Source organism: Salmo trutta, chromosome 19 (assembly GCF_901001165.1).
Source record: "Salmo trutta chromosome 19, fSalTru1.1, whole genome shotgun sequence".
Taxonomy (NCBI): Eukaryota; Metazoa; Chordata; class Actinopteri; order Salmoniformes; family Salmonidae; genus Salmo; species Salmo trutta.
In genome coordinates, this window is record NC_042975.1 from 33,792,446 (window position 1) to 33,936,624 (window position 144,179).

At 42.4% G+C, this 144,179-nt stretch overlaps 6 protein-coding genes, 1 long non-coding RNA gene and 2 pseudogenes across 15 annotated transcripts; 5 read left to right on the forward strand and 4 right to left on the reverse strand.

Annotated features, from left to right (window-relative positions):
- The first annotated feature begins 302 nt into the window (after window positions 1–302).
- Window positions 303–2,952, forward strand: LOC115153699 (uncharacterized). Of its 2 annotated transcripts, none has more exons than XR_003867739.1 (3): window positions 303–403; window positions 2,634–2,727; window positions 2,861–2,952. It is a non-coding gene; the product is annotated as an uncharacterized LOC115153699 (long non-coding RNA). The 2 variants fall into 2 exon arrangements; XR_003867740.1 differs by having other exon boundaries at window positions 2,864–2,952.
- A 5,354-nt stretch (window positions 2,953–8,306) lies between these two features.
- On the forward strand, window positions 8,307–39,136 carry LOC115154383 (nuclear pore complex protein Nup98-Nup96-like). Of its 8 annotated transcripts, none has more exons than XM_029700555.1 (33): window positions 8,307–8,326; window positions 9,834–9,940; window positions 10,118–10,216; window positions 10,896–10,943; window positions 13,056–13,241; window positions 13,852–13,994; window positions 16,068–16,175; window positions 16,332–16,518; window positions 16,623–16,798; window positions 16,874–17,017; window positions 17,113–17,248; window positions 24,547–24,639; window positions 24,877–25,014; window positions 25,544–25,865; window positions 26,136–26,255; window positions 26,333–26,492; window positions 26,659–26,851; window positions 26,939–27,077; window positions 27,328–27,505; window positions 27,589–27,744; window positions 29,205–29,423; window positions 29,533–29,662; window positions 29,854–30,107; window positions 30,515–30,696; window positions 32,797–33,029; window positions 33,260–33,520; window positions 33,724–33,881; window positions 34,065–34,348; window positions 34,566–34,787; window positions 36,567–36,808; window positions 36,894–37,048; window positions 37,609–37,720; window positions 37,797–39,136. In XM_029700555.1, the coding sequence occupies exons 2-33, from the start codon at window positions 9,862–9,864 to the stop codon at window positions 37,973–37,975; spliced, it is 5,436 nt and encodes a 1,811-aa protein (XP_029556415.1). In that variant the 5' UTR covers window positions 8,307–8,326; window positions 9,834–9,861; the 3' UTR covers window positions 37,976–39,136. The 8 variants fall into 8 exon arrangements, with proteins under 8 accessions (XP_029556415.1, XP_029556417.1, XP_029556420.1 ...); XM_029700557.1 differs by lacking the exon at window positions 8,307–8,326 and adding an exon at window positions 8,347–8,789 and having other exon boundaries at window positions 17,116–17,248; XM_029700553.1 differs by lacking the exon at window positions 8,307–8,326 and adding an exon at window positions 8,348–8,789.
- Window positions 39,137–40,978: 1,842 nt separating this feature from the next.
- Window positions 40,979–61,994, forward strand: LOC115154385 (neuronal acetylcholine receptor subunit alpha-10-like). The gene is made up of 6 exons (XM_029700561.1): window positions 40,979–41,221; window positions 55,234–55,379; window positions 55,484–55,638; window positions 57,128–57,374; window positions 59,127–59,412; window positions 60,300–61,994. Exons 1-6 carry the CDS (start codon window positions 41,161–41,163, stop codon window positions 61,205–61,207), a joined length of 1,803 nt encoding a protein of 600 aa, XP_029556421.1. The 5' UTR covers window positions 40,979–41,160; the 3' UTR covers window positions 61,208–61,994.
- Window positions 61,995–95,230: 33,236 nt separating this feature from the next.
- On the forward strand, window positions 95,231–97,195 carry LOC115153740 (olfactory receptor 5AN1-like). Its single transcript, XM_029699328.1, has 3 exons — window positions 95,231–95,374; window positions 95,688–96,350; window positions 97,031–97,195. Exons 1-3 carry the CDS (start codon window positions 95,231–95,233, stop codon window positions 97,193–97,195), a joined length of 972 nt encoding a protein of 323 aa, XP_029555188.1.
- A 224-nt stretch (window positions 97,196–97,419) lies between these two features.
- Window positions 97,420–102,195, reverse strand: LOC115153742 (olfactory receptor 146-like; annotated as a pseudogene).
- A 2-nt stretch (window positions 102,196–102,197) lies between these two features.
- Window positions 102,198–103,374, reverse strand: LOC115153700 (olfactory receptor-like protein COR6). Its single transcript, XM_029699302.1, has one exon. It carries the CDS (start codon window positions 103,333–103,335, stop codon window positions 102,349–102,351), a length of 987 nt encoding a protein of 328 aa, XP_029555162.1. The 5' UTR covers window positions 103,336–103,374; the 3' UTR covers window positions 102,198–102,348.
- A 20,797-nt stretch (window positions 103,375–124,171) lies between these two features.
- LOC115154386 (olfactory receptor 5AN1-like) lies at window positions 124,172–126,285 on the forward strand. The gene is made up of 3 exons (XM_029700562.1): window positions 124,172–124,362; window positions 124,676–125,338; window positions 126,006–126,285. The coding sequence occupies exons 1-3, from the start codon at window positions 124,219–124,221 to the stop codon at window positions 126,168–126,170; spliced, it is 972 nt and encodes a 323-aa protein (XP_029556422.1). The 5' UTR covers window positions 124,172–124,218; the 3' UTR covers window positions 126,171–126,285.
- Window positions 126,286–126,949: 664 nt separating this feature from the next.
- LOC115153743 (olfactory receptor 146-like) lies at window positions 126,950–131,184 on the reverse strand (annotated as a pseudogene).
- Window positions 131,185–136,217: 5,033 nt separating this feature from the next.
- On the reverse strand, window positions 136,218–137,220 carry LOC115153701 (olfactory receptor 52N5-like). The gene has a single exon (XM_029699303.1). The coding sequence runs from the start codon at window positions 137,179–137,181 to the stop codon at window positions 136,243–136,245; it is 939 nt and encodes a 312-aa protein (XP_029555163.1). The 5' UTR covers window positions 137,182–137,220; the 3' UTR covers window positions 136,218–136,242.
- Window positions 137,221–144,179: the final 6,959 nt, after the last annotated feature.

Here is a 144,179-nt window from a genome sequence, read left to right on the forward strand (position 1 = left end):
ACCTAAATGTACATATTACCTCATTTACCTCGACTAACCTGTACCCCCGCACATTGACTCAGTACCGTTACCCCCTGTATATAGCCTCATTATTGTTATTTCATTGTGTTACTTTTTTTACTTTAATTTATTTAGCAAATATTTTCTTACTCTACATGGCATGGTTGGTTAAGGGCTTGTAAGTAAGCATTTCACCTGTTGTATTCAGCGCATGTGACAAATATATTTTTATTTGATACAGGATTGTAAAAGACCCACCACTGACCAAATGTCTCTTTGTTTTCCAGTCTAACAGGAGTGCATCCCTCAGACCATCTGGTGCATGGACATCCTGTGGCAGTGTGATCAGAGCGCGAGTGTCCAGTTGTGGAGACTACAGCACATCGAGCCTGTGAACGAACAGGTCAGTAACTCTTCAAATATGATACAATATTGTGTAAAACATTGAATTTGTAGATGCATCGAAATTTTGACTTTATATCCCCCTTTTCCCCATGTATTAGTCATCAGGTGTGACATGCGAAACATCAGGTTTTTAGCGCTGGGTATAAGCATAGTGCTTTGTGGACCAATCAAGTTAATGTTTCAGACATTTACTAAACAACTATTGATTTAGAGCCAAGGTGTTAGGCTATTTATTTAAAAATGAGTTAACTAGGCAAGGTATTGGGTGCTCAATCACGACCGGTTGTGATACAACCTGGATTTGAACCAGGGTGTCTGCGGTGACACCTCTAGCACTGAGATGCAGTGCCTTAGACCGTTGCGCTACTCGAAAGCCCATACACACCGTCATATTATTGCAGTCCTACTAGGAAGACTACATTTGCGTTCTTGAGGACTGACATGAGCATAATGCTGCACATTTGCCTAAAAAAATGGCTTGTTTTGTTTGAATATAGAAAGAGGGTAATATGTTGTAACTAGAATATTTCAGTCATAGTTCTACTGTGTGCAGCCTTGCCGGATCCCATGGAATGATGCGGCGCACTCTATGCTGATAAACCTATTCTTATCCATTTTATAGCCCTATTCGGAACGGGTATTACAAGAGACGTTGGTATCACACAGGATTCGGTTTTCCAAACAGCCCCCTGTAATTCTTAATTTTTTCAAATTGAATTGATTTATGACGGAACCCAGGAAGTTTTTGTAGGCGTGAAGATATTTCAACGTCATGTCTAGACGATAATAGGCTAGCTACACTGAAATCGTGCTTGGCGGCCAAATGTATAGGTCTCCACATAATATTTAAATCGATTAAGTGTGATCATAATAATTATTTTTGCGATCCATCCATGTTGGACGTCCTAATAACAATGCCCCACATCCTGCTGATTCGAGCTATTGAACCTATTTGCACTTGTGTTTATGGATCGGTACGTGACCGAGGTAAAGACAGTTTCTAGTTGGATATTCGACAGATATTCGCGCTTTCTAACCTAAATAGCTTTCAAACCACTTGAGCCACAGACTCCAAATAAGTGTCATGATGTTGGGAAAATTGCACACAACATTGCACAGGTCTTATTTTCATGACTTGGACATTAATTTGCTTTCCAAAGTGAATAAGCATGTGGAAATGTGAGCAGCATTTTGTATTCCTAGTTGAATTAGTTAGGGAGCGTAAACAAAGTACAAACTTTTTTTACATTCGAATTTCAATAACTCCTTGGTCATGTGACCTACTTGACTCAAACAAGGTTCAGAATGTCCACTGACTACCATTCTATATTGCACACCCTTTGGTTTGTTCATTTTCATCTCACACGTTTTTACATTCATTTTTCAACTTTCAAATTTCAATAGCTCCTTGGTCATGTGACCTACTGACCTCAAACAAGGTTCAGAATGTCCACTCAGTGGGTCTACACTGAGTGGACACTACATGTCATGTACATGTCTGTCCTACATGTAGTGTTGATACATGGAATATTCCTCATGAATTGCTATTGCAAGTAGAAGTATTATGTTCAACAACTGACATTTTCAGATATTATTTTGACAAACACACTTTGTGTGTTAGAGGCATTTTTCAGCTGTGATTTTACCACTCAGAATCCATAATGGATATGACATTGGGGCCAGCACAGGACGTAATACACTCTTACAACAATCTACTTTTTCTTATCTGGTAAACTGCTACTGTGTGTCAAGAAAAGAGCCCCGATTAGGGGTTAGTGTACTCCAGTAAAAAAGGTCTGGTTTAGATTAAAAACTATTGCCCTTTGTTCCCGTTCATAGGGGCATGAGAGACTCGTCACTGGTAGAATTGAGTTGGCACTTTATTGGCCCAAACACCCACAAGGTTGAGGTTTCTCATGGACAGTAATTAGTCTTTTTTTCTTCTTTTTTTTGCACTTACGCATTGTGTCTTCTAACATGTCCAAGAATAGGATCCAAAGTGTTTGGAAATATTTGTTCCCATAAATACAAAGGAGGATGTCTCTCCTCATACCTCTAGCACTAGTCAGACTGCCAGACTGTGTAAAAACTTTATGATGGGGCCGGCCATGGAGTTCCCATTGACTAAGCACCACAGAGCCAATCAGGAGAGAATACATACAGGTCAAGGGTGCCAATTGAAAGTCAAGGGGTGTGTCTGTGCCTTTTTGATTACTCTCTCTTTACAGAGAACCTCTGTGGGTCAAGTCAAGAGCTACCCTTCCCCTTTCAGTCTGCACTGTGCATGTCTGACAGAGCCAGCAGCCAAGAGAGTTTTTCACAGTATGTCATAAAAAATGATTACACTTATGAATGTATGTAAAATGCTAATATGTATTAGATCCAGTACAATGGAATAACTAAGACCTGAATTTGAATGCAGCGTGTTCTGATTACTCCTTCTCTTTCTGTCCAGCAGGGTCAACCAAAAACACTTGGCCTGATGGTTCATGCAGATACTGGGGAAGCAATATAGAAATGTATTGATCCCTGAAATGATTTTACTATTAAATCACCCATATCACAACCCTCATACCTCGTCACAAAATTTTTCCTAAATCAATTTTGGAAAAAGGATTTTACTCACAATGAACTTCCAGTGGTTCTGGTTCACATTTAAGAAACTCACGACAGCATTGTAGTTACTGAAGTTCACCTGAAATAAATCATTTCACATGCTTGCCACTAAGCCCCCAAAAATGTATCAATAGTTAATCCTTTAAAATTCCACAATCAGATTGTATTGGTTCCTTGGGCAGACTTTGCTTGCGCACTAAACTTCTTTCTCCATTTAGAATGACTTGGGCTGAGTAATGATTTAGGATGTAAATCTTTGTCCCGTGACCACAGCTTTTTGTGATTGCTTGAAAGTACCATTTGATTGTCTATATAAGGAGAGAAAGTAAAACCTCAAATGCTTTGAATGTGAAGAACATTATACAAATAATTAAGCATAAACTAAAATACATAGACATTTCAGAGAATATTGGTTAGTTAGGATTGTTAATTGAGATTTAAAACAAACGTAATTACATTTGCCTTTGTTTTAATTTGTCTAATATATTCTGTCTACGTGCAATTTAATGGGTCATTGTCACATACAGTATATATGCCTTGTTAGGGAGATTATGTATCATACATAAGGTGTTTGTCACGGTTGTCTTCGTCCTCTGACAATATAACAAAATCGTCATCGGAAAATGTGGACCAATACGCAGCAGGTACGTGAATGCTCATCTTGACTTTTATTAACTATAAGAATGAACATACAAAATACGAATAACTAACAGTCTGGCAAAGCATAGGGCTTTACACAGAACAATCACCCACAACATCAAACACAAACACACCCTCATATATGGGACTCTCAATCAAAGGCAGATAGACAACACCTGCCTTCAACTGAGAGTCCCAACCCCAATTAACCAGACATAGAAACAGACATACTAGACTAGACATAGAATACCAGAACACCAAACAGTACCCCAAAACCCCGGAATACTTAAACCAAATGCCCTTTAACAAAAACACACCACCCCGAACCACATAAAACAACTACCCTCTGTCACGTCCTGACCAAACTACAATACTAATTAACCCTATACTGGCCAGGACGTGACAGTGTTATGTAGTCAAAATTGAGTGTTATTGCTGACAATACTGTGTTTACGTGATGACACATCTTCACTATTTACCTTAAAGTGACAGAATAAGGGCCATGTCATCAGAAACATTCAACTCCAATTCCAGTTAACTACATAATGATATTACACGTCCTTAGACTTGGTTAGGTGCACATCTAATGTACTTCTATGTTAATCCTTCATACTGCATGCTTTTTTCCCTCACGATATGTTTAGAATTGTGATTGAAAAAATGCTTATTGTCATGTTACGACTAGTATTTATTACCTCACCCACAAGCCATTTGTGGGGCTGCAGCGTTTTACACTCTGAATGATGGAGAAGGAAAGAGGACTTTTTGTCTGTAGACCTCACAACAGCAACCACATTGTCCACATATTGTTTAGCTTTTTTTCTGACATTGCACTTTCTTCATAACTCATCTCTCATCACATCCTCCACTTTCACCTTCTCTGACTTCATAATACTCTCATCTAAATGCTTTTGTGATTCATACACAAGATTACTTTTATGTTGTGATTTGAAAAGCACACACGTTTCTAAAGACATTGAGTGCCTCGAAGAAAGAGGTGCTGTTGAGCAACAAGGAAAAATCAAAAAGTTGCATACTCTTTGAGCCCTTTGTCATTTGTTTTCTTCCCAAATCCCTGTATGACAGCCTTAACGATGTGGGCAGAGCACAGATGGAGCACTGTGAAGTCTTCGCAATCTTCTTTTTCCTCCAAGGAAACTATGCTGTGGGCTCTGTTTAGATAAGAAGTGATGCTCTCTTTGTTAAATGAGAGCAATACACTTCCAATCAGCTGAAATCAGCCTCCACCTGTCTCACCTTGCAGCTTGTCATTTGTGAGACCTTGCGTACTGTCTCCATTAACCAAAAGATTAATGTTGGGATGGAGTGCTGAACACTAATCATTTTGGATACAGGGAGGTGGGGTTTATCCTTGCCCATTCTGGGCAGAACCAGAGCATAGTACAGAACTCTTTTACTGTCATTGCTAATCTTAGACACAACCCCACCAGTGGCATCAAGATGAAGAGTCACTGGACTGCGCTTTCTCAGATGTTCAACTAGGATCTTCAAACCCTCTTCTGTGTACAAGTGAATGCCAAACGGCTCGACTTGGAGGTGCTGCATTTATCCAGATGTTGTAGCTGAAGTTGTGGCACACTCCTTCAAAACCTTTTGTGCAAGCATGAGCTCTAGCATCATGTCATCGTTCAGCCTTGTGCTCTTTCTAATTTCAACCCCAATCACTTTGAGAATATCTTTTGAAAGGCTTCGTATAATGTTGCCTGACAAAATCTCTTCTGTACGTGTGTTTTTTAACTGTCTGTAGTGGTAGTTGCTGACACCTTTTTGTGCTGCCTTTGCTACTGCACCTCTGTGATTATATCTTACAGGCCTACATTTTCTCTCACTTCGTTGGTGTGTCACCTCACCAAATCTGAATATCATGATGTTGACATATTTGCTATATTTGCTAGGCCTTTTTTGTCATCTAAACATGTATTTCGCTTTACATGACTGAAAGTACAGGTGGCCGAGGCACAGACGTAACGTGAGGCTTTTTCCCGGCTGTGACTAGCTTTGATATGCTGGTATTTGAATGCCAAGGTGCAGCATGGATTGACCTTATTAAATTCAGAATAAAGCACATCCGTCCATCGCTGTTGTAGATTTGAGGTACCTGGTAAGGGCTTTATTTTCTTCCACCTGTCCATCTTAATAAAAATGGAAAATGACTTTGCCCCTGGTCTGGTCATTCTTTTAGCATCACTCACTTGTTCTGTCCCTCTGTCTCCGGAGTACTCTTCGTCACTTTGTGCTTGAATGTCATCTTTCCTGTCCTCTAGAGCCTCTTCCTCACCTTTTGTCTCTCTGTGTCTGGAGTACTCTTCGTCACTTTGTGCTTGTATGTCATCTTTCTTGTCCTCTAGAGCCTCTGCCTCACTTTCTGTCCCTCTGTCTATGGAGTAATGATCTAGTTGGTGTTGACTGAATTTCTAGCCATCATCAATATTTCCCTTTCCATTGTCATCTTTATTTGCCAGTTTCATGACATGCTCTGTTTCTAATGTGTTGTTAACTCGATCATTTTGTTGTTGTATGTTTTCTGTAATGACATTAAAAGTTAATTAATCACTATGTCAATACCTTTACGTCACTCAGAAATACAAAAAGCTATCAGAATGTAAGTTGATCACTGCACAGGAAAACAACTGTAGTTTCAACCTGTAGTTGTGGTGTGAATGTTATACATTTTGGTGTTACACAAAAGATGTAGGAATTTATTTTTCCAGTTAGAAATAGTTGGCCATGCATCAAATAACTATTTTCATCAGAAAAAGGAACCCTCAAATGCACTATTGCATTTTGTAAGTTGTCTGCAGGTGGCTTGTTGTGAATGCACTCAAATATCAAGTCATGTTAACTGCGTGCTAATACTCACAGTAGAAGGATTTGTCTTAATGTACAGTACATGAAAGTGATGCCATGAAAAGGATTCTTTCACCTTATCAAGCTCACTCTGACTGACAAATCACTGCCTATTACTGTGATTAAAAAGTGCATATGAAACATTGTTTTTCATGAGGCCTACCTGTATGCCTTCCTTCAAGCACCTCTGTTAGAACACCTTTCCTGTCCTTGATCCATACCATAATAACATGACTCTCGTACTTTGCCCTTTTCCTTTATGGTTGATATTAACGATGAAAGGAGATATTATATGTCTCTCTCCTTATGTTATACCACAGTGGAAAATAAAAAAAGGGAAAATAAATACTTAGAACTACCAATTATTATAGATAAATATTAAAGAAAAGGGTACACATAACACTGGACTGAACCCCCTAATTGTCAAACTAATTTTAATGTACAACAATATAGAAGATACATGACTAGAGGTTATGCAATATGGGTGTATATCCACTGCACGCTTCTTAGGTGTGTAATTGACATGACCAAGGAGCTATTGAAATGTAAAACTATAAAAAATGTACGTTACACCGCATGATTTTACAGTACACAAACAAGAGTGTGCAATATATAAGGCTAGTCCGTGGACATTCTAAAGTTTGTTTGAGTCCACTAGGTCACATGACCAAGGAGCTATTGAAATGTATAAATGTTGAAAAATTCATGTAAAATCGAGTGAGATGAAAATGGGCAAACTAAAGGGTGTGCAATATAGATGGGTAGTCAGTGGACATTCTGAACATTGTTTGAAGTCAGTAGGTCACATGACCAAGGAGCTATTGAAATCTGAAAGTTTGAAAAATGAATGTAAAAACGTGTGAGGTGAAAATGGACAAACTAAAGATTGTGCAATGTGTAGGCCCACTGACTGTACATTCTGAACCTTGTTTGACGTCAGTAGGTCATATGACCAAAGAGCTATTGAAATTCAAAATGTAAATAAATCATTTAAAATAATGTATATTGACGAAAAAAAGATGTGCGCAATATGTCTATGGCATCGGGTTAGCTACAACCAGTTTTTAAAGTTTTAGGAGTAATGGTTAAAGAGCTATTGAAATTTGAAAAAGTGGATTTGTCACTATGTTGATGGTGGTTAACTGCTGTTGGTGGACGTAAGGAAAACTACAGGCGAACATCCGACCTGAAACTAATTTTACCTCGGTGAGAAACCGAACTTTCCATTTCCAAAAAGTTTAGCGGGGATGCAGCTGTGCAATCTATTGCCTAGGACAGGCTCTCCAACCCTGTCTTGGAGGGCTACCATCTTGTAGGTTTTCACTCCAACCCTAATCTAGCGCATCTGATTCGATAATTAGCTGGTTGATTAACTGAATCAGATTAGTTACAACTGTGGTTGGAGCGAAAACCTACAGGAAGGTTGGTACCTCTCCAGGAACAGGGTTGGAGAACCCTGACCTAGGACATCAACAGCCAGCCTGGTTTAAGAAACGGGACATTATTGTGACTACGGCAGAAACGTTTTTGGGACTTAAGGATTTTACATCTGAAGACTTGCAAGGGGTACAGGCGCCGGAAGACCCGCCCTCCCAGGTTCCCCTTAAGTCTGTGTAGGGGTCAGATCTGTTTTATTTTTTTACAGAAAACTTGTTTGATTTAGTTTATTTTCTTTATTTACTTTTTGGTAGTTAATTTTATTTTGTATTTATTTTGGGGGGTGTTTTGTTCAATTTTTGTGAGTCATGTTTCTTTCCGCCACTGTAGGTTGCGGAACTTTACAGCCGAAATGTTACAGGTACTACTGAATGAAGAAGTTCCCCCCTCCCAGGTTCCTGAGCCTGTGTAGAGATCTGAATAGTACAGTTTTTGTTGGAAATTCAGGGTAGTAGCGTGAATTTGGTTAGTGTTTTTCGTTTTTGGTAATTACCGTAGTATGATTTGTTCATCCAAAACATGTTTTGTTGATATTGTTTACAACCCCGTACCGTAGGTGGCGGTAATACACCGTGTGAGTGTAGTTGCCAATAAAGAGAAATTATAATAAGATGAAGAAGGGGAAAAAAAACAAGAAAAAAAAACGTTGGCGCACATAGACTTTTTCAAAACCTGACGCATTTTGGCCTCCTTACCGCATATTGCCTCGTTGTGCGACGAGAATAGTTACGGCAACTAGCATTGCTAGTTAGCTATCCCCGTTTAGAGACTTCAACCTTATTTTCACCCATATTGGGACTGGATAGACCATAGTCTTATTTACGGTGAGTTTTAACATTGTCCTGCCATCCCCTTTTCAACCATGTAAGCTAACGTGTTAGCACAACATCACAATTAGCATCACAACTAGCCGTGCTAGCAGTGTTGTGGCTCTGACTCACCAGCGACATTTGCGGATGTTTACAATGAACGTTAACAGGCTAAACTGGTCATATCTGGTTTTATCTTGTGCGACGGGTACGGTGTTAGTGTGATCTATAATTTCATGCAATGTTTTACAATTGGAGTTGGGTAATTTAGCTACAGTAGTTAGCTAACTGACTAACGTCGACTGTTACTAATAATATCAGTATGTGTTGCTAGTAGTGCGCTAGCTAACGTTACCTAACGACGTCTGCCAGGTAGGCCACAGCGTGATGATAACATATTCTTCTGTCGCCTAACTGGCTTTGTCAGTCGTTAGTTAGCAAACCAGCCGACTGGTAGACGCTATGTTAGATATAGCAAACGTTAGTTACCTAAATTGTTATAACGCTTTCGAAATGGACTTTCGATCTTGCCGCTGGAAAATATAGAAGGGGCCTGGCAGGTGGTATGAATTGAACATGTGTGGACGGTGGTTAGTTAACTATTCTGGAAACCTCACACCAGAACGAACGAACGCTTCTCTCAGTTCCAAATAGCAACTAGCTAAAGTTGATATTTTGTTGATGTTGGCAAACGTGTCATAAATGCCATTGAAGACAGGTTAAACACCTGTTGCTGAGCCCAATCAGCTGTCTCGTAGCCTGAAGCCTCTTTTGGAATGTGAACGTCATTAACACCCTGAAGTAAACAAGTTACTGCGTTCCCGCCAGAGTTATCAAGCGCTTGCATGGCTACGAGAATACCTAAAAGATATGGACTGTGACCCATACATTTTTTTCCCCACGCCAAAAATCATACATAGAAAGCTAGCTATATCGATCTTGGTATTGGTAACTTAGAACATGTGTGATTACTGTAATTGCTCTCCAACTATCAAATCTGTTTGTCATTTCTGTGTGTCTGGGCATGTCAACTAAAGTTCTGTCTGTCATGCTGAGCAGACATATGCAGTCCTACTAGCAGGGGAAGATGTTCAACAAGTCGTTTGGTGCTCCCTTTGGGGGAGGGACTGGAGGATTTGGGACTTCATCCACATTTGGGCAACAAAGTAAGTAACAACAGTGGGTGCAGGGTGTACAGTTAGCTTTAATGTATGTCCTGACAACTTGAGTACCCTTATGGTTTCACGCTTGTCTCATCAATGTCTTCGTTTTGGGATTCACTCTCAAATCAAGTTAACTTGTTGTGGATTATAAGAGGGGTGGTGTTGACCCTGTGTTTGCAGACACTAGCTTTGGGGCGGCAACAGGTGGCTTCGGAGCCTCAGCGTTTGGGGCGACCAACAACACTGGAGGACTCTTTGGGGCAACGCAGAATAAACCAGGTTTGCCACATCTAATCCCTCAGTACCCACCTAGTCCTGGCGAATATCGTATCTGCTTCTGCTTAACATCCTGTACTACAGGGGCCCTAGCTGCTTTCCTTTAGACTTTGTTTCGTTACAATCTCAGCTGAGTCCCAATAGCACTGTGGTTTCTGCCACTACATTCTTGGTTTAGGAGCAGGCTATTGTTCTCCATTGCAGTGGTTTAGGGGTTAACATGGCTGACATCTGAGTGTTTAGGGTGACCATGTTCTTCATTTGAATGAAAACACACAGAAGAAAGGTGTCTGGTATAATGTATTTTATAAACTGGGTGGTTTGAGCCCTGAATGCTGATTGGCTGAAAGCTGTGGTATACCACGGGTATGACAAAACATTTCTAATTACGTTTATAATAGCAATGAGGCACCTTAGGGGGTTTGTGGTATATGGCACTGATAAAGTACGATGTTGGGCATGTTTAAAACTAGCTTTTGTACTGTGACGTCTACCTGAACCGTGAACCTGCATGATCACACTCGCAGTAGACCGAGAGCTGACTATGTGCTCTATACATTTTTCCATTATTCAATATACGATGGTGAGTGTTATCTGTGCCTGCCGTGATACTGCTACTGACATGTGGTGGTTGATACACGTGTGTCTAACCCCACCCTGTAATGCTCTACTCTCTCAAAAGTGGTGACAGCCAATCCTCAACAAATCCACACTGGTGCAGGTAGAGGAGGTAAGCATTGGCTGCCGTGCACGCACACACAACCCGCTCTTAAACAGGCGGCTGTGCACACATGAAAAGGCTGGACACCCACAGTCGGTGTTATACTCTTGAAAAGGGGCTTCCGTGCATACAAAGTATATGCAATATGTAGTGTTTGGAGCAAAGCCACAGTCTGTATTCTGCTTTTAGAGGGAGTGTGATCATGTAGACAGGTGGCACTGTGTATGGCCCTATTGTCATACAATTGAAGTCGGAAGTTTACATACCTTAGCCAAATACATTTAAACTCAGTTTTTCACAATTCTTGACATTTAATCCTAGTAAAAATTCCCTGTCTTAGGTCAGTTAGGATCACCACTTTATTTTAAGAATGTGAAATGTCAGTATAATAGTTGAGTGATTTATTTCAGCTTTTATTTCTTTCATCACATTCCCAGTGGGTCAGAAGTTTACATACTTAATTAGTATTTGGTAGCATTGCCTTTAAATTGTTTAACTTGGGTCAAATGTTTTAGGTAGCATTCCACAAGCTTATCACAATAAGTTGGGTGAATTTTGGCCCATTCCTCCTGACAGAGCTGGTGTAACTGAGTCAGGTTTGTAGGCCTCCTTGTTCGCACATGCTTTTTCAGTTCTGTCCACACATTTTCTATAGGATTGAGGTCAGGGCTTTGTAATGGCCACTCCAATACCTTGACTTTGTTGTCCTTAAGCCATTTTGCCACAGCTTTGGAAGTATGCTTGGGGTTATTGTCCATTTAGAAGACCCATTTTCGACCAAGCTTTAACTTCCTGACTGATGTCTTGAAATGTTGCTTCAATATATCCACAAGTTTCCTGCCTCATGATGCCATCTATTTTGTGAAGTGCACCAGGCCCTCCTGCAACAAAGCACACCCACAACATGATGCTGCCACCCATGTGCTTCACGGTTGGGATGGTGTTCTTCGGCTTGCAAGCCTCCCCCTTTTTCCTCCAAACAAAACGATGGTCAATATGGCCAAACAGTTCTATTTTTGTTTCATCAGACCAGAGGACATTTTTCCAAAAAGTCCCCATGCAGTTGCAAACCGTAGTCTGGCTTTTTTATGGCGGTTTTGGAGCAGTGGCTTCTTCCTTGCTGAGCGGCCTTTCAGGTTATGTTGATATAGGACTTGTTTTACTGTGGATATAGGTACTTTTGTAACTGTTTCCTCCAGCATTTTCACAAGGTCCTTTGCTGCTGTTCTGGGATTGATTTGCACTTTTCGCACCAAAGTACGTTCATCTCTAGGAGACAGAACGCGTCTACTTCCTAAGCGGTATGACGGCTGCATGGTCCCATGGTGTTTATACTTGCGTACTATTGTTTGTACAGATGAATGTTGTACCTTCAGGCATTTGGAAATTGCTCCCAAGGATGAACCAAACTTGTGGAGGTCTTGGCTGATTTCTTTTGATTTTCCCATGATGTCAAGCAAAGAGGCACTGAGTTTGAAGGTAGGCCTTGAAATGCATCCACAGGTACACCTCCAATTGACTGAAAGGATGTCAATTAGCCTATCAGAAGTTTCTAAAGCCATGACTTCTTTTTCTGGAATTTTCCGAGCTGTTTAAAGGCAAAGTCAACTTAGTCTATGTACATTTCTGACCCACTGGAATTTTGATACAGTGAAATAATCTGTCTGTAAACAATTGTTGGAAAAATTACTTGTCATGCCCGAAGTAGATGTCCTAACCGACTTGCCAAAATTATAGTTTGTGAACAAGAAATTTGTGGAGTGGTTGAAAAACAAGTTTTAATGACTCCAACCTAAGTCTATGTAAACTTCCGACTTCAACTGTATGTGAGAGTGAGTGGCCTGTTTGTGCTTAGTGAGAGGGATGAAGGGCTGCATGTTTTGTGACGACATCTCCTTGTGATGAATGAAATGATCAGGGCTCCTATAAAGTAGTTGAGCTGAACCCAAAGGTCTGTACTGGTTTTGATCACCAATGCACAACTACAGTTCTAGAGGATCCTTGGTGAACATGAAACCAAACCATTGGCCCAGTCTCCTACAAGAATTTGAGTTGTGCACTCCTACAATAAGCCAAAGGGACCTGTGTGTGAGCTAGTTTGGTGTGTGTGTCCCTCTCCAGGTGGCCTATTTGGTTCCAGTACCTTCAGCCAGCCCGTGACGTCATCCACCAGTAGCGGCTTTGGCTTTGGCGCGCCCAGCGGCACGTCCACCAGCCTGTTCGGCAGCACCAACACGGGCGGCGGCGGAGGACTCTTCTCCCAGCAGGGCAATGCCTTCGGCGCCGCCAAACCAGCCTCTTTTGGCAGTCAGTCTCTTTTTTTTTTATTGTCTAGCATTGGTCTTTTAAACCGGTTTACCATAGAATTAGAATCAGTAGTACCAACAGGCATTCCCATTCAAATAAATTATCTGTGGCCGGTGGGACAATGGTCATATTAGGTGTTCTATATGGAGTGTGAGTTTAGAGTTCTGTGCCTTTCTCATAGTTCCATGCGTGCAACAATGGCAAATAGAACCTGTTTTGGATTTTGATAATTTTGTGCTGGCACTCCGATGGCCACTCCAAAGCCTTCTATTTAGCCTACCAAATAGTAGTAAATAGAGGGCTCTGGTCCATTCTAGTAATTGTGATTCTCTGCTGGTGTATAATGAGATCATGATGTGTAATACCTTTGTTTATTTTCTTTTAATATATTCATGTATTTTTATAGCTAGGCTACTCATGATGTATTGCTTGTTTATTATGCTTTTTAAGCGCTTTGAGATTATGAAAAGCGCAATAGAAATAAAATAAATTATTATAACATTTCAGAAGGATTTTAGATCACTCATGTGGGGCATGCGTTTTCTTAGTCGGGTCACGTCTATCATAGATGTCTGATTACATCGTAATGATGTGTATTTAATTTTTTTAGCGTTCGGTACGAGCACGGCCAGCGGTGGGGGGCTGTTTGGGGCGACCAACTCCAACCCTTTCGGAGGGGCGTCTACCTCCCTGTTCGGAGCATCAGGGTTTACCCAGCAGGCTGCCCAGCCAGGCACCACTGTCAAGTTCAACGTGAGTTTGGCCTGAGTTTGTTGGGTTGGGGGGCACTGACAAGGTGAGCAGACGCAGAATATGTCCCCATTGAGTGATGCTTGCTTTATCCAAATTCACGTGTGACAGCTGTGGGCAGCCAGCTGCATCCCCTAATCAGCCATTGGCCTACTCTGCTGCTTCTCTCTGTCCGTTCTGTCTGCATCCCCATCAGTTTTAAGATGTTATTTCGCCGTGATGCTGGGATGTGCAGACAGTGATGGGGTTTGTGTTAATAGAGGACAAACAGAACAGTGACCGTCAACCTTGTGCCTTTATGTAAGTGAAAACCTCAAGTTTATAGCCCAAACCCCATTCTACCGCGAATGGGCGCGCGTGCTATATCATTTTATAAACCATGTCACGGGCCATTTTAAACTACGCGTGGGCCATATGTTTTTGTTTTGATAACAAACGGCCTTGTTTAGTCATGGCTAGCTAGCTAACACCCTTGACTATGCACACATTTGGATGGCACAGGAAAAAAAGGGATGGATAGCCTTCTCAAAGAGATGCTTTAAAGGTAGGATGCATATGCCTAATCAATGTAATTGTAAGTTAAATCTTAATCAAATATTTTTTTCTGGTGTTCATAAAATTCTGGTTTGTGCTTAAGTTTGTGTGGGAGGTAGCTTGTGTAGGCTGTAAAGTTGTCTGAAGAGTAGGCTAAAGATGGTTCCCCTTAGTGCCATAATTGACAATGCAGATAATCTATGCATTTACACTGAGTATAGGAAACATTAAGAACACCTGCTCTTTCCATGACAGACTGACCAGTTGAAAGCTATGATCCCTTATTGATGTCACTTGTTAGATGAAGGGTGAAGATGGGTTGAGTCATGGATTGTGTATGTGTGCCATTCAGAGGGTGAATGGGCAATACAAAAGATTTAACTGCCTTTGAACGGTGCGCCTGGCACCTACTACTTCTATTATTATTACTACTACTACTACTACGGTAGTAGGTGCCAGGCGCACCGTTTTCTGCCCAAAACTGCAACGCTGCTGGGGTTTTCTACGCTCAACCTTTTCCCGTGTGTATCAAGAATGGTCCACCACCCAAAGGATAGCCGGCCAACTTGACAGAACTGTGGGAAGCATTGGAGTTAACATGGGCCGGAATCCCTGTGGAATGCTTTCGACACCTTGTAGAGTCTGTCCCAATGAATTGAGGCTGTACTGAGGGCAAAAGGGGGTGCAACTCAATATTAGGAAGGTGTTTCTAATGTTTTGTACTCTGTGTATATTATAACATTCCTCCTGCTCACAGGTAGGCCTTTGGATATGTGCAAATCAGGTATTTTCTGCAGTAGCCTTTTCTATTATACAGTGAAAGGTGCAGTGTTTCTGCCTCTCAAAAATATGATGGTGTAAAGTTTTCAGTGTTTTTATATGTATTTAAAAAAATAAAGATAATCTTTGAGAACTTACAATCACCAAAATGAAAACGGGACAGTCGGTGAGAATCAAAAATGCCAAAAATGTCCTTTTTGTTTTGTCACTCACCTAGCATAAGAACACTGCATAAGCCATGGCAAAATGTGTAGCATTGCAGGAAGTTAGCTTTAAAACAGCAACAGTCTCTGCGGCCAAGAGGAGGGCCTCTAAAATTTGCGGTCGGAGACCGCTCCATTGGCCACAGCCGCTACCACTCGGTATCGTGATACTTGGCCTGGTATCACATCATTGGTATTATGACAACCTCATACTGAAAATAGGCTAAATGTTTTTGCAGTTTACAGATTTTTCCAGTGTTTCTGTGCAAAAATAATTATTCTCACCTTTTTGGGCCCTCACTAGTTTGCATCCCTGTGACCTAGGCTAGCCAACTACACCTGGGCCAAACTACTGTACTAGGACTCTTTGCCATGTGTCGTGAACCAAATGTTATTTCATCTGGAATGTACTGTACTTAATGCTGTATGTCTATGCAACTTTTTACTGTAATCCTAATTCCGAGGTCAGTTTTCTCTGCTATGTGTACAAGTAATCAGTTCAACCTGCTCTAATACAGTAGAGTTTGTATCCCAATGAATCTCCTCTGCTGTCATCCAGCCTCCAACAGGAAGTGACACCATGGTGAAAGGGGGTGTGACGACAAGCATCAACACTAAGCACCAGTGCATCACGGCCATGAAGGAGTATGAGAACAAATCACTGGAGGTGGGTCATTGTTAGGCGTTTACTTTCACCTGTCCTCTATCTTTCAGATCAGGGAAAATGGAAGGGAAAGAGATGAGGAGAGGGATCCACTTCAGAGTATTGAGATACAGCCAGGCCTCTCTTACCCCCTCTCTTCTTTGTGTTGCGTCTGTGTAGGAGCTGAGGTTTGAGGACTACCAGGCAGGGAGGAAGGGACCCACTAACCCTATGGCTGCACCAACAGGGGGTCTCTTTGGGGCTGCAGCCGCAGCCACCCCCAGTACGGGGGCTACAGGGCTGTTTGGCTCCTCAGCCACTAACACAGGCTTCTCCTTCGGCCAGGCCAAAACCTCCTTCGGCACTAGTAAGTCACACAGGCCCATAGACCGAGCCCTATATAATTTATTGTATTTATATTTTCTATCGGAATGTTGTAACTCCCTCTCACCTCCTTCCCTCTGTCCTCAGGTACGGGTGGGTTTGGTGCAGCCACAGGCAGTCTGTTTGGGCAGCAGCAGCCCCAGCAGGCCCAGCAGGCAGTCAGCCTGTTCAAGCCCTTCGGCCAGGCCACAACCACCCCCAACACAGGCTTCTCCTTCGGCAACACCAGCACCATGGGCCAGCCCCAACAAACCAGCACCATGGTGAGAGCCTACACACACATTAATACACGCCTAACATAGTACCGTTCCAGTAGAGTAACTCTTTCTCCATCCCAGGGTGGTCTGTTTGGGGCCACAGCAGCGTCCCAGGCAGGGGGGTTGTTTGGAAACACCGCTCAGACCACACCAGCTACGGGCTTTGGGACAGGCACCGGACTCTTTGGACAAACCAACACCGCTTTTGGCAACGTCGGCACACAGGTATTAATTGACTCAACTGCTCATGCCTTTACAAAGTTGTTCGGTACAGTATGATGGATGTTTATTAATATGTCTGTCTGTGCTCCTATCCCTAGCAGGGCTTGTTTGGTAATAAAACGGCAGGGTTTGGTGCCACCACCACCAGCGCCCCGTCGTTTGGCACGGGCACCGGCCTCTTCGGCAACAAACCTGCCCTCACCCTCGGAACAGCTACCAACACATCCAACTTTGGTGAGTTGATAATCTGCCCTTATTTGTATGCACCTGTGTGACGAAGGCTAGTACATGCTAATAAACCGTCTGTAGGGCTGGGTGGTATACCGTGTTTTACGATGTACCGGTATGATGCATTGATTGGTTTGGGTTTTTAAATTCTATAACGGTATTTAAATGTTTGGTTTGTCAAATGTGATCTGCAACTCTGGCACGTGTAATGTCCGTTTCTATAGTTTACTCCGTTTGCTACTTGTCGTCTTTCTCCTTCCTGCTACTGCATGCCGTTTCCCACACCATGTTCTATGGACAGATGAGTCAAAGGTATCACTTTTTGGACGACATGAGTCCCATTATGCCTGGTGGAACCAAACACTGCATTCCACAGTAAAAAAAAAAAAAACACAACACATTTTGAAGTTTTGATATGGCCTAGTCAAAGTCCAGACCTAATCCCCACTAACGTTGTCAGGACTTGAAACCAGGAGTTCATGCTTGAAAACCCACAAATGTTGCTGAGTTAAAGCAGTTGTGCATGGAAGGGTTGGCCAAAATTCCTCCCCAGCGATGTGAGAGACTGATCAACAACTACAGGAAGTGTTTGGTTGCACAACAACCAGTTGAGTGTCGGGTGGTAATTACTTTTCACACAGGGGTGTTGGGTGTTTCATAACTTTGTTTATGAAATAAGTTTGTAATTGTTATTTGTTCACTCAAGTTTCTTTTTTTTTATCTGATATTAGGTTTTGGTTGAAGATCAGATAACATTCAGTATTCAAAATATGCGTAAGTAGAGAATTAGAAAGGGGGCAAATACCTTTTCACAGCTCTGTAGATGCAGAAAGATGTTGGTGACAAAGATTCTGCTTTCTACAAGTGTTCTATAATTTCACTTCCTTTATAGGGATGGGGATTTGAAATGTTTTAAGACTTGCTAGGGTCCTTTTTTCTCAATTTCCGCCTGACTGACGTGCCCAAAGTAAACTGCCTGTTGCTCAGGCCCTGAAGCCAGGATATGCATATAATTGGTACCATTGGAAAGAAAACACTTTGATGTTTGTAGAAATGTTAAAATAATGTAGGAGACTAACACAATAGATATGGTGGGAGAAAGTCCAAAGAAAACCAACCGGAATTATTTTTGAGATCCCATGCTCTTTACAATGGAAAGTATAGGGGCATAATGAATTCCAGCTCACAGGATGCAATTCCTATGGCTTCCACAGGGTGTCAGTAGTCTGTTCAAGGTTTCAGGCTTGTAACTTCCAAAACGAGTAAGAAATTAGTTTTAGTAGAAGAACACAATCTTGGAAATTCATGTTTGGGTGTGCGATGAAGACACGACGCACCTGCTAATATCGGTTTCCTATAAGAAATATTATAGTTTGATTACATTTTAGGTTATCTGAGGAGTCAATAGAAACGTATTTTGACTTGTTTTAACAAAGTTTAGTGGTAGATTTTCGGATTCCTTTCTCTGCATGTTGAACGAGTGGATTACTCAAATTGATGGTGCCAACTAAATTTACTTTTTGGGATATAAAGAAAGATTTTATCTAACAAAACGACACTACATGTTATAGCTGGGACCCTTTTGGATAACAAATCAGAGGAAGATTTTCAAAAAGTAATATTTCATCGCTATTTGTGAGTTTATGAAACCTGTGCCAGTGGAAAAATATTGATGTGGGGCGCCGTCCTCAAACAATCGCATGGCATGCTTTCGCTGTAATGGCTACTGTAAATCGGACAGTGCAGTTGGATTAACAAGAATTTAAGCTTTCAACCGATATGACACTTGTATGTACCTAAATGTTTAATATCCATAACTTGTATGATTATTTATTTGATTTGCGCGCCCTCCAGTTTCACCCGGAAGTTGTCCCGCTAGCAGGACGTCTAGCCCTAAGAAGTTTTTAAGAATGAAAAGTGAATTGCTTTGCCACATTTTTTGCAATATTACTTTAGTTCCTTGTTACAAACCATGCATATTTTGGAATATTTTTATCTGTACTCGCTTCCTTCTTTTCCCTCTGTCAATTAGGGTAGTATTGTAGAGTAACTACAATGTTGTTCACCCATCCTCAGTTTTCTCCTATCACAGCAATTAGACTCTGTAACGGTTTTAAAGTCACCATTGGCCTCTGAAATCCCTGCTGGTTTCCTTCCTCTCCGGCAAATGAGTTAGGAAGGACGCATAGATCTTTGTTGTGACTGGGTGTAATTAATGAAGTGTAATTAATAACTTCACCATGCTCAAAGGGATATTCATTGTCTGCCTTTTTTATTTGTATCCATCTACCAATAAGTGCCCTTTGCGAGGCATTGGAAAACCTCCCTGATCTTTGGTTGAATTTGTGTTTGACATTCGCTAATCGACTGAGGGACCTTACAATTATCTGTATGTGTGGGGTACATGGATGAGGTAGTCCTAAAGAAAATTATGTTAAACACTATTATTGCAGAAAATGAGTCCATGCAACTTATGTGACTTGTTAAGCAAATTAGTTTACTCAACTTATTTAGGCTTGCCATAATAAAGGGGTTGAATATTTATTGACTCAAGACATTTCAGCTTTTCATAAAACAAATTGTATGAAAGAAATGAAACACAATTCCACTTTGACGTTATGGGCTTTTGTGTGTAGGCCAGTGACAAACAAAATCTAAATGTAATCAATTTAATATTCTGGCAGTAACACAACAAAATGTGGAAAAGGTCAATGGGTGTGTATACTTTCTGAAGGCACTATCTATATGCCAACAGTGCGCAACAATGCCTAATTTATCATAACCATTACAGATAACACATCCTAATGGCTAAATTTTCCCATTTCTTTTAATATAGTGTAAAAAAAAAAAAAAAAGTGCATTTTAAAATGTATTTAACCATAATATCAACTGGTTATATCGTGGAACACAATCTTCAAAAAGGCAGTAACTGCTTGTGGAAGCCTATGGCATTAGGGTTGGGTGATGTTAACCTTTGACCTGTTGTGATCTTCCCATAACTTTTATACCCCCCAAAATTATTTAAAAGTAATAATATATATTTTATAAACCCGCTACGACAGTTTAGCTATAGCGCAAAATCAAATTCAACTGGAGCAATCATGAGGTAATGGCAAATCTTTTATTTTTATATTCCTTTCGGGTGGAGGAGCAGGACAGGTTTATATGCGTGTCTGTTTCTATCTGTGTGGCAGGCACATAATGGAGCAGTGACTATCTGAGGAACGGGCTGTCTTTCTTTTTTTTTAATGTAACCTTTATTTAACTAGGCAAGTCAGTTAAGAACACATTTTTATTTACAAACCCGGAAGACACTGGGCCAATTGTGGACTGCACTATGGGATTCCCAATCACGGCCGGATGTGATGCAGCCTGGATTCGAACCAGGTACTGCAGTGATATGCACTGTCTTAGACCACTACACCACTCAGGAGGCTTACCGTAGCGAGCTTGATTATAGGCCTACATCATGGGCTGGATAGACGCGGTCATAAATCTTCTTTTTTTACATAATTTTTTTTTTTGACATTTAGTAGATGCTCTTATTCAAAGCGGCTTACAGTAGTGAGTGCATACATTCTTCAACATTGAATAATTGCTTTATTTGCCTCAAAATAAATAAGAAATGCATTGTTTGTGCCATCTCTCATAAAGCTGTGATTGAGAATAGCTTATACTTTCATTGTTATTTTTGAAGTTCACAACTTTAGGACAACACTTTTTGTAGGCTAGAATATTTGAGAAATAAGCTACTGTTCATAACTTTAACTAGCCTTAAAGCTTTTATGATAGGCCTAGTAGGAGGATATGTTATTGGCCATTTGGTTTTCAACCTCGCATGGAACCTATGTTATAGGCATTTTTAATGGTCCACATGGATCATTTCTTTCTTAGTAGGGTTGTAATTATTTTCCTATAGGCTATTGATATTGTTTGTTCTCATTATTAGTCCCCTTGCTACCTTATGTTTTTAGGCTATTCAAGTAATTTGTTGAGATGGAACTCTGTTAAATTCATTGTTTAATCGGGAGAAAGGGGGATACCTAGTCAGTTGTACAACTGAATGTGTCTTCTGCATTTAACCCAACCCCTCTGCCATGCATAAAGCAATGAATCCTAGCCTATCAAATGGCGAGAGAATGCAATATAGGTGTTTTTAAAAATATTTTTAACAGCTACAAGATACAGTAGTTAAGGAGTGTACGTTATATAAAAACAATAGGTGTATGCTATAAGCCTAATGGCTATGCATACAACAGAGCGAAAGATATACAATATTTTCTGACTGGATATTTTAGACTGCTTTGGTGTAATTATTATCTAGTTTCTCTGGCCTGCATTTCGCTCTAGTGAATTTCACTTTTTTATTTTACACATTTTCAGCGTGGAACCTATGTTTAGGAGTTATAGCCTAGGCTAACCAAATCTAAATGGCACTAGAAGTTTGCAAAGTAGCCTAAGCGGAAAAAAGATGGGATGCAATTATTCCAAAACGGTAGCTCATTGTTTTTTATTTATTTATTTATTTATTTCACCTTTATTTAACCAGGTAGGCAAGTTGAGAACAAGTTCTCATTTACAATTGCGACCTGGCCAAGATAAAGCAAAGCAGTTCGACAACATACAAAAACACAGAGTTACACATGGAGTAAAACAACATACAATCAATGATGCAGTAGAAAAAAATAAGACTATATACAATGTGAGCAAATTATGTGAGATAATGGAGGTAAAGGCAAAAAAATGCCATGGTGGCAAAGTAAATAAAGTATGGCAAGAAAAACACTGGAATGGTAGATTTGTAGTTTGAAGAAAGTTAAAAGTTAAAATATAAATAATATGGTGCAAAGGAGCAAAATAAAATAAATAAATACAGTAGGGGAAAAGGTAGTAGTTTGGGCTCAATTAAAGATGGGCTATGTACAGGTGCAGAGATCTGTGAGCTGCTCTGACAGCTGGTGCTTAAAGCTAGTGAGGGAGATAAGTGTTTCCAGTTTTAGAGATTTTTGTAGTTCGTTCCAGTCATTGGCAGCTGAGAACTGGAAGGAGAGACGACCAAAGGAGGAGTTGGCTTTAGGGGTGACCAGAGAGATATACCTGCTGGAGCGCGTGCTACAGGTGGGTGCTGCTATGGTGACCAGTGAGCGGAGATAAGGGGGGACTTTACCTAGCAGGGTCTTGTAGATGACCTGGAGTCAATGTGTTTGGCGACGATTTTGAAGTGAAGGCCAGCCAACGAGAGCATACAGGTCGCAGTGGTGGGTTGTATATGGGGCTTTGGTGACAAAACGGATGGCACTGTGATAGACTGCATCCAGCTTGTTGAGTAGGGTATTGGAGGCTATTTTGTAAATGACATCGCCGAAGTCGAGGATTGGTAGGATGGTCAGTTTTACGAGGGTATGTTTGGCAGCATGAGTGAAGGATGCTTTGTTGCGAAATAGGAAGCCAATTCTAGATTTCACTTTGGATTGGAGATGATTGATGTGAGTCTGGAAGGAGAGTTTACAGTCTAACCAGACACCTAGGTATTTGTAGTTGTCCACAAATTCTAAGTTAGAACCATCCAGAGAAGTTATGCTGGATGGGCGGGCAGGTGCAGGCAGCGATCGGTTGAAGAGCATGCATTTAGTTTTACTTGTGTTTAGGAGCAGTTGGAGACCACGGAAGGAGAGTTGAATGGCATTGAAGCTCGTCTGGAGGGTTGTTAACACAGTGTCCAAAGAAGGGCCAGAAGTATACAGAATGGTGTCGTCTGCGTAGAGGTGGATCAGAGATTCACCAGCAGCAAGAGCGACATCATTTATGTATACAGAGAAAAGAGTTGGCCCAAGAATTGAACCCTGTGGTACCCCCATAGAGACTGCCAGAGGTCCAGACAGTAGGCCCTCCGATTTGACACACTGAACTCTGTCAGAGAAGTAGTTGGTGAACCAGGCGACGCAATCGTTTGAGAAACCAAGGCTACTAAGTCTGCCGATGAGGATGTGGTGATTAACAGAGTCAAAAGCTTTGGCCAGGTCAATGAATACGGCAGCACAGTAATGTTTCTTATCGATGGCGGTTACGATGTTGGTGATTGTTGGAACACACATACAGTATTTCCCTACTTCAATCAACTATTCTATTTTGAATTTGTAGTAAAACTAGCATTATTTGGTAAAGAATGTAGCTTGTGTATCTTGTCAACATAACGTTTTTATAGGCATTTATTTCTGTAGCCCTAACGGGAGCTTGTGGGGAACGATTGGAATGCAATTGAGTGAGCCTTAGAGGGGAAAGGGAATTTGAGGAGAAGGACTGTGTTACTTAGCCTTTTTTTTTTACCCTGTAAATGCACATGTACAAATGGAAATTGTCTTCAAGACAAAAAAAAATGTTTGGGGGGGACACACAATTTCACTTGCCCATTCGGGCAGCTACAAAGTAAATTCCACCAAGTAATTTTACAGTATAATCTTATCTATGGTTAAAGATAGTTTTCAAACAGACATCAACTCAATGAATCATTCCCATCCCTATTAGTTTGTGTATCTTGTCTGCAAACTACTGCTTGTCTTTTTTTAGCAAGTTCTGGCCCAAATAAATTGTTGGCCACTAATTTCTAGTTAGCTGGCTAGCTAGCTTGCAAAGTGTCAGAGCAAATGTAGCTAGCTAATACAGCCTGGTACCAGTACTGGTGTAGGCAAAGATGAGCATGTTTGTGCAACGGTACCTTTTAAATCTGAGAGAAATAGGCAAAGCATGAATGTTAGCTAGCTATCTAGATACATGAGGTAAGAATGCGTAATATAACATCTAATTAGGCTCCCCTGGAAACACTGACTAACACTTTGGTTCCTACCCTGTCAATAATTCGTCTCTGGCTTATTCATTCGTTGTCATGTCAAACAACAATGTATTCAAGGTGCTGCCCACTATATTCCAACTAGAATTCGATTAATCATTCTATTTTCCAACAGTTCACCAATTTATTAAGCCTAGATGTTTTGCACATCACGCTGCTCTGTGTGGCACAGTGTGGAAATGTCAAAAATGCAGAAATTCATGAATATGTTTGAAGTTGGATTGAACTTTATAAACAACTGGACTGGAGAAAGCCACTGAAATCACCTTCTAATTACTACTCATAAAGCATATTTAGAACTTTCATTGTTAAAAAATATTAGAGACCGTTATACGGTAAAAACATGAAAAATATTGTGATATGATATTTTGGCCATATCGCCCAGCTCTACTTATAGATGATAGTATTGGCTATGTCAGTGACCATGTTGTTGTTCTTCTTTCTGTGTTGTGTGAAGGTTTTGGACCCACTGCTGCTGCCGGAAGCCTTTTTGGGAACAAGACTGCAGCAGGAGGACTAGGGACCGGCCTGGGAGCCAGCTTTGGAGCAGGTATGAACGGAACAGATGACACTTCCAGAGCACAATAGGCCTGGCATACATATAATGTTAACTTCTCATGTATCATATGGAAGATGATAAATAAACCACAAATGCATCAAATATCCATCACGTAAAAAATAGCAAAAACAAAGACCTGCCTTTTTGGATGTGTTTTATCGGAGTCTTCATTATGTCAGTCATTAGTCTGTGTTTCTCTGAGCGTGTGTGTTCTGTGTTTGTCAACAGTAGGCACTGGCCAGATGTCTCTGTTTGGGAATAACAAGACGCTGGGTTCCACTCTGGGAACAATGGGAGGTTTTGGAGTGCAGGGATTCAGCACAGGAAACAGTACTCTGGGCTTTGGAGCGCCACAACAGCCCGTTGGTAAATACCACTTCCGTCTATCACCACCTCTCTATCCAGTCTGAAGCTCAATGTGAAAGCACATCCCTCGCCTTTTCCTCTAGTACAGTGGTATTCAAACTTTTTCAGCCGGGGCCCTATTCCCCCCCCCCCCCCCCCCCCCCCAATAATTTATTGCGACCCCACCACACCCCAAATCTAATGACACAACCTTACAATCAGATCATTTAGATTTTTACATCAACAAATAAGCTTAAATTCATTGCATTTTTATCACTTATCAAAATGAAAAGAAACCACTGAATACATTTACTCAATACAATTGTATATTTTCAAATTGTTTTTCTCAAAAAACGTTTGTTGTCCCATACAATCTGTACTCTTAATCTCCCCACTGCAGTTTCCCCGCCAGCCCGACTTTGAAAACCACTGCTCTAGTACCTAGTTGTATTACTCTTTTAGTGTACTGAAGAAACTGTCTGGATAGCATTACACAATGTGGTGTGAACTTCCCAATTCTTATGCCTGTTTCACTTGTCTCTCTACTCAGCGGTGACGGACCCTAACGCGGTGGCGGCCCAGCAGGCAGTGCTGCAGCAGCAGATCAATGCTCTGGCCTACTCCCCCTTCGAAGACTCCCCCCTCTTCAGAAACCCCCTCTCTGATCCCAAGAAGAAGGAGGAGCGTCTGAAGCCCACCAATCCGGTGGCCCAGAAGGCGTTGACCACTCCAACTCACTACAAACTGACACCGCGACCTGCGACACGTGTGCGGCCCAAAGCTCTGACATCATCGGGCTCCTCCAAGTCCCAGCTGTTTGATGGGTTGGATGACGATGAGCCTTCTCTCACCAACGGAGCCTTCATGCCCAGGTAGGTGTCTGTATGTGGAAATTCGCTTCTAACTAGTTCACATGTTTCTGTTTCTACTGATTTACTGAATTCAGCTGTTTTCTGTTTTTCTTAACGGATACTAGAACTTGGTTTTCAATAGCTTTTCACCTCTTGTATGTAACGTCTTGTATGAGCTGCATCTATATGCTTCTGTCTGCTGACTGATGTTGGTGTATGGTATCTGATGTGTATGTTAGTTGATCTGTGTATGTTGTCTGATCTATGTTTCTCTGTGGTGTTATAAACTAGGAAGAGCATCAAGAAGCTGGTGCTGAAGAACCTGAATGGCAGCAGCCTGTACAGCAGCCCAATCAACAGAGACTCCGACGACCTGTCCTCTCCACCAGAGTACCCCCTCAACGGACTCGGGTCAGACACACACAGAGTTAACATTTCAAATATTTATCTGTGGAGTGTTGGTTGCTGACCATGTGTCTCACCTACAGTGCCAGTGTGGACGAGGATGATGATGTGAGGGAGGTGGTGGAGGGAGGAGCTGAGGACGACCTGGAGATCAACAAGTTCTACGCCAAGCCCAGCCTGCAGGACACCATTTCAGAGCTCAATGCCCATAGGATGGGGGCTGGGGGCAGGAACGGGCTGGAGGTGAGCTGATAGTAAAAAGGAGTAGACAGACAGTGAATATGGTTGTCTCAAATGACACCTGATTCCCCATAAAGGGCACTTCTTTTTTGGGCCACGCTCCTCAGATAGTGCACTACTTTAGACATTTTTGACATGACTGTTCTGAACCTGCCTCCTCTGATTTCAGGTGAGCAGTGAGGACATATCGCTGGGAGATGACTCCATACAGGCGGAGCGAGTGGAGGAGGGCCCCCCCCACCCTGCAGGTATTGTTCTGGGCCGTGTGGGCTACTACACCATCCCTGCCATGGACGAGCTGGCCAAAATGGTGGACGAAAACGGGGTGTGTGTGGTGGAAAACTTCACCGTGGGCAGAAAAGGTAAGACTCTGGATTGGTCGGGTGGACACTGCTCTTTAAAACATATTGGTCGGTAGCTCACTGCTCTGCTCTCTGATTGGCTCTCAGGTTATGGCTCCGTGTTCTTCCATGGTGAGGTGAATGTGACGGGGCTGAACCTGGATGAGATTGTCCACTTCAGACGTAAAGAGGTCATCGTCTACCTCGACGACAAGAACAAGCCCGCTGAGGGGGAGGGGCTCAACAGGTCAGTGACAGGATGGGACAGGGGCTCTTTCTCCCCTTCACAGTGGGGGCATTGTCATTATCAGTTTCCTTGTAATGCCATCACAGACGTCATAAACTGATTTGACATATATTCTGATAGTGATCACAGCTGAGGCATAACTCAAGTTAATATTCTCCTTATTTCCTCTCCCTTTCTCTCATCCTTTACCACAACTCTTTACTAACCCCATATTATTATCTCTTTCTCCCTCACTCGTCCCCTCTCCCAGGCGAGCAGAGGTGACTCTGGATGGGGTGTGGCCTAATGATAAGACCACCTGTACTCAAATAAAGAGCCCTGAGCGTCTGTCTGAGATGAACTACGAGGGCCGCCTGGAGAACGCCTCACGCAAACAGGGCGCCCGCTTCCTCGAGTACCGCTCCGAGACAGGGTCCTGGGTGTTTGAGGTAAGCATGCCTCGACGCACACAGAGTCTGTGTGAATCAATTTCTCCCTTCCATGTCTAACTCTTCTCTCCCTGTGACTGCAGGTGGCCCATTTCTCTAAGTATGGCCTGCAGGACTCTGACGAGGATGAGGAAGTCCCTCTCAAAGTGGACCCCAAGAAGCTGAAGACGGCAACAAGACTTCCACCAGGGCTGCAGCAGCTGCCTCCCTCCCAGCAGCAGGTGGCACCACAGGCTCAGGTAGACTGAGCAGCACAGTGCGCCCACCCACACTGACAGTCATACTCGCTGCTCTCTACATCACCTGGATGGCCTTAGTCAATATACAACCTAAATATACCTGATTATCTGAACAGAAGCAGTGTTTTCTTTTCGCTACCATTACAACCACATGCAGTGCGTTGGGTCCTCTGCCTATATCTCTGTTTCACCACTCCTATTATGGGTTGTATTCAATAGGTTTCTATGAAAAAGGTTTTACGTTTGGTAGCCCTGGATGATGGTGGTCTCTGCACCCCAATAAGGCTCTTAAACATCAATCTGACATCACATGATGAGATGGGAAACATCCACATGTTCTATTTATCAGTGTTGTGGGAGGTCTGAGTTCTCCTCTCCGCCCAGGTTCATCGGTACCTGAGGTGCCACAACTCATCAATCACAGACAGGAGGTGGGCAGGGTGGATTGCACAAGTCTGTTAGTCCTGGTTAGTGGTTAAGTTCTGTCCCTCACAACCGATTCAGAATGCACACCTTCATCTGTTCTCTAAATCTTAAATATCCTGAGCTTAACATCAACCTGGATCACTAGCAAAGGCATGAAGTAATTGTTGGATTGAAAATAACATGTTTTTAGGGCTAAGTGTTGAATGAGGTTTTTGGATAAAAATAAATCAAACTGACTTAAGGAAATGTTTAACACTGTAGTATTTTTTTTTTTCTTAAATTAAGTTTGTATTGTATAATATTTTTTACCAACTGTTAGTCTCATCTGCTAGGTGTTTAAAGTCAAAATTTACAAACGGTTTAATACTGATTATGGTAACTTCAGAAAACATCACGTTACCATGGTTGTACCTTATTAAAATCCAGTATTAATGCAGAGATGTTAAACCTGAAAAATCTCTTCACAGATTCATAGTTGCTTATGTTTTATCTTTTTTTTGTCAATCAAGCTTTAAAAAAGTTACCAAAGATGAGTGATGTGTGATAACCTGCGGTTCTTAAGCAACTCTGCCAGTCCTGCAGAATATATTCAGGATTAGGTCTTCTGTCTGGTTGAGGGTTTAAGAAACTACAACTACTGCTCTTGGGGTATTATTGGATCAAGCTACGACTTATCTTATTTTGTTAAAACTGCTCCTATATACATCTGTGATATCTGATAATGCTATGAAATAAACGAATTTAAAGATGACACATTCTGCTGGTTTGTCAGACTTGTGTATGTAGGGAAGAATATAATGCTTATTGAGAGTGATGTCCACCATATGTGGTCTTCTAGTCCACACCTGTACCATCTGCTCAGACCAGTGGAGCTCACTGACCTGGAACCAACTGCTCTGAATACAGATACTGACATTTTTACATTTACTTACGTAATCTGATTACACTAAACTGATTTTGTCTGTGTGTCTGTCTCTTCTTGGTGTTTGGCGGCACTTTCCCTGCTGTGTTGTTTGTCGACCCGCTGTGTACAGTCCACAGCAGTGCTGAATCGCGTGTCGGAGGTGGACAGTGATATGGCCGACATTACCCAGGATGCCCCAGGGGAGATCATGTTGGGGGAGGAGGAAGGGGAGAGTTGCATGGGGGAGAAGGGAAGTCGAGTGGGGAATGTGACCCCTACGGAACACGACTCTGTCTCAGCGTCCAGTCAGATCGCCTCCTCGCTGGGGATCAACCCTCACACACTGCAGGTAACATACTACTGTACACCCTCATGCTCCACTTGTTTAATGGTGTGGGTGGGTGGTGTTTTTTCCCTCACTCACTTCATGACCGTAGCATGTGTTTCTCTTTTCTCAGATTATGAAGGCATCCCTGTTTGCTGAGGACGAGGATGGTGACATGTTCCAGGAGCAGGGAGGGATGACAAGTTCTCTAGACGTGGCCTCTCCTCGCATCCACCTGCCTGGCACGCAGGGCAGGCCCTCCAGTAAGTATCTCACACACAGCCCAAACACTGATTTATACCCTCACAAACAGTCACCATCCTTTACTTACAGACCCTAACAGGCCTAAAATGCTAATATAGCAGTCCTTCTGAATGAAGCTTTACTATTGGATGAATTAAAGGTGGTTTACTTGGATTGTGTTCATTGAGCTCCCCCCTTGCTTTCTCTCCAGTCGGTGGTCTCCTGCAGACTCGTTTCAGCGGTGCCGGTCTCTTCTTTCAGCTGCCTGACGTGCCCTTCGGTGGGGGCCTTCCCGGCAGGCTGTCCATGTCTCGGGTGTCGCCGGCGGTGCCTGAGTCGTCGCGGGTCTCCCCCTGGCCCTCTTTTCTTTTGCCAGCCCCACCGGCCGAGGCCACTGTACGGACAGTAGGGGCTCGGCGCCTGGGGGGACCTGTGGACCCAGAGAACTCAGTCACACTGGGGAAGGTATTGATAGAAATAAAGCTAATGTATTACATTTCCTGGAACTTTCCCCAAATTCCCAGGTTTTTCCAAAACTCCTGGTTGGAAGATTAACAGAATTAAGAGGGACTAAGTAGGAAATCTGGAATCCTCCAACCAGGATTTCTGGAAAACCTGGGAATTTGGGGAAAGTTACTGGAATTTTTGCTAGACACTTCATCATACAATTGTAATAGTTAAGAGTTGAAATATCAGGTACAGTAGACTGATTTACACAAGGATACATTCAGATGTACATGGGGCAAAGAAATGAAACTTACATCAAGAACATTGAGATTTGCTGGATAATTTTAATGATTCCACTGTTTATTATGTGTGAATTGGGCTGTAAAGTACGGGTTGTTGTAATCAATCCATTCCCATCCATCCAGGGACGTCTTCTGATGGATGCGGCTTTGTTCACGGGCCGGTCATTTCGGGTGGGCTGGGGTCCTGGCTGGACTCTGGTCCACTGTGGAGACGGGCTAAGTGGGGCTGGGGACAAGGAGCAGGACCACGGAGACACAGGAGCTGCAGGCTTTGGATTCCTGCCCAAACCTGCCAAGAGTAGACAGTAAGCAACACACACACACCAGACCACTGTCATCAGACCACTTGACCCGCAGCATACCTCCATGCATCCCACTGCTGGCTTGCCTCTGAAGTTAAAACCTCTTACATCTACACGTTCCGCTAGCGGAACGTCTGCTCCAATATCCAATGATGGGCGGGGCGCGAAATACAAACTCCTCTAAAATCCGAAAACTTCCACTTTTCAAACATATGACTATTTTACAGCTATTTAAAGACAAGACTCTCCTTTATCTAACCACACTGTCCGATTTCAAAAAGGCTTTACAGCGAAAGCAAAACATTAGATTATGTCAGCAGAGTACCCAGCCAGAAATAATCAGACACCCATTTTTCAAGCTAGCATATAATGTCACAAAAAACAAAACCACAGCTAAATGCAGCACTAACCTTTTATGATCTTCATCAGATGACACACCTAGGACATTATGTTATACAATACATGCATGTCTGTTCAATCAAGTTCATATTTATATCAAAAACCAGCTTTTTACATTAGCATGTGACGTTCAGAACTAGCATTCCCACCGAACACTTCCGGTGAATTTACTAAATTACTCACGATAAACGTTAACAAAAAGCATAACAATTATTTTAAGAATTATAGATATAGAACTCCTCTATGAACTCTATGTCCGATTTTTTTAAAATAGCTTTTCGGATGAAGCACATTTTGCAATATTCTAAGTACATAGCCCAGCCATCACGGGCTAGCTATTTAGACACCCACCCAGTTTAGCCTTCACCAAAATCACATTTCCTATAAGAAAAATGTTCTTACCTTTCCTGTTCTTCGTCAGAATGCACTCCCAGGACTTCTACTTCAATAACAAATGTAGGTTTGGTCCCAAATAATCCATCGTTATGTTCCATCAACGACGTTTTGTTCGTGCGTTCTAGACACTATCCCAACGCTAAATCACGGTCACGAGCATGGCGCAGAATGTGACAAAAAAATTCTAAATATTCCATTACCGTACTTCGAAGCATGTCAACCGCTGTTTAAAACCAATTTTTATGCAATTTATCTCGTAGAAAAGCGATAGTATTCCGACCGGGAAGGCGCATGCCTGTAAACTGAGGGAAAAACCGAAAGCCGGGGGCGGGGCGGGTCGCGAGCGTAAGGCTTACTCCACTGAGAGACCACTTAGCTTTTGCTCTCCTTTGTTTCAGCCAGGGCTTTGAATTACGTCATTCCTGTTTTTCCCGGCCTCTGAGACCCCATTGGAGCCGTGGGAAGTGTCACGTAACAGCAGAGATCCTTAGTTTTTGGAAGAGATGTCAAAGAAAGCAAATAAATGGTCAGACAGGGTACTTCCTGAACAGAACCATCTCAGGTTTTTGCCTGCCATAGGAGTTCTGTTATACACACAGACACCATTCAAACAGTTTTAGAAACTTTGGAGTGTTTTCTCTCCAAAGCTAATAATTATATGCATATTCTAGTTTCTGGGCAGGACTAATAATCAGATTAAATCGGGTACGTTTTTTATCCAGCTGTGAAAATACTGCCCCCTAGCCATAAGAGGCTAAGCAGGGTTGGTCCTGGTCAGTCCCTGACTGTGAGACCAGATGCTGCTCGAAATGGTGTTGGAGGGCCAATAGGAGGCACTCTTTCCTCTGGTCTTAAAAAATGCCCCAGGGCAGTGATAGGGTACATTGCCCTGTGTAGGGTGCCATCTTTCAGATGGGACGTTAAACGGGTGTCCTAACTCTGTGGTCACTAAAGATCCCATGGCACTTATCGTAAGAGTATTGTTAACCTGGGTGTCCTAGCTAAATTCCCAATCTGGCCCTCATACCATCATGGTCACCTAATCATCCCCAGCTTCCAATTTGGCTCTTCTCTCCCCTGTAAGCATTCCCCAGGTTGTTGCTGTAAATGAGAATTTGGTCTGTCAACTTTCTAGTAAAATAAGGGTTAAATAAATAAATCTACACAGTAGGAGTGTGGGAATTGGATCCAGACTTGTATGAAAGGAGTGTTTGAGGTTTGTTTAGAGAGATTGAAAATAAATAAAGCCTAAACATTCCTCCTTCCTCTCCTCTATATCCATCTTTCTCCCCATCTTTCACTGTACAGACTGTCAGACAGTCCATTCAAGGTGGTGATCGAGCAGGTGGTTGGTCTGGAGCCGCGGGACAGTGAGGAGAGCCAGGCGGTGTACCAGCGGCCCCTGGAGATCAGCCTGAAGCACAGCAGCATCAGTACAGAGGGGGCCTGCCCCTTCATCCAGCCCCAGAGCGGTGTGGCCGCCCTGCACGAGTACGCAGAGTGGATTAATGACCTCAACCAGGAGGCTGGTGCTGGAGATGGTAAGAGAGGCAACACACACACATACACACACACACACACACACACACACACACGATGGTAGATGGTGCACATTCATTATTGGTCCAATTCCAAAACTTCCCTTTTATTCTGACATCACCCCTGTATATTTCTGTTTTAATCCTCTCCCATGGCGATCTCGATGTGTTGAGATATATATAAAAAATATATGCTTGCTAATGCTATCCTCTTTATGTCCATCTCCCTGTAGCAGTCCTGGGTCACTGGGCTCAGGTGTGGACTCTGTGTGAGGCCCTATGGGGCCGACGGTATTCGGCAGGGCCTGGTACCAGTGACTACCTGCAGCAGATGGAGAGGAGAAGGAGCTTCTCAGCCTGGCTGTCCCACAGTGCCACCCAGAGGATCGAGCAGGAAGTGGGCCTGAACCATGGGGGAGGAAACGTGGAGGCCATCTTTAGCTACCTGACTGGACACCGGATCAGTGACGCCTGCAGGCTGGCTCAGAAGAGTGGTGAGGAGAGGGGGGATTGGAGGGGTGACAGAGGTGGGGGGGATTAGAAATTGAGGGGATGTTGAGGAAGGAAGGGAGATTGGATGGATGGATGGAGGAGGGGAGGGGTAGGAAGCTAAACCCTGCTGCATACAAGTGGTGTCTTACGAAACCGTTGGGACAGGTTCTAGGATCTCATTAAGTTGTCTTAAACCTGTGTGTAGGGGACCACCGTCTCTCCCTGCTGCTGTCCCAGGCGGTGGGCTCTCAGTACGGCCGGGAGCTGCTTGCACTGCAGCTTGGAGACTGGAACAGGATGCAGACAGACGCTTTCCTGCCGGAGGAGAGGCTACGGATCTTTGCCCTTCTCGCTGGGAAACCTGTAAGTAACTGTGTGTCCAGCTGTTGCCGTTCGTTGTGTTCAGACCGCCATTAACTGGATTGGTGTGTGTGTGTGTGTGTGTGTGTGTGTGTGTGGTGTGTGTAGGTTTTGCAATCCACATCATTTGTTGGAAAATACATTAATGATAAATGTTTTCTGAGCTGTATGTACTGGTCTCTCTAGGTGTGGCAGTCTACAGACTGTGTGGTGAACGTGTGTTCAGAACTAGACTGGAAGCGTTGTATGGCGGTCCACCTGTGGTACATGCTGCCTCCCACCGCCTCCATTGCTGAAGCCCTGGCCAAGTACGAGGCTGCCTTCCAGGGCTCTGCTGAGGGTCAGAAGTACGCCTGCGCCCCCCTGCCCCCCTACCTCAACCAATCAGACCAGCCGGACATGGAGGAGGAAGAGTCTAAACGGACGCTTTACGATATCTGCTTCCACCTGCTCAAACTCTACAGCGACAGGTACTACTACACTACCCACAACACACTGCGCCTACATACACTTCCCACAATGCACTGTATATGTTTCTCAAAATAAATAATTTTGCTTTACTAAGGGGTGGAGTGGGGCTGTAGGTTTCTCTGACTATAACTAATCCTACGTTTATTATTATTATTCTCAAGCAGATTTAACTACCTCTAGAGTCGGGTTTAAGTGATGGCTCCCTCTCCCTCCCAGGCACTACAGCCTGCAGCAGTTGTTGGACCCCCTGGCGGTGACGTGGAAGCGTCTTGACTACCGTCTGAGCTGGCACCTGTGGTCGGTCCTGCAGGCGCTGCACTACACACACCTCAGCCCCGCCCGACAGGGCCTCATACACACCAGCTATGCTGCCCAGCTGGAGAGTGCTGGCCTCTGGGACATGGCCATCTACGTACTGCTGCACATACCTGACAACACGTACGTACACTACATGACCAAAAGTATGTGGACACCTGCTTGTCGAACATTTCATTCCAATATCATGGGCATTAATATGGAGTTGGTCCCCCCTTTGCTACTGTAACAGCCTCCACTCTTCTGGGAAGGCTTTCCACTAGATGTTGGAACATTGCTGCGGGGACTTGCTTCCATTCAGCCACGAGCATTAGTGAGGTCGGGTACTGATGTTAGGCGATTAGGCCTGGCTCGCAGTCTGCATTCTAATTCATCCCAAAGGTGTTCAATGAGGTTGAGGTCAGAGCTCTGTGCAGGCCAGTCAAGTTCTTCCACACCAATCTTATTTCTGAATGGACCTCGCTTTGTGCATTTGGGCATTGTCATGCTGAAACAGCAAAGGGCCTTTCCCAAACAAAGTATGCTGTAGCATTAAGCTTTCCCTTCACTGGAACTAAGAGGCCTAGCTCAAACCATGAAAAACAGCCCCAGACCATTATTCCTCCTCCCCTAAACTTTATAGTTGGCACTATGCATTGGGGCAGGTAGCGTTCTCCTGGCATCCGCCAAACCCAGATTCGTCCGTCTGACTTCCAAATGGTGAAGTGTGATTTATCACTCCAGAGAGCACATTTTCCACTGCTCCGGAGTCAATGGTGGCGAGCTTTACACCACTCCAGCCGACCCTTGGCATTACGCATGGTAATCTTAGGCTTGTGTGCGGCTACTCGTCCATTTTATTTTTATTTTACCTTCATTTAACCAGGTAAGCTAGTTGAGAACAAGTTCCCATGGAAACCCATTTCATGAAGCTCCTGACTAACAGTTCTTGTGCTGATGTTGCTTCCAGAGGCAGTTTGGGAACTCTGTAGTGAGTGTTGCAACCAGGGACGGACTATTTTTATGCTCTTCAGCGGTCCCGTTTTGAGGTTGTATGGCCTACCACTTCGCAGCTGTGCCGTTGTTGCTCCTAGTTGTTTCCACTTCACAATAACAGCTTAGTTGACCAGTGCAGAAATTTGACAAACTGACTTGTTGGAAAGGTGGCAATCCTATGACGGTGCCACGTTGAACATAAGAGTTCTTCAGTAAGGCCATTCTACTACCAATGTTTATCTATGGAGATTGCATGGCTGTGTGCTCAATTTTATACACCTGTCAGCAAAGGGTGTGGCTGAAATAGCTGAAGCCACTAATTTGTGTGTGTGTGTGTGTGTGTGTGTGTTAATGTATTACACTCATACAGACATGTGGTTTGCTTATTAGGGAAAGGGGTATACCTAGTTAGTTGTACAACTGAAATGTGTCTTCTGCATTTAACCCAACCCCTCTGAATCAGAGGTGCTGGGGGCTGCCTTAATCGACATCCACATCTTCGGTGCCCAGGGAACAGTGGGTTAACCGCCTTGCTCGGGGGAAGAATGACACATTTTTACCTTGTCAGCTTTAGAGGTTTGATCAAGTAACCTTTCGGTTGTTGGCCCAATGATCCTACCCGCCAGGCTACTTGACGCCTAGTCATGAGGAAGGTTAAGTTGAGGAGAATTTGAGGGTCAGTGCTCTCAGCAGATGGGCTGATAAGGATTCATCATAATCTCACAAGTGCTACTGTGACCAGCTGGGTTCAAAGTTCAAACCCGACTCATCTGAGCAATGTGTTAGCCCTCTGTGCTCGGTGAGCTAAAGGAAGTAATAATGTCTCAGGAAAGCTTACACATTACGTGAGCAAGCACTGTTGGAGAACTTAAAACATGTTAGCTTGTAAAGTCCGATGAAGTTAACATGTCTTTCTCCTCTGTCCAGGCTGCGTGAGCGGGCGGTGAGGGAGATGCTGCAGCTGCACTGCCCCCTGCTGGAGACGGAGGAGTCTGCCACGAAAGAGCACTTTCTCACAGAGAGACTACTGATCCCAGGACAGTGGCTCCACCAGGCCAAAGCTACCAGAGCCAGAAGAGACACAAACAGACATGGAGAGGCCCTTCACCTGTACAGAGCAGGACACTGGAACCTCTGCCACAGTCTGGTCATACAGCACCTTGCCTCAGGTGTGCATGTAAACACACACACACACACACACACGCAGACAACCTCTAACCCTGTTCCCCTGTCTCTGTGCGATTCCCCCTGTAGATTGCATCATTAATGATAACCATGAGTACCTCTTGGAGTTCTTGGAGGGGCTTGCAGTTCCTGAGCGCAGTGCTGTGATCCAGGACTGGGACACGGCAGGCAGAGTCTACCTGGACTACATCAGAGTCATACAGACCCTACACGCCATACAACAGGTACGTGTGTCTGTCTGGACTAGACTACAACAGACATGCATACCATACTGAGTTTGGGGGATTTTGTCTCCGCACTAAAGATTTCTAACCCCCAAATCTAAATTTGTCTGTTATATTGTCCTAAATCTGTTGAGCTAGCTGTAGCCATGTGCCGTCATGATTCCCAAAAGACACAGAAAAATGTCGTCACCACAATATCCCAGCTCAATTAACCTAAAATTCACCTTGAAATTTGCAAAATAATCAGCACGTGTCCAGACATTTGAAAGCTAGTCCCACAGCGCATCAGCTAGCGTCCACTTGTCTGTCGTCTTCATTATGTTGACTCCATTACTGTTAATTATGTTAGCCAATTATAAGTGCTGCTAATCTCCTGATTATTTATCTCTGTCATATACAGATGGACAATAGTGGCTATGAGCTGGAGCACTCGCACATTTAGGTGTCTTTTGGCATGTTAATGGGAGAGTGTTTTTACTGTGTACTCAGATTAACATTGCTGTTTATCAGCTGGAATGGTATATTAATGAGTCTCTCTCTCTCTCTGTGTGTGTGTTCAGATGGACAGTACTGGTTATGAGCTGGAGAGTCTACACACTGAGGTGGCATCACTCTGCAGCAGGATAGAGCTCCTCCCTTGCTCCACCGCCAAGGACCGCCTCGCCCAATCAGGTGAGGAGATCAAGCTGTCTGCTTTAGTGTGTGTGTTCCTATATCTATCTAACCCTGTTCTCTCTCCTGTCTCCAGAGATGGCCAAGCGTGTGGCTAACATCCTGCGTGTGGTGTTGAGTCTGCAGCAGGGTGGCGAGATCCCCTTGTCCCAGCTTGCGTCCAACATCGGCCGTCTGCCCATGCCCGAGGACTATGCTCTCGAGGAGCTCCGCAGTCTCACCCAATCATACCTGAGACAGCTCATTGTCAGCTAATGATCTGCCCCCTGCCCAATAGCAACTGAGGTAGTTTGTTGGAAGCCAATGAGAACAGTGGGGGTAGGAGGGGACTATCTGGGACAGTTTAGTAGAACTACTGGGGTTTGGTTGAGAATGCAGCGATGGACTTGAAGTGTGCTCCTTTGGGACTTTGGTTTCTCCTGAAGAAAGTGGCACAAGATTATTGGATGAAGCATTCCTGTGTGTGTGTGTGTGTGTGTGGAAATGAATGACTTGCAAGTTTTCTTTTTTTTTTTTTTTGTATAGCTCTGTTGTACTTAGTTTTGTGTAAGATGTGTTTAAATATTGAACTGCTGAACCCTCCTAATACTCACCTTTCCCAACTGTGTCCCTTTAAACAGGGTCAAATCTCATTGGCTGGTGTGTGTACCGCCAGTATAAATGCTTTCTGCAAACTGTTTGTTTGACTTGTTTTACAGCAACGTGGAAACTTAAAAGTCATTATAGTAAGATTGGTTAGGGAGCTGTCAGGGATGAACTGTCAATATGTGTATACATGGGGAAGATCTGTCTAGCTGAAAATGGAGGAGACTCATGTAATATTGTTCAAATAGCAGGCTTGAAATGAACAATTCTTGTTTTTGGATACCAAAAGACAGAGAAAATGTAAAATGAGAATGGATAAAGTTATATTTTTGTAGGTTTTTTTGTATATTGGCTGAAACTGAGTATGTGTGTAGTGTATTGGAATGGAATCTAACTAGCACTTCATCACATATGTTTCAGATTTCTATTTTATGGGGGACTACCAGAGCTGTTTTTTGTAATCAGTGATCCAACAATAGTTTGTTTTTAATGAGCCAATCCATTTTCACTGGTCTTTGCAAGGAGTTTGAAAGATATTTTAAATATCATTTACAAGTCCTTGGTGTTACCTTCAGTCACACACCCTCCATTCTCATCCTTTGTTCCCCTTACTCTCTAGTTTCTGTATTTAGATTTTTCAGGAGAAATGTACTTATTGATTGTTGTGCTGCTGCCGCAGTATATTTTGGGTGGGAGACCGCTCCGCTCGCGCACAGTGCCTTTTACGAGGAGGGTCTCCGGACTTCTGTTGCTGCCGTTGCTTTGTGCACGATTGTGATGGTGATAAGATTTTTATTAGTCTGAATAAAATGCATTCTATTTTGTCCTGAATTGTATTCAACAATTATGTGCAATACTATACCTTTACTCATGCTCTCTGTATCAGATCTGGAATCCCTCACTAGGTTTATTTTTAGTCATTGTCATACCACCATTCTTCTCTAGGCTGTTCGTCTTCTGTATCGGACAGAATCTGCATTTACTTTCTGTTTTTAAAAGACCTAATGCATTTTTATAGTGCTTGCCTTTCTCCAGATGAAGTGCCTTGCTTACATTATGTTACAATGAACAGGGTTGCTGAGTGGGACCATGCGTGTCGATGGATGGACGGATGCGTTAAGTACCTGCCACCTGACGTGTCCACGGTACAAGCAGCTTTAGGTACCATTACATTGAACTCGGACAAGTGGCCTACCTTCTCTGTTCAATTATTCACATCACCTGCCCTTCCTTGCAGATGCATCTTTAAAAACCTAATGGCGTGTTTTCCTCTTATGTTACAGAAATTATGGAGTCAGTGCCAGTTGGACTCTTCTCTGGTGCCCCGTGTTATGTCTTTGGAGTTTGTTTCAAATGGATTTACAGTATTGCATGTAACCTACCAGTCATTTGTTCTGCACATTATTACAGTGCCTTCAGAAAGTATTTGTACCCAATGACTTATTCCACAATTTATTGTTAAAGCCTGAATTCAAAATGGATGAAAATAGATTTAGCTTCTCTCCCATTACACTCAATACCCCATAATGACAGTGAGAACTAGATATGACCTTGTGTTTTAGGTGATTGTCCTGCTGAAAGGTGTCTCTGGTGAAAAGCAGACGGAACAAGGTTTTCCTCTAGGATTTTGTCTGTGCTTAGCTCCATTACTTTTCATCCTGGAAAAACTCCCCAGTCCTTAACAACTACAAGCATACACATGACATGATGCAGCCACCACTATTCTTGAAAGAAAATGGAACTCAGTAATGTATTGTATTTGCCCCAAACATAACACTTTTGTATTCAGGACAAAAAGTAAATTGCTTTGCTGCATTTTTTGCAGAATTACTTTAGTGCCTTGTTGCAAACAGGATGCATGTTTTGGAATGTTTTTATTCTCTACATCAGGGGTGTCAAACTAATTCCATGGAGGGTCTAGTGTCTGTTGGTTTTAGTTTTTTCCTTTCAATTAAGGCCTAAACAACCGGGTGAGGAGAGTTCCTTACTAATTAGTGACCTTAATTCATCAATCAAGTACAAGGGAAGAGCGAAAACCACAGACATTCAGCCCTCTGTGGAATGACACTACAGGCTTCTTTCCTTTCACGCTGTCAATTATGTTAGTATAGCGTAGTAACTACAATGGTGTTCATCCATCTGCAGTTTTCTCCTATCACACCCATTAAACTCTTTCCTTCCTCTTTGGCAACTGAGTTAGGAAGGATGCCTGTAATTTTGTAGTGACTGGGTGTATTGATACACCATCCAAAGTGTAAAAACTTCACCATGCTCAAAGGAATATTCAATGTCTTCTTTTATTTTTACATCTACCAATAGATGACTCTCAAAGAAGGGCACTGGAACTTATGTGACTTAAGCACATTTTTGCTCCTGTAATTATTTAGGTTCGGTATAACAAAGGAGTTGAATACTCATTAACTCTATTCATTTGTAAAAATTTCGAAAAACATCATTCCAATTTGACATTGCCACCGGCTCACACAGAATACCCGATAATATTTTTTTCTCTCAATTTAATCCATTTTAAATTCAGGCTTTAACTAAACAAAATGTGGATAAAGTTCTGGGGTGTGAATACTTTATAAAGGCAGTGTATATAAAATCGCGCGGCGCGCCATGCCACCTCTTGCACCATGTGGGGCGCGCACCACAGCGCGGTAAGAAGACTAGGTTACTGGATACAGCGGCAGTCCATCCAAAACCAGCTCTCTGCGCAGCTGTCTCTTCGCAGCGCGTTTCAGGCCTACGCTGAACTACCCAAATACGATAAATTCTCTCAGCTGTAGGGGACTATTTTGCTCTTCTGTCCGCTGTGTCAAACATAAAGCGGCATATTGTGCCAGTTCAGCACCATGCATCTATGGGGCGTCTTTTCTACGTCGCTATTCTTCCTCTGTTTTAGTTTTCTTCCAGGTACGTGCTCTTTTTGCTTAACAATTTTACAACATGTATTGTATTAGAGACATGGTTCTGATTGCTTATCGATGGAAGAATTTGAGGGCAATTTTTCTCACTTTGGCAGTCCGTAGCCTAACAGTAGGCCATTTCGTTTTATTCCTCGAGTGTTCTAAAATGCCAACTACAATATAGTGACCTAACTGACCTAACATTGAAAATGTGGCAGATTATACATTCACATTGGATGCTGAATGAATGAACAACCCCTCAACGATGTATTAAGGGGCAAAGGTGGACTGTGGATATTACATGCATGCATCCATGGACTGTCAGTATGTACTCTGGGTTGGTGATTTCAGGATGATAACTTAGGTGTCGATATGACTTGATGGTATACCATGTCATAGTGCCGGACCCTATTATTAATGTTATTGCTGGTGTCACTCTTCACAACGCTGTGGAGATGATGGTGTGTTTGTGCATTAATACCTGATTGATGTGCCCATGCTTCTACATCTCCATTGGTTGCTCTTTGGGGGTTTAGGCTGGGTTTCTTTATAAACACTGGGACAACTGCTGATATAAAAAGGGCTTTATAAATTTGATTGTACTCATGGCAAGCTGTTCCTCTCATAATTCCTCTCTCTCTTGCTCTCCATGTCATCCCTTGATAATCCCCACCATCTGGGTCTCAAACCCACAGCTCGTGTGTTCTGACGTGACCACTGAGCTGAAAGAGCAAATACACACACACACACACCACACACAAAGAGATCAGAGCAGATGAGAGAATGACAGATTACACGTTACACCAACAAACTGTTGTCTGGACACGTGATATCTGACAGCAGTCAACGGGTTAATGCTGTCATCCCTGTGACCTCTAACCCAGACTCATGCCTGGTCCTGCAGATACTGACAGGAGACAAAAGATAGCAGATGAATAAAGGGGAAACAGGAGCCGTGGTTACACCTTGCATTAACATGTGGTTGTGGTCATCCGATCAAGATGATCCGATAACTATGGTAATAAAATGTCTCATATATGCCCATAGTGTCTGTATTGTGACCAGATTCCCTGGTCCTTCCCTGTATGCAAATTAATCCACCTGCCTTGGACCTTCCTTATGATACAAGCTGTATACAGTAAATCAACAGAAAACTGCACACCTTTATAGTCAATAGTTTCACATTATTACAGCCTATATTTGTTATCCAACGAGTTAAGACTGGGCATAATATGCTACTGTCTCAATATCCTCGACCTGTCCACAGCTGTACAAATAAATATTTAATATATCCTTATATTTTAAAAACAGTAAAACGGCTTTGTATGCCTATGCCTACATTAGTTGTTTAGGGAGGTCTTAAGAAGGATTAGCATACCAAAAGTATGTATTTTGAAGAACCTCTATGGTAACCTATAGCAAGACGCTTGGTCAAATTATGAAAATGGATAAAAGGAGCACGCATGTAAAGCAAATACTATGGCTTTATAAATGAATAAAGTGTAAATCCAAAGAGTCCTTCATATTGTACATCAAATTGGACAGTGGCCTCTCTCATGCTTAGAGAACGCTATGCTCATCAGTTTGGACATATTCTGCACTTTATTGTTGGCAATTTGTCTGGAAAATTCTCAAAGACTCACAGAATAGAATATAATATAACATAAAATCAAAAAGGATTGCATTATATTCCAGGATTCCGATTCTTATTTAGTATAGGCCTAAACAGTTTTACCAAGAAAAAAAAGTACATGCTGGCAGAACGACTGTGGTTTGGTTTCCTACAAATAATTGATTAGTGATAATTCAGTAACGGAGTCTCTTTCACTCATCGATGGTTGATAGACTGATATACTAGCATTACCGAATTTAAACTGAACTACAAATGTATTGGGGATGCATGGAGTCATCATAGTCCGTCCCATGTATCCCCAATACATTTGTAGTTCGGACAATGGTGGAGTCACAGCAGAAGAGCGCAGTGTATGGCAAGGTATAATGTGTAGGCCAAATTTTTTGGGGGGATATGAATTTGGGTCCTAGTTCAGGTGGGTTATATACATTTAATAATGTTATTTCCGTGCACTCAATCCTTCCCTTTACTAGTATGTATCTTCTGTCTTTGCAAGGGTTTGTTCTGAGTGAAAGGGGATATTATTTATTTTTTTGTTATTATTGCTACCCCTCTTGCTGAACAGTAGGAAGAGGAAAACACCTGTCCTGATGCCAGTCGTTCTAGTTTTCTATGTTCCTCTTTAAATAAATGTGTTTCTTGGAGAAAGATGATATCACCTCCCAGTTTTAACAATATTTGTATCCTTCTTATGGGGCTATTAACCTCTACGGGCCACGGGGGCAGTATTGAGGCCATTTACATTTTTATTCCGCCAGCCATTTAAATGTATACTGTAAGTATTGAGAACGCTTCCTAACTGGTGTTATTATCTTTGTTTCTTGTAGTACCCCAAATGCATTGTTCTCCTCCCATTTCCACATAATGTTGTATTTATTGTAGTTGTATTTGATCCGTTGCACGTATTGTCTTCCAGCACTGTCTTTATAAATTGTTTTGTTCGAACTGTACATTAAGACATTACCAAGCCCAAGCCAAAGGCTATTTAAAATCATGAATAAAATGATTTCTAACGGTGCTACCACCTCCCTTCGGTAGCATTTTTTTCGTCACATGGATTCTAGGGCCCATAAGAAATTGGAACCCTTCCCTTGTGGTGTGACACTTACAGCACAAAATCAGGTTAGCAGCAGTAAGCATTTCCTACCCTTTCACCTCAGTTGTAATATATCACTTTTGTACAATTATAGAAATAAATGACTGAATGCATGAATTCCTTTCAAATTAGACAGATAATACACATACTAATATAGGCACTTCATACAAAAATATAATTACCTTTAACCATGAGCAGCAGTCAGTTGAAATTAAGCATTTAAGCAAACATATATTATTTTATATTATAGCATGAGATTCAATGTTGTCCGTGTTTCTGGTCATACCTCGTACCAATAATAATGATAAGTAGTATCAGAAGTAATGAAATTAATAATAATAGTGTTATTAACCATAATATGAATCATGATAATATCAATAATGAGGATAATATTAATTGTAGTAATAACATCAATGAAAGTAATAGTAATAATAATACATTATAATAATCATAATCAATAATGGTAAGCATAATGGTAGTATAAATTACCATAGCACTGATAATAGATAAGAGGATTTGGTGTAGGACAGAGTGCATTCAGAAAGTATTCAGGGCCCTTGACCTTTTCCACATTTTGATACATTACAGCCTTATTCTAAAATGTATTAAATTAATGTTTTCCCTCAGCAATCTACACACAATACCTCATAATGACAAAGCAAAAACCGTTTTTAGAAATTGTTACAAACTTGTTAAAAATAAAAAACGGAAATATGACATTTACATAAGTATTCAGACCCTTTACTCAGTACTTTGTTGAAACACATTTGGCAGCGATTGCAGCCTCAAGTTTTTTGGGTATGACGCTACAAGCTTGGCACACCTGTATTTGGGGAGTTTCTCACATTCTTCTCTGCAGATCCTCTCAAGCTCTGTCAGGTTGGATGGGGAGCGTCGCTGCACAGCTATTTTCAGGTCTTTCCAGAGATGTTCAATCGGGTTCAAGTCTGGGCTCTGACTGGGCCACTCAAGGACATTCAGAGACTTGTCCCGAAGCCACTCCTGCGTTACCTTGGCTGTGTGCTTAGGGTCATTGTCCTGTTGGAAGGTGAACCTTCACCCCAGTCTGAGGTGTTGAGTGCTCTGGAGCAGGTTTTCATCAAGGATCTCTCTGTACTTTGCTCCATTCATCTTTCTCTCGATCCTGACTAGTCTCCAAGTCCCTGCCGCTGAAAAACATCCCCACAGCATGATGCTGTTACTACCATGCTTCACCGTAGGGATGGTGCCAGGTTTCCTCCAGACGTGATGCTTGGAATTCAGGCCAAAGAGTTCAATCTTGGTTTCAGCAGACCAGAGAATCTTGTCCTTTAGGTGCCTTTTGGAAAACTCCAAGCGGGATGTCATGTGCATTTTACTGAGGAGTGGCTTTTGTCTGGCCACTCTACCGTAAAGGCCTGATTGGTGGAGTGCTGCAGAGATGGTTGTCCTTCTGGAAGGTTCTCCCATCTCCACAGAGGAACTCTGGAGCTCTGTCAGAGTGACCATCAAGTTCTAGTTACCTCTCTGACCAAGGCCCATCCTCCCCCGATTGCTCAGTTTAGCCAGCTGGCCAGCTCTATAGGAAGAGTCTTGGTGATTCCAAACTTCTTCCATTTAAGAATGATGGAGGCCACTGTGTTCTTGGGGACCTTCAATGCTTCAGAAATTGTTTGGTACCCTTCACCAGATCTGTGCCTCTGACATGCACTGTCAACTGTGGGACCTTATATAGACAGGTGTGTGCCTTTCCAAATCATGTCCAATCAACTGGATTTATCACAGGTGAACTCCAATCAAGTTGTAGAAACATCTCAAGGATGATCAATGGAAACAGGATGCACCTGAGCTACATTTCGAGTCTTATAGCAAAGGGTTCTGAACACTTATGTAAATAAAGTATTTATTTTAATAAATATATATATATATATCAACTTTTCGCTTTTATTATGAGGTATTGTGTGTAGATTGATTAAATACATTTTCTCCTCATCAATTTTAGAATAAGGCTGTAACATAACAAAGTGGAAAAAGTCAAGGGGTCTGATGACTCCGAATCCACAGTATGTACAAAATTATGTGGACACCCCTTCAAATTAGTGGATTCGGCTATTTCAGCCACACTCGTTGCTGCCTGGTGTTTAAAATGGAGTACACAGCCATGCAATCTCTATATACATTGGCAGTAGAATGGCCTTACTGAAGAGCTCAGTGACTTTCAACGTGGCACTGAAATAGGACGCTACCTTTCCAACAAGTCAGTTCATCAAATTTCTGCCCTGCTAGAGTTGCCCCGGTCAACTGTTAGTGCTGTTATTGTGATGTGGAAACATTTAGGAGCAACAACGGCTCAGCCACGAAGTGGTAGGCAACACAAGCTCACAGAACGGGACCGCCGAGTGCTGAAGCGTGTAGCTCATAAAGAAATTGCCTGTCCTCAGTTGCAAAACTCACTACCGAGTTCCAAACTGACACGGGAAGCAACATCAGCCCAAGAACTGTTTGTTGGGTTTCCATTGCCGAGCAGTTGCTCACACGCCTAAGATCACCATGTGCAATTCCAAGGGAACACTGCTCGCCCCAAAGCACAGTGCCAACTGTAAAGTTTGGTGGAGGAGGAATAATGGTCTGAGGCTGTTTTTCATGGTCCGTGCTAGGCCCCTTAGTTCCAGTGAAGGAAAAGCTTAATGCTACAACATACAATGACATTCTAGACAATTCTGTGCTTCCAACTTTGTGGCAACAGTTTGGGGAAGGCCTTTGCCACTGTGTACAAAGCAAGGTCCATACATAAATGGTTTGTCTAGATTAGTGTGGAAGAACTTGACTGGCCTGCACAAAGCCCTGACCTCAACTCCATCGAACACCTTTGGGGTGAATTGGAACGCCGACTGTGAGCCAGGCCTAATCGCTCAACACCCTGTGTGCCCGACTGTGTGCCCGACCTCACTGATGTTCTTGTGGCTGAATTTAAGCAAGTCCCCGCAGCAATGTTTCAACATCTAGTGGAAAGCCTTCCCAGAAGAGTGGAGGCTGTTATAGCAGCAAATGGGGGACCAACTCCATATTAATGCCCATGATTTTGGAATGAGATGTTCGATGAGCAGGTGTCCACATAATTTTGGTCATGTAGTGTATGTTACCTACTATGGTTAGGGGTAATGTTTAAAGTTATGGTTAGTGATAGTGATATAAAAAATGATTTATGGTTAGAAAGCTTGTTAATTATGTCCAGATAATGATGACCCAGAGCCATAGCAAATGAGGTCCAGGCTTCTGAAACTACCATTAGAGTTGATCCCAAAGTTCTTGTGCATGTGCATGTGTTTGTGTCTCTGTGAGTGTGTGTGTGTGTCCAGTTGCTCGAGGAGAGCGAGTTGAGTGAAGGGCATGAGCAGGATTAACCGTGTCACGGTAAAACGTGTACTCCTGTAGATCTGTAATAATTGGATGGTGAAACTTGCATCCAGCCAACCAGAAAAGCAAGGCGAAGCATTTCAGGCGTTCTTTAAAGTCAGCATAATCCTTGTTCTGTAAAGAAACAGTATTTTTTTTTTTTGCCTAGGTGTTTAGAATTGCGGAGTGGAGCTTTAATGTTACACAATGACATCACGTTCCCCGAGGTACCTTCAAAATTACTCTGCAATCATAATTTAATCGAAAAATACTGTTTCCATCATTTGTCGCAATAAAGAAAGTTTGACAAAAGAAAAATCTACCCCTGACGAACAGATAACATTTTTGTCATTCTTTAGAACACTTCTCCTATAGATGCCATTTCTATTTTTATTTTATTTAACTAGGCAAGTCAGTTAAGAACAAATTCTTAGTTACAATGACTGCATACACCGGCCAAACCCGGACCAATTGTGCGCCACCCTATGGTACTCCCAATCACGGCCGGTTGTGATACAGCTCGGATTCAAGCCAGGGTGTCTGTAGTGGCGCCTCAAGTACTGAGATGCAGTGCCTTAGACCGCTGCGCCACTCGGGAGCCCATAATGTTGCAAATGTTGCAATGTATTTTTGTTGCAACATTGCTTTTGTGAAATAAACCTGGGTCAATGGAAACTTGTCTACTGACAGTAATTCAATAAGCCATGTCAGCTAACAATTTTTAGATTGGTAGTTAGTCTAGCCAGCTATCTAAACTTGTAGTAATCATGGCTGAATACCGACTGGGCACGCAGGGCACGTGCCCAGGGGCCTTGACCTCCAGGGGGCCCTCATTGATTTTGTTAGTCATTGTTAACATGGCAGAAGTTATGGCGGGGGTTTTTCATTGCAGGAAATTAGCTTTTCAACTGCAAACATTTTTCTACAAACAACTGCAAAATAGGTAGATTTGAAGGAAATTAGCTGTAAAAATGCAAATTATTTCTCTCTGCACCATGGCAAAATAAGTAGAATTGTATGAAAAGTTTTGTAAAATTGCAAAATGTTTTTGACTTATAGGTGACACTGTCAAAGTACAGTAAATCTCACATTTTTATGCATAAATACAATCTATTAATATAAATAAAAAGCTGTGAATTAGCATACTGAAGGAGCTACTCACAGAGGTATGATGCCTTATGGCTACAAACACCACAGTATACGGATTAGGGAAATGATGGAGTAGCTACTCAGGTCCTTAAAGGACTGCGAAGGAGCCATGATGTCCCTCCTTTACTTTTAGACTAAACTCTTAGAAATAAAGGTGCTATCTAGAACCTAAAAGGGTTATTCGGCTGTCCACATAGGAGAACCCTTTGAAGAACCATTTTTGGTTCCAGGTAGAACCCTTTTGAGTTCCATGTAGAACCTTTTACAAAAAGAGTTCTAAATGGAACCCAAAAGAGTTCTACATGGAACCAAAAAGGATTCTACCTGGAACCAGGTATGGGGATAGCTAAATAACCCTTTTGGAACTTTTTTTTCTAAATGTGTAGATGTAGGCTATTGGAAATAACACCGCATGATACCGCAATACTTCATCTTTGTCACTGCTGTTGATGGATCAGTTGGATTTATTTTAAGGCAACTTGATCAAGGACAGTAAATTCCTTGTACAGTGTTTCAGCAACTGTACAGACAGAAGGTTAATGGGATTTCATTTTATGTGACAGAACAAGCTAGTATAGTGTAGAGATTCATTGTACCATCTAAACTGTTGTGAAATATATTTTCCATTACCAAAAATATTGTATTTTCAGCAGTTTGAAGCTGGTGTACGAAACAGAAAATTAAACTTAAGAATGGGAAGCATTGAAATAGCGCACAGATCTACCGCTTCTTAGACTTGCTTTCATTCACAATGACAGATCTATAACACCACATTTCTATGTGAATTTGGTCAGGTCGTCCAAAAAGTTACATATTGCAGCTTTAACTGTGTAATGTGAGATGGGAAAACTGTGGAACCTAGCCAATATGGGCTACAACTAGAACCCAGAGTTGTTGGTCTAGTTATGGGCTAGGTGTCAGGCATTGAGGTTATGGGATGAACGCTCTGTGATAAAGGGGGAAGACTTACAGTGATGCCCTGGTTGACAGATGTGGTTGGTACTTTAGCCAAGTCCTCTCGTTGGTTGACATGCAATCCATGTTGTAAGTAGAGGATATTAAGCCTTGTCAGGTAGCCTGGCGCTTAAGAGCGTTGGGTCAATAACTGGAAGGTAGTTGGTTCAAATCCCTGAGCCGGCAAGGTGGAAAAATCTGCTGTTCTGCCCTTGAGCAAGGCAGTTAACCCCCACTACAACTACTCCTCAGGCATTGATGATGCTGATTCAGAGGGGTTGGGTTAAATGCTGAAGACATAATTCGGTTGAATCCATTTAGTTGTGCAACTGACTAGGCATCTGCTTTCCATCTATGACACTTACACATATACAGTGTACAATGCAGATGGATAATCATGCTAGCAATGCCCTCATGGCCACACCAGCCGTAATAACATTAACCATCCCAGCTAGCACATTTGGTTCCTAGGAAGTTGTGGGAACGTATGTTTTTGGTTTCTCATTGGTGCTGGGAACGAGGCCATACATTTCCTGACCAGTAAAACTGAAGTGAAAATTTCTCCTGTTCTGGAAACATACATTTTTAGGTTGTAGGGAGGTTCTGAGAGCGTTTTAATATGCTTCCCTGAACATTTTCCTGGGAAGTTTTATTAAAGTTAAATAACGTTCTGAGAACATCTTTCAATAAGACTTTTAAAAGCACTGCTAGTCTGGGTTAACTGTTTTGAACTCCAAGCACAGACAGGAGAGAAATTGATTTGCTTCGGCATTAATCATCATCAAACACTTTCTTTTTATTGTGGCACGCCGTCCGTCAGTGAGATTCGAACGTATGATGTTCTGTTCTCTATCCAGGATGGAGCTAGCATGCCATGTCTTTTTTACTAATACAAAGCTGTTCAAACAGATCCCATTTCAAAGGAACCAAGCACTCATTAAGATATTTATCAAATTCAATCCCTGTACTTGCTTCCTGATTATTAGTATACATAACGTCTCCCCAAAGGGAAACAACAGGGCTTTTTTATATACATACAGTGGGGGGGGGGGAAGTATTTGATCCCCTGCTGATTTTGTACGTTTGCCCACTTACAAAGAAATGATCAGTCTATAATTTTAATAGTAGGTTTATTTGAACAGTGAGAGACAGAATAACAATAACAAAAATCCAGAAAAACGCATGTCAAAAATGTTATAAAATGATTTGCATTTTAATGAGGGAAATAAGTATTTGACCCCTCTGCAAAACATGACTTAGTACTTGGTGGCAAAACCCTTGTTGGCAATCACAGAGGTCAGACGTTTCTTGTAGTTGGCCACCAGGTTTGCACACATCTCAAGAGGGATTTTGTCCCACTCCTCTTTGCAGATCTTCTCCAAGCCATTAAGGTTTCGAGGCTGACGTTTGGCAACTCGAACCTTCAGCTCCCTCCACAGATTTTCTATGGGATTAAGGTCTGGAGACTGGCTAGGCCACTCCAGGACCTTAATGTGCTTCTTCTTGAGCCACTCCTTTGTTGCCTTGGCCATGTGTTTTGGGTCATTGTCATGCTGGAATACCCATCCACGACCCATTTTCAATGCCCTGGCTGAGGGAAGGGGGTTCTCACCCAAGATTTGACGGTACATGGCCCCGTCCATCGTCCCTTTGATGCAGTGAAGTTGTCCTGTCCCCTTAGCAGAAAAACACCACCAAAGCATAATGTTTGGTGGTGTTCTTGGGGTCATAGGCAGCATTCTTCCTCCTGCAAACACGGCGAGTTGAGTTGATGTCAAAGAGCTCCATTTTGGTCTCATCTGACCACAATACTTTCACCAGTTGTCCTCTGAGTCATTCAGATGTTCATTGGCAAACTTCAGACGGGCATGTATATGTATTCTTGAGCAGGGGGACCTTGCGGGTGCTGCAGGATTTCAGTCCTTCACGGCGTAGTGTGTTACAAATTGTTTTCTTGGTGACTATGGTCCCAGCTGCCTTGAGATCATTGACAAGATCCTCCCGTGTAGTTCTGGGCTGATTCCTCACCGTTCTCATGATCATTGCAACTCCACGAGGTGAGATCTTGCATGGAGCCCCAGGCCGAGGGATATTGACAGTTCTTTTGGGTTTCTTCCATTTGCGAATAATCGCACCAAATGTTGTCACCTTCTCACCAAGCTGCTTGGCGATGGTCTTGTAGCCCATTCCAGCCTTGTGTAGGTCTACAATCTTGTCCCTGAAATCCTTGGAGGGCTCTTTGGTCTTGGCCTTGGTGGAGAGTTTGGAATCTGATTGATTGATTGCTTCTGTGGACAGGTGTCTTTTTTACAGGTAACAAGCTGCGGTTAGGAGCACTCCCTTTAAGAGTGTGCTCCTAATCTCAGCTCGTTACCTGTATAAAAGACACCTGGGAGCCAGAAATCTTTCTGATTGAGAGGGGGTCAAATATTTATTTCCCTCATTAAAATGCAAATCAATTTATAACATTTCTGACATGTGTTTTTCTGGATATTTTTGTTGTTATTCTGTCTCTCACTGTTCAAATAAACCTACCATTAAAATGATAGACTGATCCTTTCTTTGTCAGTGGGCAAACGTACAAAATCAGCAGGGGATCAAATACTTTTTTCCCCCACTGTATATAAAAAAAATTGAACTGGTGATGTCGGGTCCAAGGGCGGCTGCCAACGCAACCGGAGATGCCCCAGCTGGCTCGTCAAGCTTCCAATCCTCAGCTGGCTTGATAGGTTCACAAGCCTCGGTTGGCTTGTCAGGCTTCCATTGCCGACGCTCCTGGGATTCCCGTGCCTCAGCTGGCTCTGCAGGTTCCCGCGCCTCAGCTGGCTCTGCAGGTTCCTGGTCCTCGGGACTGTCCTTTTAGTCGGTGGCTGGAGCTGCGCATCAGGGAGAGGGTACTGTCCTGTCTACTCTCGCTCCTCCTCTCTGGCGCTCGTTGTTGCCAGTTTGCTCATTATTACGCGCACTTGCGCTTCATGAGATTCACCTGGACTCCATCACCTTCCTTATTACCTCCCCCTATATCTGTCACTCCCTTTGGTTCTTTCCCCAGGCGTTAATGTTTGTTTCATGTCTGTATGCATTGTGTTTCTTATTTTGTTCTTTGTTATTTATTAAATTCACTCCCTGTACTTGCTTCCTGATTCTTAACGTACATGTTACACACTATTCTAGTAGGTGTATCAAATAAAATGTTATTGGTCACATGCGCTGAATACACCAGTGAAATGCTAACTTACGAGCCCATTCCCAACAGTGCAGGGTTAAAAAGTAAGACAAATTTGATGAAGGAAATATTAACACAAAAACAATGAGGCTATCTATATACAAGGAGTACCAGTACCAAGTCAATGGGCAGGGGTACGAGGTAGTTGAGGTAATGCAGTATGTGGGTAGGGGTAAAAGTGACAAGGCAGTCAGTATATATAAATGGAGTAGCAGCAGCATACGTAAAGTGTGTCTGTGTGTCATCTGCAAACTTAATGATGGTGTTGGAGTCGTGAGCGGCCACGCAGTCGTGGGTGAACAGGGAGTACAGGAGCGGACTGAGCATGCACCCCTGAGGGGCCCCCCTGTTGAGGGTCAGCGTGGTGGATGTGTTGTTGCCTACCCTCACCACCTGAGGGCGGCCCATCAGGAAGTCCAGGATCCATTTGCAGAGGGAGGTGTTCAGTCCCAGGGTCATTGGCTTAGTGATGAGCTTGGAGGGCACTATGGTGTTGAACGCTGAGCGGTTGTCAATGAACAGCATTCTCGCGTAGGTGTTCCTTTTGTCCAGGTGGGAAAGGGCAGTGCGTAGTGCAGTAGAGATTGCGTCATCTGTGGATCTGTTAGGGCGGTATGCAAATTGGAGTGGGTTCAGTGTTTTTGGGACGATGGTGTTGATGTGAGCCATGACCAGCCTTTCAAGGCATCTCATGGCTACAAATGTGAGTGCTACGGGGCGGTAGTCATTTAGACAGGTTACCTTGTTGTTCTTAGGCACAGAGACTATGGTGGTTTGCTTGAAATATGTAGGTATTACAGACTTGGTCAGAGAGAGGTTGAAAATGTCAGTGAAGACACTTGCCAACTGGTCAGCGCATGCTTTGAGTACACGTCCTGGTAATCCATCTGGCCCTGCGGCCTTGTGAATGCTAACCTGTTTAAAGGTCTTACTCACATCGGCTACAGAGAGCGTGATCACACAGTCGTCTGGAACAGCTGGTGCTCTCACGCATGGTTCAGTGTTGCTTGCCTCAAAGCGAGCATAGAAGGCATTTAGCTCGTCTGGTAGGCTCATATCACTGAGTGTGTCGAAAATGTTTTGCTATGGGTGGTGTAGTGCCAGATAGAGCGTGGCTGTGCTACACTTTTCTGTCTTCAGTAGGAAGTGAATGGACAGGCATTTAGCAGCTCTAGATGGACACGCTATCTCATTTACTGTTTATAATTACCTACCTGCTTATCTCTTCCCCTCTCCTCCCTTCTCTAACGTCTCTCCATCATTTCTCTCCAGAGCATTCAGTAATTACCTCCTTCCCTCTATACCTTTCTCTCTGTCTTTCCTCATCTTACGCTAAAGTCACTCCTAATTTACTACTCCATGTTTATCACTCCAATATTTCCCCTTTCTGTCTCCATCCATCTCCCTCAATACTCTCGCTCTCATCCTCTGTCTCTTTCTTTCTTTCTCATTCTATCTCTCTCTCTCTGCCTGTCTGTCTCTCTGTGTCTGTCTGTCAAATTACATTTCAAATTAAATTCACATGAGGTTGCAATTGTATTGTTTATTTGTTTGTTGCCAAACCAATTCCAAATATAACTGGGGCTCAATAAGCTGTCCCAAACCCAACAGCAACTCTTCCAACAAAGGCTTGAGAGACTGCAGGATTCTCCCACCACTTCCATCAATTAATTAATAATTAACGTTCCTACATATACACTGAACAAAACTATCAACGCAACATGAAATAATTTCAAAGATTTTACCGAGTTACAGTTCATATAAGGAAATCGGTCAGTTGAAATAAATTAATTAGGGCCTAATCTATGGATTTCACATGACTGGGAATACAGATATGCATCTGTTGGTCACATATACCTTAACAAAAGGTAGGGGCATGGTCTGCGGTTGTGAGGCCGGTTGGACGTACTGACAAATTCTCTAAAACGACGTTGGAGGCGGCTTATGGTAGAGAAATGAACATTCAACTCTCTGGCAACAGCTCTGGTGGACATTCCTGCAGTCAGCATGCCAATTGCACACTCCCTGAAAATGTGTGACATCTGTGGCATTGTGTTGTGTGACAAACCTGCACATTTTAGAGTGGCCTTTTATTGTCCCCAGCACAAGGTGCACCTGTGTAATGACCATGCTGTTTAATCAGCTTGTTGATATGCCACGCCTGTCAGCTGGATGGAACATCCTGGCAAAGGAGAAATGCTCATTAACAGGGATGTAAACAAATTTGTGCACAACATTTGAGAGAAGTAAGCTTTTTGAGTGTATGGAAAATGTCTTGTTCAGTATTGGAAGGAGGCTAACCAAAGTTACTGTAACATTATCAAATGTAATGGCTGTAGTGAGTCATGCATGGAGGACCAGACATACATGTAGACGAGCTTTGGAATCATTTAGTGGATTACAAGGTACCACTTAGGTTAATCAAGCTGGGATGCTGTTGAGTCAATTTTCCCCATTCCTTTGAGGAACTGAGGCTTGAATTAGAATAATAATGGTTGTGAGTGATGTGGATTTAATGTGGTTCCTTAAGTTCTGCTAGGCTTTACTTACTGTACTTACAGCTCTCTCTCTCTCTCTCTCTGACAGTGTGTCTGGGTGCTCATGGAAGATATGCTCAGAAGTTGTTGACTGATTTGTTCGCTAACTACACCAACGCTCTGAGACCGGTGGAGGACACAGACCACATCATCAACGTCACACTGCAGATCACCCTCTCACAGATCATTGACATGGTAAACATATACACAAATGCATACATACACAAGGTCACCATGATGACCCCACAAGCACTACTTACCCTCTGTATAGGCCTCCTCTGATACTGTTTTCCCTGCAGGATGAGCGTAACCAGATCCTGACCACGTACCTGTGGATCCGGATGGTGTGGACGGACGCCTACCTCACTTGGAAGAAGGATGACTACGATGGTCTCGATACCATCCGTATACCTAGTAGTTATGTATGGAGGCCTGATATTGTCCTATATAACAAGTAGGTCTGGCTGGTATTGAGACACATCGGTTCTTCCTGCACGGGTTTGTTGTCCTCTTCCTCACACTCCTTTTCCTCACCCTCCTCTGCTATGAACACAAGCTGGACACCCTAGAAGCTGTTACTCAGGGGGTGTCAAGGCAACAGGTGTGCTTCTGATGCTCATCACAGTGTATTGGAGCAGTAGTTTTTTCAGTAGTGTCAGGGGTTCTTCCTGGTTAGGTTACGTTAACAGGACGGTTTCCTGGCACTAGTTATCATTTATGGCAATGTCTTTAGTTCTATTTATTTTTCATTTCAGATTGACAAGTTTGGTCGCCTGTCTTTTCTAGTATTCGGTTTTTACGCTTCTTTTTGGATACTAGTTGTTCTTGCCAAAACTAGCACCTGGATCTAAACGTACTGCTGTGCACAGGGTTTTGCATTGGGAAACACAGTATAAGTGGAATAGTCCTTCTATTTATTATTTCACAGTATCTTATTCTCCTTTTATTTTGTTATGTTTTAATCTCCATTTGTTGTAATTACAACACACAACTGAATCAGTAATCCCTTTAGGATGGGCTTGACTTGAACATGTTCTATCTCATTTTTTCCAGAGATTATATCTGGACAAGTGTGAGGATTGTTTGTTACATGAAACTCACAATAATCCCCTTCCTGAGCTAACACTCTACCTGTTTAAATATTGAATCACTGTTGGAGGAAGGTTGGTAGCAGGGGGATGCCACAGGATGCAGATTCAGTTCCTAAAATATGGTTTCTGAGAAAATTCCAACTTTGAGAGTGGTGACTATTAAAGTTCTATGTTCAGTCCAGTACCTGTGATCAAGGTCAGAAATGTAGTGAGAGTGCTGAGTGTAGGAGTTGGCTATGAGAGGAGGGCTCCACTCCTGCCCTCCCCACTCTCTTTGTGCCTCAAACATCACCTTTCAAACATCCTGCCTGACCATCATGACATCCTTTATCTCTCTGTGAGTCATTCAGGTTTCCTGTCGTTAACTGTCATTAACCCTCTCATCTACCTCTTTAACCACTCTGTCTGTCTGTCTGTCTGTCTGTCTGTCTGTCTGTCTGTCTGTCTGTCTGTCTGTCTGTCTGTCTGTCTGTCTGTCTGTCTGTCTGTCTGTCTGTCATTAAGGTATTAGACACTCCATGCCCATCTTCCTTCCCTACATTTCTGCCCTCTGTCTTTTCCCAGTCTCACCTCTAAAGTCTTGACAGTAAGTATATATTTTCTCTTTTTCTCTAATATCAATTGTAGATAAGAAATAATTTTCTATGGTTTTAATTTCCTTCTTTGTTCACCAATGAATTCCTCACACACTCTTTCCCCTGCCTCTTCTCATCTCTCCTCCTCCCATCATCCCTTTGCTATTTCTCCCCCATACACTCCCCCCTCTTTCCAACCTCCCTACTCCTCCTTCTCCCTCCCCTCCCTGTCACCTCTTACCCATACTCTCCCTCCCTAACCCCCCACCCCCCACAGTGCTGATGACCAGTTCTCCAGCTCTATGGAGACCAACGTGGTGATCCGTAACGACGGACAGATCATGTGGGACCAGCCGGCCATCAGTAAGAGCTCGTGCTCCGTGGACGTGTCCTTCTTCCCGTTTGATGCCCAGCAGTGTCGCCTAACCTTCGGCTCCTGGACACACAACGGCAACCAGATGGACCTGGTCAACGCCCTGGACAGCGCTGACCTGGCCGACTTTGTGGCCAACGTAGAGTGGGAGGTCAGATTGATTAGTTTATTTTGCCACTTTTCTATCCTTTATTTATACCAATGCTTTTGCTGCTATTTATACAGGCAAAGCCTGATCTTTATTCCCTTTTTGCACTTTATTGATTGAAAACCTTTGCATTTGTAAGACTGTCTTATCTTGATGTTTTTTTTACACTGAACAAAACTATAATTGCAACATGTAGTGTTGGTCCCAGGTTTCATGAGCTGAAATAAAACATTTTCCATACACACAAAAAGCTTATATCTCTGCACAAATTATGTTTAATTTTGTGCACAAATTTGTTTACATCCCTGTTAGTGAGCATTTCTTCTTTGCCAAGATAATCCATCCACCTGACAGGTGTGGCATATCAAGAAGCAGATTAAATGGCATGATCATTACACATGTGCACCTTGTACTGGGGACAATAAAAGGCCGCTCTAAAATATTTTGTCACACAACACAATGCCACAGATGTCTCAGGTTTTTAGGGATCATGCAATTGCCATGCTGACTGCAGGAATGTCCACCAGAGCAGTTGCCAGAGAATTGAATGTTAATTTCTCTTCCATAAGCCACCTCCAATGTAATTTTAGACTATGTGGCAGTACGTCCAACTGGCCTCACAAACATAGACCACGTGTATGGCGTTGTGTGGGCGAGCAGTTTGCTGATGTCAACGTTGTGAACAGTGAACAGCTTATGCCTGCCCATAGTGGCAGGCATAAGCTACGGACAATGAACACAATTGCATTTTATTGATAGCAATTTGAATGCACAGAGATACCGTGACGAGATCCAGAGAGTATGTACATGCCAGTCAAGTTCTTCCACACAGATCTCAGCAAACCATTTCTGTATGGACCTTGCTTTGTGCATGGTGGCATTGTCATGCTGAAACAGGAAAGGGCCTTCCCCAAACTGTTGCCACAAAGCTGGAAGCAAAGAATTGTCTAGAATGTAATTTTATGCTGTAGTGTCAAGATTTCCCTTCACTGGAACTAAGAAGCCTAGCCCATGAAAAACAGCACCAGATCATTATTCCTCCTCCACTGAACTTTACAGTTGGCAATATGCATTCGTTCTACTGACATCCGCCAAACCCAGATTCATCGGTCGGACTACCAGATGTTGAAGCGGGATTCATAACTCCAGTGTTTCCACTGCTCCAAAGTCCAATGGTGGTGAACTTTACACCACTCCAGCAGATGCTTGGCATTGCGCATGGTGATCTTAGACTTGTATGTGGCTGGTTGGCCATGGAAACTCATTTCATGAAGCTCCTGACGAACAGTTTCCAGAGGCAGCTTGGAACTCGGTAGTGAGTGTTGCAACCGAGGCCAGAAATGTTTTTATTACGAGCTACACGCTTTAGCACTCGGCAGTCCCGTTCTGTGAGCTTGTGTTGCCTACCACTTCGCGGCTGAGCCGTTGTTTCTCCTAGACCTTTCCACTTCACAATAACAGCACTTACAGTTGACTGGGGCAGCTCTAGCAAGGCAGAAATTTGACAAACTGACTTGTTGGAAAGGTTTGCCACGTTGAAAGTAACTGAGCTATCAGTAAGGACATTCTACTGCCAATGTTTGTCTATGGAGATTGCATGGCGGTGTGCTCGATTTTATATACCTGTCAGGAAAGGGTGTTGCTGAAGTAGCTGAATCCACATACTTTGGTGTATACAGTGTACGTGTGTTCTTAGACCACTAGACTACCCTAGGCCACGCATTTCTATTCTATTCCATGCTATCCTAACAACAGGTTCTGGGTATGCCAGCCAAGAAGAACGTGATCCTGTATGGCTGCTGCTCAGACCCCTACCCAGACATCACCTACACCCTGCACCTGAAACGCAGGGCCTCCTTCTACATCTTCAACCTACTCATCCCCTGTATGATGATCTCCTTCCTGGCCCCGCTGGGCTTCTACCTGCCGGCCGACTCTGGGGAGAAAGTGTCCCTGGGGGTCACTGTGCTGCTGGCCCTGACCGTGTTCCAGCTGCTGGTGGCAGAGAGCATGCCACCCTCAGAGAACGTACCACTCATCGGTGAGGGACTTGGGGGTGTTAGAAAGAGAGAGGGGGGAGAGATATGGAGGAGGGAGGGAGAAAAAGAGAATGAGAAAGGGAGAGAGAAACAGCTTGCCATGAGTACAGCAATCAGAGAGAAAGAGACACATTAGAATATATGTTTTTCTCTGGTCTTTTGACCAGAGCAGGTGGTCATTTTATCTCCTTCTCCAACAATAACAGAGACTGACCAGCTCGCCTCAGAGACTTTTATAGATCTTCTTCTCCCATAAACTTAGGCAGAAATGTTTAGTGAATATTGAATGGGTCTTGCTCAGCACAATGTCCTCATACAGCTGCTCCATTTAACTGCCTGGAATAGTAGAGATGTGATACACAGCAGGGAGACCTTTATGAATACTGAATAAGCATATTTTGTATGTACATTCACTATATTATTCCATATTTTATTGTGATAGTATTGGGATGAGCAAAAAGCACTTATTAAATTTGAATCAACTTTGAAATGCTTACAGAGTTATACAGGAGTGTAGGCATTTTTGCAGTTGTATTTCAATACAGGAATGATTTGAGTTGTAGTATTTGTGTGTGCTTGGCTTAGAGAGCTGCTGTACTAAATTGTGTTGGTGTATGTGGGATAATGTTGATGTAATGGTACAGAGGCCAAACAAGTCGATATTGGCTGTCCAGATAATTTAATGTGCTGCAATCACAGCTTGATAACCTATACCCTGCCTTCTCTCTCTGGAGCAATTATGCTTGTCTATCTATTTAACACTGTCTAGAATCCTGCAAGGCAGTGATGTTATGTTAGCCAATGTACACCATTACATTGAATGATTGTTTGAATGTTTGAGTTGTTATACATGGAATAGACTGTATTGCTGATCACTATTTCTCCACAGGGAAGTACTACATTGCTACCATGACGATGATCACCGCATCGACCACCCTGACTATCTTCATCATGAATATCCATCACTGTGGTCCGGAGGCGCGTCCTGTCCCTGAATGGGCCCGCCGCTTCATCCTGCACTACCTGGCACGGATCTGCTTCGTTTTTGAAGTGGGAGAGAACTGCTTCACTGGCACCCCCAAGAAACAGGCTCCGCCTGAGTCCCCATCCGACCACAATAGCAACCCCCAAACTAGAGGTACTAACTGGGATGTGAACGGGCAGGCCTGGGCAGGCATGGAAGGGAGGGGTGAAGAGGAAGTGGGAGGGGTGGGCATAAAGACACAGGAAGAGAAAGAGGAGGGGAATAGACTGGATGTGAAAAAAGGGTCATACCAAATGTTTGAGCCCAGTAGGTGGAAAGACGACCTGTTTGTAAGTATAGATGCAGAGGAGGAGGAGGAGGGAGCAGCAGGAGGAGAGAAGGGAGAAGGAGGAGGAGAGGCAGAAAGAGAGAAACGTTTCAGAGAAAACATTGGGTGCATGGGAGGGGCAGAGGAAAAAAGAGGCAAAGGTGGAGGAGGAGGAGAGAGAGGAGGTGCAAGAGGAGGAGGTGCAAGAGGAGGAGGAGAGAGAGGCTGTGTGGAAGGAGGAGGAGAAAGAAGGAAAGGATCATTAGGAGGCGCAGAGGCTAGGGGTAGGAGGGAGGTGGTGGTGAGCGTCCAGTGTGTGTGTCAGCACCAGGCGCTCCGCAGGAACATCGAGTACATCGCCAGCTGCTATCATGACCAGCGTTCCACTCAGAGACGTACGGGTGAGTGGAGGAAGGTGGCCAAGGTCATGGACCGACTCTTCATGTGGCTCTTCTTCATCATGGTCTTCCTCATGAGCCTCCTCATTATGGGCAAGGCCGTATGAGCACGTGCAGAGAGAAAAGGGAGAAGACTCCAGGTACAAGTGACCCTCAGGCACAGATCTAAGATCAGATCCTACCCTTCCCAAATGCTGACCTTAATCATTAAGGAGGACCCCAAACTGACCTGAGATCAGTGTCTAATAGTAACTTTATCCTACTCCGAGGTGCAGTAGGCCAACTAAACCATTCAGAGTTTACCACAGGAGATACTGTGTGTGGGTTTTTGTACGTATACTAGCTGTTTATATTCAGCACTGTGAGGTAGACTTAATTGATCTCATTTCATACAGAAGTAGTTTTCTGTGAGTCTAAAGTGTTTGTAAGGGAGACAGGAACAAACTTAATCTGTGAAATGTAGCCAAAGCAATTGTTCTGCCACCTGGCGACTATTATAAACACACACACACACACACAGTTTAACAAGTCCACATTTTTATATAACTATAACTTTTACCGCTCTTCGTCCTTTTACTGATTTACTGTATGTGAATTATCCATTAGACAATTGTATTTTTAAGTGTACTTCTCAGGCCTGCCAGTCACTACATGAGAACCACAGTACTTTATGAGTGCACACCTGAAAGGTGCACACTTTCTTTGAGTGCACTTGACGCTGTTGAAGATTTGATGTGTAGAGATAGTATAGAATGACAATGCTAAAATAATAGTAGTGGTCCATGCTTAAGAAGACTAATGTATCCAATGCTTATCACTTGTCTTGTACCATAAAGAATATTGCATATGTACAAGTACGCCATTAAATGTATTAAATATTTCATAATATCCAAATCCCTCTGACTTTTTTCACTTTGTAACCCCAGGCAAACATTTCAGAGTGAGTCATGAAAGGGAAAGGAATACTGTTATACACTCATACATTCCAGTTGTGAGGAATAGTACAGGATACATGGAAGAGAATGAGGGGGATGGTACATTAGGACATGTAGTAGTGTAATCCAATAACCCTTTAACATCATTATGGTTTTTGAAGGAATTAGAAAAGCCTTTTAACCTTAACTTTAAAACCCATTGGAGAGTTCTGTAGTGACGGTACAAGGGTAATCTCTCTCATCCACTGCCAGGCACTAATTCTGCTCACGATGACAACCATTCATATACACTCCCAAACTACACACACTGTAGAAAACAGGATTTTCATAGGCTTTGAACTGGACCTCTTAAACTTGCTTAGTGGAGTGGTGCCAGGAAAAGAACCTCTCCCTCAACGTCCAAAAAATGAAAGAACTGATTGTGGACTTCAGGAGACACTGATCATTATTCACGATTCATTCAGGACACTCTGTAATCATGGTAGCATCCACATTAATGTAGTAGTGTTTAGAAACATTTTCTATTGTTATTTAAAATAAAAGTGACTCCAAGATGACACAATAGATTATTTACCATTCATTCCTATTGGGTACAAAATAATCTGAAACAACCTAAACAGCAAATGCATCCAAGTTTGTAGAAGCTTGATGCAATCATTGCGTGCTAGGAATATGGGACCAAATACTAAACCTTTTACTATTTTAATGCACAAGTGAATTTGTCCCAATACATTTGTTGGGACTATGTACAAAAAGTGCTGTAATTTCTAAACGTTTCACCCAATATCGATGAAAATACTCTCAAATGAAAGCTGACTGTCTGCACTTTAACCTCATAGTCATTGTATCATTTTAAATCCAAAGTGCTGGAGTACAGAGCCAAAAAAAAATGAAAGAAAATGTCACTGTCTGTCACAGCTACTCCTGCTCCCTCCTACCAGCGCTCAACATCACCGGTTACACAACTCATGTTTGTTCAGTTTATCGGGTAGTGAGGTCTGCACAACGCATCACTGGGGGCAAACTACCTGCCCTCCAAGACACCTACAGCACCCGATGTCATAGGAAGGCCAAAAAGATCATCAAGGACAACTACCACCCAAGCCACTGCCTGTTCACCCCGCTATCATCCAGAAGGCGAGGTCAGTACAGGTGCATCAAAGCAGGGACCAAGAGACTGAAAAACAGCTTCTATCTCAAGGCCATCAGACTGTTAAACAGCCATCACTAACATTGAGTGGCAGCTGCCAACATACTGACTCAAATCTCTAGCCACTTTAATAATTAAAAATGGTATGTAATAAATGTATCATTAGTCACTTTAAACAATGGCACTTTATATAATGTTTACATACCCTACATTACTCATATCATATGTATATACTGTACTCTATACCATCTACTGCATCCTGCCTATACCGTTCGGCCATCGCTCATCCATATATTTATATGTACATATTCTTATTCATTCCTTTACACTTGTGTATAAGGTAGTTGTTGTGAAATTGTTAGATTACTTGTTAGATATTACTGCATGGTCGGAACTAGAAGCACAAGCATTTCGCTACACTCACATTAACATCTGCTAACCATGTGTATGTGACCAATAACATTTGATGTGACTCACCTTCTGCACCTGACTCCCGGTGTATACGTTACGGTCTCAATAATTTTGGAGCTCACTGTAACTGCCAAAATAAAGGAAACACCAACATAAAGTGTCTTAATAGGGTTTTGGGTCACCACGGGCCAAAACAGCTTCAATGCACCTTGGCGTAGATTCTACAAGTGTCTGAAACTCTATTGGAGGAATGAAACACAAGAAATGTCATAATTTTGTGTTTTGTTGATGGTGGTGGAAAACGCTGTCTGAGGTACCGCTCCAGAATCTCCCGTAAGTGTTCAATTGGGTTTAGATCTGGTGACTGAGATGGCCATGGCATATGGTTAACATCATTTTCATAGTCATCAAACCATTCAGTGACCGCTCATGCCCTGTGGATGGGGGCATTGTTATTCTATAGGGGCATAGCCATGGTTTCCAAAATAATGGCCTGCTGGTATTTGAGCTGATGATGTCAAATACTCATTGTGACAATAATGAGAGTGGATGTTTTGCCAGCTTTTAAATTCCCTTAAAACTGAATCCATGTAAAAGCAGTGACCTTTGTAAACCTCCCACACAAAAAATGTCAAATAGTGACATGGTGTGTGTGTATATGTGCCTGCATGACATCCATCGGGATAGTGAGTTTTATGGCCATAGCATTTAAAAGCACTTTGAGTTACGTACTACAGTGATATGGTTTTTAAGAGGGAACAGTTGTTTACAGAGCCAATGGAGATAGTGGTATATCATGAACCAGCCCTACGCAACTATTTTACCACCTTTACCCATCCATTCTCACCGAGATGGAACTACTCTAAAGGGGAACTACACCTGCTGATTTGGCCTCATTTTTTGGCTTGCTCCAAAAAGATGATGATAAATACTACATCGGAACATTCAGTCTGCAGCTGTTTAAGTACTTTAGTTTAGTAAACTCGACCAAGCAATTTAAACAGAGAGAGACGACAAAGACATACAAGCGTAAATATGTACATTGCAATTATTTTTGAAAGAGTGGTCGTTCATGTGCAAAGTATTCACTTTCCCACGAGCATAGTTTTCCAACTGTATGTACAATTGGTCCCCTCTCTGTCTCTCCGGTTCTTTCTTTCCCCACCCCTTTCCAGTGTGTAACAAGCCATCATGTCGGGTTAGTCCACTAGGGTCTTTTCAGTGCATTATGTTAGTAGTCAATTCAACCTATACTGTGTGTATTTATGTATTTTTGTGTGATTATTTAGTTAGTTATTAAATAAATAATTTAGCCAAAATGTTGCTGATTCATACGTTAGGTTAGGGTTTGTGCAGATATCCAAGGATTTTGCGACATTCAGAATGAGACTGATGAAGTAATGATTAATAATTGACTGATTGATGTAAGAGATATAAATATCTTTAGAGTTTAAGTTGGGAGATAGTAACTCGTTAAAGAACTTTTCCCGTGGTGCCCCAAGATTGCTAATGAGTTAATTGTTACATGATTAATTTAATCATGTAACAATTAAACGTAGTTAATTGATTTGATAAAATAACAGTTATCACTTAATGGTAGTCCCGTCACGACAAACTTTCAAATGTAGTAAGAAGTCCATGCAGAATAAATAAGCCTTTACATATTAGCAGTGCTCTGCTAATATAACAATGTGCACATTTCATCTTTCATTGTCATTCCCAGGCGATACAGATACTGTGCCTATCAACATTTTGTCTGGTGGTAGTGGGGCTACCTTGGCAAACATGTCAGAGTGGTCATACCTTCCTGTGTTGTGTCCCGTATACACTGAGTATACGAAACATTAAGAAAACCTGCTCTTTCTATGACATAGACTGACCAGCTGAATCCAAGTGAAAGCTGTGATCCCTTATTGATGTCAGTTGTTAAATCCATTTCAATCAGTGTAGATGAATGGGCGGAGACAGGTTAAAGAAGGAATTGTATGCCTTGAGACAATTGAGACATGGATTGTGTATGTGTGCCATTCAGAGGGTGAATGGTCAAGACAAAATATTTCAAAGCATTTGAACAGGGTATGGTAGTAGGTGCCAGGCGCACCAGTTTGTGTAAATAACTGCAACACTGCTGAGATTTTCATGCTCAACAGTTTTCCGTGTGTATCAACAATAGTCCACCACCGAAAGGACAGACAGCCAACGTGACACAAATGTGGGAAGCATTAGAGTCAACATGGATCCAGCTTCACTGTGGAATGCTTACGGCACCTTGTAGAGTCCATGCCCTGACGAATTAACGCTGTTCTGAGGGCAAAGGGGGGAGGAGGTGCAACATAATGTTAGGAAGGTGTTCCTAATTTTTGGTATATTCAGTGTAATGTTTGGCATATCCTGATCCTGGTTAGAATACAAATGGTTTCTCCCTCCCCATATTGACTGATAACATTCAATTCAATGATTAAAAAAAAGACAATACAAGTAAAAGTTGTGTCTAGTAAAATTGTAATGCCTGGTGCCGGGTTTCTCTCCATTCAGAGACATCACTATCAAGCCTGTCTGTCAGTCTGGACTTCATCACATCATCTTGCAAGTCTCCATATGCTGTCTCCATACATGTTTCTGTGAACACATACACACATGGTCGCTGATCTATTCAAATGGCAGTTAGGATAGTTAATATCTGACACACAAACAGGTACAATGTTGAAGTTTGAACAGGTCAGACTTAACCTACCTAGTTCTGTTCTCCCCATCGACAACCGTTGACGAGCAGGCAAGTTGTGGGGCTGGAGATGAGGTCTTTGCCAGAGCCCCATTGATGGGCATAGATCAGCTCCCGGCCCCTCATCAAAGATACTGGTTGATCACAGACAAACAGTAGACTCTAATTTATGTGATCTGTCACCTGGAGTTGCATGGAAAATGGTCCAGGAACACAAGGACTAGTAAGCCCTTCCCCCTCTGAGGGGCCCAAAATATCTCTGTTACAGTATTCATAGGACTAACTATTGAATGAGTGATAGATACCAAACATGGATAATATAGCATTATTCTATCTGAAGTTGTTCACTGAGGATAACTCTGATGCTATCTATACAGATGTATTATCTCTGTGGTTACTTGTATCTGTACAGGGTGAACTCTGAGTTACATTATGGAAAGGGTTTTATTATCTTCTCATGAATCATGTCTTATTTACATTTGTGTCATCCCCATCACAAGTTCTTAGATGCTGTGACACCCTGTGGAGAGTGGGCCTTGGTGGGCAGATTACACTGTAAACTTGGTATTGTTTGATTGGCCAATGGCTGTTGGTTTTGGGTTGAAATGTTACACCTTCAGATGTTATACATATAATTAACTGCCTTTGTTCTCTCTCTTATCCTGTATCCAGTCCATTGAGGAAGGTTGTATTATCAAATCTCATTTCCTATGCTAATAGGCCTCTGGCCTAGTAAGCATCTCTTTGTTCATGCTTTGTCCTGTAAGTTAACCTTAGGATCTACATATATACTCAGAATAATGTATTGTAATGCTTGTTAATGCTTGTAACTTAAGCTGTATGTCTTGTTTGTGTACAATGTTAATTAAATATTTACCTTTTATATAGCCAATTCTCAGACCAATTATTTTCTAGTCAACGTCACTAGTTTCCGAATGCTTGCTTGTATGTTTAAATTATCTTTATGGAGTCAGATAAACATTTGAATAGGCTAATTGCTTAGTCTTATTACGAGTCACATGTGAGGTACTGTATAATGGAACCAACCTGATCGCTGCGTTCACCTTTCTATTTCACTTCAGATATCATGAAATGTGAAGTGAAATAGAAAGGTGAACACAGCGATCAGGTTGGTTCCATTATACAGTACCTCACATGTGACTCATCCACCAGGCTAGTTTACGCCCTGGACATTATATGCATCTAAGAAATAGAAAATAAGCAACAAATAATGTCAGTTTACATTAATTATGTTTCACAATTGGGATATCATATGAATGAAGTGGGTTACCTTCTGTATTTGTGCCCTAGACATGGGTTGCACCTCAGAGGCTATGGACTGTTTAGTTCTGAATTACACTAACTTAGAGTGGCATGGAAATACGATGACATTACTAAAGTAGGCAAATAATTAGTAGGAAGTTAGTAGAGATGGCATAATTAGTAGAGATGGCAATGTTGCCATTACTGTTACTGGAAAAAGGGGGCTTGATTTGTTGACATAACTGTAATCCAAAACCCAACCTTCATTTACTTGTTGTAAAGCACTGAGGTTCCAAACTCCGTTTTAGACGAGACTGACTTTAAGACCCAAATTATCCTATTTACACTTTGTAGTCAATTTTCACACTAGAATAAATGTTTCTGACTCATATCAATGCCACAAAGGGATTGGTTGGTTTATAGGGGCAGTCACTCTTTAATGACACCCCCCCCCCCCCCCCCCCCCACACACACACACACACACACACACACACACACACACACACACACACACACACACACAGCCCCCTCCTGACAGCCCCTCCCTCCTCCAGATAGGGTCCTAATGAGTCCTGTGGGTGTCTCATCACCTCCAAGCTCATATCAACAGTCATTATAACCTTGTTACCAACAACACACTCTTCTGTAGCAGGGAATTACAGAATAACATCATGGTTGTGTTTGTTTGCCTATTTCAAAATACAGTTTGTCTTCGTGTCGGTGGATGTACTGTGAATAATAATGATTTATTACATTTGTAAAGTCTTTTCGTTATACAGAATAATCTCAAAAGTGCATAAAAGTATATTTTACTTTATTTGGGGACACAACTAGACAGGGCAACTGACACAAAGAACACAGCTGACACTACAAAGTACAAGCACACCAAGGAGCACAGCTATCAACAGAAAATCTTCCTAAAGAGAAATGTCTTTAAGCCGTTTTAAAGGAGCCCAGAGTTTGTGGTGCCTTCAGGTGGTCCGTGAGGGCATTCCAGAGGCTGGGGGCAGTCGATACCCCAAGGAGCAGCGCTTGGTCCTGGGGGGTGTGGAGGAGCAGGCTATCGCTTGATCTGAGGGTGGTGTTATGGAGGGAGAGCAGTTATTTTAAGATAAGGAAGGGCATTGCAATGAATACACTGGAAAGTCATCAGGAGGGTTTTTGAATTCAATACAGAATGAGATTGGGAGACAGTGCAGAGATGCCAGGATGGGGGGAGATGTGATGGTGTTTCCACACTCTCATCAAGATCCTGGCAGCGCTCTTCTGGATGTATTGGAGATTCTGGAGACTCCTGCCAGGGATCCCGAGGAAGAGTGTGTTGAAATGTATTATTTTTACATTTTTTATTTCACCTTTATTTAACCAGGTAGACCAGTTGAGAACAAGTTCTCATTTACAACTCCGACCTGGCCAAGATAAAGCAAAGCAGTGCGACAACACAGAGTAACACATGGGATAAACAAACGTACAGTCAATAGCACAATAGAAAAATCTATATAGATAAAATATTTACAACTTGGGAATTAAACACTGGAGTGATAGATGGGCAGAAGATGAATGTGCAAGTAGAGATACTGGGGTGCAAAGGAGCAAAAAATAAAAATAACAATATGGGGATGAGGTAGTTGGGTGGGCTATTTATAGATGGGCTGTGTACAGGTGCAATGATCGGTAAGCTGCTTTGACAGCTGATGCTTAAAGTTAGTGAGGGAGATAAGACTCCAGGTTCAGTGATTTTTGCAATTCGTTCCAGTCATTGGCAGCAGAGAACTGGAAGGAAAGGCGGCCAAAAGAGGAGTTGGCTTTGGGGATGACCAGTGAAATATACCTGCTGGAGCGCGTGCTACGGGTGTGTGCTGCTATGGTGACCAGTGAGTTGAGATAAGGCAGGGCTTTACCTTGCAAAGACTATTAGATGATCTGTAGCCAGTGGGTTTGGCGATGAATATGAAGTGAGGGCCAGCCAACGAGAGCATACAGGTTGCAGTGGTGGGTAGTATATGGGACTTTGGTGACAAAACGGATGGCACTGTGATAGACTACATCCAATTTGCTGAGTAGAATGTTGGAGGCTACTTTGTAAATGACATCGCCAAAGTCGAGGATCGGTAGGATGGTCAGTTTTACAAGGGTATGTTTGGCAGCATGAGTGAAGGATGCTTTGTTGCGAAATAGGAAGCCGATTCTAGATGTAATTTTTGATTGGAGATGCTTAATGTGAGTCTGGAAGGAGAGTTTACAGTCTAACCAGACACCTAGGTATATGTAGTTGTCCACATATTCTAAGTCAGAACCGTCCAGAGTAGTGATGCTAGAAGGGCGGGCGGGTGCGGGCAGCAATCGGTTGAAGAGCATGCATTTAGTTTTACTAATATTAAAGAGCAGTTGGAGGCCACGGAAGGACTGTTGTATGGCATTTAAGCTCGTCTGGAGGTTTGTTAACACAGTGTCCAGAGAAGTGCCAGAAGGATACAGAATGGTGTCGTCTGCATAGAGGTGGATCAAGAGAATCACCAGCAGCAAGAGCGACATTGTTGTATACAGCGAAAAGAGTCGGCCCGAGAATTGAACCCTGTGGCACCCCCATAGAGACTGCCAGAGGTCCGGACAACTCTAAGTAGTTGGTGAACCAGGCGAGGCAGTCATTTGAGAAACCAAGGCTGTTGAGTCTGCCGATAAGAATGCGGTGATTGACAGAGTCGAAAGCCTTGGCCAGGTCGATGAAGACGGCTGCACAGTACTGTCTTTTATCGATGGCGGTTATTATATCTTTTAGGACCTTGAGCGTGGCTGAGGAGCACCCATGACACGCTCGGAAACCAGATTGCATAGCGGAGAAGGTACGGTGGGATTCGAAATGGTCGGTGATCTGTTTGTTAACCTCTCTAGGGTAGGTGGCACCAAATCGTCCCACCTACGTAACAGCCAGTGGAATCCTGTGGCGCGTTATTCAAATACCTTAGAAATGCTTTTACTTCAATTTCTCAAACATATGACTATTTTACAGCATTTTAAAGACAAGACTCTCGTTAATCTAACCGCACTGTCCGATTTCAAAAAGGCTTTACAACGAAAGCAAAACATTAGATTATGTCAGCAGAGTACCCAGCCAGAAATAATCAGACACCCATTTTTCAAGCTAGCATATAATGTCACAAAAACCCAGAAGACAGCTAAATGCAGCACTAACCTTTGATGATCTTCATCAGATGACACACCTAGGACATTATGTTATACAATACATGCATGTTTTGTTCAATCAAGTTCATATTTATATCAAAAACCAGCTTTTTACATTAGCATGTGACGTTCAAAACTAGCATACCCCCCGCAAACTTCCGCCGAAGTTACTAACAATTTACTAAATTACTCACGATAAACGTTCACAAAAAGCATAACAATTATTTTAAGAATTATAGATACAGAACTCCTCTATGCACTCGATATGTCCAATTTTAAAATAGCTTTTTGGTGAAAGCACATTTTGCAATATTCTAAGTAGATAGCCCGGCATCACAGGGCTAGCTATTTAGACACCCAGCAAGTTTAGCCTTCACCAAACTCCGATTTACTATTAGAAAAGTTTGATTACCTTTGGTGTTCTTCGTCAGAATGCACTCCCAGGACTTCTACTTCAATAACAAATGTTGGTTTGGTCCCAAATAATCCATAGTTATGTTCAAATAGCGGCGTTTTGTTCGTGCGTTCAAGACACTATCCGAATGGTAAATAAGGGTTACGAGCACGGCGCATTTCGTGACAAAAAATTCTAAATATTCCATTACCGTACTTCGAATCATGTCAACCGCTGTTTAAAATACATTTTTATGCCATTTTTCTCGTAAAAAAGCGATAATATTCCGACCGGGAATCTGCGTTTAGGTAAATAGACGAAAGAAAATAAAGCACAGGATCAACTCGTGCACGCGCCTAAGCCCATTATCCTCTTATCGGCCACTTGCCAAAAGCGCAAATGTGTTTCAGCCTGGGGCTGGAATGACATCATTCAGCTTTTTCCCGGGCTCTGAGAGCCTATGGGAGCCGTAGGAAGTGTCACGTTACAGCAAAGATCCTCAGTCTTCAATAAACAGAGACAAGAAGAACAAGATCTTGTCAGAGAGGGCACTTCCTTTAAGGAATCTTCTCAGGTTTTTGCCTGCCATATGAGTTCTGTTATACTCACAGACACCATTCAAACAGTTTTAGAAACTTTAGGGTGTTTTCTATCCAAAGCCAATAATTATATGCATATTCTAGTTACTGAGTAGGAGTAGTAACCAGATTAAATCGGGTACGTTTTTTATCCGGCCGTGTAAATACTGCCCCCTAGCCATAACAGGTTAACTTGGCTTTCGAAGACTTTAGAAAGGCAGGGTAGGATAGATATAGGTCTATAACAGTTTGGGTCTAGACTGTCTCCCCCTTTGAAGAGGGGGATGATCGCAGCAGCTTTCCAATCTTTCGGGAATAGGCAATAGTCCAGCCTTGAGGAAATAAAAGCATGGACAAGATTCTCTGAGTCAGACTGAGTGAGGGTGGGACGAAGTTTGGCAATGTTCTTCAGGTATTGAATGGCACTTTACACAGTTGTTTGATGTGGCTGCCAAAGGTCAGGGAGGATTCAAGCTTAAGTGATACACATAAGTGTTTGAGAGTTAACCTGGGGCAGCATGTAGCGTGTGGAGTCCTTAGGGTGTGTGTACGTGCATGAGTCTGTTTGATGTAATAGCTCATTAAGAGAGGTGATGGCCCCAGGTGTCTGCATTGAACATTCTCTGAAGTGAAGACTAATAGGGCAGTGTCAACATAAACACACTTTACCTACTAATTAAAATCACACTAACTATAATGAACCCTTATGACCTCACTATCACATACACAAACAAACACATGAACGCACACACTGCATGCTGCCACAGCTTAATTGGGGAATGGCCAACTCCCCTCTCTCTGTATCTCTGGCACCCCTTCTCTCGCTCACTAAACCTCTCTGTCTCTTTGGAAAAGAATGCAAATTGAGCCTTAATCTTATAATTCCAGTATACAACAAACTGACTAAAACTATAAGGGCACAGGGCGAGACCCAGATGCAGACACGGGAGGCAGATGGTTCGAGTCTCTGATATTTATTAGTATCCAAGGGGCAGGCAAGAGAATGGTCGTGGACAGGAAAAAGATCATAACAAGGTCAGAGTCCAGGAGGTACAGAGTGGCAGGCAGGCTTGAGGTCAGGGCAGTCAGGTTCAGAGTCAAGGCAGGCAAGGGTCAAAAACCGGGAGGACTAGCAAAAGAGAGAGAAGAAAAAGCAGGAGCATGGAAAAAACACGCTGGTTGACTTGACAAGACGAGACAAGACGAGACGAACTGGCACAGAGAGACAGAAAACACAGGGATACATACACCAGGGAAAATAAGCGACACCTGGAGGGGGTGGAGACAGTCACAAGGACAGGTGAAACAGATCAGAGCGTGACAAAAACATGACTTGTGCTTTGTGTGCAGTGAGTGTTCCCTCTGCGGTTGATGTGTGTGGCCCTCCCAAAGGCAGATACAATATTCGGTACAGAGCTTTAGTTACAGATGTAGGAGCTTAATTTCAGGCAGTTTGTTAGGGCAGGAAAATAATGCTGCAGCAACAGGAAATGTTAATTATTATGTGGATTATAATTAATGGAATTTTTATTTAGGGGTTGATACGTTTTTCTTTATGGCAAATTAGGTCGGAAATTTGAGAGTGGAAATGTCCAACTTTAGAAGTTTGTCAGCAACAAAAGAGTGATCATATTAAGATCCTACATCTGTACCTACATCTGTACCTACAAGTGAACTACCCTTCAGATTAATTCCCCCACCATGCCAAATGGAAGTCTACAGGTTTTAACATTCACTGTGTTTCCAGAACTAGACCTACCCTTCTAAATAATTTCATCATATAGCTCCGATACAGGTCACTGCCTCAGTAAGTTCTTTAAATCTATATCTCTCTAATGATAAACCTTGTTAAATCCGTCAGTCATTGTGTTGAGAGGGTCAGTGCTCCTGTAGGTTGTCTAACTCTCAATGGTTCTATTGAATCGGTGTTTGAAATCATACTGCCACTCTGTGAAGGGGGATTTCGACCTTGAGATGGTTCTCAGCGGTTCTTGCTTACTCCTTAATAACTCTGCTAAGATTCAGTCTTAGCAGAGGGTGCCAGAGGAGGAGAAACAGCCATGCTGCACTTCTGCCCTGATTACCACCAGAGCCTGATCCCCTGACTCAGAATCCTGCTCCCTCTCTCTCTTTCCTTCCCTCTCTGGTTGTCTGTCTGCTTCTTTCTACCTCTTTCTATACTTTGCCTTTCTTCCTGAACTGACCCTTTCTCCTACTGCTACATTCTTAAGTGTACATGTGTCAACTATGAAATACAACAAAATACTTTTGCTTTACATTGTCTTTATTACCTGTAAAGTAATCAGAGAGTTCTGTAATGCCATAACGATTCGAGAGGACCCTTTATGTCATTACAGCACTAAGAGTATTCCAATCACATAGTGAAAAGCAGGAAGCCAGTGAAGGTGTCCAGTACGCAAAGCCTGGTTGAAAAGACATCAGTATGATTTATTATAGTGTCATGCATCTTCCTGACGCCCAGCTCACATGGGCTAATTAAACACTATATTTGTTGTATATAAAAATAAAAAGATCATACTTATATATACACACAGGTACATACGTACTTACATGCATACACTGAGTGTACAAAACATTAGGAACAACTGCTCTTTCCATGACATACACTGACCAGGTGAATCCAGGTGAAAGCTATGATCCTCTTATTGATGTCACCTGTTAAATCCACTTCAATCAGTGTAGATGAGGAGACAGGTTAAAAAATGATTTTTAAACCTTGAGACAATTGTGACATGGATTGTGTATGTGTGCCATTCAGAGGGTGGGTGAATGGGCAAGACAAAATATTTAAGTGCCTTTGAACAGGGTATGGTAGTAGGTGCCAGGCGCACCAATTTGAGTGTGTCAAGAACTGCAACGCTGCTGGGTTTTTACGCTCAACAGTTTCTTGTGTGTATCAAGAATGGTCCACCACAAAAAGGACCTCCAGCCAACTTGACACAACTGTGGGACACACTGGAGTTAACATGGGCCAGCATCCCTGTGGAATGTTTTCAACACCTTGTAGACTCCATACCGAAACTAATTGAAGTTGTTCTGAGGGCAAAAGGGTTGGAGAAACTCAATATTAGGAAGGTGTTTATGTATGGTATACAGTGGCTTGGGAACGTATTCACCCCCTTGGTATTTTCCTATTTTGTTGCCTTACAACCTGGAATTAAAATAGATTTATTGGGGGGTTGTATCATTATATTTACACAACATGCCTACCACTTTGAAGATGCAAATTATTTTTGTTGTGAAACAAACAAGAAATAAGACAGATCCTGCAACCATGGAGAGGTAAATACCTGTCTATTTATGGAAAAATTGCCCTGATTAACTCCTTAGTCATATCTCAGTTTACTCACTTACTTATGACGCTGCCTACTCCTGATGATTCGTTTTTAAAATCATATGAGCAAAAAATATTTCACTTTAATTGGGACGCTAAACCAGACAAAATAAAACGTGCCTATCTATATAATGAATATGAATTAGGTGGGTTGAGATGATTAAATATAAAAGCACTAAACCTCTCTCTAAAAGCTTCACTCATTCAAAAGTTTTATTTGAACCCTAAATGGTTCTCAAGTAGTTCTCAATTACTAAGAAAAGCTCATTCATTGTTTAAAAATAGTATTTTTGCCTTTGTGCAGATTGTCAATTCTCATTTTCGATTAATTGAAAATTATACTTTTTTCAAAGTATCTCCCTTTTTCAAACAAGCATTGCAGAGCTGGCTACAATTTCAATTTCATCCCCCTGAAAAGGTAGAACAAATATTATGGCTGAACTCAAATGTACTGGTTGATAAAATACCTGTATTTATCGGAAAGATGGAATGGTAGAGTTATGTCCTTCATGGACTTATCAGAATTATATGGAAAGGTCTGTTCAATCGAAGAGTACAACCAATTGATTACAGCATTGCCCCAAAAATTGAGGAGGCAGGTGGCAGCGGGAGGAGGTAGGGAACTGGTCTGTCTGCCCAATATAAAGGATCAAAACTGGCGGAGGAATAAAAATAGCATAAATTGGAAATACCAGTTTAATTTGAGGACCAGGATGTTGACAACTGTGCCATACAGATTGCAAAATTGTTGGGTAGAGATTTTTGATGTACCGATTCCATGGTATGAGTTGATGTATAAAACAACGCAAGATTCAAGACTTTGTGCTTTTCAGCTAAAATTATTATATAGAATTATTTCCACCAACAAAATGTTGAATATTTGGGGCACAAAATCATCGAAGCTCTGCAGATTTTGTTGTGAGGATACAGAATCAATAGACTATTTATTTTGGTATTGCCTTCAGGTAGCCTGTTTCAGGTTCAGGAATGGCTGAAAATGCATAGCATTGATCTAAAATTGACCCTAGAAATAGTACTGTTAGGAGATCTGGAGAGACCTGGTTAGTCAATTACTAATACACTAAAACTCTTAGTAAAAGTATTTATCTTCAACTCGCAATCTGTGAATTCTATTAGATTAGATAGATTGAAATTGTACGTTAAACATCACAGTATAGTTGAAAGATATGTGTTGTGTAGAAACACGAAGTGGGTGGCCAGCAGAGATAGATGGGATGTGCTGAGGGAAGCTGAGGGTTGGTATGTGGAATTGGAGACAAGTGGGAGTGGAGTTACTGTGTGAGAGATATAATGATGGTCAAAGATAAAAGTAAGAAAAAAATCGAATAAAAAGTCCAAATAAAACATAATAAAAAGTACATTTGAATGACACTAAGTGGCAGTGTTTTTACAACTAATGCCGGTTTATCTGAGGCTGATGCCGTGCAGGTGTTTATACACATGCATATACACACACTCTCATTCAGATAAACACATACAAGAACACACACATACATTGCTGTTATGATTTTAGTTGTCCTTGATGTCCTTTGTTTTAAATGTATTGTTTTTTTTTTGTTTTTTTTCATTTTTTATTTTTGCATTGTTGTTTGCTGTTTTCTTGTCTTTTCCTTTTTCTCTTTAGTTCATTCTCTTGGTTGTTGTTGCATTGGGGGGTTCTTGGAGGTGGGGAATGGAATTAATTGTATTTTTATATATTGTTTTCTTCTTGGGGGGACTGTGGGAGGGGTCTCGAATGGTTGAGGGACAGCTATTGGGGAACTGTGTGGGGATCTTCGCGGATTTGGGTTCACATTGTTTTGGCCTGGTGGTAGATCGATCAACATGCCCTTGAGCAGGGCATTGACCCTGGATGCTTCTGTGTGTCGCTCTGAATGGGAATCTGTTGGATAACTGGTATGATGTAGTTATTGAACGGCTTCACTGCAGGTATATTGTATGTTTTGAATATTCAATAAATAAAAAAGATATGAGACAAAAAAACTGAAAACTAGAGTTTGCATAACTATTCACTCCCCCAAAGTCAATACTTTGTAGAGCCACCTTTTTTGCAGCAATTACAGCTGCACGTCTCTTGGGGTATGTCTCTATAAGCTTGGCACATCTAGCCACTGGGATTTTTGCCCATTCTTCAAGGCAAAACTGCTCCAGCTCCGTCAAGTTGGATGGGTTTCGCTGGTGTACAGCATTCTTCAAGTCATACCCCAGATCCTCAATTGGATTGAGGTCTGAGCTTTGACTAGGCCATTCCAAGACATTTAAATGTTTCCCCTTAAACCACCCGAGTGTTGCTTTAGCAGTAAGCTTAGGGTCATTGTCCTGCTGGAAGGTGAACCTCCATTCCAGTCTCAAATCTCTGGAAGACTGAAATAGGTTTCCCTCAAGAATTTCCCTGTATTTAGTGCCATCCATCATTCCTTTAATTCTGACCAGTTTCCCAGTCCCTGCCGATGAAAAACATTGCCACAGCATGATGCTGCCACCACCATGCTTCACTGTGGGGATGGTGTTCTCAGGGTGATGAGAGGTGTGGGTTTGTGCCAGGCATAGCCTTTTTCTTGATGGACAAAATGCTCAATTTTAGTCTCATCTGACCAGAGTACATTCTTCCATATGTTTGGGGAGTCTCCCACATGCCTTTCGGCGAACGTGTTTGCTTATGTATTTAGTTAAGCAATGTTTTTTTTCTAGCAACTCTTCCGTAAAGACCAGCTCTGTGGAGTGTACGGCTTAAAGTGGTCTTGTGGACAGATACTCCAATTTCCACTGTGCTTTGCAGGTCCTTCAGGGTTATCTTTTGTCTCTTTGTTGCCTCTCTGCTTAATGCCCTCCTTGCCTGGTCCGTGAGTTTTGGTGGGCGGCCCTCTCTTGGCAGGTTTGTTGTGGTGCCATATTCTTTTCATTTTTTAATAATGGATTTAATGGTGCTCTGTGGGATTTTCAAAGTTTCAGATATTTTTTTTAACTCAACCCTGATTTCTACTTCTCCACAACATTGTCCCTGACCTGCTTGGAGAGCTCCTTGGTCTTCATGGTGCCGCTTGCTTGGTGGTGCCCTTGCGTAGTGGTGTTGCAGACTCTGGGGTCTTTCAGAACAGGTGTATATATCCTGAGATCATGTGACACTTAGATTGCACACAGGTGGACTTTATTTAACTAATTATGTGACTTCTGAAGGTAATTGGTTGCACCAGATCTTATTTAGGGGCTTCATAGCAAAGTGGGTGAGTACATATGCACGCACCACTTTTCATTTTTTTATTTTTGAGAATTTTTTGAAACAAGTAATTTTTTTAATTTCCCTTCACAAATTTTGAATATTTTGTGTATGTCCATTACATGAAATCCAAATAGGTTGTAATGCAACAAAATAGTAAAAACACTAAGGGGGTTGAATACTTTTGCAAGGGACTGTACTTAGTGTACATACCTACATATGTATTATGCACATTCACATTTGTATTCCTACTGAAATGAATACAATTGAAACACAAAAACAAAAACCTTTCTGCTATACAACTTCTCTTGTAGCGTCTTCCACGCTTTGGATTTTTTTGTTGTTGTTAATGATTAATAAGAGTGGTGTGGTTGGGGTAGATCCTCATCAAGGACCTCTGAGCAGAAAAAGGCCATCTGGAGCGTAGTGGCCCTCTTGAAGAGTGGTGTGATTGGTCAGATCTGCAGCTAAGAGAATCAGTGCATTGCAAATTTATCAATTTGTGATTTTAAAAGAAAACTAGAAAAGGACATTCCTGAAGAAACTTTTTGGACTCAGCTGGCTAAAGTATTTCCATGGTACTAGTTGAAGAAGTTTGTGGCAGTTATAACTTAGAGATGTCTTCAAAAAAGAGCAACTTGCTCATATACATACTTTGCATCCTCCTCCACCACAGCGGTCAGGGGCATATTTTAGGACTTTCCAGAGGTCCTGCAACACATCAACCTCCTGAGTTATGTGGCTTTTCATGACACTGTAAGCATAAAAAGAGAAGAAAATAAATAAACGATTGGCATTATGTGGGCATACAGGACACGACAGAACCGTAATGCATAGTAAATAAAAGCACCAAAAATGTCTCATTGGCTAGGTCAAATGTCTCAACTGCTCACATTTACTTACCAAATAGAATGGAGCACAAACGAGTGGTAGCAAAGGCATGTTTGCTCCTCTGTCCCTTCATATTGAATTGGGACATTCATTCATTGGTAGTCTGAAATATTTTAAGAAAGAGGATATCAAAAAGTAGACTGTAGTTGGATATATATTTTTTTAAATCTCTAAATGGTAAACCTTTGCTTAATCCTAATACATGTTGTAATATTCAAACAACGTTTTATAAACACACCGCTCCATAATCCTGAGGACATTGTCCTGGACAGAGGTTCCCCCAATTGAAGACAGCTTGGCAGTCTTTAAAAAATAAACGTAAATACAAAAATTCAAGTATGTGTAAAGAGACAATAAAATATTATCTTTTTCAAAAGTTGTGTTTATATCATATGATTCCTGCAACAAACATTGTTAGAAATGGGTGTAATTGGCAAATCTTTTCCTCTTCTCTGCAACTGAGCATGTGTGAGTTTGAGTAAACGACAGGGAGAATGAGCAAGAGAGAAATTGGGCTCTTGAGTGGCGCAGCGTTCTAAGGAAATGTATTGCAATGTAAGAGGCGTCACTATAGTACCTGGTTCGAATCCAAGCTGTATCACATCTGGCTGTGATGGGGAGTCCCATAGGCCGGCGCACAATTGGCCCAGCATTGTCTGTGTTTGCCCGGAGTACACTGTCACTGTAAATAAGAATTTGTTCTTAACTGACTTGCCTTGATAAATAAAGGTTAAATATGTATTTTTTTAAATCAACAATTGAAATGGGCAGTTGAGAGGTGTAACGTTAGAATGAGTGTTGAGGGGAGCAGGGATAGGCAAAATGTATCATTGTCAAACACAAAATACACGAAGATACAAGGATCCCTGATGAATCAAGAAAAACTTCATATCTATATTGGGGGTGTAAAGGGACATTTTTATGTTTGTGTTATTCTTATAACTAATAATATTCTTATAACTAATTTCTGTGTTCTATTCATGTGCTGTTCTATAAACCAATTTCTGTGTTCATGCAAGTGGTTGTACAAATCACACCTATCAGTAGTTGCAATTTGGCAGTACGCCCAAACGTTGTTTTGAGAACGAATGACAGTGTTTTAAGAACAAACAAACGATATCTCAGTTTCAAGGTCTCAGCTTAGAGAGAAGAAGCCTCGTGAGGTGTTGATCTGTCACATGTTATGAAACTGTATTGGTCGGTCACATGAATGAAACAAAATGGTAATGATTAATTCATTATGCTAAATCATGCAAATATAACTTGTTTGTGTATAGCCGTATATAAGACAACTGTTGGGACTGCCCCGGCAGAGTTTTCTGACAGACATGTGTACTATGGTGCACTGAGTTGGTTGGAACCTCTCCAGCACGCTGACAATAAACAATGATTCATTTAAGATTGACTTTGAGTGACTCTGTGTAAGAATTTCCATGACAGGGGGTACAACTTTCAAGAATTAGGCTAGCTAGAAATCTCTCTCTCTCGCTCACACACTCGCTCACTCACACACGCTCACACTCTTTTCTATAAGTTATTGTGATCATTACCTCCTCACTTAGCTACTGAATTAAAATGACTGTAAGCATTATATTAATTGCTTAAAAGCTTTCAGAGAAAATTCAGGTGCAATAATTTGTGACTATATGAAAATAAATGGGATAAAATAGGGATTTGAAAATCCTGGTGGATTGTAGTAGGATATTTCAGTGTGTGGTCATAACTGAAGGGGCCTATACTTCAGCCAGAGCAGCAGAAAATGCCATCTTTGGTCTGTCTGTTAAGACAGGAGAGAGAGTACACTGAGAGACATTTACCAGAATTGCTGTAAATAACAAACATCATCCTCATTTGCTGAAGCTCGAATATTCCTTCAACGTCTTATTGAAACATACAGTATTGTCAGTGCTTGACTTTCTACTGCTTTTGTTCTTTCACCTCTTATGGAATACAAGCTAAAATGTATTGCAGAGTTCCTGCACCTAAATATAAACAGTATATTCACACCCATTGACTTATTGCACATTTTGTTGTGTTACAGCCTGAAATTGATTACAATGAGATTTAATAATGACCAAGTGGAGTTATGTATTTAGAAAATGTTACAAATTAATAATTAAAAGCTGAAATGACTTGAGTCAATAAGTATTCAACCTTTTTGTTATGGCAAGCCTAAATAAGTTCAGGAATAATAATTTGATTAAGAAGTCACATAATAAGTTGCATTGGCTCACTCTGATTGCAATAATAGTGTTTAACATTATTTCCGAATGACTACCTCATCTATGTACCCCAAACATACAATTATCAAACACAGATCCAACCACAAAGACCAGGGAGGTTTTCAAATCCTCGCAAAGAAGGGCCCCTATTGGTAGATGGGTAAAAAATCATACAAAATAAGCAGACATTGAATATCCCTTAGAGCATGGTGAAGTTATTACACTTTGGATGGTGCATCAATACACCCAGTCACTACAGAGATACAGGAGTCCTTTTTAACTCAGTTGCCGGAGAAGAAGGAAAACACTCAGGGATTTCACCATGAGGCTAAATGTGACTTTAACCTTCCTATTATGTTGCGGCTCAGTTTGACACATTTTCACTTTTGAGTTGTCTAAAATATTAGTTAACCTCTCATGGTCATGAATCTAACTTCAAAATGTGGACACACTGATGTGTTTTGGAATGTCTGTGTAGATTTTGTATACAAACATGATGTTGTAGGTCATTTTGACCCAGAGGCTTTCATGTGTATAGATATTTGCACAGGTCCAAAATAAACAAGTGTCTTTGATGTATTTTGTTTTGACTGGTTCTTGTTGCACTTTTATAATTATGTTTGGGTGAAAAGGAGCTTTCCCAAGCTTCTCCTTCTCAGTGCGAGAGCAGCAGATCTCTGACACAGACACTCAACTGAGCTCCAAACAGAAAATACTTGTTTGTGAGAAAGGAAATATGTTTAATAAATAGTTCTTTAATATAGAGTTTTTGAAACCAAATGTTCTTATATTTCCTTGGTCTGAAAGGTCTGATAAGACAAAAGAAAGTGTTGCCTGTTTTTACTTGATTCTTTGACTGTCTTGAGTATTACATCTGCTCCTGCCACACCCTCACTGCTCATCCTGTGTCTCCTTGACCTGCCGCCACTCTCCCAGTGCTCTCTCCCTCTCCCTCTCTCGATTTGTGTGTGATTGTGTGGGCAGAGACAGGTGTGCTGGAGTCAGAGCAGATCCCCACCAGCTGCAATCTGTTCCATAATCAAGACCTCTGCAAATACTCAGTCCTGCCACTTCCACACTGCCAGATCGTAATCTCTGCTCAGTCAGTCTATGTTTCTAGCCATTTGTTACTATTTAGATCCTGTTATCCTGTTGTGCCTGTTTTCCTTGCCTGATACGGTTTTCCTCTCCGCTACAGTTCTGCCCGCTCTGACTCTGGTCCCTGTCTCCAGTCCCACATCTCCTCATCCTGCTACTCTGCCCTGGATTCCCCACTCTACTGCTCCCTTGGATTCCCCTCCGGACCTGCTTACCCTGTCCCAACCCCTCTCGCTCCAGCCTCAGCCTCTGCACCCGGTTTCCTGCAACCCACCCGAGCTTCCCCTGGCCTGCACACCATCTTCCCCCTGTGTTTCAATAAATACCTTGGTTACTTCATCCCAGTCTCCTCGTCTTAGTCTGCTCTTGGGATTCCCTTTTCCACTCCGCATAACATTGAGTGTGTTTAAACTATGTGGGTCAATCTAACCCATACTACAATGGATGTAAAAAAAATTCAGCAAAGCACAAGGGTTAAAACAGCTGCAGAGTTTAATGGCTGTGATAGGAGAAAACTTGTACTTCCGGCGCCGACAAAGATGGCCACCTTGCTTAGCGTTCCTAGGAAACTATGCAGTATTTTCCTTTTTTATGTGTTATTTCTTACATTGTTACCCCAGGTAATCTTAGGTTTTACAACATACAGTCTGGAGGAACTATTGGATATAATAGCAACGTCAACTCACCAACATTACGACCAGGAATACGACTTTCCCGAAGCGGATCCTCTGTTTGGCCTACCACCCAGGACAATGGATCAGATCCCAGCCGGCGAGCCAAAACAACGGCGCCGCAGAAGGGGCAGGCGTAGCGGTCTTCTGGTCAGGCTAATCTGAAAAAAAGGCTCCCCAAATTCTATCAGCATATCGGTTGTGCTACCAGGGCAGGTAAAACCCTGGATCATTGTTATTCTAACTTCCGCGACACATATAAGGCCCTCCCCCGCCCTCCCTTTGGAAAATCTGACCACGACTCCATTTTGTTGCTCCCAGCCTATAGACAGAAACTAAAACAGGAAGCTCCTGCCCTCAGGTCTGTTCAACGCTGGTCCGACCAATCGGATTCCACGCTTCAAGATTGCTTCGATCACGTGGACTGGGATATGTTCCGCATTGTTGTGAACAACAACATTGACGAATACGCTGACTCGGTGTGCGAGTTCATTAATAAGTGCATCGGTGATGTCGGACCAACAGCGTCTATTAAAACATTCCCCAACCAGAAACCGTGGATTGATGGCAGCAGTCGCGCAAGACTGAACGCGCGAACCACTGCTTTTAATCAGGGCAAAGTGACCGGAAACATGACCGAATATAAACAGTGTAGCTATTCCCTCCGCAAGGCAATCAAACAAGCTAAGCGTCAGTACAGAGACAAAGTGGCGTCGCAATTCAATGGCTCAGACACGAGAGGTATGTGGCTGGGTCTACAATCAATTACGGACTACAAAAGAAAAATCAGCCCCGTCGCGGATCACGATGCCTTGCTCCCAGACAGACTAAACAAGTTTTTTGCTCGCTTTGAGGACAATACAGTGCCACTAACATGGCCCGCTACCAAGACCTGCGGGCTCTCCTTCACTGCAGCCAACGTGAGTAAAACATTTAAACGTGTTAACCCTTGCAAGGCTGCAGGCCCAGACGGCATCCCCGGCCGCGTCCTCAGAGCATGCGCAGACCAGCTGGCTGGTGTGTTTACAGACATATTCAATCAATCCTTATCCCAGTCTGCTGTCCCCACATGCTTCAAGAGGGCCACCATTGTTCCTGTTCCCAAGAAAGCTAAGGTAACTGAGCTAAATGACTACCGCCCTGTAGCACTCACTTCCGTCATCATGAAGTGCTTTGAGAGACTAGTGAAGGACCATACCACCTCCACCCTACCTGACACCCTAGACCCACTCCAATTTGCTTACCGACCCAATAGGTCCACAGACGACGCAATCGCCATCACATTGCACACTGCCCTAACCCATCTGGACAAGAGGGATACCTATGTAAGAATGCTGTTCATCGATTACAACTCAGCATTTAACACCATAGTACCCTCCAAACTCGTCATTAAGCTCGAGACCCTGGGTCTCGACCCCGCCCTGTGCAACTGGGTCCTGGACTTCCTGACGCGCCGCCCCCAGGTGGTGAGGGTAGGTAACAACATCTCCACCCCGCTGATCCTCAACACTGGGTCCCCACAAGGGTGCGTTCTCAGCCCTCTTCTGTACTCCCTGTTCACACACGACTGCGTGGCCATGCACGCATCCAACTCAATCATCAAGTTTGCAGACGACAGTACAGTGGTAGGCTTGATTACCAACAACGATGAGACGGCCTACAGGGAGGAGGTGAGGGCCCTCGGAGTGTGGTGTCAGGAAAATAACCTCGCACTCAATGTCAACAAAACAAAAGAGATGATCGTGGACTTCAGGAAACAGCAGAGGGAGCAGCCCCCTATCTACATTGACGGGACAGTAGTGGAGAGGGTGGAGAGTTTTAAGTTCCTCGGCGAAAAACATCGCGGACAAACTGAAATGGTCCACCCACACAGACAGCGTGGTGAAGAAGGCGCAACAGCGCCTCTTCAACCTCAGGAGGCTGAAGAAATTCGGCTTTTCACCAAAACACTCACAAACTTTTACAGATGCACAATCGAGAGCATCCTGTCGGGCTGTATCACCGCCTGGTACGGCAGCTGCTCCGCCCATAACCGGAAGGCTCTCCAGAGGGTAGTGAGGTCTGCACAGCGCATCACCGGGAGCAAACTACCTGCCCTCCAGGACACCTACACCACCCGATGTCACAGGAAGGCCAAAAAGATCTTCAAGGACAGCAACCACCCGAGCCACTGCCTGTTCACCCCGCTAACATCCAGAAGGCGAGGTCAGTACAGGTGCATCAAAGCTGGAACCGAGAGACTGAAAAACAGCTTCTATCTCAAGGCCATCAGACTGTTAAACAGCCATCACTAATATTGAGTGGCTGTTGCCAACATACTGACTCAACTCAAGCCACTTTAATAATGGGAAATTGATGTAATCAATTTATCACTTGCCACTTTATATTATTTATATTAGATAATGTTTACATAACCTACATTATTCATCTCATACGTATATACTGTATGCCATACCATCTACTGCATCTTGCCATCTTGATGTAATTAGATGTATCACTAGCCACTTTAAACAATGCCACCTTAAATAATGTTTTCATAACCTACATTACTCATCTCATATGTATATACTGTACTCTATACCATCTACTGCATCTTGCCATCCTGATGTAATGTATCACTAGCAACCTCAAACAATGCTGCTTTATATGTTTTCATACCCTACAATACTCATCTCATACGTACACTGCTCAAAAAAATAAAGGGAACACTTAAACAACACAATGTAACTCCAAGTCAATCACACTTCTGTGAAATCAAACTGTCCACTTAGGAAGCAACACTGATTGACAATAAATTTCACATGCTGTTGTGCAAATGGAATAGACAAAAGGTGGAAATTATAGGCAATTAGCAAGACACCCCCAATAAAGGAGTGGTTCTGCAGGTGGGGACCACAGACCACTTCTCAGTTCCTATGCTTCCTGGCTGATGTTTTGGTAACTTTTGAATGCTGGTGGTGCTTTCACTCTAGTGGTAGCATGAGACAGAGTCTACAACCCACACAAGTGGCTCATGTAGTGCAGCTCATCCAGGATGGCACATCAATGCGAGCTGTGGCAAGAAGGTTTGCTGTGTCTGTCAGCGTAGTGTCCAGAGCATGGAGGCGCTACCAGGAGACAGGCCAGTACATCAGGAGATGTGGAGGAGGCCGTAGGAGGGCAACAACCCAGCAGCAGGACCGCTACCTCCGCCTTTGTGCAAGGAGGAGCAGGGGGAGCACTGCCAGAGCCCTGCAAAATGACCTCCAGCAGGCCACAAATGTGCATGTGTGTGCTCAAACGGTCAGAAACAGACTCCATGAGGGTGGTATGAGGGCCCGACGTCCACAGGTGGGGGTTGTGCTTACAGCCCAACACCGTGCAGGACGTTTGGCATTTGCCAGAGAACACCAAGATTGGCAAATTCGCCACTGGCGCCCTGTGCTCTTCACAGATGAAAGCAGGTTCACACTGAGCATATGTGACAGACGTGACAGAGTCTGGAGACGCCATGGAGAACGTTCTGCTGCCTGCAACATCCTCCAGCATGACCGGTTTGGCGGTGGGTCAGTCATGGTGTGGGGTGGCATTTCTTTGGGGGGCAGCACAGCCCTCCATGTGCTCGCCAGAGGTAGCCTGACTGCCATTAGGTACCGAGATGAGATCCTCAGACCCCTTGTGAGACCATATGCTGGTGCGGTTGGCCCTGGGTTCCTCCTAATGCAAGACAATGCTAGACCTCATGTGGCTGGAGTGTGTCAGCAGTTCCTACAAGAGGAAGGCATTGATGCTATGGACTGGCCCGCCCGTTCCCCAGACCTGAATCCAATTGAGCACATCTGGGACATCATGTCTCGCTCCATCCACCAACGCCACGTTGCACCACAGACTGTCCAGGAGTTGGCGGATGCTTTAGTCCAGGTCTGGGAGGAGATCCCTCAGGAGACATCCGCCACCTCATCAGGAGCATGCCCAGGCGTTGTAGGGAGGTCATACAGGCATGTGGAGGCCACACACACTACTGAGCCTCACTTTGACTTGTTTTAAGGACATTACATCAAAGTTGGATCAGCCTGTAGTGTGGTTTTCCACTTTAATTTTGAGTGTGACTCCAAATCCAGACCTCCATGGGTTGATAAATTGGATTTCCATTGATTATTTTTGTGTGATTTTGTTGTCAGCACATTCAACTATGTAAAGAAAAAGTATTTAATAAGATTATTTCATTCATTCAGATCTAGGATGTGTTATTTTAGTGTTCCCATTATTTTTTTGAGCAGTGTATATACTGTTCTCCATACCATCTATTACATCTTGCCTATGCTGTTCTGCTATCACTCATTTATATATTTTTATGTACATATTCGTATTCATTCCTTTACACTTGTGTGTACAAGGTAGTTGTTGTGGAATTGGTAGATTACTTGTTAGATATTACTGCATGGTCGGAACTAGAAGCACAAGCATTTCGCTACACTTGCATTAACACCTGCTAACCATGTGTATGTGACAAATAAATGTGATTTAATTTGATTTGATAAGGATGGATCAACAACATTGTAGTTACTCCACAAAATTAACCTAAATTACAGTGTGGAAAGAAGGAAGCCTGTACAGAATAAAACATTTTCCAAAACATGCATCCTGTTTGCAATTGGCACCAATGTAAAACTGAAAGAAATGTGGCAAAGAAATTAACTTTATTTCCTGAATACAAAGCGTTATGTTTGGGGCAAATCCAACACATCACTGACTATCACTTTTTATATTTTCAAGCATGGTGGTGGCTGCATCATGTTATGAGTACCCTTGTCGGCAAGAACTAGGGAGTTTTTTGGGGGGATAAAAAGAAACGTATTAGAGCTAAGCACAGGCAAAATCATAGAGAAAAACCTGATTGTCTGCTTTCTAACAGACAATGGCTGACAATTTCACCTTTGCAGGACAATAACCTAAAATACAAGGCCAAATATACACTGGAGTTGTTTACCAAGACGACATTGAATGTTCCTGTTTGGCCTGTTATAGTTTTGACTTAAATTGGCTTGAAAATCTATGGCAAGACTTGAAAATGGATGTCTTGCCATTGCAACAACCAACTTGAAGGAGCTTGAATACTTTTGAGAATAATGTGCAAATATTGTACAATGCAGGTGTGGAAAGCTCTTAGAGACTTACCCAGAAAGACTCACAGCTGTAATTGCTGCCAAAGGTGAATCAGGGGTGTGAAAACTTATGTAAATGAGATATTTCTGAATTTTATTTTCAATAGCATGTTTTCACTTTGTCATAATGGGGTATTGCGTGTAGATGGGAGTGAATATTTTTTTATCCATTTTGAATTCAGGCAGTAACACAACAAAATGTGGAATAAGTAAAGGGGTATGACTACTTTCTGAAGGCACTGCATTTTAAATTATAAACCAGGTAGTTTTTCTCCTGAATTCTGATTGGCTGAAAGCTGTGGCATATCAGACATTTTTGTATGATGCAAAATTACATTTGTACTTTTCTAATTATGTTGGTAACCAGTTTATCATTGTAATAAGGCACCTCGGGGGTTCATGGCCAATATACCATGGCTAAGGGCTGTATCCAGGCACTCCTTGTGACATTTTGCCTAAGAACAACAGGAGTTCAAACGTTCCTACATTTGAACATAAAAATTGCTTTTATCAAACAAAACTATGCTACATTTTATCTCTGGGACCCTCAGGATGACAAATCAGAGCAAGATTACTGAATGTAAGCACGTTATTTACCTTCAGAGGTGAATGTATCAAAAAGATTGCCATGATAAAAGTTATTTGTTGTTGTGCACTCTCCTCAAACAATAGCATGGTACTTGTTCACTGTAATAGCTACTGTAAATTGGAGTTAGATTAACAAGAATTTAAGCTTTCTGCCCATATAAGACATGTCTATGTCTTATATGTTCTTGTTACTTACAACGTCATGCTAATCACATTAGTGCACGTTAGCTCAGCTGTCCTGGTGGAGCGACACCAAACACCCGTAGAGGTTAAATACACCTTAATTCTTTATTTTTATCTTCACTTCGCTCTCACTGGCACTGTCTACCTTTCAAGACTATAATCATAAGAATATTTTATTATAATATAAGCCCATCACAAATATTAGATAAAACAAGTTTAGCAATGCTTTACCTGCAGTTTCACTTTTACTCTGTCACTCTGTACTCCAAGGCTGACAGTTCTGCTTCTTGGGCTTGAATAACAATCAATGTGAAGTGATTTATATAGGCCTAACTCAAGTTTTTGTCATTTTGCCTGTATTCTCTCTCCTCAGCTCATCTACCTGGTTCCCGCTGACACTCAATCTGACCGCTAATGCTGCAATGGAGAGAAACATGGACAAACCTAACCATCTTAATCAAAATATAATAATTGTAATAATTATTATTATTATTATGAATTTGTAGAACACCTTTCCCACCCTCAAAATATGTTAGCCTATCATAAACATATTACTTAACACATACAGGTGAAGTCGAAAATTTACATACACCTTAGCCAAATACATTTAAACTCAGTTTTTCACAATTCCTGACATTTAATCCAAGTAAATATTTCCTGTCTTAGGTCAGTTAGGATCACCACTTAATTTTAAGAATGTGAAATGTCAGAATAATAGTAGAGAATGATTTATTTCAGCCTTTATTTCTTTCATCACATTCCCAGTGGGTCAGAAGTTTACATCCACTCAATTAGTATTTGGTAGCATTGCCTTTAAATTGTTTAACTTGGCTCAAACGTTTTGGGTAGCCTTCCACAAGCTTCCCATAATAAGTTGGGTGAATTTTGTCCCATTCCTCCTAACAGAGCTGGTGTAACGAAGTCAGGTTTGTAGGCCTCCTTGCTCGCACACACTTTTACGTTCTGCCCACACATTTTCTATAGGATTGAGGTCAGGGCTTTGTGATGGCCACTCCAATACCTTGACTATGTTGTCCTTAAGCCATTTTACCACAACTTTGGAAGTATGCTTGGGGTCATTTTCCATTTGGAAGACCCACTTGCGACCAAGCTTTAACTTCCTGACTGATGTCTTGAGATGTTGCTTCTACATATCCACGTAATTTTCCTGCCTCATGATGCCATCTGTTTTGTGAAGTGCAGCAGTCCCTCCTGCAGCAAAGCACCCCCACAACATGATGCTGCCACCCCCATGCTTCACGGTTGGGATGGTGTTCTTCGGCTTGCAAGCGTCCCCATTTTCCTCCAACCATAACGATGGTCATTATGGCCAAACAGTTCTATTTTTGTTTTATCAGACCAGAGGACATTACTCCAAAAATAACGATATTTTTCCCCATGTGCAGTTGCAAACCATGGTCTGACTATTTTATGGCGGTTTTGGAGCATTGACTTCTTCCTTGCTGAACGGCCGTTCAGGTTATTTCAATATAGGACTCGCTTTACTCGTTTTATTCTTGTACCTGTTTCCTCCAGCATCTTCACAAGGTCCTTTGCTTTGTTCTGGGATTGATCTGCACTTTTCGCACCAAAGTACATTCATCTCTAGGAGACAGAACTTCTTCCTGAGCGGTTTGATGGCTGCGTGGTCCCATGGTGTTTATACTTGCGTACTATGGTTTGTACAAATTAATGTGGTACCTTCAGGCATTTGGAAATTTCTCCCTAGGATGAACCAGACTTGTGGAGGTCTGCAATTTTTTTCTGAGGTCATGGCTGATTTCTTTTGATTATCTCAGGATGTCAAGCAAAGAGGCACTGAGTTTGAAGGTAGGCCTTGAAATACATCCACAGGTACACCTCCAATTGACTCAAATGATGTCAATTAGCCTGTCAGAATCTTCTAAAGCCATGACATAATTTTCTGGAATGTTCCAAGCTGTTTAAAGGCACAGTCAGCTTAATGTATGTGAACATCTGACCCACTGGATATGTGATACAGTGAATTATAAGTGAAATAATCTGTCTGTACACAATTTTTGGGAAAATGACTTGTGTCATGCATAAAGTAGATGTCCTAACCGACTTGCCAAAACTATATTTTGTTAACAAGAAATTTGTGGAGTGGTTGAAAATAAGTTTTAATGACTCCAACCTGTGTATGTAAACTTCCAACTTCAGCTGTATCACATATTGTTACCCACATTTTCTCTCTCAGTGGTTGTCACTCTGGCCTCCAAGGCTGCTACTTGAGCTGGAAATCAAAATGAATGACATGGATCAGTATGTGAATCTTCATCATGACTAAATAGGTTGCAAAATTAAACCGTACTTCAAATCCCAAAAGGGTATTGCCTGTAGTCTCTCTCTCTGCAGCTCCCCAACCTGCTCCTCCTCCATGTTCCTCAGCTCCACTCTCTGTTCCACCATCACGTCTCTCAGCACTCTCAGTTCAGCCCAGATGTCAGCAGAGGTCTGACCTTTCATCTGTTTGTGAGTTGTCTCCTCAGACTCCGTACCTTGACCCCACTCCCTGTTCGCTGTAGCCCTGTGGATTGATGTCAGACCCCTCCACTCTCTCCCTGAGCCCCATGTCCCGAACAGACAGAACAGCAAAACCAGCAGACCAACAGCACCCCTCATTCTGAAACTAATCCTGCTCAGAAATGTACTCTCTGTGGCTCCATCTGTGTCCTTATATTCATAGGTGACCAATACATGAGAATCTAACACTTGTCTTCAGTGGAATACAGTGCCTTGCAAAAGTATTCACCCCTTGGCATTTTTCCTATGTTGTTCCATTACAACCTGTAATTTAAATAGATTTTTATTTGGATTTCATGTAATGGACATACACAAAATAGTCCGAATTGGTGAAGTGAAATTAGAAAAATTACTTGTTTGAAAAAATAAAAAAATATATAAATAATGAAAAGTGGTGTGTGCATATCTATTCACCCCCTTTGCTATGAAGCCCCTAAATAAGATCTGGTGCAACCAATTACCTTCAGAAGTCACATAATTTGTTAAATAAAGTCCACTTGTGTGCAATCTAAGTGTCACATGATCTGTCACATGATCTCAGTATATATACACCTGTTCTGAAAGGCCCCAGAGTCTGCAACACCACTAAGCAAGTGGCACCATGAAGACCAAGGAGCTCTCTGAACAGGCCAGGGACAAAGTTGTGGACAAATACAGATCAGGGTTGGGTTATAAAAAATATCTGAAACTTTGAGCATCCCACGGAGCACCATTAAATCCATTATTACAAAATGGAAAGAATATGGCACCACAACAAACTTGCCAACAGAGGGCCACCCACCAAAACTCACGGACCAGGCAAGGAGGGCATTAATCAGAGAGGCAACTAAGAGACCAAAGATAACCATGAAGGACTTGCAAAGCTCCACAGCGGAGATTGGAGTAACTGTTCATAGGACCACTTTAAGCCGTACATTCCACAGAGCTGGGCTTTATGGAAGAGTGGCCAGAAAAAAGCCATTGCTTAAAGAAACAAATAAGCTAACATGTTTGATGTTTGCTAAAAGGCATGTGGGAGACTCCCCAAACATACGGAAGAAGGTACTCTGGTCAGATGAGACTAAAATTGAGCTTTTTGTCTATCAAGGAAAATGCTATGTTTGGCACAAACCCAACACCTCCCATCACCCCGAGAACACCATCCCCACAGTGAAGCATGGTGGTGGCAGCATCATGCTGTGGGGATATTTTTAATCGGCAGGGACTGGGAAAACAGTAATTATTGAAGGAATGATGGATGGCGCTAAATACAGGGAAATTCTTGAGGGAAACCTGTTTCAGCCTTCCAGAGATTTGAGACTGGGATGGAGGTTCACCTTACAGCAGGACAAGGACCCTGAGCATACTGCTAAAGCAACACTCGAGTGGTTTAAGGGGAAACATTTAAATGTATTGGAATGGCCAAGTTAAAGCCCAGACCTCAATCCAATTGAGAATCTGTGGTATGACTTAAATATTGCTGTACACCAGCAGGAACCCATCCAACTTGACGGAGCTGGAGCAGTTTTGTCTTGAAGAATGGGCAGAAATCCTAGTGGCTAGATGTGCCAAGCTTATACAGGCACATCCCAAGAGACTTGCAGCTGTAATTTCTGCAAAAGGTGGCTCTACAAAGTATTGACTTTAGGGGGTGAATAGTCATGCACACTCAAGTTTTCAGTTTTTTTTGTCTTATTTCTTGTTTGTTTCACAATAAAAAATATTTTGCAGCTTCAAAGTGGTGGGCATGTTGTGTGGATCAAATGATAGAAACCCCCCAAAAATCTGTTTTAATTCTAGTTTGTAAGACAACAAAATAGGGAAAATGCCAAGGGGTGAATACTTTCGAAAGGCACTGTACATTTAAGAACTAAACCAGAGAACATAAAGGAAGAGGACCTTACAGCAGGGTATTCTAATGTTGATATTGTGCAAGGTTGTGGGAGAGTAAAACCTGTTGTTTTATCTGAAGGTCTGTGTCTCAAATGAGCCCTTATTCCTAACTTTTGACAAGAGAACAAATGAGGCCCAACACGTGTACACTGAATGTGGAGGACGTCATTTGAAATTTGCCTTGAGGCCTCTTTTTCTTCTGCTTATCTCCAGTTGTTTAGTTATCTGTTTCTGTTCCCTAAGTAAAAAATGTATATTCTCAGAGTCACAAGTACAATGCCATGTGTTACAGTTGAATTCTGGCCTTTGTTCATCCACCGTAGGAATAGAACACAGTGCACAGTAAGAGTTGTTAAACATGATTTTACGGACAGTTCCACCAGTAACAAAATCCCAATTTAACATCTGTTTGCAGCTAATGAGGCCATACCTAATTACTCACAAGAGAAGTGAACACATACACACAAACACCACCAATTAGAGTTAAATACAGTAGCTAAATTACTTTTTATGATTAATATTCTGTAATGAAGCAATTTACCTGGAGTTTAATGTAAACATACGTTGCATTGGAGTTCTCTTGTTTAATTAATCCAGGGAAAGTTCTTAATGAATGTAGTGTAAATGTACAAACTAGATAAATAACAAGTCCCTTCGGCCTCTCACATCATCCTGTGGAAAAACAAGGACTATGGGATGCTGGTAAAATAATTGTATTTAAGAAGCTGCTCAGCTTCAAGATCACTGAGTGTGACCTGCACTCACTCAGGTAAGAGGTTAACCCTCCAATAGTGCAAAATTATCATGTAGATTTTGTTTTTTAACAGTTGGATTTCTGGATTTGTCTTAAAATATTTCCGTAGGAAACACTATGTGAATTTGTATAGATTACTCATAGAGATATTATTTATAAATGAGAGTTAAGTGTAAATGTGTGTTTGTTTACAAACTTTTATGTTATAGTAATCTGATTTCAACAGATTAGTGCACAATATTTGCATTCACTAACACATTTTGAATTCAGTGTTCAATCTTTTGTCTGGAAATGTTAAAGGCCAAATGCAGGCATTTTTTTTCAATATCAAATCATTTCTGGCTAACAAATAAGTACCTTACTGTAATATTGTTCCATAAAAATTGTCAAAAAGAAACAAAAATAGCTTTTCAGCAACAAAAAAAATCCTCAAGTAATAATTTTTCTTGGACTGTCTGGGAGTGGTCTGAGTGGGGTGGGGGATGAATATGTCATCTGAACGGTAATCTGTTATTGGCAAAAAGGTTTGGAACTGTTTGTTATTGGTCTATATTAACAATTGTTACTATATATATGTATATGTATGTATATTTGTTCATAAAAAAAATATGAATATATATATATATTTACGAAAAAATATATATGGGAGATTAGAAATTATGCAGACAATTACATTGATGGAAGTTACAATCTATCTGCAATATTAAAGCTGACCTTTAATAATGTTACTTTCAGGACAACTGGGAACTCAGAAAAAACAAGGTAAAATCATTATGTCAGTGATCTCCAGTTGGCAAAGTCGGAGGGCTAGAAAGATGCCAGTTTTCAACTTGGAAATCCAAGTTGGATAACTCTTCAAAACAATGGTATCAATGTATCTCTCTGTCTGCACCAGGTTTGTCTAAGATCCTATCAGGCCCACTGGCCCAGAGGTATGAACAGCACCCAGTCCAGCCCTGTCACCTTCTTCATCATCCAGGGCCTGGCCAGTCTGGGGGAGAAGAAGATGGTCCTGTTTATCATCTTCCTGCTGGCCTACACCATCATCCTCGGAGGAAACATCATGATCATCTACCTGGTACTGTACATTGTACACGCACAGCCAGAACCAGATCACAATAACATTAGATAGAGATTATGTTATAAGAGAGACCATGAGTTGTAGTTAGTGTAAGTAATCAAGCGGTTTCATTCAGGTCCTCTCACTTAGAATTTGCTCTAAGGGCCCGTAGACTACACTATACTCCTCAGGAGTCAGGAGTCTTGAACTCTTGAGATTTATGGCTTGGGCCCAGAGTTTCCCCTGGTCGAGACATGTTGTCAGGAAAAACTCTCCGCTGGGCCTATCTATGACATCACTGTCTAACCACTTTCTTTATCTCGTCCTAAAGGTCCGGACCGACCCGAAGCTGGGCTCCCCCATGTACTTCTTCCTCCACAACCTGTCCATCGTGGACATGATTTACACAACGGTCACCATCCCCAACATGTTGTCAGGCTTCCTGACTGAGGTCAAGACTGTGTCCGTCCCCGGCTGCTTCATCCAAATGTACTGTTTCATCCACATGTCTGTTACCGGCCGCGCCCTGCTGACCGCTATGGCCTATGACCGCTATGTGGCCATCTGTAATCCTCTCCGCTATGCCGCTGTGATGACCCGCCCCGTCTGCCTGCTACTCATCATTGGGGCGTGGACCTTCGGCGCCATTTGCACCTTCCCAACCACTAGCATGGCAATGCAGCGTTCATACTGTGGACCCAACGTGGTGCGCCACTGCTGGTGCGACCCATCCTCAGTGAGGCTACTGGTGTGTGGGGACACTCAGGTGGACAGCATTGTGTCACTGTCTTCTGCCCTCATAGCGCTGCTCACCACAGGTGTGCTCATCCTCACTTCCTACATCCTCATCGGTGTGAAGATAGCTAAAATGGGCGCTGCACAGCGACTGAAGGCGTTTAGCACCTGTGCCGCCCACCTGACGGTTGTGTCCATTTCTTACAGCTCTGCCTCATTTGTCTACATCTCCTACCGTGTGGGAAACTTCTCTCCAGAGGTGACCCTCCTCTTCATCCTCTTTCTCCCCCTCCTCCTTTCTCTGTTCCAATGACTGTTTAACTCTACCATCAGACAACCTTCAGTCAACACTGTGAATCTTACATTCACCAGTTGAAGAGTTTGGCTGATATTTGCGCCATTACTCCGGTTACCCATGTCCTCTCTGATTTGTTGATGTCTAATGGTACGCAAATGGCATTCCCACCATGAGATGGCACTGTTGTATTAATTGTGTGTAACATACTGATGCTCATCAGTCGTTGAAGGTTTGTGTCAAGGTGGCAGGGCTGTGAAAATCCTAATAACAGAGTTGGGGTCAATTCCATTTCAATTCCAGGCAATTAAGAAAGTATACGAAATTCCAATTGTAATTCCATTTTCCTAATTGAAAAGCATTGAGGATAATTGGAATTTCAGAGTACTTCCTGAATTGATTGGAATTTAAATGGAATCCAACCATCCCTAATAATGCTATGTATATGTTTATGGTTGAATATGATCAAGGTCATACTTTTAATAACGTTGTGATAAGGTTAGATAACATTGTGTTGATGTTGTAAGTGCGTATCATTGTTGTTTAATAATGTGTAACTTTTCGTTTATTATATTGTGGTTGTGGGTATCATTATTGCATTGCGGTTGTCTTAATGTTGTATTCATGTTGTGTTATTGTTGTAGGTGCGTATCATCGTGTCGGTGCTGTACTCGGCTGTGACTCCTTTCCTGAACCCGGTGATCTACAGCCTGAGGAACAAGGAGCTGAGAGCGGCCATCAAGAGGGCCTTCTGCCGACACAGAGACGTCTCACCGCAGGGCCACAAAACACTCAACACACTGTCCTGACAGCAAAACATTCAATACAATCCCCTTTAAAATAGTTTAGTATGGGCTAAAAAGTGTGATCATTTTCAGAGATTCCAAAATAATGCCAAGTCACTGTTTCCAATTATTGTTTGTTGTTTGGAAGGCAGAACAGCTCAATGTTTCATTATCATGCACTTATAAACGAAACCGAACAATATTCGTGTTTACCATTTGGTTCATGGTGTAGGTTGCACAACTGTATAAATCTAATTTAATAGTTTGAAGTTTATTGATAAGAACCAAAAAATGAAATAACAATTGTACAGTCATGTTCAATCGAATTGTACAAACTACCAGATACAGTACTAAATGGTATGTGATTATACTTGTTATTAATCAATACCAAAGAAACAACAGTAATTGTTAGGTGATTATTGTGAAACTACAATCTCGCAATATTATTTCTTAAATATCAGGGAAATAGCACACTGTCAAATAAAGTGTACCAACAGATTTTGTTTTTGTGCCTCTGCCTTCTCTGTAGGCATCACAAATTAAAATAAAACTTTCTACAATAAAATATTCTATGATGATTTGCATGTGGAAATTAAATCTATAAATGATTCATGGAACACAACCCCAAAACTTTGCACCACCTAAAATAAATGTCAGTTTGAAAACATACAGTAGTGTTCTTCCTAGTTATGTATTTTACAGTAGATTTGCATTATGGCAGGAATTAGGATTTTTTTCTCCATCAGTACTAACCCAAACCGGGGCAGCTGCATGTTTTAATTGTTACAACACGCTTTGAATATGCATACCATCAGTGAAATAATGTCTCTCAACTAATGTTAGGGTCCAATTCAACAGAACCCTTACAGGTCCCTCAGGTGGTGGTTGAGAAGAAACTCCACCCTTGTTTTATGAACGCCACACACATACACTGCAGTTCTCATTATATTATAGATGATTTATTTTCCCATCAGATTTAACACAAAATCCTGCGGCTACCTTGGCTCTGTGAACACTCTAAATATCCTCTGTTTAATCTCTTTAGTCTGTAAACCATATATTATGTGGTTGACACAGATAGGGACCACACTACCCAGCACACTATTCAGTTTGCGCAGGTCTGCATAAACTAGGAAGTGATGGAGGATGAAACTGGTAAAACCACATCCCAGCACAATATGGTAGACCAGTAAGCGTGTGCTACAGGTTGTCAGGGCCTTGCTGTTTAAAGAGGTGTTTCTACTACTCAGACAAACAATGGCAATCTTCAGATAGGTGAGACTGATGCTGCCTATGGACGAGACAAACAGCATAACAGTAAATGTTAAGACATATATGTTATTTATGAACACGCTCTCGCAGGAGAGCTTGAATAAGGAGGCGCTGTCGCAGTACGGGTTAAATATGTTAGACCTACAGCGTGATAGGCGGATGGTGATGCCCAGCAGAATCCCCACTAAGACTATGGCCACCCCCCAGGCAGACACAGACAACCTGATTACCATTTTGCTGTTCATGATGGTAGCGTATGGCAGGGGGTTGCAGATGGCCACATACCTGTCAAAGGCCATGATCCTGAGAACAGTGTGTGATGTCGTAGCATAAACATGAGCACAGAAAGCCTGAATGACACACTCTATGTAAGTGATATATTGCTCAGAAGCTGCGGTCAAAATGTCCCCTAACAGACGAGGTATCATCGTTCTAGCCCCGACTCTGTTATTAAGAGACACGTTTCAGAAAAGGATGTACATGAGATGATGCAGGCTCCTCTCCATGGAGATCAGTACTATGAGGCCGATGTTGGCAACGAGGTGAAGACGTAGATAATAAGGAAGAGGATTAGGTCAGGGTAGGTGGTCTGTTGAGTGACCTTTAAAAGATTAAAGGGACGTTCAGGATTTTATAACTTGATAGAAGAACTGTAATCCATGATTTGTTTTCTTTAACCTTATCAGTCCCGAGACCCATCTGACTTTCATTTATCTGCATATTTATATGTTTTTATGATTAAAAAACCTGATTAAAAGGAATTTATATGAATGCTGTAAGTACAGAAATGGTTTGCTCAGTGGGAAATGAATATCCAACTAGTCAGTGAAGACTGTGTGGAGTTTGTGACAGCAACTATGTGAGCTTATTACAGTATTATAGACACTACGTCCTGGGATTTCCTATGCTCTTCTATGAAGAACCCCACCCTTAACTTCTAACGACTATTGTGTAGCTTGTGAGCGTCATATAGAGCACAACATGTCACGTGAGAGTCTCAGCTTTTCATAGATAGCTTTTGATTGTTCGCAGCACAAACAATTCGGACTTGGCCTAGGGTCCTTGGCCTAGGGTCCCTTCAGGATCTGCCCTTGTCTCACAAACACCTTTCTAGCTCAGCCCCCATTAAACACACAGACTAATGGTATCAACGGATGCAGAAGAAATAGACAAAACTAATGGTACAAGCCAGAAGTGTCACAGCTTCTGTGTTATTTGATTGTTGTTTCCTTAGGTTACCGCTGGAGGGTTTCCCTTACCCTGTTTTCTAGTTTTCAGGTTACCCTGATTATAACTTATTGGATTCTCCTGTGTTTATTTACCTTCTCTGTTCACCTGATTGCCTTGTTATTTAGGTTCCTCAGTTGGTCTGTATCTTTGCTTAGGTCTCATGTTTTATTAGTGTGCTCTTGTGCGGTTGCCTTGTTTCTGTTAAGACTAAGTAAAAGTTCTGGATTTATCCTTACCCCTGCTTGCTGTGTTTCTTTGCGCCTGGATTCGAGTTCGTACTTGCATTATTGGTACAGTAGTCCTAAGCCTACAATGGACCCAGCAGAGATTTTTGAGTCGTATGAGGAACACTCCGAATTCCACCATTTATGGTCGGCTCTCACCCACCATGGAACTGTGATTGGATGTGCATGTACATGCCTAGTTAAATAAAGGTTAAATACAAATAAAAATAAATTGGTTGCCATGAGGTGTGGCTGCAGACATTGTCGGATGATTTAAGAACTGTCCGCACTGTCTGCAGACAGGACAGTCGGTAGCAACGGCTGCTTCACCTGTGGCTGTTCCTAATCCTCCACTCCCTACCAGCTCAGCGTCTTCCTCCCTTTGGGAGCCTCATCTCCCGGCACAGGAGCACTATGAGGGGCATCCTGGGAGGTGTCGTGGGTTAATTCTCCAATGCTCACTGGCCTTCGAGCTGCAGGCAACAACGTTTCCCACAGAGCGTTCCAGAGTGGCATACGTCATCTCCTTCCTCTCAGGACGTGCTCTGGCCTGGGCTATGGCCATATGAGAGAAGCAATCAGACATTTGTGTTAGTTGGCAAAGCTTCACCCAGGAGATGAAGAGGGTTTTTGATCACGCCATCAGTGGCAGGAACGCTGCTCAAAGACTCATTGTGCTTCGGCACGGCAGCCGGAGCATAGCAGATTACACCATTGACTTTCGGATGCTTGCCGTTGAAAGCGGTTGGATACAGAGGCACCTCACTCAGCCTTTCTGAACAGACTCAGCGAGGTTCTCAGGGATGAACCGGCTTCCCGGGACGACCTTGACACTCTGGATGAGCTTATCATTCTGGCCATCTGGATTGACAACCGGCTTCGGGAACGTCGTCGTGAGAGGACGGAGGGGTTCAGAGTTGTTTCCAGTGTTTCGGGTTCCGCTGAGTTTGTTCCACTGCCTTATGCTGCGTCTGCTTGTCCTGTACCCGTCAGAGTCCTCAATTCGGCTCAGGTTGTCTTTCATATCCTTCAGAGGAGCCAATGCAATTGGGACGCACCAGGTTTCCGCTCTGGAGAGATGGTGCAGGATTAACAAGCAATGTTGTCTTTACTGTGGTCAGTCTGGACATTTCCATGCCTCCTATCCCGAGCTGACGGGAAACGGGATGACTCGTCAGTAGACGGGAGAATACTGGCGTGTCAAATACAGTCTTCAGCTGCCGACACGGTACGCACCTTGCTTCCGGCCAACCTGCAGTGAGACAATGGGCAGTTGGACATTCCTGCTTTCATAGACTCTGGGGCTACCTGTTTTCTGGAACACACATTAGCTCGCCAACAGGGGCTGCCTCTCACTAAGCTGGAAGGTCAACCCCTAGGGTCTGGGAAGGTGAAGCAACTCACCATGCCTATTTAGCTACGAGTTCTGGATTATCATGTGGAGTTTATCCAGTTACATTTGTTGGACTCTCCTGAGCTTCCCCTGGTTCTTGGACATCCGTGGATTTCTATCCATAATCCTCAAATTGACAGGCCCTTGGGAAGAGTTCTGGGATGGAATCCTTCATGCCAGTCCACCTGCCAGCAACTCTCTCCACATCTTTCCAGCCCTGCTCGTCTGGAGGCTTCTGGTTCTCCTGTTCCCCGGCTGGGGATGACAAGCCTGATCTTTCCCGTGTACCTCGGGATTACTGGGATCTGGGTCAGGTCTTCAGTAAATGAAGGGCCAGCGAACTGCCACCTCACAGGTCCTACGATTGTGCCATCGACCTCCTGCACGGCACCACTCCTCTGAGAGGAGGGCTGTATTCTCTCTCAGGTCCAGAGACTGCAGCCATGAACAGTTAAATTAAGGAGGTGCTGGCGGCTGGTTTTATTAGGCCGTCCACTTCACCTGCAGGAGCGGGTTTTTTCTTTGTTGGAAAGAGGGATGGGGGATTCCGTCCCTGTATCAATTACCGGGGTTTAAATAACATTACCATCAAGAACCGTTACCTTCTTCCTCTTATGTCGTCAGCCTTTGAGAGACTCCAGGGAGCTACGTTCTTTTCAAAATTTGATTTAGGGAATGCGTACAATGTGGTGCGCATCAGACAGGGAGACGAGTGGAAGACAGCGTTCAACACCCCAAATGGACATTATGTGTACCGTGTCATGCCGTTTGGACTTACAAATTCTCGGGCCCTTTTCCAGGCCCTGGTTAATGATGTGCTGCGCGACTTCCTTCACCAGTTTGTGTTTGTGTACCTGGATGACATCCTCATCTTCTCCAGGTCCATGGTTGAACACATCCAACATGTTCGCCAGGTCCTTCAAAGACTCCTCTCCTCTCGCTTTTTGCAAAGCGTTCAAATGATCTAAAGTTGTGCTGTTGCAACTTCCTGTGAACACACAGTCCAGTTCAAAGTGAATGGCAGGCCTGTGTGGCAAATTTCTTGTTTGCATGAAGGCCTACTGTAGCTCTGATTGGCTATGGTGCACCGGTCTGCGTAGACTCCGTTCCTGGACAAGACAGGTTTCATTTACTGCAGTGTCGATTTTCTGTCTGATCTCTTTGGTCTGCAAACCGTAGATAACAGGATTGAGCCAAGGAGGAACCACATGAAACAAAATGGCTGACAGTTTCCTGTGCTCGGCCCACTGAGGGAAGCGATGGAGAAAGATGATGGTGAAACCGGACACCAGCATGATGATGTACACAGACAAGTGTGTGGAGCAGGTCTGCAAGGCCCTGCTATTCAGAACCCTGTTTTTGTTTCTCACACACACCATAGCTATCTTAAGGTATGTTAGTGTCACACTCCCTATGGAGGACCCCAGGAGTAGGATGGTAAAAGTGAGTCCATAGATATTGTTAATAATAACACTTTCACAGGAGAGCTTGAATAACGAGGCATTGTCACAGAAGGGGTTGAAGATTTCAGATCTGCATCGTGACAGGTTGAGTGTGAGGCCCAGGAGGACCCCCACAAGCAGAAGGGCAGAACCCCAGGCAAAAACAGTCAGTTTTGCGATCATCCTGTTGGTCATGATGGTGGCGTATCGCAGGGGGTTGCAGATGGCCACATATCTATCAAAGGCCATGATAATCAGTATTGTATGTGATGTTGTGCCAAACATGTGGGCACAAAATGCTTGGATGGCACACGCAACGTCATTAATGTAGCGGTCTGTGCTTGCCGCAAATATGTCACTCAGCAAACGAGGGACGATAACCGTGGCTCCAAGAGCGTCATTGAGAGGTAGGTTGCAGAAGAGGATGTACATGGGCTGGTGCAGGCTCCTCTCCATGGAGATCAGTAGTATGAGGCCGATGTTGGACACCATCGTGAAGATGTAGATGATGAGGAGAAGGATGAAGGCAGGGTAGGAGGACTGTTGAGTGACCTTTAACCCCTCCAGGAGGAACATGTTCTTAGGGTAGGTGTGGTTCTCCATTCGCCACCCAGAGTGAATGTCACAACCTGGAGGAGAATGCAATAAAGTTATTGAATAATAAATACCAAATAAATACCAGTGGTATTATGACTTTAAAAAAAGGTCTACCAAGCAAAAAATACAATTTGATAATCCTTGTTCATTACCTTGCCTCTCATTAATATCTCTCATTAAATACTTACTGTTTTAGAACAAATACCTTCAATATATTTAACCAAATGATTTCATGAAAAAGTGAAGAAAGTAACCAAAAACAAACCAACATAATATATTTCACAAAAGAGAAAAACAACTGACAATAATTCAATGTTGTATAATTCAATAGATGTAGATACAATGGACACAATGACACTTTCAACTCTAACATATATAAAACATCAGCATCACAACAAGCACATTAGATAACATAAGAAGGATTGTCCCTGACATAAATTGTTGAAGTATAACACTAACAAAAAGGGTGAGATGATCTTCCACAGGGTCCTCCCTTTGGTTTCTGAGATCTCTTCCACCCCTCAAGACTGAAACAGAATCATAGCCTTTTATCCAAAACCCTGAACATGGTAACACTCCCAACCCAAACTCCCAAACATGGTTACAAGGTTGGAGGCCTCTGGTGAAATCAAACTACAGGAAAAATAATTGGCAACCGCTTCAGATTGTAACTTGAGTGATGTGGGCTAGTCCATTTTGGCATTGTGCGTGCAGTCAATTTTTCATGTTAGTTTTAAAAGCTAAATGGAATCCCATTGCCCTTTTTAGGAAGAACAGTGGGTGATTGGCATAGGTGGATGAAACAGAAACAGGATTTGAACCCCAGTCTCCAGTAAGGGATATGTGTTCTCTAGAGTTGACGGTTTTACCACTCAACCAACCTCTGTCACCTCATGTTTCTTTTTGACAGTTATGTATATAAATGATGACTGACAGGGTGCACTGTTTTGAAGCCACTGCACCACAATATTTGTTATCCTCCACTATTGTTTGAAAGGTTTTGGAAGATATAGAAATGCATTTATTCACCAACTATTTTATATTATAGACTCATAATTAATGCATACTTTTAAATTATATTCCGTGAACAAACACATTTTTGTGAAAACATTTTCCTTAATCCTTTACTGAAAATACTTTAGATACTGTACATTCAGTAAAATAATAACAATATTTATGGAAAATATGAGGTAGGTGCAACATAAGCCAAGAAATGACAAGGGTTTGCATAAAAGGTCTAACTGGGATCTCCAAGTGGTCTCACACCTCTCCAAAGTTTGCACTATTACTAAATTCACAAGGTTCAGCATTCCACCATTTGACAAACATGTTGGCAGGGGTGGTAGTTGTTAGAGATTTGTATGATGGTTTTGGCGTGGATGGTGGTTGCGGAGGCCTGCCCTCAGTCATGAACTGTTGTTGTGCTGAGCCTGCTGGCAGGAAGTGAACGTGTAGCAAACCAAACCTCATGAATCACACATTTTCAGTACGAATTACCTGTGGTAAATTCAATTGATTGGACATGATTTGGAAAGGCACACAACTGTCTATATAAAGTCCCACAGTTGACAGTGCACGTCAGAGCAAAAGCCAAACCATGAGGTCAAAGAAATTGTACGTAGAGCTCAGAGACAGGATTGTGTTGAGGCACAGATCTGGGGAAGTGTACCAAAAATGTTCTGCAGCATTGAAGGTCCCCAAGGTCCACCTGGCTACCCCTACCCTGGTCAACAGCCCTGCACCCCCCACAGCAATTCGCCCAAGCCTCCCCCATTTCTCCTTCTCCCAAATCCAGTTAGCTGATGTTCTGAAAGAGCGGCAAAATCTGGACCCCTACAAATCAGCCGTGCTAGACAATCTGGACCCTTTCTTTCTAAAATTATCTGCAGAAATTGTTTCAACCCCTGTTACTAGCCTGTTTTACCTCTCTTTCGTGTCGTCTGAGATTTCCAAAGATTGGGAAGCAGCTCTTCAAAGGGGGGGACACTCTTGACCCAAACTGCTACAGACCTATATCTATCTTACCCTGCCTTTCTAAGGTCTTCGAAAGCCAAGTTAACAAACAGATTACCGACCATTTCGAATCCCACCGTACCTTCTCCGCTATGCAATCTGGTTTCCGAGCTGGTCATGGCTGCACCTCAGCCACGCTCAAGGTCCTAAATGATATCATAACCGCCATCGACTAGAATCAATACTGTGCAGCCGTTTTCATCCACCTGGCTAAGGCTTTCGACTCTGTCAATCACCACATCCTTATAAGGATATGGTTTCTGAAATGATTGCCTCGCCTGGTTCACCAACTACTTCTCCGATAGAGTTTGTGTCAAATTGGATGGCCTGTTGTCCGGGCCAGAAACATACAGAATGGTGTCATCTGTGTAGAGGTGGATCAAGAGAATCACCGGCAGCAAGAACGACATCATTTTTGTATACAGTGAAAAGAGTTGGCCCGAGAATTGAACCCTGTGGCACCCCCATAGAGACTGCCAGAGATCCGAACAACTCTAAGTAGTTGGTGAACCAGGCGAGGCAGTCATTTGAGAAACCAAGGCTGTTGAGTCTGCCGATAAGAATGTGGTGATTGACAGAGTCGAAAGCCTTGGCCAGGTCGATGAAGACGGCTGCACAGTGCTGTCTTTTATCGTTGGCGGTTATGATATCTTTTAGGACCTTGAGCGTGGCTGAGGTGCACCCATGACATGCTCGGAAACCAGATTGCGTAGCGGAGAAGGTACGGTGGGATTCGAAATGGTCGGTGATCTGATTGTTAACTTGGCTTTCGAAGACTTTAGAAAGGCAGGGTAGGATAGATAAAGGTCTATAATAGTTTGGGTCTAGACTGTCTCCCCCTTTGAAGAGGGGGATGATCGCAGCAGCTTTCCAATCTTTCGGGAATAGGCAATAGTCCAGCCTTGAGGAAATAAAAGCATGGACAAGATTCTCTGAGTCAGACTGAGTGAGGGTGGGACGAAGTTTGGCAATGTTCTTCAGGTATTGAATGGCACTTTACACAGTTGTTTGATGTGGCTGCCAAAGGTCAGGGAGGATTCAAGCTTAGGTGATACACACAAGTGTTTGAGAGTTAACCTGGGGCAGCATGTAGCGTGTGGAGTCCTTAGGGTGTGTGTACGTGCATGAGTCTGTTTGATGTAATAGCTCATTAAGAGAGGTGATGGCCCCAGGTGTCTGCATTGAACATTCTCTGAAGTGAAGACTAATAGGGCAGTGTCAACATAAACACACTTATCTACTAATTAAAATCACACTAAATATAATGAACCCTTATGACCTCACTATCACATACACAAAACAAACACATGAACGCACACACTGCATGCTGCCACAGGTTAATTGGGGAATGGCCAACTCCCCTCTCTCTGTATCTCTGGCACCCCTTCTCTCGCTCACTAAACCTCTCTGTCTCTTTGGAAAATAATGCAAATTAAGCCTTAATCTTATAATTCCAGTATACAACAAACTGACTAAAACTATAAGGGCACAGGGCGAGACCCAGATGCAGACACGGGAGGCAGATAGTTCGAGTCTCTGATATTTATTAGTATCCAAGGGGCAGGCAAGAGAATGGTCGTGAACAGGAAAAAGATCATAACAAGGTCAGAGTCCAGGAGGTACAGAGTGGCAGGCAGGCTCGAGGTCAGGGCAGACAGTATGGTCAGGCAGGCGGGTTCAGAGTCAGGGCAGGCAAGGGTCAAAACCGGGAGGACTATCAAAAGAGAGAGAAGAAAAAGCAGGAGCACGGAAAAAACACGCTGGTTGACTTGACAAGACGAGACGAGACGAACTGGCACAGAGAGACAGAAAACACAGGGATAAATACACCAGGGAAAATAAGCGACACCTAGAGGGGGTGGAGACAGTCACAAGGACAGGTGAAACAGATCAGGACGTGACAAAAACATGACTTGTGCTTTGTGTGCAGTGAGTGTTCCCTCTGCGGTTGATGTGTGTGGCCCTCCCAAAGGCAGATACAATATTCGGCACAGAGCTATAGTTACAGATGTAGGAGCTTAATTTCAGGCAGTTTGTTAGGGCAGGAAAATAATGCTGCAGCAACAGGAAATGTTAATTATTATGTGGATTATAATTAATGGAATTTTTATTTAGGGGTTGATACATTTTTCTTTATGGCAAATTAGGTCGGAAATTTGAGAGTGGAAATGACCAACTTTAGAAGTTTGTCAGCAACAAAAGAGTGATCATATTAAGATCCAACATCTGTACCTACATCTGTACCTACAAGTGAACTACCCTTCAGATTCATTCCCCCACCATGCCAAATGGAAGTCTACAGGTTTTAACATTCACTGTGTTTCCAGAACTAGACCTACCCTTCTAAATAATTTCATCATATAGCTCCGATACAGGTCACTGCCTCAGTAAGTTCTTTAAATCTATATCTCTCTAATGATAAACCTTGTTAAATCCGTCAGTCATTGTGTTGAGAGGGTCAGTGCTCCTGTAGGTTGTCTAACTCTCAATGGTTCTATTGAATCGGTGTTTGAAATCATTCTGCCACTCTGTGAAGGGGGATTTCGACCTTGAGATGGTTCTCAGCGGTTCTTGCTTACTCCTTAATAACTCTGCTAAGATTCAGTCTTAGCAGAGGGTGCCAGAGGAGGAGAAACAGCCATGCTGCACTTCTGCCCTGATTACCACCAGAGCCTGATCCCCTGACTCAGAATCCTGCTCCCTCTCTCTCTTTCCTTCCCTCTCTGGTTGTCTGTCTGCTTCTTTCTACCTCTTTCTATACTTTGCCTTTCTTCCTGAACTGACCCTTTCTCCTACTGCTACATTCTTAAGTGTACATGTGTCAACTATGAAATACAACAAAATACCTTTGCTTTACATTGTCTTTATTACCTGTAAAGTAATCAGAGAGTTCTGTAATGACATAACGATTCGAGAGGACCCTTTATGTCATTACAGCACTAAGAGTATTCCAATCACATAGTGAAAAGCAGGAAGCCAGTGAAGGTTTCCAGTACACAAAGCCTGGTTGAAAAGACATCAGTATGATTTATTATAGTGTCATGCATATCATGTGTCATGACGCCCAGCTCACATGGGCTAATTAGACACTATATTTGTTGTATATAAAAATAAAATGATCATACTTATATATACACACAGGTACATACGTACTTACATGCATACACTGAGTGTACAAAACATTAGGAACAACTGCTCTTTCCATGACATACACTGACCAGGTGAATCCAGGTGAAAGCTATGATCCTCTTATTGATGTCACCTGTTAAATCCACTTCAATCAGTGTAGATGAGGAGACAGGTTAAAAAATGATTTTTAAACCTTGAGACAATTGAGACATGGATTGTGTATGTGTGCCATTCAGAGGCTGGGTGAATGGGCAAGATAAAACATTTAAGTGCCTTTGAACAGGGTATGGTAGTAGGTGCCAGGCGCACCAATTTGAGTGTGTCAAGAACTGCAATGCTGCTGGGTTTTTACGCTCAACTGTGTGTATGAAGAATGGTCCACCCCCTTGGTATTTTCCTATTTTGTTGCCTTACAACCTGGAATTAAAATAGATTTATTGGGGGGTTGTATCATTATATTTACACAACATGCCTACCACTTTGAAGATGCAAATTCTTTTTTATTGTGAAACAAACAAGAAATAAGACAGATCCTGCAACCATGGAGAGGTAAATACCTGTCTATTTATGGAAAAATTGCCCTGATTAACTCCTTAGTCATATCTCAGTTTACTCACTTACTTATGACGCTGCCTACTCCTGATGATTCGTTTTTAAAATCATATGAGCAAAAAATATTTCACTTTAACTGGGACGCTAAACCAGACAAAATAAAACGTGCCTATCTATATAATGAATATGAATTAGGTGGGTTGAGATTATTAAATATAAAAGCACTAAACCTCTCTCTAAAAGCTTCACTCATTCAAAAGTTTTATTTGAACCCTAAATGGTTCTCAAGTAGATTAATAAGAAAAGCTCATTCATTGTTTAAAAATAGTTTTTTTGCCTTTGTGCAGATTGTCATATCTCATTTTCGATTAATTGAAAATTATACTTTTTTCAAAGTATCTCTCTTTTTCAAACAAGCATTGCAGAGCTGGCTACAATTTCAATTTCATCCCCCTGAAAAGATAGAACAAATATTACATCAAATATTATGGCTGAATTCAAATGTGCTGGTTGATAAAATACCTGTGTTTATGGGAAAGATGTTTGAAAAGGGTATTTTGTTCTTAAATTATATTGGAAATTGGAATGGTAGCGTTATGTCCTTCATGGAGTTATCAGAATTGTACGGAAAGGTCTGCTCAATGATTACAGCATTTCCCCAAAAATGGAGGAGGCAGGTGGCAGCGGGAGGAGGTAGGGAACTGGTCTGTCTGCCCAATATAAAGAATTAAAACTGGCGGAGGAATAAAAATAGCATAAATAGGAAAATAAACCAGTTTCATTTGAGGACCAGGATGTTGACAACTGTTGTCACGACTTCCGCCGAAGTCGGTCCCTCTCCTTATCGGGCGGTGTTCGGCGGTCAACGTCACCGACCTTCTAGCCATCACTGATCCATTTTTCATTTTCCATTGGTTTTGTCTTGTCTTCCTTCACACCTGGTTCCAATCCCATCATTACATGTTGTGTATTTAACCCTCTGTTTCCCCTCATGTCCTTGTCGGAGATTGTTTGTTTGTGTATTATGTGTTGGTGCGCGACGGGTTTTGTTCCCACTTTTTATTATTTTGTCATTTTGCTTTTGGAGTTTTGTGAAGCACTGATTAAACAACTCTGTTTATACAAAGTTCAATTCTCCTGCGCCTGACTTCCCTGCCACCAACACGCACCCATTATAACTGTGACATACACATTACAAAATAGTTGGGAAGAGATTTTTTATGTTCCATGGTACAGGGTGTATGAGTTGATATATAAAACAACGCAAGATTCAAGCCTTCGTGCTTTTCAGCTAAAATGTTTATATAGAATTCTTGCCACCAACAAAATGTTGAATATTTGGGGCATAAAATCATCAAAGCTCTGCAGATTTTGTTGTGAGGATATAGAATCAATAGACCATCTATTTTGGTATTGCCCTCAGATAGCCAGGTTCAGGAATGGCTGAAAATGCATAGCATTCATCTAAAATTGACGCTAGAAATAGTACTGTTAGGAGATCTGGAGAGACCGGGTCAGTCAATTACTAATATACTAATTCTCTTAGTAAAAGTATTTATCTTCAACTCGCAATCTGTGGATTCTATTCGATTAGATAGATTGAAATTGTACATTAAACATCACAGCATAGTTGAAAGATATGTTTTGTGTAGAAATCTGAAGTGGGTGGCCAGCAGAGATAGATGGGATGGGCTGAGGGAAGCTGAGGGTTGGTATGTGGAATTGGAGACAAGTGGGAGTGGAGTTACTGTGTGAGAGATATAATGATGGTCAAAGATAAAAGTAAGAAAGAAATCTAATAAAAAGTCAAAATAAAACATAATATAAAGTACATTTGAATGACACTAAGTGGCAGTGTTTTTACAACTAATGCCAGTTTGCCTGAGGCTGATGCCGTGCAGGTGTTTGTACACATGGATATACACACACTCTCATTCAAAAAAACACATACAAGAACACACACATACATGTAATAGTGCCAGACATGCACACAAACATATACAGTTGGCATTGCTGTTATGATTTTAGTTGTCCTTGATGTCCTTTGTTTTAAATTTGTTTTGTTTTATTTTTTTCATTTTTTATTTTTGCATTATTGTTTGCTGTTTTCTTCTGTCTTTTCTATTTTCTCTTTAGTTCATTCTCTTGGTTGTTGATGCATTGTGGGGTTCTTGGGGGTGGGGAATGGAATTAATTGTTTTTTTATATATTTTTTTCTTCCTGGGGGGACTGTGGGAGGGGTCTCGAATGGTTGAGGGACAGCTATTGGGGAACTGTGGGGGGATCTGGAGGATTTGGGTTCACATTTTTTGGCCTGGTGGTAGATCGATCAACATGCCCTTAAGCAGGGCATTGACCCTGGATGCTTCTGTGTGTCGCTCTGAATGGGAATCTGTTGGATGACGGGTATGATGTAGTTATTGAGCGGCTTCACTGCAGGTATATTGTATGTTTCAAATTTTCAATAAACAAAAGAAGAAAAAAGAAAAAAAGAAATAAGACAAAAAAAACTGAAAACTAGAGTGTGCATAACTATTCACTCCCCCAAAGTCAATACTTTGTAGAGACACCTTTTTGCAGCAATTACAGCTGCAAGTCTCTTGGGGTATGCCTCTATAAGCTTGGCACATCTAGCCACTGGGATTTTTGCCCATTCTGCAAGGCAAAACTGCTTCAGCTCCTTCAAGTTGGATGGGTTTCGCTGGTGTACAGTATTCTTTAAGTCATACCACAGATTCTCAGTTGGATTGAGGTCTAGGCTTTGACTAGGCCATTCCAATACATTTAAATGTTTCCCCTTAAACCACTTGAGTGTTGCTTTAGCAGTATGCTTATGGTCATTGTCCTGCTGGAAGGTGAACCTCCGTCCCAGTCTCAAATCTCTGGAAGACTGAAACAGGTTTCCCTCAAGAATTCCCCTGTATTTAGTGCCATCCATCATTCCTTCAATTCTGACCAGTTTCCCAGTCCCTGCCGATGAAAAACATCCCAACAGCATGATGCTGCCACCACCATGCTTCACTGTGGGGATGGTGTTCTCATGGTGATGAGAGGTGTTGGGTTTGCACCAGACATAAAGCCCAGCTCTGTGGAGTGTACAGCTTAAAGTGGTCCTGTGGACAGATACTCCAATTTCCACTGTGCTTTGCAGGTTCTTCATGGCTATCTTGTGTCTCTTTGTTGCCTCTCTGATTAATGCCCTCCTTGCCTGGTCCGTGAGTTTTGGTGGGCGGCCCTCTCTTGGCAGGTTTGTTGTGGTGCCATATTCTTTTCATTTTTTAATAAAGGATTTAATGGTGCTCCGTGGGATGTTCAAAGTTTCAGATATTTTTTTGTAACTCAACCCTGATCTGTACTTCTCCATAACTTTGTCCCTGATCTGTTTGGAGAGCTCCTTGGTCTTCATGGTGCCGCTTGCTTGGTGGTGCCCCTTGCGTAATGGTGTTGCAGACTTTGGGGCCTTTCAGAACAGGTGTATATATACTGAGATCATGTGACACTTAGATTGCACACAGGTGGACGTTATTTAATGAGTTATGTGACTTCTGAAGGTAATTGGTTGCACCAGATCTTATTTAGGGGCTTCATAGCAAAGGGGGTGAGTACATATGCACGCACCACTTTTCAGTTTTTTATTTTAGAGAATTTTTTGAAACAAACTATTTTTTTCATTTCACTTCACCAATTTTAAATATTTTGTGTATGTCTATTACATGAAATCCAAATAAAAATCAATTTAAATTACAGGTTGTAATGCAACAAAATAGTAAAAACACCAAGGATGATGAATACTTTTGCAAGGCACTGTACTTAGTGCACATACCTACATACGTATTATGCAAATACACATTTGTATTCTTACTGAAATGAATACAATTGAATCACAAAAACAAAAACCTTTCTGCCAAACAACTTCTCTTGTAGCGTCTTCCACGCTTTGGATTTTTTGTTGTTGTTAATGATTAATAAGAGTGGTGTGGTTGGGGTAGATCCTCATCAAGGACCTCTGAGCAGAAAAAGGCCATCTGGAGCGTTGTGGCCCTCTTGAAGAGTGGTGTGATTGGTCAGATCTGCAGCTAAAAGAATCAGTACATTGCAAATTTATCAATTTGTGATTTTAAAAGAAAACTAGAAAAGGACATTCCTGAAGAAACTTTTTGGACTCAGCTGGCTAAAGTATTTCCATGGTACTAGTTGAAGAAGTTTGTGGCAGTTATAACTTAGAGATGTCTTCAAAAAAGAGCAACTTGCTCATATACATACTTTGCATCCTCCTCCACCACAGCGGTCAGGGGCATATTTTAGGACTTTCCAGAGGTCCTGCAACACATCAACCTCTTGAGTTTTCTGGCTTTTCATGACACTGTAAGCATAAAAAGAGAAGAAAATAAATAAACGATTGGCATTATGTGGGCATACAGGACACGACAGAACCGTAATGCATAGTAAATAAAAGCACCAAAAATGTCTCATTGGCTAGGTCAAATGTCTCAACTGCTCACATTTACTTACCAAATAGAATGGAGCACAAACGAGTGGTAGCAAAGACATGTTTGCTCCTCTGTCCCTTCATATTGAATTGGGACATTTATTCATTGGTAGTCAATCTGAAACATTTAAAGAAAGAGAATATGAAAAAGTAGACAGTAGTTGGATATATATTTTTAAATCTCTAAATGGTAAAGCTTTGCTTAATCCTAATACATGTTGTAATATTCAAACAACGTTTTATAAACACACCGCTCCATAATCCTGAGGACATTGTCCTGGACAGAGGTTCCCCCAATTGAAGACAGCTTGGCAGTCTTAAAAAAATAAACGTAAATACAAAAATTCAAGTATGTGTAAAGAGACAATAAAATATTATCTTTTTCAAAAGTTATGTGTGTATATCATATGATTCCTGCAACAAACATTGTTAGAAATGGGTGTAATTGGCAAATCTTTTCCTCTTCTCTGCAACTGAGCATTTGTTAGTTTGAGTAAACGACAGGGAGAATGAGCAAGAGAGAAATTGGGCTCTCGAGTCGCGCAGTGGTCTAAGGCAATCTATCGCAGTATAAGAGGCGTCACTATAGTACCTGGTTGAAATCCAGGCTGTATCACATCTGGCTGTGATTGGGAGTCCCATAGGCCGGTGCACAATTGGCCCAGCGTTGCCTGGGTTTGGCCAGAGTACACCGTCACTGTAAATGAGAACTTGTTCATAACTCTCTTGCCTAGATAAAGGTTAAAGATATATTTTTAAAAATCAACAATTGAAATGGGCAGTTGAGAGGTGTAACGTTAGAATGAGTGTTGAGGGGAGCAGGGATAGGCAAAATGTATCATTGTCAAACACAAAATACACGAAGATACAAGGATCCCTGATGAATCAAGAAAAACTTCATATCTATATTGGGGGTGTAAGGGACATTTTTATGTTTGTGTTATTCTTATAACTAATAATATTCTTATAACTAATTTCTGTGTTCTATTCATGTGCTGTTCTATAAACCAATTTCTGTGTTCATGCAAGTGGTTGTACAAATCACACCTATCAGTAGTTGCAATTTGGCAGTACACCCAAAAGTTGTTTTGAGAACGAATGATAGTGTTTTAAGAACAAACAAACGATATCTCAGTTTCAAGGTCTCAGCTTAGAGAGAAGAAGCCTCGTGAGGTGTTGATCTGTCACATGTTATGAAACTGTATTGGTCGGTCACATGAATGAAACAAAACGGTAATGATTAATTCATTATGCTAAATCATGCAAATATAACTTGTTTGTGTATAGCCGTATATAAGACAACTGTTGGGACTGCCCCGGCAGAGTTTTCTGACAGACATGTGTACTATGGTGCATTGAGTTGTTTGGAACCTCTCCAGCACGCTGACAATACACAATGATTCATTTAAGATTGACTTTGAGTGACTCTGTGTAAGAATTTCCATGACAGGGGGTACAACTTTCAAGAATTAGGCTAGCTAGAAATCTCTCTCTCTCGCTCACACACTCGCTCACTCACACACGCTCACACTCTTTTCTATAAGTTATTGTGATCATTGCCTCCTCACTTAGCTACTGAATTAAAATGACTGTAAGCATTATATTAATTGCTTAAAAGCTTTCAGAGATAATATGATTGCCACATTTTCAGAATCAAATTCAGGTGCAATAATTTGTGACTAATTATTGATGAAAATAAATGAGATAAAATAGGGATTTGAAAATCCTGGTGGATTGTAGTAGGATATTTCAATGTGTGGTCATAACTGAAGGGGCCTATACTTCAGCCAGAGCAGCAGAAAATGCCATCTTTGGTCTGTCTGTTAAGACAGGAGAGAGAGTACACTGAGAGACATTTACCAGAATTGCTGTAAATAACAAACATCATCCTCATTTGCTGAAGCTCGAATATTCCTTCAACGTCTTATTAAAACATACAGTATTGTCAGTGCTTGACTTTCTACTGCTTTTGTTCCTTCACCTCTTATGGAATACAAGCTAAAATGTATTGCAGAGTTCCTGCACCTAAATATACACAGTATATTCACACCCATTGACTTATTCCACATTTTGTTGCGTTACAGCCTGAAATTGATTACAATGAGATTTAATAATGACCAAGTGGAGTTATGTATTTAGAAAATGTTACAAATTAATAATTAAAAGCTGAAATGACTTTAGTCAATAAGTATTCAACCCCTTTGTTATGGCAAGCCTAAATAAGTTCAGGAGTAAAAATTTGATTAAGAAGTCACATAATAAGTTGCATTGGCTCACTCTGATTGCAATAATAGTGTTTAACATTATTTTTGAATGACTACCTCATCTATGTACCCCAAACATACAATTACAAACACAGATCCAACCACAAAGACCAGGGAGGTTTTCAAATCCTCGCAAAGAAGGGCCCCTATTGGTAGATGGGTAAAAAATCATACAAAATAAGCAGACATTGAATATCCCTTAGAGCATGGTGAAGTTATTACACTTTGGAGGATGCATCAATACACCCAGTCACTACAGAGATACAGGAGTCCTTTTTAACTCAGTTGCCGGAGAAGAAGGAAACCACTCAGGGATTTCACCATGAGGCCAATGGTGACTTTAACCTTCCTATTATGTTGCGGCTCAATTTGACACATTTTTACTTTTGAGATGTCTAAAATATTAGTTAACCTCTCGTTTTCTCCATGAAACTAAATTACATTTCCTAATTTATGGTCATGAATCTAACTTCAAAATGTGGACACACTGATGTGTTTTGGAATGTCTGTGTAGATTTTGTATACAAACATGATGTTGTAGGTCATTTTGACCCAGAGGCTTTCATGTGTATAGATATTTGCACAAGTCCAAAATAAACAAGTGTCTTTGATGTATTTTGTTTCGACTGGTTCTGGTTGCACTTTTATAATTATGCTTGGGTGAAAAGGAGCTTTCCCAAGCTTCTCCTTCTCAGTGCGAGAGCATCAGATCTCTGACACAGACACTCAACTGAGCTCCAAACAGAAAATACTTGTTTGTGAGAAAGGAAATATGTTTAATTAATAAATAGTTCTTTAATATAGAGTTCTCCCCCAGTGCTCTCTACCTCTCCCTCTGTGTGTTTGATTGTGTGGGCGGAGACAGATGTGCTGGAGTCAGAGCAGATCCACACCAGCTGCAACCTCTTCCATAATCAAATCCTCTACAAATACTCAGTCCTGCACACTTCCACACTGCCAGATCGTAATCTCTGCTCAGTCTGTCTATGTTTCTAGCTGTTTGTTACTATTTAGATCCTGTTATCCTGTTGTGCCTGTTTCCTTGCCTGACACGGTTTTTCTCTCCGCTACAGTTCTGCATGCTCTGACTCTGGTCCCTGTCTCCAGTCCCACGTCTCCTCATCCTGCTGCTCTGCCCTGGATTCCCCACTCTACAGCTCCCTTGTTTTTTGGGGGGATAAAAAGAAACGTATTAGTGCTAAGCACAGGCAAAATCGTAAAGAAAAACCTGATTGTCTGCTTTCCAAAAGACAATGGCTGACAATTTCACCTTTGCAGGACAATAACCTAAAACACAAAGCCAAATATAAACTGGAGTTGTTTACCAAGATAACATTGAATGTTCCTGTGTGGCCTACTTACAGATTTGACTTAAATTGGCTTGAAAATCTATGGCAAGACTTGAAAATGGCTGTCTTGCCATTGCAACAACCAACTTGAAGGTGCTTGAATAGTTTTTTTGAGAATAATGTGCAAATATTGTACAATGCAGGTGTGGAAAGCTCTTAGAGGCTTATCCAGAAAGACTCACAGCTGTAATTGCTGCCAATGGTGAATCGGGGGTGTGAATACTTATGTAAATGAGATATTTATGAATTTCATTTTCAATAGCATGTTTTCACTTTGTCATAATGGGGTATTGTGTGTAAACGGGTGTGTAGATCCATTTTGAATTCAGGCTGTAACACAACAAAATGTGGAATAAGTAAAGGGGTATGAATATTTTCTGAAGGCACTGCATTTTAAATTATAAACCAGGTAGCTTTGCTCCTGAATTCTGATATGCCACAGTTTTCAGCCTATCAGACAATATACCACTGGTATGACGCAAAATTACTTTTGTACTTTTCTAATTATGTTGGTAACCAGTTTATCATTGTAATAAGGCACCTCGGGGGTTCATGGCCAATATACCATGGCTAAGGGCTGTATCCAGGCACTCTTTGTGGCATTTTGCCAAAGAACAACAGGATAAAACACATAAAAATGTGTTTTATCAAAGAAAACTATGCTACATTTTATCTCTGGGACCCTCAGGATGACAAATCAGAGCAAGATTACTGAATGTAAGCACGTTATTTACCTTCAGAGGTGAATGTATCAAAAAGATTGCCATGATAAAAGTTATTTGTTGTTGTGCACTCTCCTCAAACAATAGCATGGTACTTGTTCACTGTAATAGCTACTGTAAATAGGAGTTAGATTAACAAGAATTTAAGCTTTCTGTCCATATAAGACATGTCTATGTCTTATATGTTCTTGTTACTTACAACGTCATGCTAATCACATTAGTGCACGTTAGCTCAGCTGTCCTGGTGGAGGGACACCGAACACCCGTAGAGGTTAAATACACCTTAATTCTTTATTTTTATCTTCACTTCGCTCTCACTGGCACTGTCTACCTTTCAATAATCATAAGAATATTTTATTATAATATAAGCCCATCACAAATATTACATAAAACAAGTTTAGCAATGCTTTACCTGCAGTTTCACTTTTACTCTGTCACTCTGTACTCCAAGGCTGACAGTTCTGCTTCTTGGGCTTGAATAACAATCAATGTGAAGTGATTTATATAGGCCTAACTCAAGTTTTTGTCATTTTGCCTGTATTCTCTCTCCTCAGCTCATCTACCTGGTTCTCGCTGACACTCAATCTGACCGCTAATGCTGCAATGGAGAGAAACATGGACAAACCTAACCATCTTAATCAAAATATAATAATTGTAATATTATTATGAATTTGTAGAACACCTTTCCCACCCTCAATATATGTTAGCCTATCATAAACATATTACTTAACACATACAGTTGAAGTCGGAAGTTTACATACACCTTAGCCAAATACATTTAAACTCAGGTTTTCACAATTCCTGACATTTAATCCAAGTAAATATTCCCTGTTTTAGGTCAGTTAGGATCACCACTTGATTTTAAGAATGTGAAATGTCAGAATAATAGCAGAGAGAATGATATATTTCAGCTTTTATTTCTTTCATCACATTCCCAGTGGGTCAAAAGTTTACATCCACTCAATTAGTATTTGGTAGCATTGCCTTTAAATTGTTTAACTTGGGTCAAACGTTTTGGGTAGCATTCCACAAGCTTCCCACAATAAGTTAGGTGCATTTTGGCCCCTTCCTCCTAACAGAGCTGGTGTAACGAAGTCAGATTTGTAGGCCTCCTTGCTCGCACACACTTTTACGTTCAGTCCACACATTTTTTATAGGACTGAGATCAGGGCTTTGTGATGGCCACTCCAATACCTTGACTTTGCTGTCCTTAAGCCATTTTACCACAACTTTGGAAGTATGCTTAGGGTCATTGTCCATTTGGAAGACCCACTTGCAACCAAGCTTTAACTTCCTGACTGATGTCTTGAGATGTTGATTCTATATATCCACATAATTTTCCTGCCTCATGATGCCATCTATTTTGTGATGTGCACCAGTCCCTCCTGCAGCAAAGCACCCCCACAGCATGATGCTGCCACCCCCGTGCTTCACGGTTGGGATGGTGTTCTTTGACTTGCAAGCGTCCCCCTTTTTCCGCCAAATAAAACGATAGTCATTATGGCCAAACAGTTCTATTTTTGTTTCATCAGACCAGAGGACATTACTCCAAAAGTACGATCTTTGTCCCCATGTGCAGTTGCAAACCGTAGTCTGGCCTTTTATGCCGATTTTGGAGCATTGGCTTCTTCCTTGCTGAGCGGCCTTTCAGGTTATGTCGATATAGGACTCGCTTTACTCATTTTATTTTTCTACCTGTTTCCTCCTGCATCTTCACAAGGTCCTTTGCTGTTGTTCTGGGATTGATTTGCACTTTTCTCACCAAAGTACGTTCATCTCAAGGAGACAGAACTTCTTCCTGAGCGGTTTGATGGCTGCGTGGTCCCATGGTGTTTTTGCGTACTATTGTTTGTACAGATTAATGTGGTACCTTCAGGCGTTTGGAAAATGCTCCCAAGGATGAACCAGACATGTGGAGGTCCGCAATTTTTTTCTGAGGTCATGGCTGATTTATTTTGATTATCTCATGATGTCAAGCAAAGAGGCACTGAGTTTGAAGGTAGGCCTTGAAATACATCCACAGGTACACCTCCAATTGACTCAAATGATGTCAATTAGCCTATCAGAATCTTCTAAAGCCATGACATAATTTTCTGAAATGTTCCAAGCTGCATGCATAAAGTAGATGTCCAAACCGACTTGCCAAAACTATACTTTGTTAACAAGAAATTTGTGGAGTGGTTGAAAACGAGTTTTAATGACTCCAACCTGTGTATGTAAACTTCCAACTTCAACTGTATCACATATTCTTACCCACATTTTCTCTCTCAGTGGTGGTCACTCTGGCCTCCATGGCTGCTGCTTGAGCTGGAAATCAAAATGAATGACATGGATCAGTATGTGAATCTTCATCATGACTAAATAGGTTGCAAAATTAAACCGTACTTCAAATCCCAAAAGGGTATTGCCTGTAGTCTCTCTCTCTGCAGCTCCCCAACCTCGTCCTCCATGTTCCTCAGCTCCACTCTCTGTTCCACCATCACGTCGCAATGGAATACAGTGCCTTGCAAAAGTATTCACCCCCTTTGTGTTTTTCCTATGTTGTTGCATTACAACCTGTAATTTAAATTGATTTCTATTTGGATTTCATGTAGTGGGCATACACAAAACAGTCCAAATTGGTGAAGTGAAATTAGAAAAATGACTTGCTTGAAAAACTTGAAAAATATAAATATGGAAAAGTGGTGTGTGCATACGTATTCACCCCCTTTGCTATGAAGCCCCTAAATAAGATCTGGTGCAACAAATTACCTTCAGAAGTCACATAATTAAATAAAGTCCACCTGTGTGCAATCTAAGTGTCACATGATCTGTCACATGATCTCAGTATATGTACACCTGTTCTGAAAGGCCCCAGAGTCTGCAACACCACTAAGCAAGGGGCACCACCAAGCATGTAGAACCATGAAGACCAAGGAGCTCTCTGAGCTCTCTCACACCAAAACTCACGGACCAGACAGGGAGAGCATTAATCAGAGAGGCAACAAAGAGACCAAAGATAACCATGAAGAACCTGCAAAGCTCCACAGCGGAGATTGGAGTATCTGTCCATAGGACCACTTTAAGCCGTACATTCCACAGAGCTGGGCTTTATGGAAGAGTGGCCAGAAAAAAAGCCATTGCTTGAAGAAAAAATAAGCTAACATGTCTGATGTTTGCCAAAAGGCATGTGGGAGACTCTCCAAACATATGGAAGAATGTACTCTGGTCAGATGAGACTAAAATGTAGATTTTTGTCCATCAAGGAAAACGCTCTGTCTGGCACAAACCCAACACCTCTCATCACCCCGAGAACCCTATCCCCACAGTGAAGCATGGTGGTGGCAGCATCATGCTGTGGGGATATTTTTAACCGGCAGGGACTGGGAAAACAGTAAGAATTGAAGGAATGATGGATGGCGCTAAATACAGGGAAATTCTTGAGGGAAACCTTTTTCAGTCTTCCAGAGATTTGAGACTGGGATGGAGGTTCACCTTCAAGCAGGGCATGGACCATAAGCATACTGTTAAGGCAGCACTCGAGTGGTTTAAGGGGAAACATTGAAATGTATTGGAATGGCCTAGTTAAAGCTCAGACCTCAATCCAATTGAGAATCTGTGGTATGACTTAAAGATTGCTGTACACCAGCAGGAACCCATCCAACTTGACGGAGCTGGAGCAGTTTTGCCTTGAGGAATGGGCAAAAATCCCAGTGGCTAGATGTTCCAAGCTTATAGAGGCATATCCCAAGAGACTTGCAGCTGTAATTGCTGCAAAAGGTGGCTCTACAAAGTATTGACTTTAGGGGGGGTGAATAGTTATGCACGCTCAAGTTTTCTGTTTTTTTGTCTTATTTCTTGTTTGTTTCACAATAAAAAATATTTTGCATCTTCAAAGTGGTAGGCATTTTGAGTGAATAAAATGATACAAACCCCCCAAAAATCTGTTTTAATTCTAGGTTGTAAGACAACAAAATAGAGAAAATGCCAAGGGGGTGAATACTTTCGAAAGGCACTGTACATTTAAGAACTAAACCAGAGAACATAAAGGAAGAGGACCTTACAGCAGGATATTCTAATGTTGATATTGTGCAAGGTTGTGGGAGAGTAAAACCTGTTGTTTTATCTGAAGGTCTGTGTCTCAAATGAGCCCTTATTCCTAACTTTTGACAAGAGAACAAATGAGGCCCAACACGTGTACACTGAATGTGGAGGACGTCATTTGAAATTTGCCTTGAGGCCTCTTTTTCTTCTTCTTATGTCCAGTTGTTTAGTTATCTGTTTCTGTTCCCTAAGTAAAAAATGTATATTCTCAGAGTCACAAGTACAATGCCAAGTGTTACAGTTGAATTCTGGCCTTTGTTCATCCACCGTAGGAATAGAACACAGTGCACAGTAAGAGTTGTTAAACATGATTTTACGGACAGTTCCACCAGTAACAAAATCCCAATTTAACATCTGTTTGCAGCTAATGAGGCCATACCTAATTACTCACAAGAGAAGTGAACACATACACACAAACACCACCAATTAGAGTTAAATACAGTAGCTAAATTACTTTTTATGATTAATATTCTGTAATGAAGCAATTTACCTGGAGTTTAATGTAAACATACGTTGCATTGGAGTTCTCTTGTTTAATTAATCCAGGGAAAGTTCTTAATGAATGTAGTGTAGACGTACAAACTAGATAAATAACAAGTCCCTTCGGCCTCTCACATCATCCTGTGGAAAAACAAGGACTATGGGATGCTGGTAAAATAATTGTATTTAAGAAGCTGCTCAGCTTCAAGATCACTGAGTGTGACCTGCACTCACTCAGGTAAGAGGTTAACCCTCCAATAGTGCAAAATTATCACATAGATTTTGTTTTTTAACAGTTGGATTTGTGGATTTGTCTGAAAATATTTCCGTAGGAAACACAATGTAAATTTGTATAGATTACTCATAGAGATATTATTTAAAAATGAGCATTAAGTTAATGTTTGTTTTGTTTACAAACTTTTATGTTATAGTAATCAGATTTCAACAGATTAGTGCACAATATTTGCATTCACTAACACATTTTGAATTCAGTGGTTAATCTTTTGGCTGGAATTGTTAAAGGCCGAATGCAGGCATTTTTATTTCAATATCAAATCATTTCTGGCTAACAAATAAGTACCTTACTGTAATATTTTTCCATACAAATTGTCAAAAAGAAACAAAAATAGCTTTTCAGCAAAAAACATTTCTCAAGCAATAATTTTTCTTGGACTGTCTGGGAGTGGTCTGAGTGGGGTGGGGGATGAATATGTCATCTGAACGGTAATCTGTTATTGGCAAAAAGGTTTGGAACTGTTTGTTATTGGTCTATATTAACAATTGTTACTATATATATATATATATATATATATATATATATATATATATATATGTATATGTATGTATATTTGTTCATATGTGGCTATGTATGTATGTATGTATGTATATATGTATGTATACACACACATATAAATGTTTATATTTACAAAAAAATATATATGGGATTAGAAATTAGGCAGACAATTACATTGATGGAAGTTACAATCTATCTGCAATATTAAAGCTGACCTTTAATAATGTTACTTTCAGGACAACTGGACTGGGAACTCGGAAAAAAACTAGGTAAAATCATGATGTCAGTGATCTCCAGGTGGCAAAGTCAGACGGCTAGAAAGATGGCAGTTTCCAACTCGGAATTCCAAGTTGGATAACTCTTCAAAACAATGATTCCCAGTCTGAGCTCATTTTTCCCTAGTTCCCAGTTGTCTTGAACACACTGAAGACGGAAGTTGGAGTTCCAAGTTCCCAGTTGTATGGATCGAGGCATTATACTGCCTCAATCCATACAAAACTCCACCAATGCAAAACCTCCCGATTAGAAGGTCCTGTGTAGATTGTATTTTCAACTAGCAACTATCAGGAAATAACACTGATCAAATTTCTTCACACTTTTACAGTCTGCGTTTTATCAGCTGTTGCACAATATGATACAAAACACAGGAAAACAGAATTTTGACTGCATTGGGCCTATAACTAAACATAATTGAGAACCACTTGCTATGAATTATTATACATGTTTGTGATTTATCACATTGAATATATCATAGATTGCCCCACTCTGACACCACCAAGGTTGAGAATCTGAAATAATAAGAGTTATATTTTTTGCTTCTATAGGCAACACTTTTCACAGAAATTTTAGTTACACCATGTATTATTGTAGATACTTTCGCAACAAGAATATAACTGTACTAAGCCATGTTTGTTAAGAATGAGCTTCTTCTATCTGTAGGCTACAAGGTCTCAATGTATCTCTCTGTCTGCACCAGGTTTGTCTAAGATCCTATCAGGCCCACTGGCCCAGAGGTATGAACAGCACCCAGTCCAGCCCTGTCGCCTTCTTCATCATCCAGGGCCTGGCCAGTCTGGGGGAGAAGAAGATGGTCCTGTTTATCATCTTCCTGCTGGCCTACACCATCATCCTCGGAGGAAACATCATGATCATCTACCTGGTACTGTACATTGTACACGCACAGCCAGAACCAGATCACAATAACATTAGATAGAGATTATGTTATAAGAGAGACCATGAGTTGTAGTTAGTGTAAGTAATCAAGCGGTTTCATTCAGGTCCTCTCACTTAGAATTTGCTCTAAGGGCCCGTAGACTACACTATACTCCTCAGGAGTCAGGAGTCTTGAACTCTTGAGATTTATGGCTTGGGCCCAGAGTTTCCCCTGGTCGAGACATGTTGTCAGGAGAAACTCTCCGCTGGGCCTAGCTACGACATCACTGTCTAACCACTTTCTTTATCTCGTCCTAAAGGTCCGGACCGACCCGAAGCTGGGCTCCCCCATGTACTTCTTCCTCCACAACCTGTCCATCGTGGACATGATTTACACAACGGTCACCATCCCCAACATGTTGTCAGGCTTCCTGACTGAGGTCAAGACTGTGTCCGTCCCCGGCTGCTTCATCCAAATGTACTGTTTCATCCACATGTCTGTTACCGGTCGCGCCCTGCTGACCGCTATGGCCTACGACCGTTATGTGGCAATCTGTAATCCTCTTCGCTATGCCGCTGTGATGACCCGCACCGTCTGCCTGCTACTCATCATTGGGGCGTGGACCTTCGGCGCCATCTGCACCTTCCCAAACACTAGCATGGCATTGCAGCGTTCATACTGTGGACCCAACGTGGTGCGCCACTGCTGGTGCGACCCGTCCTCAGTGAGGCTGCTGGTGTGTGGGGACACTCAGGTGGACAGCATTGTGTCACTGTCTTTTGCCCTCATAGCGCTGCTCACCACGGGTGTGCTCATCCTCACTTCCTACATCCTCATCGGTGTGAAGATAGCTAAAATGGGCGCTGCACAGCGACTGAAGGCGTTTAGCACCTGTGCCGCCCACCTGACGGTTGTGTCCATTTCTTACAGCTCTGCCTCATTTGTCTACATCTCCTACCGTGTGGGAAACTTCTCTCCAGAGGTGACCCTCCTCTTCATCCTCTTTCTCCCCCTCCTCATTTCTCTTTTCTAATGACTGTTTAACTCTACCATCAGACAACCTTCAGTCAACACTGTGAATCTTACATTCACCAGTTGAAGAGTTTGACTGATATTTGCACCATTACCCATGTCCTCTCTGATTGGTCATTCACTGTTGATGTCTAATGGTACTCAAATGGCATTCCCACCATGAGATGGCACTGTTGTATTAATTGTGTGTAACATACGTATGCTCATCAGTCATTGTAGATTTGTGTCATGGTGGCAGTGCTGTGAAAATCCTAAAAACAGGGTTGGGGTCAATTCCATTTCAATTCCAGTCAATTAAGAAAGTATATGAAATTCCAATTGTAATTCCATTTTCCTAATTGAAAAGCATTGAGGATAATTGGAATTTCAGAGTACTTCCTCAAATGATATGGAATCCAACCATCCCTAATAATGCTATGTATATGTTTATGGTTGAATATGATCAAGGTCATACTGTTAATAACGTTGTGATAAGGTTAGATAACATTGTGTTGATGTAAGTGCTATCATTGTTGTTTAATAATGTGTACATTTTCGTTTATTATATTGTGGTTGTGGGTATCATTGTTGCATTGCGGTTGTCTTAATGTTGTATTCATGTTGTGTTATTGTTGTAGGTGCGTATCATCGTGTCGGTGCTGTACTCGGCTCTGACTCCTTTCCTGAACCCGGTGATCTACAGCCTGAGGAACAAGGAGCTGAGAGTGGCCATCAAGAGGGCCTTCTGCCGACACAGAGACGTCTCACAACAGGGCCACAAAACACTCAACACACTGTCCTGACAGCAAAACATTCAATACAATCCCCTTTAAAATAGTTTAGTATGGGCTAAAAAGTGTGATCATTTTCAGAGATTCCAAAATAATGCCAAGTCACTGTTTCCAATTATTGTTTGTTGCTTGGAAGGCAGAACAGCTCAATGTTTCATTATCATGCACTTATAAACGAAACCGAACAATATTCGTGTTTACCATTTGGTTCATGGTGTAGGTTGCACAACTGTATAAATCTGATTTAATAGTTTGAAGTTTATTGATAAGAACCAAAAAATGAAATAACAATTGTACAGTCCTGTTCAATCGCATTGTACAAACTACCAGATACAGTACTAAATGGTATGTGATTATAAATGTTATTAATCAATACCAAAGAAACAACAGTAATTGTTAGGTGATTATTGTGTAAGTACAATCTCGCAATATTATTTCTTAAATATCAGGGAAATAGCACACTGTCAAATAAAGTGTACCAACAGATTTTGGTTTTCTGCCTCTGCCTTCTCTGTAGGCGTCACAAATTAAAATAAAACTTTGCACAATAAAATATTCTATGTTGGTTTGCATGTGGAAATTAAATCTACAAATGATTCATGGAACACCCCCCCAAAACTTTGCACCACCTAAAATAAATGTCAGTTTGAAAACATACAGTAGTGTTCTTCCTAGTTATGTATTTTACAGTAGATTTGCATTATGGCAGGAATTAGGATTTTTTTCTCCATCAGTACTAACCCAAACCGGGGCAGCTGTATGTTTTAATTGTTACAACACGCTTTGAATATGCATACCATCAATGAAATAATGGCTCTCAACTAATGTTAGGGTCCAATTCAACAGAACCCTTACAGGTCCCTCAGGTGGTGGTTGAGAAGAAACTCCACCCTTGTTTTATGAACGCCACACACATACACTGCAGTTCTCATTATATTATAGATGATTTATTTTCCCATCAGATTTAACACAAAATCCTGCGGCTACCTTGGCTCTGTGAACACTCTAAATATCCTCTGTTTAATCTCTTTAGTCTGTAAACCATATATTATGTGGTTGACACAGGTAGGGACCACACTACCCAGCACACTATTCAGTTTGCGCAGGTCTGCATAGGCTAGGAAGTGATGGAGGATGAAACTGGTAAAACCACATCCCAGCACAATATGGCAGACCAGTAAGCGTGTGCTACAGGTTGTCAGGGCCTTGCTGTTTAAAGAGGTGTTTCTACTACTCAGACAAACAATGGCAATCTTCAGATAGGTGAGACTGATGCTGCCTATGGACGAGACAAACAGCATAACAGTAAATGTTAAGACATATATGTTATTTATGAACACGCTCTCGCAGGAGAGCTTGAATAAGGAGGCGCTGTCGCAGTACGGGTTAAATATGTTAGACCTACAGCGTGATAGGCGGATGGTGATGCCCAGCAGAATCTCCACTAAGACTATGGCCACCCCCCAGGCAGACACAGACAACCTGATTACCATTTTGCTGTTCATGATGGTAGCGTATGGCAGGGGGTTGCAGATGGCCACATACCTGTCAAAGGCCATGATCCTGAGAACAGTGTGTGATGTCGTAGCATAAACATGAGCACAGAAAGCCTGAATAACACACTCTATGTAAGTGATATATCGCTCAGAAGCTGCGGTCAAAATGTCCCTAACAGACGAGGTATCATCGCTCTAGCCCCGACTATGTTATTAAGAGACACATTTCAGAAAAGGATGTACATGGGATGATGCAGGCTCCTCTCCATGGAGATCAGTACTATGAGGCCGATGTTGGCAACGAGGTGAAGACGTAGATAATAAGGAAGAGGATTAGGTCAGGGTAGGTGGTCTGTTGAGTGACCTTTAAAAGATTAAAGGGACGTTCAGGATTTTATAACTTGATAGAAGAACTGTAATCCATGGTTTGTTTTCTTTAACCTTATCAGTCCCGAGACCCATCTGACTTTCATTTATCTGCATATTTATATGTTTTTATGATTAAAAAACCTGATTAAAAGGAATTTATATGAATGCTGTAAGTACAGAAATTGTTTGCTCAGTGGGAAATGAATATCCAACTTGTCAGTGAAGACTGTGTGGAGTTTGTGACAGCAACTATGTGAGCTTATTACAGTATTATAGATACTACGTCCTGGGGTTTCCTATGCACTTCTATGAAGAACCCCACCCTTAACTTCTAACGACTATTGTGTAGCTTGTGAGCATCATATAGAGCACAACATGTCACATGAGAGTCTCAGCTTTTCATAGATAGCTTTTGATTGTTCGCAGCACAAACAATTCGGACTTGGCCTAGGGTCCTTGGCCTAGGGTCCCTTCAGGATCCGCCCTTGTCTCACAAACACCTTTCTAGCTCAGCCCCCATTAAACACACAGACTAATGGTATCAACGGATGCAGAAGAAATAGACAAAACTAATGGTACAAGCCAGAAGTGTCACAGTTTCTGTGTTATTTGATTGTTGTTTCCTTAGGTTACCGCTGGAGGGTTTCCCTTACCCCGTTTTCTAGTTTTCAGGTTACCCTGATTATAACTTATTGGATTCTCCTGTGTTTATTTACCTTCTCTGTTCACCTGATTGCCTTGTTATTTAGGTTCCTCAGTTGGTCTGTATCATTGCTTAGGTCTCATGTTTTATTAGTGTGCTCTTGTGCGGTTGCCTTGTTTCTGTTAAGACTAAGTAAAAGTTCTGGATTTATCCTTACCCCTGCTTGCTGTGTTTCTCTGCGCCTGGATTCGAGTTCGTACTAGCATTATTGGTACAGTAGTCCTAAGCCTACAATGGACCCAGCAGAGATTTTTGAGTCATATGAGGAACACTCCGAATTCCACCATTTATGGCCGGCTCTCACACACCATGGAACTGTGATTGGATGTGCATGTACATGCCTAGTTAAATAAAGGTTAAATAAAAATAAAAATAAATTGGTTGCCATGAGGCGGGGCTGCAGACATTGTCGAATGATTTAAGAACTGTCCGCACTGTCTGCAGACAGGAGAGTTGGTAGCAACGGCTGCTTCACCTGTGGCTGTTCCTAATCCTCCACTCCCTACCAGCTCAGCGTCTTCCTCCCTTTGGGAGCCTCATCTCCCGGCACAGGAGCACTATGAGGGGCATCCTGGGTGGTGTCGTGGGTTAATGCTCCAATGCTCACTGGCCTTCGAGCTGCAGGCAACAACGTTTCCCACAGAGCGTTCCAGAGTGGCATACGTCATCTCCTTGCTCTCAGGACGTGCTCTGGCCTGGGCTATGGCCATATGAGAGAAGCAATCAGACATTTGTGTTAATTGGCAAAGCTTCACCCAGGAGATGAAGAGGGTTTTTGATCACCCCATCAGTGGCAGGAACGCTGCTCAAAGACTCATTGTGCTTCGGCACGGCAGCAAGAGCGAAGCAATTTACACCATTGACTTTCGGACGCTTACCGTTGAAAGCGGTTGGATACAGAGGCACTTCACTCAGCCTTTCTAAACGGACTCAGCGAGGTTCTCAAGGATGAACCGGCTTCCCGGGACAACCTTGACACTCTGGATGAGCTCATCATTCTGGCCATCCGGATTGACAACCGGCTTTGGGAACGTCGTCGTGAGAGGACGGAGGGGTTCAGAGTTGTTTCCAGTGTTTCGGGTTCTGCTGAAGGAGTCGATTATTTGTTTGTTCCACTGCCTTATGCTGCATCTGCTTGTCCTGTACCCGTCAGAGTCCTCAATTCGGCTCGGGTTCTCCTTCATATCCTTCAGAGGAGCCAATGCAATTGGGACGCACCAGGTTTCCGCTCTGGAGAGATGGTGCAGGGTTAACAAGCAATGTTGTCTTTACTGTGGTCAGTCTGGACATTTCTATGCCTCCTATCCCGAGCTGACGGGAAACGGGATGACTCGTCAGTAGACGGGAGAATACCGGCGTGTCAAATACAGTCTTCAGCTGCCGACACGGTACGCACCTTGCTCCCGGCCAACCTGTGGTGAGACAATGGGCAGTTGGACATTCCTGCTTTCATAGACTCTGGGGCTACCTGTTATCTGGATCACAAATTAGCTCGCCAACAGGGGCTGCCTCTCACTAAGCTGGAAGGTCAAACCCTAGGGTCTGGGAAGGTGAAGCAACTCACCATGCCTATTTAGCTACGAGTTCTGGATTATCATGTGGAGTTTATCCAGTTACATTTGTTGGACTCTCCTGAGCTTCCCCTGGTTCTTGGACATCCGTGGCTTTCTATCCATAATCCTCAAATTGACAGGCCCTTGGAAAGAGTTCTGGGATGGAATCCTTCATGCCAGTCCACCTGCCAGCAACTCTCTCCACATCTTTCCAGCCCTGCTCGTCTGGAGTCTTCTGATTCTCCTTTTCCCCGGCTGGGGATGACAAGCCTGATCTTTCCCGCGTACCTCGGGATTACTGGGATCTGGGTCAGGTCTTCAGTAAATGAAGGGCCAGCGAACTGCCTCCTCACAGGTCCTACGATTGTGCCATCGACCTACTGCACGTCACCACTCCTCCGAGAGGAGGGCTATATTCTCTCTCAGGTCCAGAGACTGCAGCCATAAACAGTTAAATTAAGGAGGCGCTGGTGGCTGGTTTTATTAGGCCGTCCACTTCACCTGCAGGAGCGGGTTTTTTCTTTGTTGGAAAGAGGGATGGGGGATTCCGTCCCTGTATCAATTACCGGGGTTTAAATAACATTACCATCAAGAACCGTTACCTTCTTCCTCTTATGTCGTCAGCCTTTGAGAGACTCCAGGGAGCTACGTTCTTTTCAAAATTTGATTTAGGGAATGCGTACAATGTGGTGCGCATCAGACAGGGAGACGAGTGGAAGACAGCATTCAACACCCCAAATGGACATTATGTGTACCGTGTCATGCTGTTTGGACTTACAAATGCTCAGGCCGTTTTCCAGGCCCTGGTTAATGATGTGCTGCGCGACTTCCTTCACCAGTTTGTGTTTGTGTACCTGGATGACATCCTCATCTTCTCCAGGTCCATGGTTGAACACATCCAACATGTTCGCCAGGTCCTTCAAAGACTCCTCTCCTCTCGCTTTTTGCAAATGCGTTCGAATTATCTAAAGTTGTGCTGTTGCAACTTCCTGTAAACACACAGTCCAGTTCAAAGTGAATGGCAGGCCTGTATGGCAAATTTCTTGTTTGCATGAAGGCCTACTGTAGCTCTGATTGGCTATGGTGCACCGGTCTGCGTAGACTCCGTTCCTGGACAAGACAGGTTTCATTTACTGCAGTGTCTATTATTAATTGTCCAAACACATGGCTGCTTTCCCATTCTATATTGCTATTTGCCTTATTTAAGATCCCGGAACCAAAACAATGTCCAAACGTTCTGTTTTGTGGAGGAATTCCTTTGTGGCGTTCTTGCCGTTTTGTGAACATTAGCAAGCTACGTCAAAATGTCATGGGATCTTACCATGAAAAACCTTTCAAAATCAAATGGCAAGTATATGCCACATCCTCAGATTATTCAAGAGTGGGAGGACGATATGAAAAAATGGCCACATATCACCAACGAAGACATCTTTAATTATTTATTATTGTTTCTCAGTGTGGATGGGACAGAGATGAGGAGCTACAAAAGCACAGAGAAATATCAATACCTCCACAGCGGCAAAGTTGGGTGGGGGCTTATTCACTGTCTTGTGTACCTCAAAGCAGATGTCCAGCCCAGTCAGAGCAAACCACACCATCCGTCTACCTGGATTCTTGTATCATCTGTCGGCATAGTGGAGACTGCAGGATGTTCTTCTGTTGCAGGGCAGGTCGAAGACTTGCAGTCATGCAGCTGCAATACTATGGAAGGTAGCTAGCTCACTGACTTTTTATTTATCATAACTTGCCTTTTCTATGACTGATACTTTTGATGTTAGCTAGTTACTTAGCTAGCTGATTGTGATGATACCATATCACTCACCAGAACTGACAACGTTAACTGTTACAAAATGCACACATGGTTCTTGGTTTCAATGGCTCATTGTGTAAGTATATCAATCTAATCTCGAATGGCAATGAGGTAGGTACAGAATCAAGGTGAGTTTTACAATTAAATAGGAAATTACCAACATAATCTAAACTTTTTTTACCCCCTTTTTTCACCCCAATTTCATGGTATCCAATTGGTAGTAGTTACAATCTTGTCTCATCACTGCAACTCCTGTATGGACTCGGGAGAGACGAAGGTCGAGAGCCATGCGTCCTCCAACACACAACCCAACCAATCCGCACTGCTTCTTGACACAATGCCCATCCATCCCAGAAGCAAGCCACACCAATGTGTCAGAGGAAACACCGTACACCTGGCAACCTGGTCAGCATGCACTACACCCAGCCCGCCACAGGGGTTGCTAGTGTGCAATTAGACAAGGATATCTCTGCCTGCCAAACCCTCCCTAACACAGACAACGCTGGGCCAATTGTACGCTGCTCCATGGGCCTCCCGGTCGCAGCCGGCTGCGACAGAGCCTGGACTCGAACCCAGAATCTCTGGTGGCACAGCTAGCACTGAGATGCAGTGCCTTAGACCAATGCGCCACCCAGGAGGCAAACATAACCTAAACTTACTAGTTTAAAGGGAACTGTGTAAACTAGTCAACTCTGAACACCATGTAAACGAGTGTTCCATACTGTAATTGACTATTCTAACAATAGGTGCAGAATGCTGGGTATGGATGTTTGACAGGGGTGTCCTGTACAGATGAGCAATGCCAGTGGAACTCGGGGACCCAGTGGAATTTCACTCCAAAATGATTGAGCGGGATCTGTTTTAAAGGTCACAAACCAAATGACGAGTTCTCTGACAGCACCCCAGCCACTTCTCCATCTCTACCTCCAACTCCTGTGTACCACTCCCACAACGCACTTAAGAAGAGTTTGGAAGGGGCCAACGTTCCAGTGGGGAGCCTTCTGCACGAGTGCATCAAAGCTAAACCAGTCATCAAGGTCCAGCAGCAGCCACACAGCTACAGCAGCCTAATGGTGAACATGGCATCAACATGCAGTGTCAGCAATGCTTGTCATTTTATTACGTTTTTGCTAAGCTGGAGGAGTGTAAACGTGCCAGCTTGGTAGAGGTCACTAAAGGACAGAGTTCCTCCCATGCATAGTATGACGCACATAAACTTTGAATCACTGCTAGATCAGCAAAGAAATTTCCTTTGCGCACCTCAACAAATCCCTACACGTTTTTGCAGGAGCTCTCTTCCCCAGGTTCCATGGGAACTCAGCAACCACATATGGCAAGGAGAACGGGCAGGTGGCCTACACATGGATGGGAGAGCTGTGGGTTTAGTCTGGAGAGTAGAGGCACAGTAGTGTGTCAAGGAGCCATGGCTTTCTGCAAGCCCAGATGGAGTGTTAAACTCTCAAGAACTTCTAGAAATCAAACGTCCTGTTCTGAGTAAGTCTCTGACTGAACTGTTTTCTGGCAAACTCACCAATGTAAAGCTGGTGGATGGGGTTCCTCAGCTGCAACCTAATGGAGCCTGTGGGTACTGCATGCAGGGGCAAATGGGCATGTTCTGCACAGGACTGGAGAGATGCAAACTACTGTCTGGGCTCCATCCGGGCAGGTTGTTATTGTTGATGTGAATTTCAATGCTGATGTTATCCCTGAACTGAAGACATTCTTTTTCATACATATGCTGCCAAGGACAGTATATGAGTTCCAGTCAAGCAGACTAACTCTGTGCTCCAAATATGTTAAACTATGTGTTTTTAAATAGTTCTCATATTTTGTGCCTTCTAAAGCTCTCTCTGTCAGCTCTACCTTATTATCTAAGGATAACATTTTTTTTGTCTTGCACAGTTCTCTTCATAAGCATATTTACATGATTATATTTGCATAATTGTTTTATGGCTTGCCTTGTACAGCTCTCTTCTTACATGTTTATCTAATGCCTAAGGATAACTTCTTATGATTTATGAATATTTTAATTGTTTAGCTCTTTTCATATGGCACTTCATGAACTAAGCATTCCGTAACTCATCTTGCACTTGGCAAATTATGGTGTTAATAAAAACACTATGAAAATCCACTTTGTTGACTTTTTCTTTAATACTTAACATTTTGAAATGAAGGAATAGGAGGGTTTCAAATGTGTTTTCAGTTAGATTCTGGGTTTGGTTTTCAAGTGGCACAAATCATGAAAAACAATGTGTCACTTGATAAACAGTTGTCTTCCCTCTTGGTCTGTAAGAGACATTTTGGTATGATTGCAGCACCATGCAGGGGTGGACAACTCCTCCAGGGCCTGATTGGTGACACACTTTTTCTCCATCCCTAGCAAACACAGCTGATTAATCAAACTGCATTCTAAACTGAAGATCATGATTAGGTGATTATTGGAGTCAGGTGTGATAGCTGGGGCTGGGGCAAAATTGTGACACCAATCAGGCCCTCGAGGACTGGAATTTGCCCACCCCTGATCAAGGTGGATCCCTGTAATTATCAGGAACAGGCAAAGGTACAGTACATGTAGGAGCATTAAAATGAATCAGATTAAACAGGAAACTATATACAGTATATATTTAAGCAATAAGGCCCGTGGGGGTGTGGTATATAGCCAACATAAATCAAATCAAATTGTATTTGTCACATGCGCCAAATACAACAGGTGTAAACCTTACAGTGAAATGCTTACTTGCAAGCCCTTAACCAACAATGCTTTTAAGAAGTTAAGAAGAAAAATGTGTTCAGTAAAAGATAGAAGTAACAAATAATTAAACAGCAGCAGTAAAATAACAATAGCGAGGCTATATACAGGGGGTACTGTACCAGTACAGATTCAATGTGCGGGGGCACCGGTTAGTCGAGGTAATTGAGGTAATATGTGCATGTCGGTAGAGTTAAAGTGACCATGCATAGATAATAAACAGAGAGTAGCAGCAGCGTAAAAGAGGGGTCTGGGTAGCCCTTTGATTTGCTGTTCAGGTGTCTTATGGCTTGGAGTAGAAGCTGTTAAGAAGCCTTTTGGACCTAGACTTGGCGCTCCGCTACCACTTGCTTTACCGCAACAGCACTCCCTCCTCTAAAAGGTTTGGTGGCCAAAACACTCCTGCTCCATGAACAGCTTCCTTTTCTGTCAGTTATTGGGGCATCCCTTACCGAACATAAAAGGCACATTTTGCGTGAATCCATGTTTGGGAACTTGTGATAGCGATAGCGAGTTAGTTAGCTAAATGCAAACTATTGTCCGTAAGTGTTTAACGGTAAGGCCCCCACAAAAAAACTAGAGACCCTGCCCATATTTCTGTTGAAAATGAGGTGAATAGAATTTTCACAAATCCTTTAGTATTTGTTCCACTTTAACTAAACAATGGAAGTTGCACAATCCATGACTACTCTGTAAATTAGCTTGACATGCTAAAAAATTATAGAAACAAGTTGAGAAAAAAATTACTAAAATAACCTTTTTATCTTCTGAATCAGATCATTATCTTCTGAATCAATTCTCCTGTCCTGAATGTAGAAGTTCTATTTTGCTATCTCACAAAATAAATGTGATCTCTTTGAGAAGTTCAGTCAGTGAAGGTCGTCTCCATGGTAACCAGAAACTCATTCTTCTGTACATGCCTTCAAACTACCGTACAAACCCTTAAGTATGCCCTAACCTAAGAAAAACGTTTGAGGGTATTGACCTTAATGCAATGACCTTAAATAATTCCCTCAGGTAAGGGAAATTCTTCCTTTCAGTAAAACTATTTTTTGCATGCACCACATTTCGCCGCCAGCTTTGGTTCCATTGAAAATGAGTAGGCCACCAACTCGCAGTTTTCTGTCTTTATTTTATTCAGACGGTTGATTAGAATCAAGCTTTCAGAACATTCCCATCTGGCATATTGGGGGGGGGGGGGGGGGTTGTTCCCCAATGCTGGAAGGGGGCCTCTGAGTGAAAATGTGAACACCCTGGCCTGGAGGGTGCAACAATTCAACACCAATGTCTGTTGGCTTTTCAAAACGAGAGAGAGAGAGAGAGAGAGACAGAGAGAGAGAGAGAGAGAGAGAGAGAGAGATCAGAACAAGAATTCATACATATTATTATTCCTACAACCATTCATCATACAGTCACTTTATTATTATGAAACTTGTTGAAGATTTTCTGTCTGATCTCTTTGGTCTGCAAACCGTAGATGACAGGATTGAGCCAAGGAGGAACCACATGAAACAAAATAGCTGACAGTTTCCTGTGGTCGGCCCACTGAGGGAAGCGATGGAGAAAGATGATGGTGAAACCGGACACCAGCATGATGATGTACACAGACAAGTGTGTGGAGCAGGTCTGCAAGGCCCTGCTATTCAGAACCCTGTTTTTGTTTCTCACACACACCATAGCTATCTTAAGGTATGTTAGTGTCACACTCCCTATGGAGGACCCCAGGAGTAGGATGGTAAAAGTGAGTCCATAGATATTGTTAATAATAACACTTTCACAGGAGAGCTTGAATAACGAGGCATTGTCACAGAAGGGGTTGAAGATTTCAGATCTGCATCGTGACAGGTTGAGTGTGAGGCCCAGGAGGACCCCCACAAGCAGAAAGGCAGAACCCCAGGCAAAAACAGTCAGTTTTGCGATCATCCTGTTGGTCATGATGGTGGCGTATCGCAGGGGGTTGCAGATGGCCACATATCTATCAAAGGCCATGATAATCAGTATTGTATGTGATGTTGTGCCAAACATGTGGGCAAAAAATGCTTGGATGGCACACGCAACGTCATTAATGTAGCGGTCTGTGCTTGCCACAAATATGTCACTCAGCAAACGAGGGACGATAACCGTGGCTCCAAGAGCGTCATTGAGAGGTAGGTTGCAGAAGAGGATGTACATGGGCTGGTGCAGGCTCCTCTCCATGGAGATCAGTAGTATGAGGCCGATGTTGGACACCATCGTGAAGATGTAGATGATGAGGAGAAGGATGAAGGCAGGGTAGGAGGACTGTTGAGAGACCTTTAACCCCTCCAGGAGGAACATGTTCTTAGGGTAGGTGTGGTTCTCCATTCGCCACCCAGAGTGAATGTCACAACCTGGAGGAGAATGCAATAAAGTTATTGAATAATAAATACCAAATAAATACCAGTGGTATTATGACTTTAAAAAAAGGTCTACCAAGCAACAAATACAATTTGATAATCCTTGTTCATTACCTTGCCTCTCATTAATATCTCTCATTAAATACTTACTGTTTTAGAACAAATACCTTCAATATATTTAATTAACCAAATGATTTCATGAAAAAGTGAAGAAAGTAACCAAAAACAAACCAACATAATATATTTCACAAAAGAGAACAACAACTGACTATAATTCAATGTTGTATAATTCAATAGATGTAGATACAATGGACACAATAACACTTTCAACTCTAACATATATAAAACATCAGCATCACAACAAGCACATTAGATAACATAAGAAGGATTGTCCCTGACATAAATTGTTGAAGTATAACACTAACAAAAAGGGTGAGATGATCTTCCACAGGGTCCTCCCTTTGGTTTCTGAGTTCTCTTCCACCCCTCAAGACTGAAACAGCCTCACAGCCTTTTATCCAAAACCCTGAACATGGTAACACTCCCAACCCAAACTCCCAAACATGGTTACAAGGTTGGAGGCCTCTGGTGAAATCAAACTACAGGAAAAATAATTGGCAACCGCTTCAGATTGTAACTTGAGTGATGTGGGCTAGTCCATTTTGGCATTGTGCGTGCAGTCAATTTTTCATGTTAGTTTTTAAAAGCAAAATGGAATCCCATTGCCCTTTTTAGGAAGAACAGTGGGTGATTGGCATAGGTGGATGAAACAGAAACAGGTTTTGAACCCCCGTCTCCAGTAAGGGATATGTGTTCTCTAGAGTTTACGGTTTTACCACTCAACCAACCTCTGTCACCTCATGTTTCTTTTTGACAGTTATGTATATAAATGATGACTGACAGGGTGCACTGTTTTGAAGCCACTGCACCACAATGTTTTTTATCCTCCACTATTGTTTGAAAGGTTTTGGAAGATATAGAAATGCATTTATTAATGTCTACATTCATTTTCACCAACTATTTTATATTATAGACTCATAATTAATGCATACTTTTAAAATATATTCCGTGAACAAACACATTTTTGTGAAAACATTTTCCTTAATCCTTTACTGAAAATACTTTAGATACTGTACATTCAGTAACATAATAACAATATTTATGGAAAACGTGAGGTAGGTGCAACATAAGCCAAGAAATGACAAGGGTTTGCATAAAAGGTCTAACTGGGACCTCCAAGTGGTCTCACACCTCTCCAAAGTTTGCACTATTACTAAATTCACAAGGTTCAGCATTCCACCATTTTACAAACATGTTGGCAGGGGTGGTAGTTGTTAGAGATTTGTATGAGGGTTTTGGCGTGGATGGTGGTCGGGGAGGCCGGCCCTCAGTCATGAACTGTTGTTGTGCTGAGTCTGCTGGCAGGAAGTGAACGTGTCGCAAACCAAACCTCATTAATCACACATTTTCAGTACGAATTATACAGTGCCTTCGGAAACTATTCAGACCCCTTGACTTTTTCCACATGTTGTTATGTTAATGACTAAATAAAACAATTTCCTCATCAATCTACACACAATACCCCATAATGACAAAGCGAAAACAGGTTTTCAGAATTTTTTGCAAATGTATTAAAAACAGAAAACAGAAATACCTTATTTACATAGGTATTCAGACCCTTTGCTCTGAGACTCAAAATTGAGCTCAAATGCATCCTGTTTCCATTGATCATCCTTGATTGGAGACCACCTGTAGTAAATTCAATTGATTGGACATGATTTGGAAAGGCACACAACTGTCTATGTCCCACAGTTGACAGTGCACGTCAGAGCAAAAGCCAAACCATGAGGTCAAAGAAATTGTACGTAGAGCTCAGAGACAGGATTGTGTTGAGGCACAGATCTGGGGAAGGGTACCAAAAATGTTCTGCAGCATTGAAGGTCCCCAAGGTCCACCTGGCTACCTCTACCCCGGTCAACAGCCCTGCAACCCCCACAGCAATTTGCCCAAGCATCCCCCATTTCTCCTTCTCCCAAATCCAGTTAGCTGATGTTCTGAAAGAGCGGCAAAATCTGGACCCCTACAAATCAGCCGTGCTAGACAATCTGGACCCTTTCTTTCTAAAATCTGCAGAAATTGTTGCAACCCCTATTACTAGCCTGTTCAACCTCTCTTTCGTGTCATCTGAGACTTCCAAAATTTGGAAAGCAGCTCTTCAAAGGGGGGTCACTCTTGACCCAAACTGTTACAGACCTATATCTATCTTAACCTGCCTTTCTAAGGTCTTCAAAAGCCAAGTTAACAAACAGATTACCGACCATTTCGAATCCCACCGCACCTTCTCCACTATGCAATCTGGTTTCCGAGCTGGTCATTGGTGCTCCTCAGCCACACTCAAGGTCTTAAATGAAATCATAACCGCCATCAATAAGAAACAATACTGTGCAGCCGTTTTCATCGACCTGGTTAAGGCTTTCGACACTGTCAATCACCACATCCTTATCGGCAGACTCAACAGCCTTGGTTTCTCAAATGATTGCCTCGCCTGGTTCACCAACTATTTCTCCGATAGAGTTCAGTGTGTCAAATCGGTTGGCCTGTTGTCCGGACTTCTGGCAGTCTCTATGGAGGTGCCACATGGTTCAATTCTTGGGCGACTCTCTTCTCTGTATACATCAATGATGTCGCTCTTGCTGCTGGTGAGTCTCTGATCCACCTGTACGCAGACGACACCATTCTGTATACTTCTGGCCCTTCTTTGGACACTGTGTTAACTACCCTCCAGACGAGCTTCAATGCAATACAACTCTCCTTCAACTGCTCTTAAATACAAGTAAAACTAAATGCATGCTCTTCAACCGATCGCTGCCCGCACCTGCCCGCCCGTCCAGCATCACTACTCTGGACGGTTCTGACTTAGAATATGTGGACAATTACAAATACCTAGGTGTCTGGTTAGACTGTAAACTCTCCTTCCAGACTCACATTAAGCATCTCCAATCCAAAATTAAATCTAGAATTGGCTTCCTATTTCGCAACAAAGCATCCTTCACTCATGCTGCCAAACATACCCTCATAAAACTCACCATCCTACCGATCCTCGACTTCGGCGATGTCATTTACAAAATAGCCCCCAACACTCTACTCAACAAATTGGATGGAGTCTATCCCAGTGCCATCCATTTTTTCACTAAAGTCCCATATATATCCAGAACGCCCCAAGTTCTCTCACGTCACCCCGCTCCTCCGCACACGCCACTGGCTTCCAGTTGAAGCTCGCATCTGCTAGAAGACCATGGTGCTTGCCTACGGAGCTGTGAGGAGAACGGCACCTCCGTACCTTCAGGCTCTGATCAGGCCCTACACCCAAACAAGGGCACTGCGTTCATCCACCTCTGGCCTGCTGGCCCCCCCTACCTCTGCGGAAGCACAGTTCCCGCTCAGCCCAGTCAAAACTGTTCGCTGCTCTGGCACCCCAATGGTGGAACAAGCTCCCTCACGACGCCAGGACAGCGGAGTCAATCACCACCTTCCGTAGACACCTGAAACCCCACCTCTTTAAGGAATACCTGGGATAGGATATAGTAATCCTTCTAACCCCTCCCCCAAGAAAATATATAGATGTACTATTGTAAAGTGGTTGTTCCACTGGATATCTTAAGGTGAATGCACCAATTTGTAAGTCGCTCTGGATAAGAGCGTCTGCTAAATGACGTAAATGTAAATGTAAATATACTACCCATCACTGCGACCTGGACGCTCTCGTTGGCTGGCCCTCGCTTCATACTCGTCACCAACCCCACTGGCTTCAGGTCATCTACAAGTCTCTGATAGGTAAAGCCCCACCTTATCTCAGCACACTGGTCACCATAGCAGCACCCACCCGTAGCACGCGCTCCAGCAGGTATATCTCTCTAGTCACCCCCAAAGCCAATTCCCCCTTTGGCCGCCTTTCCTTCCAGTTCTCTGCTGCCAATGACTGGAATGAATTGCAAAAATCACTGATGCTGGAGACTCTTACCTCCCTCACTAGTTTAAGCACCAGCTGTCTGAGCAGCTCACAGATCACTGCACCTGTACATAGCCAATCTGTATACAGCCCATCCAACTACCTCATCACCATACTGTGTATATTTATTTATCTTGCTCCTTTGCACCCCTGTGTCTCTACTTGCACATTCATTTTCTGCACATCAATCACTCTAGTGTCTAATTGCTATATTGTAATTACGTCGCTACCATGGCCTATTTATTGCCTTACCTCCCTTTTCTTACCTCATTTGCACACACTGTATATAGATTTTCTTCAACTCTATTATTGACTGTATGTTTTGTTTATTCCATGTGTAACTCTGTGTGTCACGTCGGTTGAAAGGAGAGGACCAAGGTGCAGCGTGGTGAGCGTACATATTATTTTTATTAGAAAAGACGCCGAACAAAACAATAAACACTAACCAACAAACCGTGAAGCTAAAGGCAATGTGCCATAAACAAAGTCAACTTCCTACAGCACAAGGAGGGAAAAGGGCTACCTAAGTATGGTTCCCAATCAGAGACAACGATAGACAGCTGTCCCAGATTGAGAACCATACCCGGCCAAAACATAGAAAATAAAGAACATAGAAAAAGGAACATAGAATGCCCACCCTAGTCACACCCTGGCCTACCCAAAATAGAGAATAAAAAACCTCTCTATGGCCAGGGCGTGACAGTACCCCCCCAAAGGTGCGGACTCCGGCCGCAAAAACTTGAACCTATAGGGGCGGGTCTGGGTGGGCTTTTCTCCGTGGTGGTGACTCCGGTGAGGGATGCAGACCCCGCTCCACCTCTGGCACGGCCCACTTAGGTGGCGCCTCTGGAGCGGGGACCCTCACCGCCGACCCAGGACTGGGCACGGACTCTTGCGGCTCCGGACTGGAGGACGACTCTGGCGGCTCCGGACTGGAGGGCGACTCTGGCGGCTCCGGACTGGAGGGTGTCTCTGTCGGCTCCGGACTGTAAACTGTCGCCGGAAGCTCTGGACGGGGAACTGTCGCCGGAAGCTCTGGACGGGGGACTGTCGCCAGAAGCTCTGGATGGGGAATGCGCACTGGAGGCCTGATGCGTGGGGCTGGCTTTGGAGGTGCCAGACAAGTAACACGCACCACGGGGCTGGTGCGAGGAGCAGGAAAAGGACGTACTGGACTGGGCAGGTGCACTGGAGGCCTGATGCGTGGGACTGGCTTTGGAGGGGCCAGACTAGTAACACGCACCACAGGGCTAGTGCGAGGAGCAGGAACAGGACTCACCAGGCTGGGGAGACCTACTGGAGGCCTGGTCCGTGGAGGAGGCACAGGATAGACCGGGCTGTGGGGGAGCACTGGAGATCTGGTGCGTAGGCTTGACACCACTCTTCCAGGCTCAAGCCCACTTTCGCCCGGCACGGGCGGAGCGCAGGCATAGGACGAACTGAGCCCTCCCAGCGTCCCGGAGACACAGTACACAGAGCCGGCACAGGATACCCTGGGCCGAAACGTTGCACTGGAGACCAGACGCGCTGAGCTGGCACAATCCACCCTGGCTGGATGCCCACTCTCGCATGGCACTTGCGGGGGGTTGGCATATAGCACTCCGGGCTATGAGCGTGTGCTGGAGACACCGTGCGCTTCACCGCATAACACGGTGCCTGACCAGTACAACACTGCTTCCGGTAAGCCCGGGGAGTTGGCTCAGGTCTATCGCCTGACTCCGCCAATCTTCCCGTGTGCCCCCCCATTTTTTTGGGGGGGGGGGGGCTGCCTCTTCACCTCCTGAAATGGAGGATATAATGCCTCATACCTCTGTCGTTCCCTCTTAGTTTCCTCCAGCTCCTCCTTCGGGTGCTGGTACTCCCCATCCTGGCTACATGGACCCTTACAATCGAGGATCTCCTCCCATGTCCATGACTCCTTTTTTACCACGCTGCTTGGTCCGTTGGTGGTGGAAAGTTCTGTTACGTCGGTTGAAAGGAGAGGATCAAGGTGCAGCGTGGTGAGCGTACATATTATTTTTATTAGAAAAGACGCCAAACAAATCAATAAACACTACCCAACAAACCGTGAAGCTAAAGCCTATGTGCCATAAACAAAGTCAACTTCCCACAAAACAAGGAGGGAAAAGGGCTACCTAAGTATGGTTCCCAATCAGAGACAACGATAGACAGCTGTCCCTGATTGAGAACCATACCCGGCCAAAACATAGAAAATAAAGAACATCGAAAAAGGAACATAGAATGCCCACCCTAGTCACACCCTGGTCTACCCAAAATAGAGAATAAAAAACCTCTCAATGGCCAGGGCGTGACACTGTGTTGTTGAATGTGTTGAACTGCTTTGCGTTATTCTTGGCCAGGTCACAGTTGTAAATGAGAACTTGTTCTCAACTTGCCTACTTGGCTAAATAAATGTGAAATAAATAAATAAAATAAAAATGGGGAGTGGAAGTTCACTGCATATCAATGACCACTATCTCAGCCATGATCATGACGTCAAGGATATTTATGAGGACTTTTTTTAATGCAAAAAAAACATACACATTTTTATGCACTGTGGCTGATGCAACAGATCAGAATGTTTAGCTTAAAATGTTGATAAACTATAAGGCTATTTCTTCACATTATAAGCGCAGCAATGCGCACATGGTAGTAGGCTATAAGCGCAAATCTTCCATTAGCAGAAAACACCATAAACAAAAGTGACTACAAATGCAATTATGCATTTAATGCTTTCATTATAAAGGTGCATTTTATAGTGAAAACGATCTTCCCCAAACTTGAAACTCACAGGCTGTTTATGTATGCCACTTAGGCTCTACACCCCTTGTAAAACAGATTAATGTGCTAAATTTAAAAAAGTTATTTGGCCACTTTGAAAAAGGCTGTGATAACATATAATTCACAAGAGATAGGCTAATATTGTCACACATCAGGCTATTCTTGTCTTTACATAT

Excerpts from the sequence above, each read along its gene's own strand:
- LOC115153701 (XM_029699303.1), bottom strand. The coding sequence starts at position 137,181 with ATGGAGAACCACACCTACCCTAAGAACATGTTCCTCCTGGAGGGGTTA.
- LOC115154385 (XM_029700561.1), top strand. The coding sequence starts at position 41,161 with ATGCATCTATGGGGCGTCTTTTCTACGTCGCTATTCTTCCTCTGTTTT. Across the intron at positions 41,222-55,233 it reads CTGTTTTAGTTTTCTTCCAG|TGTGTCTGGGTGCTCATGGA; the intron begins GTACGTGCTCTT and ends TCTCTCTGACAG. Across the intron at positions 57,375-59,126 it reads TGGCCAACGTAGAGTGGGAG|GTTCTGGGTATGCCAGCCAA; the intron begins GTCAGATTGATT and ends TCCTAACAACAG.
- LOC115153700 (XM_029699302.1), bottom strand. The coding sequence starts at position 103,335 with ATGGAGAACCACACCTACCCTAAGAACATGTTCCTCCTGGAGGGGTTA.
- LOC115153740 (XM_029699328.1), top strand. The coding sequence starts at position 95,231 with ATGAACAGCACCCAGTCCAGCCCTGTCACCTTCTTCATCATCCAGGGC. Across the intron at positions 95,375-95,687 it reads ACATCATGATCATCTACCTG|GTCCGGACCGACCCGAAGCT; the intron begins GTACTGTACATT and ends CTCGTCCTAAAG. Across the intron at positions 96,351-97,030 it reads TGGGAAACTTCTCTCCAGAG|GTGCGTATCATCGTGTCGGT; the intron begins GTGACCCTCCTC and ends TTATTGTTGTAG.
- LOC115154386 (XM_029700562.1), top strand. The coding sequence starts at position 124,219 with ATGAACAGCACCCAGTCCAGCCCTGTCGCCTTCTTCATCATCCAGGGC. Across the intron at positions 124,363-124,675 it reads ACATCATGATCATCTACCTG|GTCCGGACCGACCCGAAGCT; the intron begins GTACTGTACATT and ends CTCGTCCTAAAG. Across the intron at positions 125,339-126,005 it reads TGGGAAACTTCTCTCCAGAG|GTGCGTATCATCGTGTCGGT; the intron begins GTGACCCTCCTC and ends TTATTGTTGTAG.
- LOC115154383 (XM_029700555.1), top strand. The coding sequence starts at position 9,862 with ATGTTCAACAAGTCGTTTGGTGCTCCCTTTGGGGGAGGGACTGGAGGA. Across the intron at positions 16,176-16,331 it reads ATGAGAACAAATCACTGGAG|GAGCTGAGGTTTGAGGACTA; the intron begins GTGGGTCATTGT and ends GCGTCTGTGTAG. Across the intron at positions 37,721-37,796 it reads GGACCGCCTCGCCCAATCAG|AGATGGCCAAGCGTGTGGCT; the intron begins GTGAGGAGATCA and ends TCCTGTCTCCAG.